Raw genomic sequence first — 144,179 nt, 5'->3', positions numbered from 1 at the left:
AGGGATTTGATCCATTTTGTGTTAAGTTTTGCATATGATGTGAAGAAGGGGTCCAGCTTCTTCTTTTACATGTGGACGTTTAGTTGTCCCAGCACCATTTGTTGACATTTCCCCATTGAATGATCTCAGCATCGTGTCTCTATCAGCTGACTATGTTATTGTTGTTCAGTCACTAAGCTGTGTCTAACTCTTTGTGACCCCATGGACTGCAGCATGCCAAGCTTTCTTGTCTTTCACTATCTCCCAGAGTTTACTGGAACTCATGTCCATTGAGTTGGTGATGTTATCTAACCATCTCATTCTCTGCTGCCTTCTCCTTTTGCCTTCAAGCTTTCACAATGTCAGGGTCTTTTCCAATGAGTTGGCTCTTCACATCAGGTGGCCAAAGTATTGGAGCTTCAGCTTCAGCATCAATCCTTCCAGTGAATGTTCAGGACTGATTTCCTTTAGGATGGACTGGTTTGATATCCTTGTGGTCCAAGGGACTCTCCTTGCCATCTTCTCCAGCACCACAGTTCAAAAGCAACAATTCTTCAGGACCCAGCCTTCTTTATGGCCCAGCTCTCACATCCATACATGACTACTGGAAAAACCATTGCTTTGACTATATGAACCTTTGTAGGCAAAGTGGTATCTCTGCTTTTTAATATGTTGTCTAGGTTTGTCACAGCTTTTCTACCAAGGAGCAAGTGTCTTTTAATTTCACGATGGCAGTCATCATTCATAGTGATTTTGGAGCCCAAGAAAATAAAATCTGTCACTGTTCCACTTTTCCCCGTCTATTTGCCGTGAAGTGATGGGACTGGATGCCATGATCTTAGTTTTTTGAATGTCGAGTTTTAAGCCAGCTTTTTCACTCTCCTCTTTTACCCTCAGTTGACTATAGACATGTGGCTTTATTTCCAGATTCTCAATCATATTTCATTATTCAATTGTCTTTTTGTTAGTACCATATTGTCTTGATTAATGTAGCTTTGTAGTAAGCTGTGAAATCAGGGAGTGTGAGACTTCCAACATTTTCATTTATTCTGTATCACTTGTACTTCTATATAAATTTTTGGATTAGCTTGTCAGTATCTGTGGGGGGAAAAAAGCAACTGCGATTTTGACAGAAAAGGTCTTGAATTTGTAGGATGAGTTTGGGAAATATCACCATCAAGTCTTTCAATCCATAAATCCAGGATATCTAACTATTTATGTCTTTTATTACTTTCAAAGTTGTCTCATCATTTTCAGTGAACAAGTCTTACAGTAATTTTGTTGAATTTACATCTACATAGCTTTTTGTTGCTATAATAAATGGAATTATTTTCTTAACTCAATATTTGCACTGTTCATCGCCAGCGTATAAAATATAATTGATGATCTTATTTCTCGCAAACTTGCTGACCTCACTTATTAGCTCTGACATTTTTGTTTGTTTGCTTGGCAGATTTCTGCAGAGTTCCTAATTAGAAGGTCATATCATCCACAACTACAGTTGTACTCTATCCTTTCCAATCCAGATGCCTTTATTTACTTTCCTCACCAATTTTCTGGCTATAATCTTTAGTACAATGTTGAATAGAAGTGATGAGAACAGATTTACCTTGTTCTGATCTTAGATGGAAAAGCTTTCAGTCTTTCACCTTTAAGTCTGATATTAGTTCTGGACTTCTTGTAGATGCACTTTATTAGGTTGAAGAAATTCCCTCCAGCTCCTAGTTTGTTGAGTGTTGCTATTATAAAAGAGTGTTGGATTTTGTCAAATTTTTTTCTCATCCACTGTGGTTTTTCACATCTATTGTGGTCCTGTGATTTTATTCTTTATTCTACTGGTATGTTGTATGACATCAATTTTTGTGTATTAAATGACATTTGTATTCCTGGGGTAAATTCCATTTGGTTGTGGTATATGATTTTCTGACTATGTGACTAGATTCAGTTTGCTAGTATTTTATGGGGTTTTTTACACCTATATTTAAAGGGATATTATCCTGTAGTTTTCCTTTCCTTGCTATGTCATTTTCCAGCTTTGGTATGAAGAGAACAATGATGCCATTGTTAATATGCTAATGTAAATATGTTAATAATTAATATCCCAATTAAATTATTGGGAAGTGTTCTCTTATCTTTTAATTTTTAAAAGAGTTTTTGAAGGATTAGTGTTTACTCTTCTTTAAATATTTGGTAGAATTTGACAGTAGAGTCATCTGTTCCTGTACTTTTCTTTGTGGAAATTTTTTCTGAAATACTAGTCAATCTTACTTCTCATAGGGCTATTCTACTTCTTGATTTAGTTTTAGCAGTCTGTATTTATCTAGGAATTTGTTCATTTCATCTAGGTTATCTAAATGTTGGCATAAATTTTTTTCATAGTATTCTTTTATATTCCTTTTTGGAATAAATAATTTGATTATACATGTTTTAAATCTAGAAACAAAATACTGAGATACTTGTCACTTATCAAGAAGAGCCATGAGATATAGAGACCTCTCTGGCAGAATCTAATGCAGAGTAATAGTAATAATAGTATATACAACATATATTAAACAGCAATAAGAACCGAATCCAGAAAAGGCTTTACTACAGTGGATAAGCATGGCATCAGGAACTTCTGCTGCTGCTGCTGCTAAGTCACTTCAGTCGTGTCTGACTCTATGCGACCCTATAGACAGCAGCCCACCAAGGCTTCTCTGTCCCTGAGATTCTCCAGGCAAGAATACTGGAATGGGTTGCCATTTCGTTCTCCAATGCATGCAAGCATGATAAGTCATTTCAGTCATGTCCCACTCTGTGCGACCCTATGGACCGCAGTCCACCAGGATCCTCTGTTCACAGGATTCTCTAGGCAAGAATACTGGAGTGGGCTGCCATTTCCTTCTCCAAGCAGGAATTTCTAGATACCTGCATAATATAAAGTAGGAGTTTAGCCTGTTTTCAAGTAGCATTTTTGATAATGATTGACAGCATGGTAAATATTTGAGTAGAAGTAGAGGCTTTGCCAACAAGGTACGTCTAGTCAAGGCCATGATTTTTCCTGTGGTCATGTATGGATGTGAGAGTTGGACTGTGAAGAAGGCTGAGCACAGAAGAATTGATGCTTTTGAACTGTGGTGTTGGAGAAGACTCTTGAGAGTCCCTTGGACTGCAAGGAGGTCCAACCAGTCCATTCTGAAGGAGATCAGCCCTGGGATTTCTTTGGAAGGAATGATGCTAAAGCTGAAACTCCAGTACTTTGGCCACCTCATGCAAAGAGTTGACTCACTGGAAAAGATTCTGATGATGGGAGGGATTGGGGGCAGGAGGAGAAGGGGACTACAGAGGATGAGATGGCTGGATGGAATCACTGACTTGATGGACGTGAGTCTCAGTGAACTCCGGGAGTTGGTGATGGACAGGGAGGCCTGGTGTGCTGCGATTCATGGGGTCGTGAGGAGTTGGACACGACTGAGCAACTGATCTGATCTGATCTGATCTGAGAGGCTTAGATTCTGGCCCAGACTGGGGACTTAAAATATATGCTTCCACATCTGTAGTACTTGATGCAAGACAGAGCATCATTCAGAACTGTAACCAAGGTGAAACCACAGAGCAAAAAATCATATGAAATACAGCCAATGGGAACAGAAAGAGAAAAATTGGGTTCAAAATCCAGGATCTTCCAGAGGATGTAAAATTAAATTAGCAATCTTTGATAAAAAAAAAAAAAAGTAGTTAGACTCTTAGAATTGAGATGAGAGGGAAAAAACTCAAGAATTTTGGGCCTCATTTTAGGTTTGGGCCTCCTTCGTGAACAGGGGACCTGGGTTATAAAAAATGTCTCAAAATTCACTATCTTCCTTCAGTTTCCACAGAGATGGTAGCTGTGAAGACAGTTTATCCTTCTATCATGAATTAGGAATTCCATGTGCCATAATCACTTCAGTTCAGTTCAGTCGCTCAGTCGTGTCCGACTCTTTGCAACCCCATGAATCGCACCACGCCAGGCCTCCCTGTCCATCACCAACTCCTGGAGATTACCTAAACTCATGTCCATTGAGTCGGTGATGCAATCCAGCCATCTCATCCTCTGTCATCCCTTTCTCCTCCTGCCCGAAATCCCTCCCAGCATCAGGGGCTTTTCCAATGAGTCAACTCTTTGCATGAGGTGGCCAAAGTATTGGAGTTTCAGCTTTAGCAGCAATCCTTCCAATGAACACTCAGGACTGATTTCCTGTAGTATGGACTGGTCAGATCTCCTTGCAGTCCAAGGGACTCTCAAGAGTCTTCTCCAACACCACAGTTCAAAAGCATCAATTCTTTGGCACTCAGCTTTCTTCACAGTCCAACTCTCACATCCATACATGACTACTAGAAAAACCATAGCTTGACTAGACGAAACTTTGTTGGCAAAGTAATGTCTCTGCTTTTTAATGTGCTATCTAGGTTGGTCATAACTTTCCTTCCAAGGAGTAAGCGTCTTTTAATTTCATGGCTGCAATCACCATCTGCAGTGATTTTGGAGCCCAAAAAAATAAAGTCTGACACTGTTTCCACTGTTTCCCCATCTATTTCCTATGAAGTGATGGGACCAGATACCATGATCTTAGTTTTCTGAATGTTGAGCTTTAAGCCTAACTTTTGCACTCTCCTTTTTCACTTTCATCAAGAGGCTTTTTAGTTCCTCTTCACTTTCTGCCATAAGGGTGGTGTCATCTGCATATCTGAGGTTATTGATATTTCTCCCGGCAATCTTGATTCCAGCTTGTGCTTCCTCCAGCCCGGCGTGTCTCATGATGTACTCTGCATATAAGTTAAATAAACAGGGTGACAATATACAGCCTTGACGAACTCCTTTTCCTATTTGGAACCAGTCTGTTGTTCCATGTCCAGTTCTAACTGTTGCTTCCTGACCTGCATAGAGGTTTCTCAAGAGGCAGGTCAGGTGGTCTGGTATTCCCATCTCTTTCAGAATTTCCCACAGTTTATTGTGATCCACATAGTCAAAGGCTTTGGCATAGTCAATAAAGCAGAAGTAGATGTTTTTCTGGAACTCTCTTGCTTTTTCCATGATCAAGATTGGATGTTGGCAATTTGCTCTCTGGTTCCTCTGCCTTTTCTAAAACCAGCTTGAACATCTGGAAGTTCACAGTTCACGTATTGCTGAAGCCTGGCTTGGAGAATTTTGAGCATTACTTTACTAGCATGTGAGATGAGTGCAATTGTGTGGTAGTTTGAGCATTCTTTGGCATTGACTTTCTTTGGGATTACAATGAAAACTAACCTTTTCCAGTCCTGTGGCCACTACTGAGTTTTCCAAATTTGCTGGCATATTAAGTGCAGCACTTTCACGGCATCATCTTTCAGGATTTGAAATAGCTCAACTGGAATTCCATCACCTCCACTACCTTTGTTCATACTCAGGGCTTTTTTCTCTCCCATTTTAAAACAAACAGGAAATCAACTTTATTAGACTACTCACATAGTCTTTCAACTATGTTCTGAGTTTCTCCATTCCACCAAGGCCAAACTTCCTGAAATAATTTCCTGCCCCCAGTTCTTTCTCGTATATTTACTTTGCTGCTGCTGCTGCTGCTGCTGCTGCTGCTGCTAAGTCGGTTCAGTCATGTCCAACTCTGTGCAACTCCATAGACGGCAGCCCACCGGGCTCCCCGACCCCTGGGATTCTCCAGGCAAAAACACTGGAGTGGGTTGCCATTTCCTTCTCCAATGCCTGAAAGGGAAAAGTGAAAGTGAAGACGCTCAGTCGTGTCCGACTCTTCACGACCCCACGGACTGCAGCCTACCAGGCTTCCCCGCCCATGGGATTTTCTAGGCAAGAGTACTGGAGTGGGTTGCCATTGCTTTCTCTGATATTTACATTAGCCTATTTCAACCTTGCTTTCAGCTTCCTCTTCCCAACTCTATTGAAATGGTCCTTCCCAATGACCTTATTACTGCTTAGGTTTTCCTTTTTGTGGCTATCTTTTCAGAATCTCCTTGGTTGACCACACTCTTCTTACTGAAAAACTCCCTGGTGTTCTCCTACTTTGCTAGTCATTCTTCTTCAGTTTCTTTTACCATTTCCTCCTCCTCTGACCTTTAAAAGGTGAACTTCCTCAGGTTTTGATTCTAGATTCTTTTTTCTTATCAGGCTTCAATCTCTTCTAGGAAATGTATGACTTTAACTATCTACATACCAGGGACTCAAAAATGTGTCTCTCACCTCACCTTTCTTTGGTTACCATGCCTGGTTTTCTTACAATTTTCTCAACCATATACAAAAGAGAACCATTCATTTTTCACTCTAGTGCTTCGCTTCTCTTCTAGTGTTTACTACCTGAGTAAATAGTAGGGCCCTTACCAAGTTACTCATTCAGGAAAACCCTTCCTCTGCATCTTTTCCAACCAAGAACAAAGTTCTGTCTAAACCTCATAAGTATTTTTCAGATCTTTCCATTTCTATCTTCAATACCACCTCCCTAGACCAAGAAGCTATCATTCGCACTTAGGTTACTGAAGTACACTTTTTAAGTCTCTTCGCATCCCCTTTTATCCCTTTCAATCCATTTTCCAGAAAGCTTTTAGAGTAATCTTTTGAAACTGAAAATACCAGTCTGTAATACTCCTACCCTTCAACTTCTTTCCATTACACTTAGGATAAAGATCAAAGGCATAATATGGTCAGTGAGGTCCTACACTCTCCGCTTCTATCTACATCTTCCATCTTGTCCGGACCCACCTTTCTCTTGCCACAGTTCAGCCACAACCTTCTTTCAATTCTTCAAAAATGTCATTTTTTTCTGCCACAGGGTCTTAGTAGCAGCAGAAAGTCACACTCTCCTCTCCCCCCTCCCCCCACCACACACACATTCCTCAGTTAAAATCATTTCCTTAGCAAAATCTCTGATTTTTCCATACTGGATGAGTCCTCCCATCATAGCCTCCCACCGTGCCATATTGTTCTGAATGGCACATATTACTCATGTACGTTTTTGTGCATTGTCTGTCTCCACTGCACTATAAGGTTCATTCACTATACCTGTAAGGTTTATGTTTGTCTTGCTCATGACTATATCCCCAGCAACCAGAAGAGATCCTAGTCTATAACAGTCTTCCACAGAATATATAACGATGAAGGGTCCATCTGTAGTCCTGTTTGTGCTTGGATGTCTTCCATTATATGACTAATTTAAACTCCACCTGCTAGAGGCAAGAAGGCTCTGAACTATTCTAGACATAGAATAGGGCTATTTCAAGAAAAGTGGAAGGATGCCTAAAACGAGGCAGGGCTGAGAATCTCAGAGCCCAGAGGAAAAGAGGACAAGAGAAAACAAAGGCTGGCATACATTATGTTTCATTTTTCATTGTTCTCCTAAGTTAGGAAATAGCTGGCATTGAGCATGACTTTGAATTAATAGGCAAACTAATTGAATATATATATATATATATGAACATCTTAATGTGTATATAGACCAAGCAATAAACTATAATTATGCTTGCTATCCTTGAGAAAGAATGTTATTATCTATAGGGAAGAACAGTGTTGAAAACCAAATGATGTCAGAAAAGGAACCTGGCAGGCATCCTGCAGTTCACTTATAGCCTGAATCAAGGCTTCTCCTAGAGAAGCTCAGGAGCAAAAAGCCATTTTTAATGAGAATCTCTTCAAATAAAGAACTTCCCTATAAGTGTTTTTCTCTTTCTCCTTGTGTGTGACTTTGGGGTTTGGACTGCAGATTAACTTAAAGATTTTGTCCCTTGTAAGTGTCTGACTCATAGAGTAATTCATATATGTTTGGCCATTCCTGACTTTATTCCTGTTAGGAACGAATTTCAGGAGTCCTATTTGCCCTTCTCTAACCCTAATTTCGGAGAAGGCAATGGCACCCACTCCAGTACTCTTGCCTGGAAAATCCCATGGACGGAGGGGCCTGGTGGGCCGCAGTCCATGGGGTCCCTTAGAGTTGGACACAACTGAATGACTTCACTTTCACTTTTCACTTTCATGCATTGGAGAAGGAAATGGCAACCCACTCCAGTGTTCTTGCCTGGAGAATCCCCAGGGACGGGGGAGCCTGGTGGGCTGCCGTCTATGCGGTCGCACAGAGTCGGACACGACTGAAGTGACTTAGCAGCAGTAGCAGCAGCAACCCTAATTTCAGCTTTTTCCTTTCTCTTGCTCTGAGATTTGGTTTCTTAAAATTTGCCTCACTCTGCAGTGGAGTTGGGAAAATACTTTCAAGAGATCATTCTTTTGTTCCTACAGTTCCCATCATCGAGAAGATTCTTAACCTTCATTTAACCTACCTTGGAAATTCATTTTTAAAAAACAGAAATCCAAGATTGTATTTTTCAATTAATAGTTATAAAATCTCCTTAGGGAAGAATAAATTGTTTGTTTTCCATATATTTATAGTATAATATAATTCTATGTGTTATGGCGCTTATTGCATAATATTGGTTGCTAATTAAGTCAGCATCTGGATCACTGTCTAAATCTGAGTTGCTTGAAGACAAGGATAGTTATTCTTTATTTTTCACTGTAACATATATCTTCCAGCCTGTGGTGAGAATTAAGCAAGAAAATATGAGATTTAAAAAAATTAGCATGGTTCATGTCACATAGTTTGTGATTATAAATGTTGGTCAAGGTGAATTAATGAATTTCACCATTCATTATCTTCATTTAGATGATCTCTTTACTAAGAAAATTTATTTAAGAAAACATTATTCATTATAAAATGTACTTAAATATGCTCATTTTTATCCAGTCAGGTTCAATGTTCTTTTGTCACTTACCTTAGAAAAACAATGAATACAAGTTGCTCTACCATGTAATATTGGGACTTTGAAGATCTGGACTCCAGTCTTCCCCATGTAAGATGCTGAGATTAATTATATCTTAGATTCTTTCTCCTTAAATATTCTGTGCAAAATTTGGCTAAATACTTTCTTATAAGCTATATTGTCATGCAAAATCATCTTAAAAATAATGCTAAATTCTTGTCATATATTTTCATACCCAAGATAGTACTGAACACAATAATAGATCCATAGTAGCCTCATAAAAAATTCATCAATTTAAACTATGAAAACATCACTGTTTTGTTTAACTTAGAATGTGTATGTGTGTTAGTCACCCAATCATATCTGACTCTTCGAAACCCCATAGACTGTCGTCCACAAGCCTCCTCTGTCCATGGAATTCTCCAGGCAAGAATACTGGAGTGGATAGCCATTCCTTTCTCCAGGGGATCTTCTGGACCCAGGGATTGAACCTGGGTCTTCTGCATTCCAGGCAGATTCTTTACAGTCTGAATTTCCAGGGAAGCCCTTAACTTAGAATGGTTACTATTTTTTTTTCTCATTAAATCGATTTTGTGTGTCTGTGTGTGTATTCTGGTTTATTATTCTTTTTCTTCCATTTATAGTAGTGACTTACTCCTTACCACAATATGTCACTTTCCTCTCCTTGACTGAGTCATCTCCTCCCCTTTTGTTGAATTCCAGGAAGTCTTTCTGGGTGGCTAAACAAATGTAAGAACTTATGTAAGCCTTAGTCAAACCAGCAAAAGAATTTGTCTCATTTTAACTGATGACCTGAAGATGTGAATGAAACACAGTCATTCAGATTTGCTTGGCTTCACATAATCCATTTTGCTCAGTCTTAGTTGATTCACAATGCTACCTTGCCACCCACAAATTTCCTTTTATTTCTCATTACAATATTTTTCAAGATTTCACTGTGAGAAATCTTCTATGCTATCAATACATTAAGTAATGGATGAAATTAGATGTTGAACAATTCAGTTTTATTAACTAAATTCTTGATGATATTAGTGCACCCAGAGAACTTCAGTGCAAAGAGCAGTGCTTTTGGAAGAAGATGCCATTATCATAATGAGATTTCTTCCTCTGACATAAACCATTAGGTGGAGTCAATATTTATGAAGCTTTTATCCTGACTTGTATAATTTGTAACTCCTGCCTGGGTACGACTTTTCAGCTCAGCTATTCTTAAGTCCATTAAGTACTATAACAGGATGAGCTGAGATTTATTGCCACTACTGAGAGCTTTTCTAAGATGTGTGAGTTGAGAGGAAAAGAGTCTTTGGGAAGTGAGGATGTAGAAACAATCAATTTTGTTGACTGCTGAGATTCACCTCCATACACATCTTCATCAGTACCCCTTGGAAGAAATATTTTCTCTGGGAATGGAGAACTTTAGAACTGGACAGGAGTACCTAGGGACATATTCTTTTTATTAAAAAAAAAAAAAACACCTCACAGTTAATTCACAAGTACCTATTAAACTGCAACCATGTAACCATCAGTGAGCCAAGTGATATAAAGGATAAAAATGTTAGGTAGGTAGAATAGGGGAAAGAAATACAGAATAACGGTGACTAAAAGAAAGGGAAGGGAAAAGCCCGCAAAAATAGAACAAAGGAAGGTCCGAGGACCAGAGTGAGGACCTTGGGTAGAACAAACTGCACTCCTGGCTAGCCCAATTTACGTAGGGCAGGCCCAGGGGGAGGAAAAAATCATTTAAAAAGAGGAGCCAAAGGGCCAGGGGTCTCTCTCTCTCTCTCCCCCTCTCTCCCCCCACATCGCCCCCCCCCCACACGGCCCCCACACGGCCCCACACACGCACACACACATGTGCTCTCTGTCTCTCTGTCTCTCTCTCTCTCTTCTCTTCGCGCCTTTTGGGTCGGCATGCCTTCACGCCTTGGGGATGTATTCCCCTTTATTTTCTAAATAAAACTAATCTGTCTGAGAACTATAACACGTACTGTCCAAGAGCTGTGATGCACCAAGGGTTTTAACATCCGTAGCTTCAAATTTTTGTTGAGACTAGACGAGACAGAACCCAGGAGCTTACATGCCCCTGACATCTATGGTGCCGTGACTCGGATTTAACCTGGCTGAAACAACCTTGGTGCAGTCCGAGCAAGGAGGAGGCCAAGCACAGCAGGAGCCCAACTCAGGGAAAGCTCCCAAGGTAGAAGCAGAATGCAAAGAAAACCCAGCGCAGGGGAAGTGACAGGAGGCCCATCGTGCTGGAAACCAGGACAGCGAAAAACGAACTCAGCAGAAAATTCACATAGCTCAGTCTCAGATTCCAGAAGACCTCCAATTAAGGTAGGAGGTCCTCGCTCCTATGTCTGGAGGGACATATGCCTCACAAAATCTTAATTCCTTTACAAACTCATGTTTCTTATTTCCTCGAACCCCCACCCAGTCTATTATTAAAATACCTTAATGCTCCTAACACAGCCAGATAACCCACTCCTTTGTCATTACTTCTGTTATTACCTAAAGTGGGTCTATGACAATGAAATGTTTACCATTGGAGACACCCTAAACTGCTCTTATGGAGGACTAGGGGAAGAAATCAGTGACCTACAATCCCTTAGAGCAGTAAGCGGATAAGGCTTATGACTGTTTCAGTTTCCCAGTCTTAGGGCACAGGCTTAGATTGCTTTACATCATGATATCTAGTCCCATCTGTAGTGAACAAACTGGCAATGAGTTAAAATTAAAACCCCTTAATCCTACCCAGCACTGGTCACGCTGGAGACCTTGGGGATGCCCAACTCCAGTCCAGGAGTCCCAGGAGGTCAACCTGCCTTTATCTGCCTAGGGATCTGGTCCTCAAAAGGTTGTCATGCCTCAACTTGCTTGGGGATCCGCCAGTCCAGGGGTCCCAGGAGGTCATCACGCCTCAACCTCCCCAGGGACCCAATTCTCAGGAGGCCGACCTGCCTCAACCTGCCCAGGGATTCGATCTCCAGGAGGCTGTCATGCCTCAGCTTGCCTGGGGATCTGCACCCTGACCCAGGGACATCTGGCTCTCAGGTTGCAACAGTACTGGGTAGGATAAGTTTCAGAAAGACTCACCCCTAAGGAAGTTGACCCATGGAAATTGAAGGAGCCCTATTAGTTGTTTCTTTTTCTTTTCCTCCCTGTCATGACTGTCTTTCAGAAGGGAAATAACCAATCCACTTCCCAGCAGATGCCCTTGAGATTTATCCTTGATAACTAGAAGCTGTTCGATCCTCTAACTCTAAGAAGTCGCTTAAAATTCTTTTGTGCCACTGAGTGGCCACAGTATCCTCTGGGGGATGAGGAACACTGGTCTGAAGATGGAGTTTAAATTACAATGCCATCCTGCAGCTAGAATTGTTCTGCAAAAGACAAGGGAAATGGACAGAGATCCCCTATGTCCAAATTTTCTTCCAACTAAGAGATGTGAAGGAATCTGTGTTAAGTATGGGATTGTTGTATGCCCTAAAAGTGAGCCTACTAGGGAAATGGTGTTAGGCACAGGCAACCAAGAGAAGGAACCCCCTGTGAAGGCTCACCTCCCAAGCCCCCAAAGAGACTGGACCCTCCCACAGCTCCCTAGTTGCCTGGTGTTCTTTCCTTGTATCCAAATGTGTCCCCATGTCCCGGAGCACTCCCTCCACAAAAGCCAGCTCGAATGACCCTTAGTCGAAACTGGAGGAGAATTCAGACCAACCCAGGTCCATAAGCCCTTCCTCTTAGAACTAAGACAGATCAAACAAGACCTGGGAAGCTAAACAGATGACCCAGGCAAATATATAGATACATTCCAACACATTACCTTGGCCTTTGACTTGATGTGGAAGGACATCATGGTCATATTATGTCAAACTTTATGAGACCCTGAGCATGCTAGGGTCTTAAAGGAAGCCCGAAGGTATGCAACGTGGCTTCACATGTCAAGTGATAAATACCCAGTAGGGGAAACTGCAGTCCCTTCCTCAGATCCTAATTGGAATTATAATGGCCCTGAGCACATCTGGGAAAGGGATCATTTTCTAATCTGCATGAAGGCAGGACTGAAAGCAGCCCAGCAAAAAGTAATCAGCTATGCCCAGGTCTCAGCAATAACTCAGGAGCCCAACGAGAACCCTATTGCCTTTCTGGAAAGGCTAAAAGAGGCTCTCCAAAAGTTTACCAATCTGGACTTAGACTCTTACGAGGGGCAGGTGATTTTAAAGGACAAATTCCCGTCCCAGTGTGCATCAGATATCAGAATAAAGTTACAACAGCTACAGCAGCAGGACCCTGCTGTAGATGAGATGGTCCAGACAGCCACCAATACCCTTTATAACAGAGAACAGGAGAAGGAGGCCAAGGCCCAGGAGAGGGAGAAAGGGAAAGAGACAAGGCATGCCCAGATGCTGGCTGCCCTCCAGGGAAGCCCTATGGCAAACCCTGAGACCTTAAAAGACAAGGCATGAGGCAAATGCTTAATCTGTAGACAGGCAGGGCATTGGGCCAAAGATTGTCCAAACCATGACAAGTCTCCTAAAACAGCTTGCTACAAATGCCATCAACTGGGATATTGGGTGGCACTCTGCCCTCAGGACCCAACAGCCTCAAGGTCAAGTGCCGAGCCTTCCCTCATGATGGTTCAACAGGACTGAAGAGGCCCTCTCCAGCCAGCCGCCTGTCACAGATAACCATCACAGGGCTGGAGCCAAGGGTGCAACTGCAGGTAGGTCCAAGAATTTCTTGGTTGACACAGGGGCTACCTACTCTGTCCTGACCTCCTACTCCAGAGCCTTCTCCTCCCAAACCTGTACCACTTTGAGTGCTACAGGAAAAACATTTACAAAAAGATTCACCTGAGCACTTTGTTTTGGGGATGGATAAATATTTTCCCACCAGTTTCTAGTGATCCCCGACTGTCCTCCCTTATTGGGAAGAAATCTCTCCCTGCCTTTGAAACCTTGCAGCTATTGCATTCTTGATAGAAGATGTTTTAAAGCATCTCTCTCTTTTGGGGGCAAACTATTTTTACCAGCCACCAAGTAAAACAACTCCTAAATGGGAGAGGCCATTTATGGATGTCTTGATGAAAGTGAAAATGGAGAGTGAAAAAGTTGGCTTAAAGCTTAACATTTAGAAAACTAAGATCATTGCATCTGGTCCCATCATTTCATGGGAAATAGATGGGGAAACAGTGGAAACAGTGTCTGACTATATTTTTCTGGGCTCCAAAATCACTGCAGATGGTGACTGCAGCCATGAAATTAAAAGACACTTACTCCTTGGAAGGAAAGTTATGACCAACCTAGATAGCATATTCAAAAGCAGAGACATTACTTTGCCAATAAAGGTCCGTCTAGTCAAGGCTATGGTTTTTCCTGGATGTGAGAGTTGGACTGTGAAGAAGGCTGAGCACCGAAGAATTGGTGCTTTTGAACTGTGGTGTTGTGGTGTTGGAGAAGACTCTTGAGAGTCCCTTGGACTGCAAGGAGGTCCAACCAGTCCATTCTAAAAGAGATCAGTCCTGGGATTTCTTTGGAAGGAATGATGCTAAAGCTGAAACTCCAATACTTTGGCCACCTCATGAGAAGAGTTGACTCACTGCAAAAGACTCTGATGCTGGGAGAGATTGGGGCAGGAGGAGAAGGGGATGACAGAGGATGAGATGGCTGGATGGCATCACTGATTCGATGGACATGAGTCTGAGTGAACTCCAGGAGATGGTGATGGACAGGGAGTCCTGGCGTGCTGTGATTCATGGGGTCGCAAAGAGTTGGACACAACTGAGTGACTGAACTGAACTGATCAAAGAGTCCTCAGACATCAAGTAGTGCTGATGGAAAATTCAGGCCTCACTATATCTCCTTGTGAGGTTCTTAACCCAGCCACCCTCCTGCCTACCCCTGAGGGCTCTCTCTCCTTTCACTCTTGCCTAGAAACCTTGGACCACTGGACAAAACCCCGAGAGGGGTTGTCAGAAGATGCTCTGACCAATCCTGAGGAAATCTGGTACACTGATGGAAGCAGCTTTGTCTTGGATGGAAAAAGAAGAGCCAGATATGCAGTAGTCTCCAATTTTGAGACCATAGAGCCTAAGCCTCTGCCACCAGGTACTTCAGCCTGATTAGCTGAGCTCATAGCCCTGACTCAAGCTTTAGAGCTGGGAAAAGGAAAAAGAATAGCCATTTACACTGACTCCAAGTATGTCTTTCTTGTGCTACATGCACATGCTGCTATTTGGAAAGAAAAGGGCCACTTGACCACCCGAGAGTCCCCAATCAAATATGGTGATCTAATCCTTAGTCTCGTGGAGGCAGTTTATCTGCCCACTGAGATTTCAGTCTCCCACTATAAGGGACACCAAAAAGGGAGCACAGAAGCGGCACAAGGAAGCCAAGCAGCTGATCAGGCAGCTAAGAGAGCAGCATTACAGAACCATGACCTAATAGGGGTTGCCACCTTAGTTCCACAGACTAATTTGCCAGAAACTCCTTCATATACTGAAGGTGAAACTCTTAAAGCTAAGAGTGAGGGCTTTCAAGAAGATCATATGGGGTGGTTCCAAAAGGAGGAACTCCTTTTTTTGCCTGGAAACCTCCAATGGAAGTTGGTTAACTCCTTACATGCCACTACTCATTTAGGGGAAAAGGCCCTCCAAAGACTACTAGAAAGGTCCTTCAGAGGAACAGGCCTCCAAACGACTATAAGGCAAATGGTCTCCTCTTGTCCCACTTGCTAATTAAACAACTAAGGAGCTTGAAGACCCCAGTTGGCCCAGCCCATCCAACTACGTGGGGCCTACCCAGGAGAGGACTGGCAGATGGACTTCATCCAGATGCCAGTTTCTCAAGGGTATAAATACCTATTAGTCATGATAGATATATTCACAGGATGGATTGAAAGCTTTCCCACCCAGACTGAGAAGGCTGAGGAGATGGTAAAAAAAAAAAACACTTCTCCATGAAATCATTCCAAGATTTGGTCTGCCCAGGTCATTACAAAGTGGCAATGGAATATCATTTACTTCTAAGGTCACCCAAGGGGTTTCTAAAGCTTTGGCCATTACTTATTATCTCCTTTGTGCCTGGAGGCCTCAGTCTTCAGGAAAAGTAGAAAGAGACAATCAATTCTTAAATCAGCAATAAAAAAGATAACCCAGGAGACCTCCCTGGGAAGGAAGAAGGCTTTACCAATAGCTGTCCTCCGCACCTGTACTGCCCCTAAGGAATAGGTTGGTCTTAGTCCTTATGAGATGCTATGTGGGAGGCCTTTTGTTTACATCAATGACCTCTTCTTATATCCAGAGGCTCAGACCCTCCCGTCTTATACTATGGCCATTGGGCAATTCCAACAGGATATATGCTTGTGGGGTATAAACCAGGACCCAAAAGATTCTAAGGAGTCACCACTATATGATCTGGGGACACAAGTCCTAATTAAAATCTGGAAAGATGGGTCCCCTAAGGCTCAACTCCAACCCACATGGAAGGGCCTCTACCCTGTAAGACTTTCTACCCCCACAGCAGTCAAGGTGCCAGGACACAACTCTTGGATTCACTACTCACGAGTCAAGCCATGGAAGAAAAGAGAAGAGGACACTCAATACACCTATGAGCCCCTGGGAGCTCCCAGACACCTATTCAGAACTACAAATGAGTGCCATTCTAATGAACATGCCCAAAATTAAGTTTCTGGGGACAAGATTTCTCAGGATCGCTCTAAAGAGCGAACACAGCTTGGCAGGGGTTGCACTCCAAAACAGACAGGAGATAGATCTTCTGATCCCTGAACAAGGAGGGACTTGAGCCATCCTAGCTATGGGAATTTGGAGTTGGCTAATGCACCTATGAGTCCTTGGTATGCCATACTGATGCTCCTTATGATTGTTCCATGTATTATCAATTTTCTAAGCCATTTTGTCTCTGCCCAGGTCAAGCTACAACATGCAGTGACAGTTCAACAAGGATATATAAAACTACAGCTGACCACGGAAAATATCACTCACCCTTAGATGGACACCGCTATAAGGACTCTGAGGCCTGAGACTAGCAAGAGGGATAGGTCCAATGCCCCTCGCCATCCCAGTTCAGCAGGAAGTAGCCAGAAAGACCTTGACACCCCTATTCCCAAATAATTGGGTCTCTCATCTCTTGGGGGTGGGGGGGATATTATGTAGGTAGAATAGGAAAAAGGAGTCCAGAATGACATGGCTAAAAGAAAAGGAAGGGAAAAGTCCACGAAAATAGAACAAAGGAAGGTCCGAGGACCAGAGTGAGGATCTCAGGCAGAACAAACAGCACTCCTGGCTAGCCCAATTTACATAGGGCAGGCCCAGGGGGAGGAGAAAACATATAAAAAGAGGAGCCAAAGGGGCCGGGGGTCTCTCTCTCTCTCCAGCGCACAGACTGTCTGTCTCTCTCTCTTCTCTTCGCACCTTTTGGGTGGGCATGCCCTCACGCCTGGAGGATGTATTCTCCTTTATTTTCTAAATGAAACTGATCTGTCCGAGAACTATAACACGGACTGTCCAAGAGCTGTGATGTGCTGAGGGCTTTAACATCCGTCGCTTCAAATTTTTGTTGAGACGAGACAGAACCGAGATTACACTCCCCTGACAAAGTCATTTAATAAGCTGTGCTACCTAATAGTAAGAACCTATCACTAAGATTCAGAATGCCCAAGTTCAATCTGTGATGCACTATTCATGAATGTCACAATGCCTGGTGAATCCTGATTTATCTTCTTCCTCATCCACTCTTCTTCCCAGTATTTCAAGCTGATGGTACAATGAGCAACTGTTCATTGTCTGTGGAACATTATACATATGATACAAACTCACAGCCAAGCCACCTGGAGTTATAGTTTTCTGTGTAGCCAGAGACATTACTTTGCCAACAAAGGTCCGTCTAGTCAAAGCTATGGTTTTGCCAGTAGTCATGTATGAATGTGAGAGTTGGACTATAAAGAAAGCTGAGCACTGAAGAATTGATGCTTTTGAACTGTGGTGTTGGAGAAGACTCTTGAGAGTCCCTTGGACTGCAAGGAGGTCCAACCAGTTCATCTTAAAGGAAATCAGTCCTGAATGTTCATTGGCATGACTGATGCTGAAGCTGAAACTCCAATACTTTGGCCACCTGATGCGAAGAGCTGACTCATTTGAAAAAACCCTGATCCTGGGAAAGATTGAAGGCAGGAGCAGAAAAGGATGACAGAGGATGAGATGGTTGGATGGCATCACCGACTCGATGGACATGAGTTTGAGTAAACTCCGGGAGTTGATGATGGACAGGGAGGCCTGGCGTGTCACAGTTCATGGGGTTGCAAAGAGTCAGACACGACTGAGTGACTGAACTGAACTGAACTAAGACATAGAATAAGATAAGACATACTTGTTTAGGGCCAACTTGGTGAAGGATCTATTGTAGAAAAGAGACTTAACTGATGGCTTTCAAATTATATCTAGTAAAGTTCCTGAGACAGTCTTCATCAATGAAGGGATTCAAGAAATAATTGTGTTGGCTTCCTCGTCCTTGACTGGGACAACTCTGAAGCATGTTCTTCACTGACAGCCCAATTCCCTATTAGATTATGCTCCAGGTTTCCACAATAGTGACCTACTTGATAATGTACTCTATCAGCCTTCTTCCTTTCCTAGGCTCATTACTCCTGTCCCCATCAATCTCTTCTGGTATTTCCTCCCAAATAAACTACTTTTATTGAATCCTTGTCTAAAGGTGCACTTCTACTGAAAGCAAATTAAGACACCTTTAATGCAGTGTATATATAATATTAACCTCAAAACTCCATTGTACATAAATTCAACAAAAACAAGTTATGTACATATTGTTTATCTTTTCCCTCACTTACCCTATAAAATAAAGGACTACATCAACATAAAAACATAAAGAGCACAAATTCACTTCAGAGAAATTGTCAACCTGTTCACAGATTTCATCATCTATAGATTAGATGTAATGATGATTTAACTCTAGTACGTTTACAACTTGCAGATAATCTGTTTAGGTTAATAGACATTTCTTATCTAAAATGTCCAATGGCATATTTGGTCCACACCAAATGGTTTTGGACAGGACCAAATGGTCATGCAAATATAAAAACATTTTGGCATGGACCAAATATCTAGTGGACCAAATGTCTTAGGGCGTTTCCATGGTGGCTCAGTGGTAAAGAATCCAGCTGCCAATGCAGGAGATGCAGGTTTGATCTCTGGGTCAGGAAGATTCCCTGGAGAAGGAAATGGCGACTCACTTCAGTATTCTTGCCAGGATTATCCAAGGCCAGAGGAGCCTGGGGGGCTACAGTCCATGGGGATGAAAAGAGTCAGATATAACTTAATGAGCAAACAATAAAAACAACAACAAAGTATCTTATGTTTTGGACAGGACCAAATGTCCTGCAAAGATCTGCTTGTCATGCATTTTTTTAGTTTAGTCTATGTCTTTTCTTGTTTTATGCCCTGGCCCAAATTTAAGTCAGAAATATACAATAACCACTAGATTTGTATCAGTTTCAGAAATTGCCTAAAGCATGATAGAGATATTGATAAATGGACAAAAGACCTGCTTTGGGGTTCTTTAGCTGCTTAAGCACTAAATCATCCCCTCCGGTAAGGATGGGGAAATTTCACGCTGGAGATTGCTGCAGAATTCTCATTAACTAATTCCCTGAAGAAGCTTTGCTTCACCTCTGGCAGACCTTTTCTCTCCAGCACATGAGAGATGGGCTACTGACAGGAATGAGAGTGCAACCCATGTAATTAAATGAAAGAGAGGTTCATAGGAATTATGTGAAGAGAAAGAATCAGCAATCTTCATTCCCTAGTTTAATTAGCTAATGAATGCCTGGACAGGCACCGAGTCACTTTATTGATGCAGAATTCCATTCGACCACTCTGTTTGAATACAGAATCATAGCTTCTTGAAACCTTCGCTTGCTTTGAATGCTGAAATTGACACTGAAGGCCTCCCTGACCTAGCCTAACCTGCCTCAACCTATCCCTATAGGTTCCTTGCTGACTACATTTCCATATAGCCTCTATATGCCAGTACACTGTGTTTTAGACCAAGTATTTCACACAAGAAAACCTGTGGCAAAATTACATGCTGATGTTTTATTGGAGGGTACTGAAGGGTGACAGAATATGCCACTTTAAAATATGCCACTTTGACATAAGGATTATTTTGAGCTAAAGACACTTGAAAATTAAAAGAAGTGAAAGATGGATACTGTGCCCTCCTCTTTTTCTTCCTGAAAGCAGGAAATAAACCCCCCATATGCCCTTCTCATACCAAGAGGACAGTAACATTCTTATCTGAGAGAAAACTATAAAAATAAACCTTGTTAAACTAACAGTTATCTTGCTGGTCACTTTTCTACTCAATTAACTACCCTAGCTCTAGGGTAGTTATTTTGCTACCCTCTCTATTTTGCTACATTCTCATGATTTACTACTCTTCATCCAATTCAGAATAAATATGCATTCAATTCTAACAGCTTCATTGGGTCTTCAGTTACTTTTGAGGGCTCTCTAGCCTGTAAAATACATATTAAATTCATTTTAATACATTTCTCCGTTAATCTATGTCAATTTAATTCTGAGTCCCAGCCAAAAACTCTAAGAGGCTTAGAGGTACTATTTTGCCTCCCAAATGGTACAAAAAGGGAAAGTAAGTTGTGGAAAGAGGGAAACCAAATACAGAGCAATGTGCTGTTGTGCTGGCCACAGTCTCCTATGACTTACCTGAGTCCAGCCAGATGAATCCAGTCTAAGGTCAAGGAAGCCCTGCACCTCAAGAGTCCATGGTGGATCCGAAGGGTGAAAGTGAAAGTGTTAGTTGTTCAGTTGTGTCCGACTCTTGGTGACCCTGTGGAGTAGCCTGTCAGGACAGGACAGCCTGTCCTCTGTCTATGGAATTCTCCAGGAAAGAATACTGGTGTGGGATTCCCTTCTCCAGGGGATCTTCCTGATCCAGGGATTGAACCCAAGTGTCCTGCCTTGCCTGGGAAGGCTAAGGGATACATCTTTTAGATCTTTTAGATATTTGATTGTGGTTCAAATCTCTTCCCCTGGAGAAGGAAATGGCAACCCACTCCACTACTCTTGCCTGGAAAATTCCATGGACAGAGGAGCCTTGTAGGCTACAGTTCATGGGGTCACAAGGAGTCGGACACGACTGAGCGACTTCACTTCATTTCACTTCAAATCTCTTCAGTTCCTTTGGAATTGATATTGTTTCTTATAAAGTGCTGGTAATGCTATAGGAAATTGATTTAAAATTATTTATTCTCTAATTCTTGCTAGTATATAAAAATACAATGGATTTTTGTGTGTTGAACTGTACTCTATGCCTTTGTTAAACGTATTACTTCCAGCAGTTGCTTCCCTTCTAGTTTCTATTTACACGATCATGTCAAATATAACTAGAGTCTATTTCTTTTCCAATCTAAGTGGACTTTATTTTCTATCCTTACTGCACTGTGGAATGATGCACAGCAAAATATTGAATAAAAATAAGGAGAATTGATATCCTTTCATTGTTCCCAGCTTAGGAGCCGACAGTGAAGTATTTCACGAACCTCTATTTTTTCTTCTTATTTTTCATAAATACCTTTTACAATATTGAAGAGGCTTCTTTATATTCCTGGCCTGGTAAGAGTCTCTTCTCTTAAAAGTATGAATTGGTTTTCCATTTTCTCAAGATTATTTTTGATACTTTATATTGAGATGATCAAGATGTTGAGTTACAGTGACTGATTTTTTAATATTAAGTCAATTTTACATTCTTAGAAGTAACTTCAATTGGTGTCTATGTGTTATTCCTTTTGTATATTTCTACTGACCCACTAATATTTTTTCGAGAACTTCTGCATCTATCTTCATCAGGGTTATTGGTCTATATTGCTCTCTTCACATAGTATCTTTGTCAGGTTTTGTATTCAGTGTTATGCTGCACACACAAAATAAATAGGGTCATGCTTCCACCTCCTGATTCATTCAAGTCTTCTCTTTTCACGCTTCAACCTCATAGTACTTCAATTTCATTTTTCCATCTATTACTTCATGCTTTTGTTATCATGAATCTAATTTTTAAATACTTTATAAACACTACTTATAATGAACTATTTGCTTTAAGCAATGAGTTGTCTTTTAGAAAAATAAAGGAAAAAAAAAAGAAGCTAGTCTTCCTTCAGCCTCTTGAAATTCTTGTAGTATTTCTTGTAGTGTAGATATTATGGCTACACATTTTCTGAGCTTTCATCTTTAATAAGTTACCTTTATTAATTTATTTTAAATATAAATTTATTTATTTTAACTGTTTATTTTATTTTTGAAGTGCCATTTTGTAACATATTAAATATTCATTTGATAGGTATTTGTTGTTATTACTTTACAGTTGTAATTTTTATGTTCTGACCTTTATTGTTTCTAGTTAGAAGTCAGTCATCATTTACATACCTTTTCCCTTGTATATATCGGATTGGTCAAAAACTTATTTCAGGTTTTTCCATACAATGTTATGGAAAAACCCAAACCAACTTTTTGCCTAGCCCAATAACATGTCATTTTTCTTTGGATGTTTTGAAGATTTTCTGTTCCTCTGTGGTTGTCACCCATTTCGACTAAAGTGGTTTAAATGCTTTTTCTTTGTATTTCTCCCTGGGTTTTCCTGAGCTTCACGGACCTGTAGACTGATGCTTTGAAATAAAATCTGGGAAATTTTCAACCATTATTTTCTCAAGGGTTTTTTTTTTTTTTTTTGACCTCATTACCTTTCTCTCCTATCTTGTGTCCTTAAATCCCTGTGTTATAAACAGTATGGTATTATTCCACTGGTAATAAGGGCTTTTTTAAAAAAAAGAAATCTGTTTTCTCTCTTTTTTCTGACTAAATAATTTCTATTCATCTGTTCTCAAGTTCACTGAGTCTGTATCTGCCATCTCCAATATATCATTAAGTCCATCAGTGATTTTTTTTTTTTTCCACTTTAGAAATTGTAATTTTTGTTTCTAGGATTTCCATATAAGTTTTTGGTTTTTATCTGCTAAAATTCTATATTTGTTCATTGTTTTTTTGTGTGTAATTTTGATTTCACTACTGAGTTTCTCGGCTTCCCTGGTGGCTTAGTGGTAAAGAATCTGCCTGCTAATGCAGGAGATGCAGGTTTGATCCCTGAGTTGGGAAGATGGCCTGCAGAAGGAAATGGCACCCAGGCCAGTATTCTTGACTGGGAAATCCAGTGGACAAAGGAGCATGGTAGGCTACAGTGTATGAGGTTGCAGAAGAGTTGGACATGACTTAGTGACTGGACAACTGAGAGTTTCTAGCTATTTATTCATTATGACCACATATTTTGCTCTAAGTCCTTAAAAATATTTGTAATAACTGCTAAAAATAGTCCTTTTATGTCCCTGACTGCTAAATTCAACATCTGGGTCATCTTGGTGTTTGTTTCCTCTGATTGCCTTTTTCTGGATTATTCATCACATTTTCCTACTCTTTTACCTGTCTAGTAATTTTGGGTGGGAAAACTTTTCTTTCCTCATGAACATTTTGAATGATACATTGTAAAAAATCTGGGTTAAATTAACTTTTTTTTTTTTTAATGACTGTTGAGTTTTGTTTCAGCAGGCAGTTATATGCTAGAAGTTCTTTCTGTCAAAGCTTGGTTTTAGGGTGTGTTAGATTAGATTAGCTACAGAACACTTTTTACAAGTAGGCTATCCATATAATTTATGGCCTTTTTGGTAGCTTACCTGAATACCAGATGTGTTAATGAGATCTCTCCACTGTCGGTGGATCTTGAACATTTTCCTGCATCTGGTGCCCTCTAGAATGGCCATTCCATCCTCTATTTTGTGCATGCTGCTTTTTATTAGGCCTCATAGGGTTGGTTTCATCAGACGGATATGCAATGCCGGCTTTGACCAAGGACTTGGGAACTCCTGTGTGCAGTTTCTGCTTCTTCAATCCCCTGCCCCACAAGTTCTAAATGTGTCAGAAGCCCTGAACTCTATTTTATGACTCCCCAGAGAGAGTACTGGGATTCCACTCCCTTTATAAAAGTTCAGCAAAAGAGACACTGATGTATAGAACAGTCTTGTGGACTCTGTGGGAGAGGGAGAGGGTGGGATGATTTGGGAGAATGGCATTGAAACATGTATAATATCATATATGAAACGAATCGCCAGTCCAGGTTCAATGCACGATACTGGATGCTTGGGGCTGGTGCACTGGGACTACTCAGAGGCATAGTACGGGGAGGGAGGAGGGACGAGGGTTCAGGATGGGCAGATTCATGTTGATATATGGCAAAATCAATACAATATTGTAAAGTTAAAAAATAAAATTAAAAAAAAGAGAAAAAAAAAGTTGGAAAATTGTACCAAATTAAAAAGTTAATAAGAGCATGGGAGCTCATTCACATATTTGTCTTCTCCCAGGGATCATATTGCCTAAAGCCCAGGACTTTAAAACATTTGCCACATATGTTTTCTCCAAAATTATAATTGTTTATGGAGGGAGGACATGTTTGGAACTATTGACTCTATCCGAGCAAGAAGTGCAAGTCTAAATAAGCTTTTAAATTTTGAATGATGAAATATGTAATATTTTATATGTAAAGAAAAAAATGGAAAATATCTCCACATCCAGACCAAAGTCAGTATTTTTCCATACTAGCCTCAAATATGTGGCTTTTTTTCTCAAAGAATCGAAACTTTTATGGATATAATTGAAATACACTCTTTTGGTTATTTACTGCTGGGCTTCTCTAATGGCTCAATGGTAAAGAATCTACTTGCAATGGGGGAGATGCAGGAAACTCATGTTTGATCCCTGAGTTGAGAAGATCCCATGGAGGAGGACATGGCAATACACTCCAGTATTGCCTGGAAAATCCCATGGACATAGGAGCTTGACAGGCTATAGTCAATGGTGTTCCAAAGAGTCAGACACAACTGAAGCAACTGAGCACAATATATCATTCTACAGCTTCTTAATTTTAAACAATAACATTCATTTCTTTATTCGATATTCAGAAAATTGAGGGCTTCCCTGGTGGCTCACAGTACAGAATCTGCCTGCAATGCAGGAGATGAAGGTTTGATCCACAGGTCATGTAGATCCTCTGGAGAAGGAAATGGCAACCCACTCCAGTATTCTTGCCTGGGAAATGCCACGGACAGAAGAGCCTGGTGGGCTACAGTCCATGGGGTCACAAAGAGTCAGATACAATTGAGCAACTATCACTTCCACTTTTTGACAAATTGCTCCAGATCAATGAAGACAGTTTATCTCTGTCATGATTTTATCTGGAATGTCTCAACTGGATTTTGAAGATTCATTTTCTTTTTTTTTAAATTTATTTTTATTTTTTAACTTTACAATATTGTATTGGTTTTGCCATATATCGAAATGAATCCACCACAGGTATACATGTGTTCCCCATCCTGAACCATCCTCCCTCCTCCCTCCTCCCTCCCCATACCATCCCTCTGGGTCGTCCCAGTGCACCAGCCCCAAGCATCCAATATCATGCATCGAACCTGGACTGGTGACTCATTTCATCTGTGATATTATACATATTTCAATGCCATTCTCCCAAATCATCCCACCCTCGCCCTCTCCCACAGAGTCCAAAAGACTGTTCTATACATCAGTGTCTCTTTTGCTGTCTCATACACAGGGTTATTGTTACCATCTTTCTAAATTCCATATATATGCGTTGGTACACTGTATTGGTGTTTTTCTTTCTGGCTTACTTCAGTCTGTGTAATAGGCTCCAGTTTCATCCACCTCATTAGAACTGATTCAAATGTATTCTTTTTAATGGCTGAGTAATACTCCATTGTGTATATGTACCACTGCTTTCTTATCCATTCATCTGCTGATGGACATCTAGGTTGCTTCCATGTCCTGGCTATTATAAACAGTGCTGTGATGAACATTGGGGTACACGTGTCTCTTTTGATTCTGGTTTCCTCAGTGTGTATGCCCAGCAGTGGGATTGCTGGATCATAAGGCAATTCTATTTCCAGTTTCTTAAGGAATTTCCACACTGTTCTCCATAGTGGCTGTACTAGTTTGCATTCCCACCAACAGTGTAAGAGGGTTCCCTTTCCTCCACACCCTCTCCAGCATTTATTGCTTGTAGACTTTTGGATTGCAGCCATTCTGACTGGCGTGAAATGGTACCTCATAGTGGTTTTGATTTGCATTTCTCTGATAATGAGTGATGTTGAGCATCTTTTCGTATGTTTGTTAACCATCTGTATGTCTTCTTTGGAGAAATGTCTCTTTAGTTCTTTGGCCCATTTTTTGATTGGGTCATTTATTTTTCTGGAATTGAGCTGTAGGAGTTGCTTGTATATTTTTGAGATTAGCTGTTTGTCAGTTGCTTCATTTGCTATTATTTTGTCTTATCTTGAAGGCTGTCTTTTCACCTTGCTTATAGTTTCCTTTGTTGTGCAGGAGCTTTTAAGTTTAATTAGGTCCCATTTGTTTATTTTTGCTTTTATTTCCGATATTCTGGGAGGTGGGTCATAGAGGATCCTGCTGATATTTATGTCGGAGAGTGTTTTGCCTATGTTCTCCTCTAGAAGTTTTATAGTTTCTGGTCTTACGTTTAGTTCTTTAATCCATTTTGAGTTTATTTTTGTGTATGCTGTTAGAAAGTGTTCTAGTTTCATTCTTTTACAAGTGGTTGACCAGTTTTCCCAGCACCACTTGTTAAAGAGATTGTCTTTAATCCATTGTATATTTTTGCCTCTTTTGTCAAAGATAAGGTGTCCATATGTGCATGGATTTATCTCTGGGCTTTCTATTTTGTTCCATTGATCTATATTTCTGTCTTTGTGCCAGTACCATACTGTCTTGATGACTGTGGCTTTGTAGTAAAGCCTGTAGTCATGCAGGTTGATTCCTCCAGTTCCATTCTTCTTCTCAAGATAGCTTTGGCTATTCGAGGTATTTTGTGTTTCCATAAAAATTGTGAAGTTATTTGTTCTAGCTCTGTGAAGAATACCATTGGTAGCTTGATAGGGATTGCATTGAATCTATAAATTGCTTTGGGTAGTATACTCATTTTCACTATATTGATTCTTCCAATCCGTGAACATGGTATATTTCTCCATCTATTAGTGTCCTCTTTGATTTCTTTCAGCAGTGTTTTATAGTTTTTTCTATATATAGGTCTTTAGTTTCTTTATTTTATTTATTTTATTAATATAATAAATATTAATATATTAATATTATTAATATAATAAATAATATATTTTCTTTTATTCTAAGTATTTTATTCTTTTCATTGCAATGGTGAATGGAATTGTTTCCTTAATTTCTCTTTCTATTTTTTTTTCATTATTAGTGTATAGGAATGCAAGAGATTTCTGTGTGTTGATTTTATATCCTGCAACTTTACTATAATATTCATTGATTAGTTCTAGTAATTTTCTGGTGGAGTCTTTAGGGTTTTCTATGTAGAGGATCATGTCATCTGCAAACAGTGAGAGGTTTACTTCTTCTTTTCCAATTTGGATTCCTTTTATTTCTTTTTCTGCTCTGATTGCTGTGGCCAAAACTTCCAAAACTATGTTGAATAGTAATGGTGAAAGTGGGCACCCTTGTCTTGTTCCTGACTTTAGAGGGAATGCTTTCAATTTTCACCATTGAAGATCATGTTTGCTGTGGGTTTGTCATATATAGCTTTTATTATGTTGAGGTATGTTCCTTCTATTCCTGCTTTCTGGAGAGTTTTTATCATAAATGGATGTTGAATTTTGTCAAAGGCTTTCTCTGCATCTATTGAGATAATCATATGGTTTTTATTTTTCAATTTGTTAATGTGGTGTATTACATTGATTGATTTGCAGATATTGAAGAATCCTTGCATCCCTGGGATAAAGCCCACTTGGTCATGGTGTATGATCTTTTTAATGTGTTGTTGGATTCTGATTGCTAGAACTTTGTTAAAGATTTTTGCATCTATGTTCGTCAGTGATATTGGCCTGTAGTTTTCTTTTTTGTGGCATCTTGTCAGGTTTTGGTATTAGGGTGATGGTGGCCTCATAGAATGAGTTTGGAAGTTTACCTTCCTCTGCAATTTTCTGGAAGAGTTTGAGTAGGATAGGTGTTAGCTCTTCTCTAAATTTTTGGTAGAATTCAGCTGTGAAGCCGTCTGGACCTGGGCTTTTGTTTGCTGGAAGATTTCTGATTACAGTTTCAATTTCCGTGTTTGTGATGGGTTGTTAAGATTTTCTATTTCTTCCTGGTCGAGTTTTGGAAAGTTGTACTTTTCTAAGAATTTGTCCATTTCTTCCACGTTGTCCATTTTATTGGCATATAATTGTTGATAGTAGTCTCATGATCCTTTGTATTTCTGTGTTGTCTGTTGTGATCTCTCCATTTTCGTTTCTAATTTTATTGATTTGATCTTTTTCCCTTTGTTTCTTGATGAGTCTGGCTAATGGTTTGTCAATTTTATTTATCCTTTCAAAGAACCAGCTTTTGGCTTTGTTGATTTTTTTGCTACGGTCTCTTTTGTTTCTTTTGCATTTATTTCTGCCCTAATTTTTAAGATTTCTTTCCTTCTACTAACCCTGGGGTTCTTCATTTCTTCCTTTTCTAGTTGCTTTAGGTGTAGAGTTAGGTTTATTTGACTTTTTTCTTGTTTCTTGAGGTATGCCTGTATTGCTATGAACTTTCCCCTTAGGACTGCTTTTACAGGTCCCACAGGTTTTGGGTTGTTGTGTTTTCATTTTCATTCGTTTCTATGCAAATTTTGATTTCTTTTTGATTTCTTCTGTGATTTGTTGGTTATTCAGCAGCGTGTTGTTCAGCCTCCATATGTTGAATTTTTAATAGTTTTTCTCCTGTAATTGAGATCTAATCTTACTGCATTGTGGTCAGAAAAGATGCTTGGAATGATTTCAATGTTTTTGAATTTACCAAGGCTAGATTTATGGCCCAGGATGTGATTTATCCTGGAGAAGGTTCCATGTGCGCTTGAGAAGAAGGTGAAATTCATTGTTTTGGGGTGAAATGTCCTATAGATATCAATTAGGTCTAACTGGTCTATTGTATCATTTAAAGTTTGTGTTTCCTTGTTAATTTTCTGTTTAGTTGATCTATCCATAGGTGTGAGTGGGGTATTAAAGTCTCCCACTATTCTTGTCTTATTGTTAATTTTCCCTTTCATACTTGTTAGCATTTGTCTTACATATTGTGGTGCTCCCGTGTTGGGTGCATATATATTTATAATTGTTATATCTTCTTCTTGGATTGATCCTTTCATCATTATGTAGTGACCGTCTTTGTCTCTTTTCACAGCCTTTGTTTTAAAGTCTATTTTATGAGTTTATTTTATTTTATGATATGAGTATTGCTACTCCTGCTTTCTTTTGATCCCTATTTGCATGGAAAATCTTTTTCCAGCCCTTCACTTTCAGTCTGTATGTGTCCCTGTTTTGAGGTGGGGCTCTTGTAGGCAGCATATGTAGGGGTCTTGTTTTTGTATTCATTCAGCCAGTCTTTGTCTTTTTGGTTGGGGCATTCAACCCATTTATGTTTAAGGTAATTATTGATGAGTATGATCCCATTGCCATTTACTTTATTGTTTTGGGTTGAATTTATACACCATTTTTGTGTTTCCTGTCTAGAGAATATCCTTTAGTATTTGTTGGAGAGCTGGTTTGGTGGTGCTGAATTGTCTCAGCTTTTGCTTGTCTGTAAAGCTTTTGATTTCTCCTTCATATTTGAATGAGATCCTTGCTGGGTACAATAATCTGGGCTGTAGGTTATTTTCTTTCATCATTTTAAGTATGTCTTGCCATTCCCTCCTGGCTTGGAGAGTTTCTATTGAAAGATCAGCTGTTATCTTTATGGGAATTCCCTTGTGTGTTATTTGTTGTTTTTCCCTTGCTGCTTTTAATATTTGTTCTTTGTGTTTGATCTTTGTTAATTTGATTAATATGTGTCTTGGGGTGTTTCACCTTGGGTTTATCCTGTTTGGGACTCTCTGGGTTTCTTGGACTTGAGTGATTATTTCGTTTTCCCCATTTTAGGAAGTTTTCAACTATTATCTCCTCAAGTATTTTCTCATGGTCTTTCTTTTTGTCTTCTTCTTCTGGGACCCCTATGATTCGAATGTTGTAGTGTTTAATATTGTCCTGGAGGTCTCTGAGATTGTCCTCATTTCTTTTAATTCGTTTTTCTTTTTTCCTCTCTGATTTATTTATTTCTACCATTCTATCTTCTAATTCACTAATCCTATCTTATGCCTCTGTTATTCTACTATTTGTTGCCTCCAGAGTGTTTTTGATCTCATTTATTGCATTATTCATTATATATTGACTCTTTTTTTATTTCTTCTAGGTCCTTATTAAACCTTTCTTGCATCTTCTCAATCTGGTGCTGTATAGAAGGAGAAGTTTTGAAACTACTGTAAAAAAAAAAAAAAAACAACCCGATAACTGGAAGCAGGAGGCTTAAGTCCAAACCCTGACTCCAGGGAACTCTTGACTCCAGGGAACATTAATTGACAGGAGCTCATCAAACGCCTCCATACCTACACTGAAACCAAGCACCACACAAGGGCCAACAAGTTCCAGGGCAAGACATACCAAGCAAATTCTCCAGCAACACAGGAACACAGCCCTGGGCTCCAAGATACAGGCTGCCCAAAGTTACCCTAAAACCATAGACATCTCATAACTCATTACTGGACACTTCGTTGCACTCCAGAGAGAAGAAATCCAGCTCCACCCACCAGAACACCGACACAAGCTTCCCTAACCAAGAAACCTTGACAAGCCACCTGTACCAACTCACACACAGCGAGGAAATGCCACAATAAAGAGAACTCCACAAACTGCCAGAATACAGAAAGGACACCCCAAACTCAGCAATTTAAACAAGATGAAGAGACGGAGGAATACCCAGCAGATAAAGGAACAGGATAAATGCCCACCAAACCAAACAAAAGAGGAAAAGATAGGGAATCTACCTAATAAAGAATTCCAAATAATGATAGTGAAATTGATCCAAAATCTTGAAATCAAAATGGAATCACAGATTCATTTTCAAAATGCTTGGCAGTCTTCTTGGTGTTAGCTGTCAATTGGGAGCTCCACTAGGGGTCCAGGCTTGGGATCTTTGTTCCCCTACAGATAACCTCTCCACACGGCTAGATGAGCTTCACACAGCATGGAGATGTTCAGATAGTCACATTTCTTACAAGGCAACTTACTTCTCTCAGAGGGTCAAAGCAGAAATTGCCTAGTCTTAATGCCAGGGCTTTCAAGTCTCAGAATGTTACTTCTGCTGCAATTTACTGGTCAATGTAGTCACAGATCCAGCCCAGATTCAATGGGAGGAGAATAGACTCCATGTGTTGATGAAGGTCTATAATGTCATTATGTAAGAGGGCATGTATGATAGGAACCAAGATTGTGGTCATTTTTGCAAATATAATCTACAACTCACAATATTCTGCTTTCCTTATTCCTTCCTCTCCTCCTCTACTCAGAGGTAGCCACTGTAATCAATGTTTAAACTTCTTATTCATATTTTTATACCTTTATTAAAGCTCTCTCTAGCACAGAACACCTTTCATACTTCAAGCATTCTTTACATAGAACCAAACAAAGTATTGAAGAAATTTACAAATGTGTAACATGACAGAAATTCCTTAGATGTATTTATCCAAGAATCTTCTAAGGCCATTACAGTGCTAACAACTTGAGTTACACAAGTTTATCCTGTTTCCTTCTCTCAATTTAAATTTATAGTCTTGCCTTTTAGTTATAGGTATCATGGGGAAAATAACATGGAGAAAGAAGATTCCTAAATTATGGGTCTCCTGCAGAAAAATTGAGTATGCAGTTCATCTTTAAGAGTGCATTCCAATCTTTTCTAAGTGGAAGATCTTTTAATTTAGACCTTCCTTCATTCATATTGTTTGCAGTTACTTTTGGTTGAAAAAAATATATATACACAGAAAGTTACGCTGATCTTAGTAATGTTTATAAAAAATTTTATATATGAACCACAAATGTACCTGAGTTCATTAAAAAAATGGAATTGTGTTTTATGAGAGATTTATTATTTATACAATTTGCATATCACTTCATATATATGTGTGTGTGTGTGTATATATATATACATTAGTGGAACTAATGATAGTAACTCTATCACACAAGATTTTTCCCCCAAAGGCTAGGAATATTTTACTACAGCTCACATTGCTGTATCTTGCTTTAGCTCTGTCTTAGGTCATGATCCTCCACCTTGCATAGTCAGAACCTGTGCCAGTGTACTTAACATCCCTGGATGTGAAGCCTGTTGACATCTTACCCTAGTTGCTGCCAAGTCTCTTGGATGAGAGTCCCTTGCTCTGGCTCCATGTAGACTCACTTTCTTCATTGTTGTCTCTTGCCTGCACTCTCGTGGCAGCCATGAAAAATCTCCCAAATGACAGTGGTATCCATACTTACTTTTTATGGTCCTTACTTTTTCACTTAAGAAATGTATTTGTACATAAGAAATAAATGCCCCATAAGCAAAAGTTAGACTTCAGGACGTGGTTATAAATAAGTTAAAGTTTCCTCTTGGCAAAGTTAGAGTTCTGTCTTTTTAACCTAGTTGTTTCTCTAAATCTTTTCAAGGATGTCTACAATCTAGTAAGGTCTAGATTTTTTTCTTAAAACTCATTTTTGAAAAGAAAATATTAAGAAATTTACTTTAAAAATATTATTTGATCAGCATTTTAATACTTCTTTACCAAATACTTTATTCAACAATGTATTCAATACATGTTTCATGAGCAGTTATTATATGCCAACACTATTCTATGTACTTAGGATTCAGTAATAATTCACATAGGCAAAGATCCAATCCTCTCACCCAACTAGACAGACGTATTGAATAACCATATAAACCTGTAATATCTGCAAGAATAACTGACGTGGAGAGAAAAAAAAGAGTGGACAGATATGGAATGACAGATAAGGTCAGGAAATATCTCTCTGAGAAGGTGGCATTTGAGTAGACACTTGAATGAAATTAGGGGAGCACATCATGAAGTTGTTTGGCAAAGGGTTGTGTAGGGGGAAGGCTTTCCAGGAAGAAGGACCAGTTAAGTCAAAGGTATTGACGCAAGGATATGCACGGCCTAGGAGGAACAGCAAGGTGTCAGAGTGAGAGAAGGCCTCTTCCTTTTCTCAAGAGGAAGGAAATGAAATCAGAGTGGTAGGGGTGATTCCAGTAGATTATGGTATGCACTTTGGATTATAGTCTGAAGAAGATGGAATGCCACAGATTCAAGTGCAAAGGAGTAACATTCTTTGACTCATATTTGAAAATGTAGGTGCAAAGGATTCAAGTGCAATGTAGGTGATTCTGCAGATACAGAGAAAAAAACTAGTGGTTACCAGTGGGGAGGGGAAGGGAAGGAAAAAGGAGCAACACAGAGATGGGAAATTAAGAGCTACAAACTATAAATAAACCACAGAATATATGGTACCACATAGGAAATGTAGCCAGTATTTTATAACAACTATAAATGAAGTATAACCCTTAAAACTGTGAATCACTCTATTACACACCTGTAATGTATAATATTGTATATAAACTATAACTCATTAAAAACTCAGAAAGCAGAGAAAAGAGATAAAAAGAAAGGTATTTCTTTGTGTATTTCATGTGATTGAGTCACTTGTGATTGACTGTGATTGTGATTGAGTCATTATATCCATCCTCACCTGAAATCTGTCCAGAGATGTTCAGTTACAGGAGCCAGCAAGCTTCCCTCTATCGTGCACATCAGTATGGGTCGTGTTTTCTGTTACTTGCCACCAGGCACCTCCTGCCTGCTAGGAGCAGCTTTCCATGTACATGCTGTCCACAGTTCTCAGGCAGTGTGCTCTCACCACCTGGCATCTCAGAACACAGTCACCCCAGAAAATGTGCAAACTATTTGAGGCTTAGGTTCGGAGAATTACATCATGTTCTGAGAGAGGAAAGACCACCTTTGGAGCATACACTGTCCAAAATCCTGGAGGAATGGATCCTGAGAACTGTCAGAGAACATCACCTGGCATCAGCTGATCTCAGCTGCTCCCTGAGCACTGAGGGCTAGGTGTCCTTCCTGAAACAGAGGGTCTTTGGCAAACTTGCTTCTGGATACTGATGTGTTTATGGTCATATCCATCAGTTGCCGGAAGCATGGGGTGGAAACTAATTCTGAATGCACAGTTTCTGTGAATACCGACATCATGCTTCAACATTTATTTCTGAAAACGTTTTACCAGTGTGTGCTCCTTTCAGGACAGTTGGGTTCATGATGAACAGGACTACCTGGACTTCTTCTCTCCTCGCTTTTCTGGGGCTGGTGAACCCAAGGGGTCCCAGGGCTGAGTTCAGCTGGCAGGTACGGACCTTACATTCCAGTCCCAGTAAATCCTTTGCTAGGCACTTGAGATCTTTTAGGATTGCCATAGGATGGGCTTCCCAGAGCCTGTTCTCCCCAGTTGTCTTGATTGTCATTAGTTTGAAAGGAATTCTAGTCTACTGACCATAAACATCAACAGCCTGCTGCCAGACTGTTGGGATCTGCATCTTAGATCCCCACCAAGGACTGTGCAAATGACCTTACCTCTCCCTGCTTCAGCTTCTTCCTCTGCAAACACACACACACACAAATTTTTAAATTTATATGTCAATGGGAGTGTGGCTTTGGTGCATTTTCAGCAGAGAGTGAATTGGATACCTGGATTCAATCCATCATCTTTACTGAAACATCTCCATTCACTTTTTTTCTTCTTAATAAATATATTTTATTGAAGTTTAATTGACTTACTATGTTTCAGGTGCACAGTAAGGTGATTTGGTTATACATATACACATCAATTTTTTTCAAATTATTTTCCATTATAAGTTATTCCCTTTGTTGCTTATTACGTGTCCATTTTTTAAAAGTAGAAATCTAGCATTCTATTCATACTGAGTCAAACAGGTAGAATTAAAATGTCATACACTTTTTAGTTAGGCAAAAATTCATGTTTTCTAAAATATAAATATTATACATACTTTATATATATATATATATATTACTGCTTGAAAGGAAAGTTATGACCAACCTATATAGCATATTAAAAAGCAGACACATTACTTTGTCAACAAAGGTCCGTCTTGTCAAGGCTATGGTTTTTCCAGTGGTCATGTATGGATGTGAGAGTTGGACTATAAACAGAGCTGAGCGCCAAAGAATTGATGCTTTTGAACCAGGAGATCAGTCCTGAATATTCATTGAAGGACTGATGCTGAAGCTGAAACTCCAATACTTTGGCCACCTGATGCGAAACGCTGACTCATTTGAAAAGACCCTGATGCTGGGAAAGTTTGAGGGCAGGAGGAGAAGGGGATGACAGAGTATGAGATGGTTGGATGGCATCACCGACTCAATGGACATGAGCTTGGGTGAACTCCAGGAGCTGGTGATGAACAGGGAGGCCTGGTGTGCTGTGGTTCATGGGGTTGCAAAGGGTTGGACATGACTGAACGACTGAACTGAACTGAACTGATATGTATACAAAAAACTTTGTAATCTGATTACTCTCTCTCAACTCTCCTATTGCTACTTCCTTATGAATAACCTGGAAGTCAATCAAAAGTTCCCTTTTCCAGTCCTTTTTGCCCTTATTTTGTCAACATATTTGACACTACAGCCAATCAAACCTTTAAATGAATATGAAACTTAGCAGTTGGGTACATGAAGGTGGAACTCATGGAGAATTTGGGTAGAAAATATAAATTTTGGGGTTAGTCAGAATATTAGGTTGAACCACAGTAATTGTCAATTTTTTTTTTTTCAGTCAAAACTGTGCCATACTGGCAATTTCATTTACCCAAGAGTTAATAATTAAAGCAAAGAGACTGGATTAATAACTAAAAGTAATAAGAACAGTTAGGAAGGAATAGTTTGAGTACTAAAGTGCAGTCTAAAACACTCCAGCATTTGAAGATCTAGGAAATTGGGAGGAACCCATAAAGAATGTCACATAGCAGTGTGTGTGTATGTGTGTTTAGTTTTGGTGTACATTCTAGGGGTTGTCAGTTGCCTAACTAGGAATACAAACTGCAGGTGTTATAACCTAGGATTTTACCAGAAGGCTACACTCCAAAGAAAATTGTAATAGGAACATTAAGCTATTTTTAAAAAAAATTAATAACAGAAATTTCATAGCACAATATAATGAATATTAGGAATCAGTTTAAATTTGGTGATATTTTAGATATATAGATATGTGAATTGGCTGAAATATTTTAAAGAAATTCCCCACTCTTACTTGGGTAGGGTGTAAGAACCAAGAGAGCCTTTCAGTCTTTAATTTGTACAATGGTGCTCAAGGTATGATTCCAAAATAATGTGTGTGTTTGCACAAATCTTTTATGGATCGTGTAGTTAGAGGCTATAAAAGGATAAGGAATTTAAGCTTTATTAAGTTTTCAGAGTGGATTTTATGACTTTTTGTACCTAAATGTGTGTATATATGAATTTGGTTTCAGACATACTTTTTTTATAACCTGGTAAAAGCAATTCAGATGGAATTGCTAGCTTATGTGTGTGTGTTCAGTTGTGTCCAACTCTGTGAACCCATGGACTGTAGACTGCCAGGCTCCTCTGTTCACAGGATTTCCCAGGCAAGAATAATGGAGTGGGTTGCCATTCCCTTCTCCAGGGGATCTTTCCAACTCAAGGATCGGACCCTGATCCCGCATATCTCCTGCACTGGCAGGCAGATTCTTTACCATTGCATGACTTGGGAAGCCTATAACTATCTCCAATAATTGGCAGATACCAGTATCCAGAAGAACCCTCAAAAGTGAACTTACATTATTTGAATCATTTTTTAACAACGTGGTTGCTGCTGCTGCTGCTGCTAAGTCGCTTCAGTCGTGTCCGACTCTGTGCGACCCCATAGACGGCAGCCCACCAGGCTCCACTGTCCCTGGGATTTTCCAGGCAAGAACACTGGAGTGGGTTGCCATTTCCTTCTCCGATGCATGAAAGTGAAAAGTGAAAGGGGAGTCGCTCAGTTGTGTCCGACTCCTCAAGACCCCATGGCCTACAGCCTACCAGGTTCCTCTGTCCATGGGATTTTCCAGGCAAGAGTACTGGAGTGGGTTGCCATTGCCTTCTCCGAACAACATGGCTAGTGAGGGAGATAATGAGTTAAGTGAAAATACAAAAACTGAAACAAGCCCCAAACAAAAAAAGTGTTAAGAAGATGAGTTGAATCATATCTATTACATGGGAATAACAAGCCAATAAGAGGAAAGCTGAGAATTGACTCCTGGATTTGGCAACATGGAGATCATTGTTAATTCTAATAAAAACAGCTGTTTTTCTGAGCAGTGAGGCTAAAAACTATGATTGAAATAGTTAAGAAAGACCAAGAGAATAGGAAGTGGAGATCATATGAATAGATGAATATGTTTTATGGTCTTACAGTGATCATAAGAAATGTAGATGTTGTTAAGGAAAACAAAGCAGTGACTCTTTGGCATATCTCAACTATATTAATCAGAGTCTAGGCAAAAGAAGGCATACTCAAAATGGTTAAACTGGAAAGAATATAATTAAGGGAGTATTTACAATGGTGTGGGTATGGTTAAGGGAACCAGTAACAGTGTGAAGCTATTACCATTCTAGGCCTAAAGGAGCATTGTAAAGAAACGGTACTATGAGAGACTCATGAGAGCTGGAACTCTAGGAAAGAGGCTTCTAGACAGGCGTTGTAGTCAGAGAGACACAGTATGATCAAAATTTTGGCCTAGCTAGCATAAAGGAAAGGCATGTAATACACACCCTGACATTTCCCTCCTCCTTTTCTTTTTTTTAATCTTTTGCCAGTGTTGTGCATTGGTCTAACTCAAAACAAAACCACAGGGCAAGGAGACCCTGGTGATGTTTTCATAAATGTCACCCTCCCAGAGCAGAGCATGACAGAGGAATGAAGACAATGAATTTGGGGGAGGAAAACAGACAATACTGTTATTATAAATATTCTCTATGACCATGGGAAGTTAAAAAGAAAAAAGTCATAGAAGGCAGGCAACTTAAAAATCCCCACAAAGCTACCTTTCTAATATTTCTATTTACACACTTAATTTGCTGGTGTTCTTTCTGCCTAGTAATAGGGTTGGCTAACCTTTTCTGGAAATGGTCCAATAGTAAGTATTTTATAATCTGAGTACAAAGAGGTGAGATTGAAAATATTATGTTGTATTTCCATAAGCAGTTAAATGTAATAATTTAAACACATAAAAAGCAGCCATTCAAATCCAGTGGCCCAGGGTTTGCCACCCTCTGGCTTAGAAAATCCTCTCTTAATTTTTCGGTAATCTTAAATCAATGGCAAGTCCAAATAAACCCTCCTCCACATGGCCTCTCATACAGTTACTCTTTGAGCTGTCGAGTGACAGAATATCAACTTTTACTAGTTTAAGGTAGTAAAATGTGCTAGCCTCAATTAAGATGCTGGAGGTAAATACCAGAATCCAGAGCAGTGGGAATCTCAGGGACCAGCTGGTTTTCTACTATGGTAACACCAGAACACACCCTCTTCATCTCTACTGTCTTCTTACCTTTACTTCTGTCTTCAGTTTGGCCTCATTGTCTATTAAGAAGAGTCAACCCTCCTCACAAGAAACAATGCTTATCTGTCCTTCTTCATATAACCCCAGAGAAGTATTCTGCCTGACTTTTCTTGGTCACACACCTATCCTTAGATGAATGTATGTAGGTGAGGGAGGAAGCTTGTTGATGGTGGAGAGGTTCTTTGATTGCACAAGCTTGGGAGAGGAGGCCCCTCCCGAAGAGGACTTCCCAAAGGCAGGGAGAATTCTGTTGCCAGGAGATGCTATTTCAGGGAAATAAAAATGTCACAATTATAGACCAATGTGTGACATGCCAGAAGAGGGAGGTGTCTGACGCATGTTGTTATCACCCACAGAATCTAACATCGGACTCGGTAGACGTTCGTGCATTTTTGATGAATGAATGACTCAGTTCCCTCAACTGGTTGTGAACATTCTCTTAACAGGCCTAGCTTCTGATCAGCTGCTCTCTAGTTCTGTACATTGTAGTACAGAGTTTTTAATGCCCAAACACCATCTTTCCTCTAATCCCAGGAAACAAAGAGTGCCCCAGAGAGCCAGGCACACAGGAAGCATCCTGTGGAAAGAACCCAAGAATGGGAACTACACTGGCGACAGTACCGACTCTTGTGGGGGATCCGTGCGACCTTTTGGCCGAGGCCTTCAGGACACAAGGCCCCCGCCGACAGACGCGACCCTCCCTTGGGAGGGAGGCAGGGCACGGGGGCGGGGGCCTTAGCCTCGGGCGCGTCACTCGGCACAAAGGAGACAGCAGGGAGGCGGCCGCAGGAGCAAATCTGCGCTCGCCAGCCACTTGAATTGCGGTTACAGACCTGCAGCTCCCCTCCCCCTCCCCACCCCGGCCCGGCCGCCCGCCCGCCCGCCTGCCTTTCTGTCTCCTCTCTCCCTCCGTACTGGCCGGCCCGGGTCCATTTCCGGGCTCCGGGTATTTGGTATTGATCAGGGCCGGGGGCGCGAGCAGGTGGCTGCGACGGCGCAGCCTGCTGCGCCCGGGTCCGTCTCCCGCCGCCCTTGTCGCCAGCCCTTGCACGGCGGCCCGCCCCGTTCTCCGGGCCTGAGCGCTGCCTCCTGGACTTTGCGCCGCGTCGGGCGCTGCTGCTGCTGCGCGCCGGGCCGTGCTGTGTGCAGGCGGCGGCCGGGAAGCCGGAGGCGAAGTGCAGCCCGGACCCCAGGCCAACATGGCTGAAGTCACCATCGACCAGTCCAAGCTGCCGGGAGTCAAGGAAGGTAGGGGCCGGGCCGTGGAGCGCGCGCCGGGCCCCTCCGGCTTCCAGCGCCGGGTCCTTCCCGAGGGAGGAGGGCCTTCCTAGTCTCGGGGGCCCCCCGTGGCCTTCGCTTGGCGCCCACCGGGTGCCGGCCCGCCCTGGCCGGGAAGAAATTGAATTCCGGTTCTGCTGTGGGACCTTGGGCAAGTCGCCTAAGTTCTGAGCCCGTTTTTCTCCACCGTCGGGAGATGGGGGGAGAGGCCAACACCACTCTCATCAAGTGGTTGTGCAGAGGTTCTCTGGAATAGCCGTGCCGTTAGTGAAAGCTCCAGACCTGGGTTCCTCTGACTTATTTCTCTTCTTAAAAATTCAGGCCCAGCCTAACTGGCTTGAAGGCTAGGAAGTGGGGAGTGGTTGACGTTCAGTTCCTTGTGGAACCTTTGTTTTGAAACTTGACTCTTTCCCTCCTTCTGTCTACGTTTCCTAGCGCTGCGTCTGGCTGGCTGACTTTCCCACCTTCTTCCAGGTTTAAAAGTTTAGTCTGGGCACTGCCCAGCGCGAGCAGCCAGATGGGAAGCTGCTATAAATAAGCGTTTTCTCACAAAAAGGAGTAAGCGAAGGGGAGCAGGGGACTCATTGTGATCTTGATTTTTACTAGCTTCCTATACTGATATCCAGATGTAAGAGCTTGATTACTACTGGTCTGGCTTGACTTCTAGCAAGAAGCCCATTGACTTCTTGCCTCTTGTCTTCATCCTAGACCTTTTTTTTTTTTTTTAACTGAGCTCTTGGGTGCTGGATCGCCGTAATCTTTAGTAATCTTAGGCTGTTATTTGTCCCTGGGAAGCATGGAAGTCCCAGAGTGCTATCCGGGCTTGCAGATTGCTTCTGTAGTGGATGTCATTTGTTTCAGCTGACTCTTGTGGTCTTAGTTGTCCTGGGAAGGTGGAATTGAAAAGGATCTTTGCTTTCTTGGAACTGTGTGTTTCATTGCCAACCTGATTTGACTCATAGGGTCTTGTGGCTGCTAGGGCTGAACCCAGGATTCAAAGAAAGCTTGACTGCTTTAGGCCCCAGAGTTCCAAACACCAGGAGACAGTCGCTGGTTTTGTATAGAATTTTTAATGCCTTTCGGCCTGTCCTGTTGTTCCTAAAGGATGTTAGAGTTTTTTAGGCCGGAGATTTTTTAGCAAGCGGTGTTTTTCAACCCTTGAGTTCCCATCCTGGTTTTGGTAAAGGTTCTTGCATTCATATGTAAATGATTTTTTCTTTGCACTGTCAAGGCTGGAGCCAGAGTGGTGGGAAAGGTAAATTTGCTCTTTGAAGGTCCTAGTCTTAGAGATAGTCTTTAACCTTTGTGGTATGAAGTTGTGTGTGTGTGTTTATATATATCCTTGTATATATAATGCTTCCTTGGGGGGTGTGAGGAGTAGAATAAGAATTGGAGTTCAGACACAACCTCAATTTGTAAACTAGGGCTTCCCTGGTGGCTCAGTTGGTAAAGAATCTGCCTGCAGTGTGGGAGACCTGGGTTTGATCCCTGAGTTGGGAAGATCTCCCAGAGGAGGGCATGGCAACTCACTTAAGTATTCTTCTCTGGAGAATCCCGGTGGACAGAGGAGCCTTACGGGCTATAGTCTACAGGGTTGCAGAGAGTCAGACACAACTAAGCACAGCACACAGTCATGTAGTGCTATGAATTTACCTTGCTCCCTGTACATGTTAGTGACCTGAAACGAACTTGAAACTCACTTTCTTATGTATGCGTTTATATTACTCTTAGGTCTTTTGGTTTCTAACCAAGATATGAATGGTTAATTCTAGTATATTCTTTCTCAAGGGTTTCAACAAACACTTTCCATCTATAAATGCGAGATTTTTCCATTGCTAAACTCTGGCGTTTAACTCATTTGGATTGGTTTTTGTTTTACACAACTTGATGTGAGGCAGTCCAGTTTATATAATATGGTAAATTGGTATGGAAATTTATGTAGCTGTTTCATTACATTAGAATTACATATATTAATTTACTTTGAAGGTGGTCAGAAATTGTTGAGAAGATCTTTGTTTTTGTAAGCATGTGATTTTTCTGGTTCAAAGATCATCAAAGGAAATGATACACTATAGTAGGAATGTCCTAATGGCAGTGTGGTTTTTGTTCTGGGAGGTATTCACATCTAATAAAGTGTATCTTTCTCTAATATAAGTCTTGATTATAGTCTGGTTGCTCCCTAATGATTTTTTTTGGACCCTAATTAAAGAAAATAAAGTTGGTGACCATGATTGGGTAAAACATACACAAACATTGAGACTGTTCTTAATATTGAAACTCTAACTCAGTTTGAAAAGGAAGTTTAGTAATAATTTGATTAATATTCTGGCATAGATTTTTAAACTCCAGTTTTAAAAACTCTCTACTTCTCTTATTAATGTAAACCTTTATATACAATTACAATTTGGAATCATTGGGCAGATTCCAGTAGAGACTGAGAAGAACAATGCAGTGGATGTCTGCCCCTTCCCACTGCCCTTTTCTTTAGGAAGGGGCTGGGCGCCCTGGGACTTTTTTTGTGAACTTCTCAACAGAGGTCATGGTAGCGGCTGACTTTAGGGAAGGGGAATATTTGAAAACTTTTTTCTTCTAGGTTAAAAATCTAACACTTGCTTAGTTTTAAGATGGTCAAAGATACTCATCATTTGGACAGATCTTTGAAAAAATAACTATTGCAGTAGTTTTACCTTGGGAAATCCCTCTTAAAATAGGAGACAGAGATGTGTTTGAGTTCATTTGTAGTGAAAAGAATTAAGTCAAGAATTAAGTCTAAGATGAATTTTAACATACATCATTGTTTCTGGGTTTAAAAGCATTTTTTGGGGGGGAACATCTGCATACTTTTTGTAATGGAAATACTGTTGCCATTGTTTAGAAATAATGCTTTATTTCTTTGGAAACATTTGAGGTTCTCTGCTACAAGATTTGAAATAATTCTCAACCATTTTTTTATATCAGTAGATGTATATCTCAAATGCATCGTGCAATTTGTGAATGCTAGACAAAAGTATTCTCCAATAGAAAAAAGTTCCAACAATATTCCACATTTTTTTTTTAGTTTAGATCAAAGCTTTTTTTCCCTTTTAAAAAAAAAAAGCACAAACTTAGATTTTTGGTCAGTTTTAGCTTCTTTGCTGAATTTTCTTTCTAAAACCACAATCCAGACTCCCCACTTTTTGCTGTCTCCAGTTTGATTCCCATCGCTGTATGTCTGACTCTTTGTGACCCCCGAGGACTGTAGCCTGCCAGACTCTGTTCACGGGATTTTCCAGGCAAGAATATTGGAGTGGATTGCCATTTCATTGTCCAGGGGCTCTTCCTGTCCCAGGGATCAAACCCATGTCTCCTGCTTTGGCAAGCGGATTCTTTATTGCAGAGACACTGGGGAAGCTGCTTCCATAGCTCTACTTAGTTTGAATTGCTCATGCTAATCTTGCTCTTTCCTGTATTTAGCAAAGTTTTCACATTATCTTAAGATTTTGGTCTGAGAGGTGTAGACTGTGCATCAAAGCCATTTCTAGACTCTTTAAAGTTTATTAATTCCTTTGCAGTTTTTTAGTCATTAGCGTTTTCCCACTTTTAAACATTGAGCATGAAATATACAATCTACAGTCCTCTCATCTACCAGGCCAACCTTCTTTCTTCTTTCCTCTCAGCAGTAAGGGAATTTATTATGTATTATGTATTTTTACTGCCCTTCATATGGGAAGTTCCAACATCTCCAAAGTTAGTTTACTTGATTAGTATCTGATGAGCACCTGTGCACTTGTGGTAGAGACGTTTCTTGAAATGAAGGTAGCTAGCTATTCTGAGAGCAAATTCTTTTTCTTTAAAGATCAAAGTTAATGATTTTCAGAAATATGCCTAGAAAGCACTGATTCATTTTAGGTCCAGAACACCATAGTGGCAAGATGAGGGTAAATTAAATTAATGGCGTTAAGTCCAGAACTTTAAGCAGAAAGATATAAAATTATGTCTGTTACAGTAAGTTAATCAAGTAGTCCCAAAGATCTAAAGCATGTGGCATGCCCACAAGACACATAATGTGATGGAGGTCTCTAAGAGGTCCATTTTCTGGCTCTCAGACAAACTCAGTTTCTCTTTTCCTCAAAATTCCATAGGTTTTTTTGGGGGTAGGGGGTGGTTATTGTTTTTTAGTGAGACCTGTGCTAAATCTTGACTTAGGTATGTGTCTTGTTTTTCTTTACCTTGATCTGGCTTCACATCTTTCACATAGCTGGCAAAGATTCAGCAAATATGTGAATGTGTGAATGAATAAATGAGTAAATCATGGACTACTAAATTCTCTCTGTTAGTTTAGAAATCCTATCTCTGGCATAATTTCCTGTTCCTTCTCAGAGCATAAGTTCTTAGAGGGCAGAGATAATGCCTTTTAACCTTGATATCATGTATCTTAGTGCCACTATTACAGTTATGAAAATGTTTTATGTATTTTTTCTAGTGTTTTTTTTTTTTCTCATAGATATGTCTTATAAATGGAATCCATACAAAGTTATGGATAACATAGAAAGTAAAAAAAAAAAAGTCATTGCGTGCTCTTCCTTGTGATTTGGAAGGTAATCATTATTAAGAATAAAATTTTAGTAAAAACATTTTTGAAAATGCTATTTGGTGGTTTGAATTTTTTTTTTTGAGTAATAGGTTTAATTTTTCCCCCCCCCGAGGTAAAATGCAAAGCAGTATCATATAATTTGGAAGCTGGAAAGAACCTTAGATACATATTTTTTAGAGATTTATGTGTGTCACCTATTGTGTGAGGGTAGTTTCACAGTAAAAAGTGTCCTGTGGTGGGTGGTGTGATCTGTGCTGGAAAGGCAGTCCTAAAGAGTTCAAGGAGATGTTCAAGGAGTTGTTGTAAAGAACTCTTGAAATTCCACCCTGAATGCCTCTCACATTGCTATATGCAGGTATGTAGTACCTTCTTAAATAAATACAGTGATTTTTAAAAACTGAAATAGCTGCTATTTGTAAAATAAAGATTATGTTAATAATTCAAGAAATGCCTTTTTTTTTTAAACTGACAAGTACATAAAGGCCAACTTCTCCCTTGTGGGAAACTATTAGAAACCACTGCTCCACCAGATTTTCCAGATGAAAATCTGAGAGCCAGGATGGGGAAGTGAGTTGTAGTAAACCCCTTAGACTTAACATATCTAAAAATTGCCACCTAGGGCCTAAATTTAGAGAAGTTTAGAGTTGAGTATTCCACAGCTCAGTCTTCCCTCCTCTCTCCTTTTTCACCTTCCCCTTCCTTTCCCGTCTCCTCCCTTCGTCGCTCTTCTTTTGTTCCCTCTCTGTGTTCTTCTCTCTCTTTTCAGTTATTCTGTAGATAAAAAAGAATCACTCCTGATGTATTTCCTTAATGGGTGTATGTGTGTGTGCTCAGTCATTCAGTTGTATCCTTCTATTTGCAGCCCCATAGACTGTAGCCTGCCAGGCTCCCCTGTCCATGGAATCTCCCAGGCAAGAATACTGGAGTGTGTTGCCATTTTCTTCTTCAGGAAATCTTCCTGACCCAGGAATCGAACCTGCATCTCTTGTGTCTCCTGCATTGGCAGGCAGATTCTGTACTGTTAGAGTCCCCGGAGAAAAACAATGGTATAAAAATAATGAGTGGCAAAACAATTTCAGAGCTTTTTCTCAAGTTGTTTTAGGGATAATGTTTGATATGAATGTTAAAAAGTTGACCTAGGTTTCATTTTATTTTTTAATTAAAAGCTTTTTTTTTTCAGGTTTTTGTTTTGATTCAGCAAATGAATTGCTGCATGAACTACAGGAGGTCATATTCCTGCCTCAGTGGTTTTTCCTACACAGAAGATGCATTTCCTCTCTGTACACTCAACCTGAAGGGGCTAATGTTTAGAGGCTTGGATATTTTAAGACGATTAAACATGTTGTGGAAATAAAGCTGTGGGCCATTATCTTTCCTTAGTTCTCTTCAGAGATGTAGAGTTTTGATTGAGATAAGTGAATTTTTGCCTCAGTAACAAAAAACAGTGTGATACTGCACACTTCTCTTGAAATCCCAGTTTTTTAAGTAAAGGAGTGTATTTTACAATTAACTACCCTGAGCTATAGGGGGGAAAAATAAACCTTATCACAGCTATGTTTGCAATTTCAGATGTAGCCACTGGAAGGATTGTTGGATTAATGCTCTAAGCTGATGACCTATTTAAAAGTGTCCTGTGCTTCAAAACTGTAAAATTAGGGTGCCCTAGATCCTAAATAAGAACTACAAAGGATAATTGGTCTTATATACCTTGGGGTTATATAGACTGTTTATTCCCAGATGTTTGAATTTAGAAATCAGTACAAGGATTTCTAGATACTGTTGTGTGGTTTATGTGCTGTGCTTAGTTGCTCAGTTGTGTCTGACTCTTTGTGACCCCATGGAGTGAAGCCCACCAGGCTCCTCTGTCCATGGGGATTCTCCAGGCAAGAATAATGGAGTGGGTTGCCCTGCCCTTCTCCAGGGGATCTTTCCAATCCAGGGATTGAACCCAGGTCTCCTGCATTACAGGCGAATTCTTTACAGATTGAGCTACCAGAGAAGCCCAGATACTGTTGTGTTGGCTAAAAGAGAAGAGTTTTTCAGTGAGCTGGAACAGAAGACCCAAATGAACTTTTTGGCCAACCCGCTGATTACGTTCTTTGCAGCCAAATAGAGAGAAGCTCTATATAGTCAGCAAAAATAAGACTGGGAGCTGACTATGGCTCAGATCATGAACTCCTTATTGCCAAATTGTTATCAGACTTAAATTGAAGAAAGTAGGGAAAACCACTATAGACTATTCAGGTATGACCTAAATCAAATCCCTTATGATTATACAGTGGAAGTGACAAATAAATTCAAGGGATGAGATCTGATAGAGTGCCTGAAGAACTAGAGGCAGTGATCAAGACCATCCCCAAGAAAAAGAAATGCAAAAAGGTAAAATGGTTGTCTGAGGAGGTCTTACAAATAGCTGAGAAAAGGAAAGATATGAAAGGCAAAGGAAAAAGGGAAAGATATACCCATTTGAATGCAGAGTTCCAAAGACTAGCAAGGAGAGATAAGAAAGCCTTCCTCAGTGATCAGTGAAAAGATATAGAGGAAAACAATAGAATAGGAAAGACTAGAGATCTTTTCAAGAAAATTAGAGATTCCAAGGGAACATTTCATGCAAAGATGGGCACGATAAAGGACAGAAATGGTATGCACCTAACAGAACCAGAGGATATTAAGAGGAGGTGGCAAGAATACACAGAAGAACTATACAAAAAAATATCTTCATGACCCAGATAACCACGATGCTGTGATCACTCACCTAGAGCCAGACATCATGGAATGTGAAGTCAAGTGGGCCTTAGGAAGCATCACTACGAACAAAGTTCGTGGAGGTGATGGACTTCCAGTTGAGCTATTTCAAATACTAAAAGATGATGCAGTGAAAGTGCTGCACTCAATATGCCAGCAAATTTGGAAAATTCAGTGGCCACATGACTGGAAAAGGTCAGTTTTCATTCTAATCCCAAAGAAAGGCAATGCCAAAGAATGTTCAAACTACTGCACAATTGCACTCATCGCACGTGCTAGCAAAGTAATGCTCAGAATTCTCCAAGCCAGGCTTCAACAGTATGTGAACAGTGAACTTTCAGATGTTCAAGCTGGATTTAGAAAAGGCAGAGGAACCAGAGATCAAATTGCCAACATCCGTTGGATCATCGAAAAAACAAGAGTTCCAGAAAATCATCTGCTTTATTGACTACGCCAAAGCCTTTGACTGTGTGGATCACAACAAACTCTGGAAAATTCTTCAAGAGATGGGAATACCAGACCACCTGACCTGCCTCCTGAGAAATCTGTATGCAGGTCAAGAAGCAACAGTTAGAACTGGACATGGAGCTACAAACTGGTTCCAAATAGGAAAAGGAGTACGTCAAGGCTGTATATTTTCACCCTGCTTATTTAACTTATATGCAGAATACATCATGAGAAATGCTGGGCTGGATGAAGCACAGGCTGGAATCAAGATTGCCAGGAGAAATATCAAAAACGTCAGATATGTAGATGACACCACCCTGATAGCAGAAAGCGAAGAACTAAAGAACCTCTTGATGAAAATGAAAGAAGAGAGTGAAAAAGTTGGCTTAAAACTCAACATTCAGAAAGCTAAGATCATGGCATCTGGTCCCTTCACTTCATGACGAATAGATGGGAAAACAATGGAAGCAATAACAAACTTTATTTTTTGGGGGCTTCAAAATCACTGCAGATGGTGACTGCAGCCATGAAATTGAAGGACGCTTGCCCTTGGAAGAAAAGTTATGACTGACCTAGACATATTAAAAAGCAGCGACATTACTTTCCCAACAAATGTTCATATAGTCAAAGCTATGGTTTTTCCAGTAGTTGTGTATGGATGTGAGAGTTGGAGTCTAAAGAAAGCTGAACGCTGAAGTATTGATGCTTCTGAACCATGGTGTTGGAGAATACCCTTGAGAGTCCCTTAGACGGCAAGGAGATCCAACCAGTCCATCCTAAAGGAAATCAGTCCCGAATATTCTTTGGAAGGACTGATGTTGAAGCTGAAGCTCCAATTCTTTGGCCACCTGATGTGAAGAACTGACTCATTGGAAAAGACCCTGATGGTGGGAAAGATTGAAGGTGGATGGGAAAGGGGACGACAGAGGATGAGATGATTGGATGGCATCACCGACTTGATGGACATGAGTTTGAATAAGCTCCTGGAGTTAGTCATGGGCAGGGAAGCTTGACGTGCTACAGTCGATGGCGTCGCAAAGAGTTGGACACGACTGAGTGACTGAACAGACTGACTATTTTTAAAAGGACACCACAAACACGCATACTCGAAGTGTTTTTTTTTTTTTTTATGTCACTATTTCAATAAAACAAACACACACATTAAGATATGTAGGTCTTCATATGATATTGGTAACCATACACTGACAGAAAGGCACTGAAAACTTTCTAATAAACCAGAACCAGTGTAAAACCAGTCTTGCTTATATATCAGTGTTTTTTTCTTTTTAGCCAGGCTCATTGATGTGTAATTCATGTATAGTAAAAGTTCTTCTTAATGTGCAGTTCTGAGTTTGACAAATGTTTGGTCTTGTAACCACCACAGCAGTTAAGATATAGAACAATTGCATAACCCCCAAATTGTTCTACCCCTTCCTCCCCACCCCAACCAACCACTGATTTGTTTTCTGGCTTTGTACTTTTGCCTTTACAAAAATGGCATATAAATGGGATCACGCAATAATAGCTTTCTGTGTTTGACTTCTTTCGCTTAGCCTAATACATCTAATACCATGTGTATATCAGTAATTTTGTTCCTTTTCATTGCTGAATTCCAGTGAATGGCTGTACCACATTTGCTTATCCATTCACTAGTTGATGAATATTGAGGTGTTTTTACTTTTGGTGGTTATAAATAGTCTCTATAAACATTTGCATACAATTTTTTGTGTGTGTGTGAATGTGTTTTCACTTCCCTTGGGTTAGCACCTGTGCTTAGTTGCTCAGTCATGTAAGACTCCTTGTGACCCCTTGGATTGCAGCCCGCCAGGTTCGTCTGTCCATGGGGCTTCTCCAGGCAAGAATACTGGAGTAGATTGCCATGCCCTCCACCAGGGGATCTTGCCAATCCCAGGGACTGAATTTAGGCCTCCTGCATTGCAGGCTGATTCTTTACCTACTGAGGCACCAGAGAAGCCCAAGAACACTGGAGTGGGTACTCTATCCCTTCTCCAGGGGTCTTCCTGACCCAGGAAACAAACTTGGATCTCTTGCTTTGCAGGCGGATTCTTTACCAGCTGAGCTACCAGGGAAGCCCTGGGTTAGAACCTGGGGTAGGATTACTGGGTTGTATGGTGAATATATGTTTAGCTTTATAAGAAACTACCAAACTGTTTTTCAAAGTAGCCGTACCATTTTGCATTCCCGCAGGCAGTGTATGTGAGCTCCAATTGCTCTGCATCCTTGTCTGTACTTTACATTGTCAAGATATATTTTAAAAATTTTTAAGCAATTTTCTTAAGGGTTTAAATTCTGGTTCTGTTGTTTTGTAGCTGTGATCTAAATTTTAACAGTATAATATTACCTCATGTGGCTTTAATTTGCATTTCTGTAATGACTAGTGATTGGAGACTCTTCTTGTGCTTATTTCCTATTCTTACATCATTTGTTGAAGTGAGTGTTCTAAAGTTTGCCTTTAAAAAAACATCAGGCCGTTTTCTTGTTATTGAGCTTTGAGAACTCTTTATGTATTTGAATTCAACTCTCTTTTCAGATAATATTTTGTAAATATCAGTGGTCTTTGAACCTTGGTGCAATGTTATGAGCTTTGCTGTGAGCAGGTTCCTGCTCTACTTGATATCAGCTGAATCTCTTGGAGATTAGTCCCAGGAAACTGTAGTCTTTTATACCCAGATTATACATTGGGCTTACAATGGACATTTGGAATATACTGACTAAAAATACTGTGGCCACCGTAATGCAGGGATGCATCCTACCCTACTTTAATTTTTTGTTTTTTCAGTAGCAACTCATTACCTTTATCAGCGTTAAAGAATGGCAGCATGTTTTTCCTTTTGGTAATTGAAATTTGTTCCTCTAGGATAGAAGTTTGCAAACTATGGCCTGTGGGCCAGTCCAGCTACCCACTGCTTGTTTTTATACAGTGGAGCTGAATATAGCCTTTACATTTTTAAATGATTGAAGAAAAAGAAGAAGAAGAATGTTTTGTGACAGGTAAAAATGATATGAAATTCAAATTTCTGTGTCTAAAGTTTTATTGGATCATAACTTTGCTCATTTGTCTACATACTGTCTGTGGCTGCTTTTGTGCTGTAAAGGCTGAAATGAGTGAGTAATTACAGCACAGACTATGGTCAGAAAAACTTACATTGTTTACTCTCTGTTACTCTGTGGAGAAAAGATAATTTCTCTTGGACCATTTCAGTGAAACCTTTTAAAAACTTCCCTAATGGTTTTTTTTTTTTTTTTGATGCTTCATTAATCACTATAAACATCAGTTATCAAAACTTTTTTTTGATATAGTGGTGCACTGTTGGAGACTATTATTGGTTGAACCCATGTGACAGCATGTATTATTTTTGTAGTGACTTTTAAAAATATAGACTTACATTTGATTTTCCTTTTTTTGAAGAAGAACATGTGCTTCTTTGAAAACATCTAGGTACTTCAAAATTGATTATCAAAGTAGAAACCTTATGTAAAGTAAGAATAATCCATTTGCCAGTTCTGAGTAAGGGCCAGTGGGGCTTTCATAGGTGAAGTGTATGAATAAACAAGTTCAACTTTTGAAAAGTTTGCTTATGATTCTTAGTTTATTACTTATTACTGACTCTCTCCAAAACACGCAAACTAACATTTGCATGAATGAAGTGTCACTTTGTCTCTTGGAAACTTGCATCAGAAGTACCTAGGTTGATTTACCACTAAACTTTGAAGGCTCAGTGTGTGATGAGCATTTCCAGTCCTGATGCAGCTTCTCAAGGACCAAAATCAGGGGAGTCTCCCCTGGACTTTTTGGCTGTTATTTTTCCAGTGACTCATAAAGACTGAGTCACTTTCCGTTAACATTACTCAAGGACTTTAATTGCATTTAGTAAAAGCAGGGATGATTTACAAGGATAACTTTACCCCTTCTCTGCCTCCCCATCAACAATTTTTTGTTGTTGTTTTTTGACTATATAGAGAGTCCGTGGTTTACTTTAAATATTACACTCACTAATTTTTGAGTTGCACTTCCCATTAAATACCTTAAAATATTGGCTTTTTCTTTCATATTATGAAATTCTGAAAAATTCAGAATGTTAGGTTTGGCAAATACATTCAGACAATTTTTATTGTCTAGATGGGAAACCAGAAGTAGAGGAGGACAAAGAAGGGACTCGATTAAGATTCATATCTTCCCATCTGCACATGTTCAGTTTGGCCTAACATCTGCCAGCATTTATTTTAGAAAGGATTTTGCACTCTCAGTGTCTGCCTTTACAAACGTTCCTTATCCTGTTAGTGATTGCCAGATTCTAACTTACCATATCTGCTTCTGTTGTTTCCCCAGTTTTCCATGGTCAGACCTCATTATTTTATTTAAATTGGACTTTAGCTTACCCATGAAGCCTTTCTTTTTTTCTTTTCTCCTTGTAGTTTCCCCATGAAAATGCCAAAGAGCTGATCTTTGAAAGATTATTTCAGCTGTGTGTGTGTGTGTGTTTGTGTGTGTTGGAGGGGAGAAGCTGGAGGTTTAGAAAATGGTTAGTTAGGGAGCTCTTATCAATAGGACTCCAGTTTAATGTGCTTTCAATATCCCCAGATTCCAGGAACTTGGTTGCAGTGTCACTCAAGCTCCTCAAACTGGGATACCTATTGAGGTTTAAAAGCAGCGCTGCCAAATCATTTATAGGACAAACCAGACACTTTGTGAGTAAAAAGGGCAATTTTAATAATTGTACCAGAATAGATATATAAGAGACTGCTGAAATACCACAGGCAGTTGGATATGATCAAGTGAGGTCCTTGTTAAAAAACCCTGTCTGGATATATAAAGTTTTCATTGACACTTACAGCATAAAGAATACCTGTCTCCCATAGACTGTCTTGAGATTCTTAACGGGTTTTCTATTTCATCACTGATACTAAATGAAACATGAAGTCTGTTCTATAGAAGGTAGTAAGATTAAAGTTTCATTAAGCTGTTCATAAATGAGTTTCCCAAAATTCTGCTTTTAGTTAGTTTTCTTTTTGTTTCCTGTTTATCTGTTCTCCCCATATATACCCCTTGAAAGTGGGCAATGGGTGTTGAAAAGATTTGTGCAACTGAGGAGAGGTAAGAAACGCACACATTTCTGATGTAACACAACTATCATTCTCTTCATTTTAAAAGGAGTAGGAAGCTACCATTTTACTCTGTACGTTTCTGCTTATGTATCTTTTCAATAATTGAGCTCCTCCTGGAATTATTTTGCAGTATTTGCTCTAGTTTACCGATACATTAAATAATTTGTCCAGGTTGAAGTCAAGCTTGTGTAAAATTTAGTTTAAGCAGACTAATTTCTTTGGAAAGAGAAGTATTTTGAACCTAGGCTTGTAAGACTTGGTTTCACATTTCCTCATTACTACTCATTTGATGTAAGAACTCAGAGAAAACACTCAATGTCGTTCTTCAGTTTCCTTATCTGTTTATTGGAAATAACATTTACTATGTCTAATACATGGATTTTCCATGAGAGTTAATTGAAGAAATGGATATGAAAATTTTTGCAAAATGCGGTGTTGTATATTCAGTCTCGGTGATATTACTGTTCAAGTTACCCTGTAATACTCCCACTTCTCTTTTTTTCCAGACCATTGTTCTTTGAGCCCTAGTCCTTGACATGATATTTCCTTCTATACTATCCAAATATAGCCTGTTTCTCTCCGCTCATCCTCTCATCACCTCCTCAGGCCCAGCTCAAATGCTGATTCTCTGTTACAGCTACCCTGCTTCTTTGCTGTGTGTCTCCCTAACCTACTTTTGAGGTACTTAACTTCCTTAAGCCACATGTCTCACCCACTGTATTGGTCTGCTGGCTCTCTGTCAAGACAAGACTGGTAGCAGACTGGTCTCAGTACTTTCTGGAGATCCTTATTCATAGGAGATACTCTGGAAAACTTGTCAGACTATCTGACAGGCCGACTGACCTGAGCTAACTACACTCTTGACACTCGAATAAGAGCTGTGATCATTTACATGAATACAGTGGGACTGAACAGAGGATTAGAGGCAGTCACTTTCACTTTTAGTTGCATGAATTTCCCCCATCTTTCAGGTTTCTGTAGGAGGCTGATTGGTGTTAAGGTTAACTCAAGGCCTAAACACATAGTAGGTTCCTTTGGAAACAATGATCTTACCTGTTTATGGGTTGATTTTAGTTATGTATGACCATATTACTGTGTGTAAATTTTCCAGGATTGTGATATGGTATCATTTTGTTGCTGTTACTAAAGGATCCAGTTAGTTTCTTAGATGGCATTGGATTCTATTCAGAATTTTTATGTTTACTATTTTCTTTAGATTTATCCTTAGGAAGAGGGGTCAGAGTTTTAACAAAATAGGTCACATGTAACATGTATTTTTAAGTTCTTGATTATGGAAGTGATTGTGAAGAATGTAAAAGTTATGAGTTAGAAACTAAGAGGATGAGTGTACAAATTGTAAACTTGGTATGGTTTATGAGATGAAGAAAGAGTAGGAAGGCATGAGCAAAAGAGCTCAAAAGTTTCTTGCTTTGGGGGTGGATATGTTTAATTCATACTTATCTGAGGGTGGTTTTGTCAATTAGGACATACAGTTTAGTCTGTTTCAGCTTCATTCTGATGTATTAAAAGTTAACCCTTTTAAAAACATACTATGCTACAAAAACCAATTTATATTGGTAATTAGATATTATAATGGTATTTTTAAATCATCAAAATGATTTTGAATCCTTAAAAAACAAATGAAACAAGTGAATGCTCTAGAGCAGAAAAGGTATTTGGACAGCTTGTCTTCCTGTTCGCTAATGCAGGCTGCCTCTGATTTTCTTTCACTTCCTCTGCAGGGGAATTACATGATAACCAAATATACTGTATTGAAGCCAATTTCAGTAACAACACAGGGAAATAAATCCAAGGCATCTAGAACCCATTCTTGGTGAAGTTAAATTTGCTGATCTTCAAGATTTCTGAGTATGAAAGGTATTCGCTTTCCCAGGCTGTGCTCCGATCATCTGGCCCCAGGTTAATTAACCTTTTAGTAAATTGCACAGTCCACAGTTGAGTTCATTGGACAGTAAATGAGTCTTAACATGGTTTCATTTTATCATGAAATTGAAGGTTCTGTGAGAACCGCTAGTTTAGACAGGATGAGTCTGCCTTTTTATGTGGCACTCCCTGGTGGCTTAGACGGTAAATCGTCTGCTTGCAGTGCGGGAGACCTGGGTTTGATCCCTGGTTTGGGAAGTTCCCCAGGAGAAGGAAATGGCAACCCACTCCAGTACTCTTGCCTGGAAAATTCCATGGACTGAGGAGCCTGGTGGGCTACAGTCCATGGGGTTGCAAAGAGTCGGACACGACTGAGCGACTTCACTTTCACTTTTCAGAGTGAACAAAAGATTATTTTAAGATTTATTGGTTGTTACTGGTGGCTCAGACAGTAAAGAATCTACCTGCAATGCGCGAGACATGGGTTTGATCCCTGGGTGGGAAAGATCCCCAGAGAATGGAATGGCAGCCCACTCCAGTATTCTTGCCTGGAGAATTTCATGGACAGAGGAACCTGGTGGGCTACAGTCCATGGGTTTACAAAGAGTAGGACATGACTAAGTGACTAACACTTCCACTTTCAAAACTACTGTGGGTGGTGGTGGTTTAGTCAGTCGTTCGTGTCCAACTCTTGTGATCCCATGTATTGTAGCCCGCCAGGCTCCTGTGTTATAAAATTTCCCAGGCAAGAATACTGGAGTGGGTTGCCATTTCCTTTTCCAGGGGATCTTCCTGACCCAGGGGTTGAACCTGGGTCTCCTGCATTGCAGGCAGTCTCCTGCATTGCAGACAGATTCTTAACTGACTGAGCCACCAGGGAAGCCCACTGTATAAATATGTAAAATCAGATTTTTGCCCTTTTGTATGGCAGAAATAAAACCATCAGCAACAGTGAAGAAAACAATATCTGGTATAAAAGAAAGTGTAACAGTCTTCCTGTATGGATAGTCTATATAGGCTGTGCTTATCACGTTTTTAGATGATGTGCTTATATACTAGAGACAAATGTATATCACTTACACTGAATCAACTACACTTCATACTACTCTCTAAGTTGGAGGAATTACTAAAAATAATTTGAACCATTTCCTTAATAGGTCAGGACATTGAGGTTCTGATTTTGGAAAGTTCTGACTGGTATCTGGAATGAAGAACTGGGCTTTTTGTACTTCAACCTGGGAAAGAGATATCTAAATGCATGTAGCGTTTTGGTATCTTACTAAATTTTTGTATAGTAAGATACCAAAATGCCATGTGAATTTGGCAGAAAGCTTTTACAGTTCAAGGAACAGAAATTAGGAAAATTTATCTAGTTTTAGGCATGCAGTATTTTAAATCTACATGTTAATATATTGTTTAGATTTTGACTGGCTCTCCTTCTACTCAATAGTCTGCTCTCCCACCATACCTGATGGTGATACTTGGATGATTCTTATATTTTGATAAACTGTAACTACCTGACTTTCACATAGAATTCTTCTTTACTTTCTAATCATTAATATTCAACTGAAAAAGTTTGGTGTGGTGGAGCTTATTAAACATTCTAGGCATTATGATTTTCTTATAACTCGGGCCCACAGTGTATATGTGTGGAAAATGTGTTCTCCCTCATGAGAAAACCTATAATGTAGGAAAGAGCTATTGAAATGTAGTCAACTGTTGATTATATTGTAATTCCTTGCCAGGAAATATTTTCATGCATTCATAAGAGAAAGTAGTGATTGCTTATTCCATTATAGATTCTGTATTAGGGAAGTGATAGATCTGTGTTAATCCGTGACTTAGTGGGACCTGACTAAAAGAAATACTTAATAAAAAATAACTAATTATAAAAATTCATTAATTCTGATAAAAAAGTGTTAGTTGCTCAGTCATGACCAACTCTCTGTAACCTCATTGATTGTAGCCCACCAGGCTCATCGGTCCATGGAATTCTCCAAGCAGGAATACTGGAGTGGGTAGCCATTCCCTTCTCCAGGGGATCTTCCCGACCCAGGGATCGAACCTTTGTCTCCTGAATTGTAGGCAGATTCTTAACCATATGAGCCACCAGGGAAGCCTCTAATTCTGATGATACCAATAATAATTGGAAGTTCCATTTACTGAACTTCCTCTTAGCAAGTGACAGATATTTTCTTTGGCCCTTCATTACCTAATTTAGTCCTCACAACATTTATCTTCATTTCACAGATGAGAAACCTGAGGCTCAAAGAGATCAAATAACTTGTCTAAAATCTTTTAGCCAATAAAAGTGCAGTATTTGAATCCTGATCTATATAGCTCTAAAGGTGTTTTTTCTTTTCTGAAATACTTTTTAAACATTAAAAATCCAAATCAGAACCATGATGCCATTTTATGTACTCTGTTTACCTTTGTGTGAAGAAACCTCAGCATACTCCTTATTGGAATTTATTACTGAACTTCAATTTTTGCTTCTCTCTTCCATTCAGAGAGTTTCCAGTTTTCTTTGGGAATAGAGGACAATCAAAAATTCACATCTAATTTAAATACCACTAAGGTGAATACAGATTTCTTCCTCAAAAAGAAAAAAAAAAAAAATATCCCCTCTGATGAACTATCAATACACGGAAACCTGAAGTGATTGATAGAATCCTTTCTTAAAATCTGCACACATCTCCCTATTACCTGCTTAGGAAGTTTCTGGCTGTACTGTGGAACTCAGGCTCACTTCTTCCAATTTGCTGTTGGGTCCTTAACCTTCTTCTGTATAGAGTATTTCTAGGAGAAGAACTCTGATTTTAGTGTAATCCTGATTATAAGAGAAATCTCCTGGTATTCCAAAGAGGCAATCCCCTGGTAAGTGTAAAAACAGTTGATTCTAGGAATGTACCCATGATCTTAAGATTCTTTACCAAAAACCACATTTTTAGTCAGTAAACATGACCAATTATTGAACATATGGCAGCATATCAGAGTAAGATTCCAGAAATCTTGAGATCACCCATTTGTAGCAACCCACTCCAGTACTCTTGCCTGGAAAATCCCATGGACAGAGGAACCTGGTAGGCTGTAGTCCATGGGGTTGTGAAGAGTCGGACACGACTGAGTGACTTCCCTTTCACTTTTCACTTTCATGCATTGGAGAAGGAAATGGCAGCCCACTCCAGTGTTCTTGCCTGGAGAATCCCAGGGACGGCGGAGCCTGGTGGGCTGCCGTCTATGGGGTCGCACAGAATTGGACACTACTGAAGTGACTTAGCAGCATACTTTGAGATTTACATAGTCCAAGATGACTGGAAATGTGTGTAGAATTCTGACAAATGGTTATCACAGTGGAACTGTGAGTGTTGCAGTTTGCTTTATGGGAACAGATTGTAAGAATATTTTTCCCATACCTACTTATCCCATGAGCAGTTTTTTTTTTTTTTAAACTTTGAGTATTACCGTTCTCTCAAATTTTTGAAGCTGAAATGAATTTACTAATCCTAACACGAAAGTGCTGGCTAATGTATCTGCTTGCAGAAAAGTTGAAAGTGGAAATGTCTGACTCAAGGATAAATAAAACTTGCAGTAGCTAGTACTTAAGGAAACTTGTCATATGAAGCCAATAAAGGCAAAATGGTTTTTCTTCCCTTGGTGTAAACTTGTACTTAAGTTGGATTGGTGTGATCTTTTGGGTTTTAATGGGCATGACTGGGTTTATCCTACAGAGGTTTAAGGAGATGGGTGGCTTTTCTTTCTAGGCTAAGGCAAACAGAGAAACCAAACCATCTGAGGCCTGCCAAACCATTTGAGGGCTTAAGTGCCAGGAAAAGTGCTTCAAATAGAGGAACAGAACATTGTAGTTTCTTTAGGGATACGTGGAGTAAAAATTAAAGAAATAGTTTGTTTTTTTTTTTTCTATGAGGATATTCATAGTGGAAAATTGCTTTGAAAAAATTGTCTGCCACTGCTTATCTAGGGGTATTTTACCCTTTTGAAGACCCCTGTGGTTATCAGTGGTCTGTTGTTTTCTACATAAAAGGTTTATCTCTGTTGAAATCAGTTTGTGAGTACGTTTTTTTAAAAGAAACTGACACAACATTGTAAGGCAATTTTCCAACAATTAAAAAAAATGTAAAAAATACAAATTTCCTCTGATGCTTAAGTACTATAATGGTTATTACTACTCGTATTACAGGTGAGCAAATGTAAATGATATTAATTTACTTGAGATTATTCATCTGGTGAGTGTTAGAGCTAGTATTAGAATATAAGTAAGCATAGTCTTGGTTAAAGTGCATGTGTATGCAGTAGGTATTCACAGAATATCTCCTTACCAGGACTCTGCAGCACACTACAGAAAACACTGTTTAAGAGATTTCATATTTTCCTAAGTGTAATTTGATAGTCATCTTTTTTATGTTTAAATATGAAATTTTATAAATCTATTTGGAAATCAGCTGAATCATTTTAAAGCAGGAGTGTTTCCTTTTTAATCATTTTTAGGTAATGTACACAGTAATTAGCTGCTGTGTAAATTCATATTTTCCTGAATTGTTCTGAAGTGAAGCACCCGTGTAAATGTAACTGTTCTTTAAGAAAGCCACCAAAGACAGTAAATTTAGAAGTCTTCTCTGGTTATGATTAATTTAATTTTATAAGACAGTTGAAATTCACAAATGCATTTCTTTGCTAATGAAAATCTAGCATTCTTCGATGAATAATCAGTAAGGTATTAGAGATCTGATAAGTTTATTTAGTAGCAGTTGTATTTCACAGAATCAAATTACTGTAACTGTATTGAATTAACAGCTCACTTTCCTTTCCAAGAGGATATTTGTTCACTTTGTTTCTGTGACTATATCTGCGTAGTGATTACTTAATAAATGTAGAAAATCTCTTTTTCTTTTCATGCGGCTGAGGTTAGCAAAACTACCATCACATTAAGGCTGAGGAAAAGAAGCAAAAAACACTTTGAAATTAAATCAGTAGCTACTACAAGACTAGAACTATATTTAGGATGGTTGATTGTCCATACTGGCAAAATGAGTTATATCTGTTGGTTAAAATATAAGCACGCATTCTCTCTCTCTTCCTCTTGTACACACACACACACACACACACACACACATTCACATTCACACACGATTAAAATGGTTTTAAATGCTGCTGAGTGGTCTGGTTGTCTAAACTGATACTGTCCTTTCTATTACACTGTGATTATTGTTTAGAGCAGTGTTGTCCAACAAATCTTCCATGGTGGTGGAAGTACTCTGTATTTCTCATTGTCCAAAATGGTAAGCACCAGTCCTATATGCCTGTTTAGCACTGGAAATGTGGCTAGTGAGACTGAGGAATTGGATTTTTATAACTTAACTTTAGTCAATTTAAATAGATAGCTATATGTGACTAGTAGCTGCCATAAACAATGTGAAAACAATTTTTTTCTGACCCTCAGATCAGATCAGATCAGTCGCTCAGTCGTGTCCGACTCTTTGCGACCCCATGAATCGCAGCATGCCAGGCCTCCCTGTCCATCACCAACTCCTGGAGTTCACTGAGACTCACGTCCATCGAGTCAGGGATGCCATCCAGCCATCTCATTCTCTGTAGTCCCCTTCTTCTCCTGCCCCCACTCCCTCCCAGCATCAGAGTCTTTTCCAGTGAGTCAACTCTTTGCATGAGGTGGCCAAAGTACTGGAGTTTCAGCTTTAGCATCATTCCTTCCAAAGAAATCCCAGGGCTGATCTCCTTCAGAATGGTCTGGTTGGATCTCCTTGCAGTCCAAGGGACTCTCAAGAGTCTTCTCCAACACCACAACACCACAGTTCAAAAGCACCAATTCTTCGGTGCTCAGCCTTCTTCACAGTCCAACTCTCACATCCAGGAAAAACCATAGCCTTGACTAGACGGACCTTTATTGGCAAAGTAATGTCTCTGCTTTTGAATATGCTATCTAGGTTGGTCATAACTTTCCTTCCAAGGAGTAAGCGTCTTTTAATTTCATGGCTGCAGTCACCATCTGCAGTGATTTTGGAGCCCAGAAAAATAAAGTCTGACACTGTTTCCACTGTTTCCCCATCTATTTCCCATGAAGTGATGGGACCGGATGACATGATCTTCGTTTTCTTTTTCACTCTCCACTTTCACTTTCATCAAGAGGCTTTTTAGTTCCTCTTCACTTTCTGCCATAAAGGCGGTGTCATCTGCATATCTGAGGTTATTGAGATTTCTCCCGGCAATCTTGATTCCAGCTTGTGTTTCTTCCAGTCCAGCGTTTCTCATGATGTACTCTGCATATAAGTTAAATAAACAGGGTGATAATATACAGCCTTGACGAACTCCTTTTCCTATTTGGAACCAGTCTGTTGTTCCATGTCCAGTTCTATCTGTTGCTTCCTGACCTGCATACAGATTTCTCAAGAGGCAGGTCAGGTGTTCTGGTATTCCCATCTCTTTCAGAATTTTCGACAGTTGATTGTGATCCACACAGTCAAAGGCTTTGGCGAATAATGGATGGATAGAACATACAGAATTGGTTCAGTTTAAGGAAATCTTTTCTAATACCTGTTCCATCTGATGCTGGGCCGTCCTGACTTGGGGTTTTGGAGAATTGTAACTTTTCTTGGGTAACTTTTTTATTTTGTTACTGCCAATACAGAAAGGTTTGGCTTCAGAGCACCATTCCATAAAGTTTATGCCTGTAGCCCAGAAAGCTTGTGAGGTACTTTGTGGGTATTTTTTTTTAAATCATTTATGATAACTTGAGTCAAATATTTCCTAATGGAAAGTCTTCCCTCTGTCCAACAGTTCTACCGGGATGAGTAAAATTTGCTGTGTTTTCACCCTGCTACCTCCCTCCCTGTTTTCACTGTCCTTTTTTTCAGTATTTTTCTCATCGCCAGTCTTTCTCCCTGTCATATGGAAATTTCTGACTCAGCCATTTTCACTTTTCCAATAAGCTACCCAGTTACTCTGTGGTCTCTGATAATGATGTAGATGGTTTGTGATATTAAAGTAGTGCTTCTGATTTGAGGACATATTATCTCAGCATTTTCAAACCCACTTGCCTGCAATCTAGTGTGTCTGTGGTTAGCTATAATATATCTCCTTGCCAAACAAGTGGTTTGGGTTACTGAGGTTTTCATTTAACTTTGGGGGAGGTTGAGGGGGGGCGGGGAGAAACTCAGGAACCTATTTTGATAAATTGCATCAGAGTTAAATGTTTGGATTAAATCACTTATTCTGCTTTTTTAACATCTCTTTACTGAGCTCAGGCTTGTGCTTTTTATTGAAGCTGTGTGTATGTTTGTATATATGTAGACACAAGTTTAAAACTCATACTTAAACTGTATATGAGTCTATTATATAACTTAAAGTTTGCACTAAAGTTCCAGTGTGTTAACTGACCTTGCTTTCATGTTTGGTGCTAGTAAAGCATTTCTCTTCAGTCAGGAACTGGTGTTTTTTCTCCTTTTTGATAATGGGAACTGAGCATCTTTACATATTTTCCTGATTGCTTTGGTTCTCAGGAAGATCAGATACAAATTTGGGGCCTCATGTAGACTTTGTTTTTGTTAGCATACTTTTTTCCTTAAAGAAAAAAATAGCTTATTCTCTAATCTTAGGGAAACAGTATTAATATAATTAAATTGAGTAAATAAACATTGCTACTGCAACTCGTTTTTTCCTCTAAATATTTGCTGCTTCACTGTTTAGGTGCTTAAATAGGATTAAAAACATATATCTATCTTTTAATTATAAAATTTTATAAAATATTATGAAAGGGATTATGAATAATAAGATTCCATTTCATGATTTTAGGTTAGGTTAGGGTTAGAAATAGAATAAATTAGAAAATAAAATATAAACACATTTTAGAAGAAAAACAAGCTACATTATAGTCCTACAGTACATAATGAGTGTTAGGACTTTGATGTTTATTCTTTCTAGTATTTTCTAAATGAAATTTAAATTGAAAAACCAGATATTTCTACCATAGTCCATGTACACTATAGCATACCTGTGTGCTCAGTCATGTGTGACTTTTTGCGACCCTGTGGACTGTAACCTGCCAGGCTCCTCTGTACATAGAATTTCCCAGGCAAGGATACTGGAGTGGGTTGCCATTTCCTACTCCAGTGGTTCTTCCCAACCCAGGGATCAAACCAGCGTCTCCTTCATTGGTAGGCAGATTCTTTACCGCTGAGCCATCTGGCAAGTCCCCTGCTCTGTAGTATGGGCATATACTAGACAGAGGCTCAGAGATCGGCCTTGGGCTCTGCCCTTATTGTGTCGCGTACCTTCAGGACGCCCTTCACCTGGGCATAGCTCATGTAATATCCCACGTGAATAGTCATCTATCATGTATGTAAAATAACAGACTTCAGAATGCCAGTGCTTTGTACAAAGCATCTACGTACATTCTAGGAAAAGGTGAGTGCTCTGAGGCTGAAACTAGGCCCAGGGAATATCTTTAGATTAGCAGGAGAGTCCTTCCACAGACAATTTTGTAGTTGTCTGAAAGCTATATGGAAGGGAGGTGGGCTTCCTGTGGTTAAATATTTAGGAGGAGTCCAAATGATTATTTGGACAGGATACAGTTGGACATGGCAGCTACTCACACTCTTTCTGATAATCGGTTTCTATAATTTTAAGAAAGTGATGAATCAGTCAGCACCTTTTTATGAACAATGACTGACATGTAGAAATATTTGAGGAAACTTGGGAACCTCAACCTATCATCCAGGAACTTTATTGTTTTCATGATATTTTGAGGGGATTAAAGCCTCTTGATATTCTAAGACATTTTGGATTTCTGATCAAGGTGGTGACTTTGTAGATCAGATATTTGGTGGAGCTTTGCAGAAAATCTTGAGTTACACTGTTCTGGTCTTTGTGGAGTTTTTTTATTAAAAAGGTAGCTTTCTGTCTTTCTGTAATGTTTATGGAAGGGTAATTAATCTTGAAAACATCTTTCTGTTACTAGACTTCTTAAGACTCCCCCTCTACCTCCCTCTTTTTTTGTCTCTGTCAATTTTGATTCGTTTTCCATTCACCTTATACTTATTAACATTTTCTAATCTTCAGGATTATTTAGCAGCCTGCAGCTCCAGTATTCTTGCCTGGAAAATCCCACGGACAGAGGAGCCTGGCAGGTTGCAGTCCTTGGGGTCACAAAGAGTTGGACACGGCTGAACGACTGAGCACAATTGTAGAGGACTTCTGAGGACATGAGACAGTTTTTTCAAATGAATAACTCAGGGGATTAGCTCCAGATTCTGAAAATTCATGCCAGCACTTTAGTGCACAGTGTGTTCTGCTTCAAAACACCATGTACATCCTATGTACCCTGTCAGGTTGATTAGTTTAACAAACATGTCCTCATGTATACACATTTTTCATAGCCCTGAGGTCTAATCTGAAAGTGCCACATATTTAACTATGTGATTCTTGGCATGTTATCCCAACTTTCAGAGCCTTATTGAGTGATGTGCTTAATTGTCATCTAAAGGAACCAACAGTTAACCACCTTCCTGAGTGTACAAATTTTCCAGTATTCTAGGAGTCTGTCAGGTCATTATCCTTTCCATTGTAATACATCTGAAATCTGGATGTTGGGAACAGAAACCCTTTGCTGTCACTTAAGGCTGTGTGGGTATATGTGAAGCTTCTTAGCTTTGTTTTGGTGGAGAATCAGGATGGATCACACCTCCAAAAAATACAGAATTTCATGGCACATTATTTACACTAGTCATTTTTCTCAGGAGCCATCCTTTCCATAGGGATTTATCAGAAAATTATTATCCTAGGCACTGGGATAAACATTAGCAAGAAGATCATAAGATATTTTTCTGCCTTTCAGGGTCTTGAATGTTTGCTGGGGAAAGAAATGAATACATGTATTTATAATATGATTAGTCCTCAAGTATTATGTTTATTACATTTTATGAAATCATTGGGGAAAAGAGCATAAGTAAATCTGCTGGGTTTTGCAAAGTGTCAGTTGTGATGGTTTTGGTTGTATGTCCTGTAGGATTGGGTTCATAAAGAGGTGACATTTGGAAAGGTGCCACAGGCAGAAAGGAAAGGGTCCCTACCTCCACCATGTATATAGTGGTCACTGAATTCCCCTCAGACTTACATGGCTGTCCTGTTCTGTGTGTTTCACACCCACACTGACCAACCAAGAAAAACTCAAACCAAAACCAATAACCATAAAAATCCCCAAACAATTGACACATTGGTTAATGATACTTGGTGCCCTGATCAGTTGTACAATATGTGGAATGAAAATCTTTGCCTTTCACAAAGGAATTGCAGAAATCTCTATGTACTTTGTGGGTAGTTTAGTAAGTAGGGGTAATTATACCAAGGGTAGTAAGTACAGGAAGGTGGATCTGATTTAATTACCATATTTTATAGATTTCTGCTGAGAAGGATCCTCTGTCTCCCAGACAGATGGAGTAACCGTAGTAAATTGGAAAGAACAGGGGATTTGGAGACTTGAGATCAGAAAAGTAACACTTCTTTCCATTGGCTACTTTTGAGCAGGAACAAAGTAAATGAAAATGGAGCAGCTGTGCTGTTAACATCAGCCAAAATTAGGTGCCACTGTGTTCTCTCTGTCATATTGTACCTCAATTTTGTTCATTACCACAAGATGGAAATTAGAATCACTAAAAGTCAGAGAAGGGTCAAAGGTTTCAGTTACCATTTATCCCTGAAAAATCAATTGCTCAAGCATTATTCAGATGTTATTCTAGTTGTTTTCAGCTTTCTACCTGAAAGTGGGAAATTTCACTTTTCAGAGTGACCCAGGGACTCAACACTATTTTGAGGCTCCTAATTTTGGGGTTTTTGGGGACTCATAATTGGGGCAAGTGGTTAGGAGAGTGTTTCCATTAAGAGACAAAGCTGAGCCTCTCTAAGAAGCTGATGGTGGTGGTGATGGATGGGGGTTGGTTTTGGAGTTGGTTTCAGTGGTGGTGATGTTGATGTCGCCTTACTACCTGGACATAAACTTTGCTGGGATTGAGAGTATGGAAGATTTGGCATTAGGATGAGGTCTGTTCACAGTTTACCTGCATCCCATTTCTCTTCTACTGAGGCAGTTTTATTAAAACTTTAAATACAGGGAAGAGACTCTTCTTTAATGGTTTAGAGACATTTCTCTTGTAGGGCAGTGAACAAGAACTTAGTGACTTACATATGCTATCATTTCTTAGTTAAAATTGTCTTTAACAACTATTAGACACATTAGTCTGAATTCATTAATACTATCTTACCAAAGGAAAGGAAAGCCATTGATTTTTGGATGGAGATAGGGGAAGGTTGTTAGATCCCAGAGGGAGATTTTCCTTGGAATTTCCCACTGCAGTTACTACCTAGGGTTTTTCTTATAGGTCATCTGTGAAGCACTGTACAAATGACAGGAATTTTATTTTTTTTTTTTGTCCTTGCTTTTCAAAAGTGAACATAGGCCAACTGTGATTGTTAGTGAGACAAAGTAAACTATGTCCCATTTTTATTGCTCTATTTTAAGACTTGGAATCCACCTTCTGACCTGAATTTTATTTCGTCCTCAATTTCAAAGAACCTAACTCATATTTGTCTTATCTTAATTAGTATTTAATAATACCACTCTTTTCTGACATACTTAAATATAGACCCATTTCTTCTACGAGTTCTTTGAACAGAAGTATTTGAGGCGAGAATAGTTCAGTTTGGTTTCCAATTCATGTGCTCATTTGTTGTGTTATTTTGGTCAAGGCACTTTATTTTTCTGAGCCTTAGTTTCCTCATAAATAAAGTGAGGATACTGGTAAAACCTCTATCTTCAGAAGGTTAGGAGAGGTAGGTGTGAAAGTGCAGTGTGATCCCCAAAGTACTCTATCAGTGTCAATTGTAGTTGACTGTTATTACCAATTTTTTTTTTTTTATTACCAACTTTTCAAGACAAAACATCTTCCCCATGCATAGAATGTGTACCCGTGTGTACAGAGAAAAGGAAAGCAAGCCTAAACCCAGCTCTCAGTATTGAGTATATATTCCATCTGCTACTAATAGCATTTACACTAAAACAGAATAATTCACAAAATTATACAAAATTATACAGACAGTTGAAAGAACATACTAATCTAGGCATTTTTAAAGCTTGTTAAGATACAGACAGTTGTATTTTTTCAGAAAGATGTGGGTAAAAAAGTTTCTCTTTTAGTTTGTATGGTTAAAGTAAGAATGTATTACTTAAACCTTTCTGTGACATTGGCTTTGTATCTTAGCTACTTTAAGGTTTCCTCATACAGCATTGCAGGTCACTTCCACTCCTTGTACCTGTCCCTCCCCTTCACCCCCTTAAGCTCCATTGCCTCCAAAGAATTTTCTATTTTTTTTTTTTTTTTTTTTATTCTTCCAATTTTATTTTATTTTTAAACTTTACATAATTGTATTTTTCAAAATGTTAGGCAATGTGGGTACCAAAACCAGCCCCAACAACCTGGACTGGCAACTCGTTTCCTACATGATATTTTACATGTTTCATTATTCTCCCAAATCTTTAGTTTGTTCTATACATCAGTGTTAAATGGTACCATCCTAAATTCATATATATGCGTTAGAATACTGTATTTAGAAGTCTGTATAATAGGCTCAGTTTCATCCACCTCATTAGAACTGATTCAAATGTATTCTTTTTAATGGCTGAGTAATACTCCATTGTGTATATGTACCACAGCTTTCTTATCCATTCATCTGCTGATGGACATCTGTTGCTTCCATGTCTTATATTATAAACAGTGCTGTGATGAACATTTGGGGTACACGTGTCTCTTTCCCTTCTGGTTTCCTCAGTGTGTATGCCCAGCATTGGGTTGCTGGATCATAAGGCAGTTCTATTTCCAGTTTTTTAAGGAATCTCCACACTGTTCTCCATAGTGGCTCCTAGTTTCACCCACCTGTGTAAGAGGGTTCCTTTTCTCCACACCCTCATTTGTAGACTTTTGGACAGCCATTCTGACTGGTGTGAAATAACCTCATAGTGGTTTTGATTTGCATTTCTCAGTTGTTGAGCATCTTTTCATGTGTTTGTTGCCATCTGTATGTCTTCTTTGGAGAAATGTCTATTTAGTTCTTTGGCCCATTTTTTGATTGGGTCATTTATTTTTCTGGAGTTGAGCTGTAGGAGTTGCTTGTATATTGGTTTTTATGTGTGTTTGCGTCACTTAGTCATGTTTGACTCTTTGTGACCCCATGGACTGCAGCCCACCAAGCTCCTCTGTCCATGGCATTCTCCAGGCAAGAAAACTGGAGTGGGTTGCCATCCCTTTCTCCAATAGGTCTTTATAACCTTTATCAAACTTATTGTTTTGTCTGTTAACCTGTCACTTCCACCTCCTTGATGACTTGTAAATGACTTAACCCTTCTAATAATAGAATTCAGTAAATGTTTGTTGAATAACTGTGTTAACTAGGTGAATACTGTGCCATTTATTTATTTAAGGGGATCCACGGATGAGTGAGAATCATCTTTCTTTTTGAGGAAAATAGGTGAGAGATCTATAAATCTTACTTCCCATTTATAAGACTTGCTTGCTTTTATGTAAACTGTTCCACTGTATATATGTACATATCTGAATTTTAAAAATCACTAAAACTCTGTTCTTTTCATGGGAAAGGAAGAGGTTTCTAGTTTTTATTTGAATGTTTGGATAATTTTACAAGCCTCTGTGATGCTGTCATCAAAAACAGAGCTTAATTCTTTTTATTCATAAGATATCATCTTCGTCCTTTGTCTATGAAACTCTGACTTTTTTTGACCAGTTTTTCTTCCTTTTTTTTCTATTAATGAGCATCTCCATCTCCTGAAGTCTTACTTTATGCTATATCCAGGACTAATTGGGTGGAATACATAGAGACTGCAGGGTTGGATGAGAATGGAGAATGATGCAGTTGGCTGTTCCTGGCAAAAAGATAGCCTGAGATTAGGGTGAATGAGAATGAACATGGGAGGGAAAGGTTGAGAATAGGGAGGGTAAAAGCCCAGGGTCCAGTGGTTCCTCTTAAATGTGCCTGCAGGGAAACAGTCAGATAAGTTGATGCTCTTTATTCTCAGTACAGTTTCTAGCTGTTTGCTTCAAAGTAGGTTAGAGGAGGAGCAAAGATCCTGTCTGAACTTGTCCTGACTGAGTAGTGTTTTCTGTAATTCCCAACCTGGTTACTGATTTACAAAAGTGGCTGGTTGTGTGACTTCCCCATCTTGAATTAGAGTAGAAATGCAAAGAATGTAGAGGCTGATTTTGAAAGGCACTAGGGAGGACTATCACAGTAATCCAAGTCTATGCCCCAACCAGTAACGCTGAAGAAGCTGAAGTTGAACGGTTCTATGAAGACCTACAAGACCTTTTAGAACTAACACCCAAAAAAGATGTCCTTTTCATTATAGGGGACTGGAATGCAAAAGTAGGAAGTGAAGAAACACCTGGAGTAACAGGCAAATTTGGCCTTGGAATACGAAATGAAGCAGGGCAAAGACTGATAGAGTTTTGCCAAGAAATGCACTGGTCATAACAAACACCCTCTTCCAACAACACAAGAGAAGACTCTATACATGGACATCACCAGATGGTCAACACAGAAATCAGATTGATTATATTCTTTGCAGCCAAAGATGGAGAAGCTCTATACAGTCAGCAAAAACAAGACCAGGAGCTGACTGTGGCTCAGACCATGAACTCCTTATTGCCAAATTCAGACTTAAATTGAAGAAAGTAGGGAAAACCACTAGACCATTCAGGTATGACCTAAATCAAATCCCTTATGATTATACAGTGGAAGTGAGAAATAGATTTAAGGGCCTAGATCTGATAGATAGAGTACCTGATGAACTATGGAATGAGGTTTGTGACATTGTACAGGAGACAGGGATCAAGACCATCCCCATGGAAAAGAAATGCAAGAAAGCAAAATGGCTGTCTCGGGAGGCCTTACAAATAGCTGTGAAAAGAAGAGAAGTGAAAAGCAAAGGAGAAAAGGAAAGATAAAAACATCTGAATGCAGAGTTCCAAAGAATAGCAAGAAGAGATAAGAAAGCCTTCTTCAGCAATTAATGCAAAGAAATAGAGGAAAACAACAGAATGGGAAAGACTAGGGATCTCTTCAAGAAAATCAGAGATACCAAAGGAACATTTCATGCAAAGATGAGCTCGATAAAGGACAGAAATGGTATGGACCTAACAGAAGCAGAAGATATTAAGAAGAGGTGGCAAGAATACACAGAAGAACTGTACAAAAAAGATCTTCACGACCCAGATAATCACGATGGTGTGATCACTAACCTAGAGCCAGACATCCTGGAATATGAAGTCAAGTGGGCCTTAGAAAGCATCACTACAAACAAAGCTAGTGGAGGTGATGTATAATATCATGTATGAAACGAGTCGCCAGTCCAGGTTCGATGCACGATACTGGATGCTTGGGGCTGGTCCACTGGGACAACCCAGAGGGATGGTATGGGGAGGGAGGTGGGAGGAGGGTTCAGGATGGGGAACACATGTATACCTGTGGCGGATTCATTTCAATATTTAACAAAACTAACACAATATTGTAAAGTTTAAAAATAAAATAAAATTAAAAAAAAAAAAAAAAGAAAGCATCACTACGAACAAAGCTAGTGGAGGTGGTGGAATTCCAGTTGAGCTATTCCAGGTCTTGAAAGATGATGCTGTGAAAGTGCTGCACTCAATATGTCAGCAAATTTGGAAAACTCAGCAATGGCCACAGGACTGGAAAAGGTCAGTTTTCATTCCAATCCCAAAGAAAGGCAATGCCAATGAATGCTCAAACTACCGCACAATTGCACTCATCTCACACGCTAGTAAGGTAATGCTTAAAATTCTCCAAGCCAGGCTTTAGCAATATGTTAACTGTGAACTTCCTGATGTTCAAGCTTGTTTTAGAAAAGGCAGAGGAACCAGCGGTCAAATTGCCAACATCCGCTGGATCATGGAAAAAGCAAGAGAGTTCCAGAAAAACATCTATTTCTGCTTTATTGACTATGCCAAAGCCTTTGTGTGGATCACAGTAAACTGTGGAAAATTCTGAAAGAGATGGGAATACCAGAACACCTGACCTGCCTCTTGAGAAATTTGTATGCAGGTCAGGAAGCAACAGTTAGAACTGGACATGAAACAACAGACTGGTTCCAAATAGGAAAAGGAGTTCGTCAAGGCTGTATATTGTCACCCTGTTTATTTAACTTATATGCAGAGTACATCATGAGAAACGCTGGACTGGAAGAAGCACAAGCTGGAATCAAGATTGCCGGGAGAAATCTCAATAACCTCAGATATGCAGATGACACCACCCTTATGGCAGAAAGTGAAGAGGAACTCAAAAGCCTCTTGATGAAAGTGAAAGTGGAGAGTGAAAAAGTTGGCTTAAAGCTCAACATTCAGAAAACGAAGATCATGTCATCCGGTCCCATCATTTCATGGGAAATAGATGGGGAAATGGGAAACAGTGTCAGACTTTATTTTTCTGGGCTCCAAAATCACTGCAGATGGTGATTGCCGCCATGAAATTAAAAGACGCTTACTCCTTGGAAGGAAAGTTATGACCAATCTAGATAGCATATTGAAAAGTAGAGACATTACTTTGCCAACAAAGGTCCGTCTAGTCAAGGCTATGGTTTTTCCTGTGGTCATGTATAGATGTGAGAGTTGGACTATGAAGAAGGCTGAGTGCCAAAGAATTGATGCTTTTGAACTGTGGTGTTGGAGAAGACTCTTGAGAGTCCCTTGGACTGCAAGGAGATCCAAGCAGTCCATTCTGAAGGAGATCAGCCCTGGGATTTCTTTGGAAGGAATGATGCTAAAGCTGAAACTCCAGTACTTTGGCCACCTCATGAGAAGAGTTGACTCATTGGAAAAGACTCTGATGATGGGAGGGATTGGGGGCAGGAGGAGAAGGGAGCTACAGAGGATGAGATGGCTGGATGGCATCACTGACTCTATAGACGTGAGTCTGAGTGAATTCCAGGAGTTGGTAATGGACAGGGAGGCCTGGCGTGCTGCGATTCATGGGGTCGCAAAGACCCCATTCAGTCAGACAGGACTGAAGGACTGAAGTGAACTGAGGGAAGATGTATAAGAAATTATGGATTAAGCAAGTAGTACTTCGGTATAAATGAGATGATGATTTGGAAGTTTTTAGTAAACCTTAAAGGCTAACTCTCTGTGTGTTGCAGCATAGCTTCATGCAGGTAGGGATTCTTGTACATATTTGTAGTCATGGAAGATCTTCTAGGTTCTTTTCTAGCTCAGGCCTTACCCATATTTTATGGGTACCAGTTTAGCCTCTACTGTAATAAGATTGAAGGTCAAATAACAATAATTGAATGTATTTCAGCCTTACTTTTTAAATATTAAGAAATGATTGACACGAGTCTTAGTAAGTTAATCATAAGTTCATAAATTCCTTGGCTTATTATGATATGTCATATATGTCATCATGTGTTTGGTTTAGTAGTGTGTGCTGCTACTGAAATAAAAGATGTGAATTTTATAAGTTTTTATATTGTTTTTATATTAACAATTCTGGTTGTAGAATTTAAGTGTAATATATATAAAACATTACAAAAAGTACAGAAAACATAGAAAATAAACATATATAAAATATACCATAACAAACCCCAGGAACCTACCACCTGAATTTAATAGATATTAATATTTTTCCTTATTTGCTTCAGTCTTCTCTGTAAAACAGTGGAACAGGGTATGTGGTAAAGGCACACTTGCTCATGTACTTGTGTCTCTGGGGTCACCACTGTTCTCGATTCAGTTATATCACTGCCAAATACTAAAAACTTATGTTTTTTCTACAGGCATATGTATCCATAAACATATTTTTAATGTCATGCTGACTTCTTCACATGGTTATCCACATGGAAAACTGCACTAATTTTATAATTTTTATTTTATTCAGCATAATATTAAAAGTATAGAAAAAATATATTTTTGACAGAACTTTTTGCCCTAATAACATAAATTGAAGTGGCTTTTAAACTTTTTTGAATGTAATTGCAGAATGATAATTTTTTACATTGTGGCCTAATGCATGTTGCATACGCATGTATGTGTATGTAAAGCTGAAAAAGATTTCTCCAAACCATAGTTTCCTCTACTGTGTGTGATATACTCTATTTTCCAGGTTGGTCATTCTGAAATGCTTGTCCCAGGCTCAATAAATTGCTTTTATAATCTAATAATAGATTGCCATCCATGGTTTGAAAAACATTAGTAATCTAAAAAATTAGTCTTAATCTAAAATTAATACTGCCTTTAGTTTGCAAATAATAAAAACTTTTGTAGTTTAATAAATGTGCTTCAGATAGTAAGGTAGTGTGACTCAGCGGTAAAGAAACCATCTGCAGTTCAGGAGACACAGGAGATGTGGGTTCAATCCGTGGGTCAGGAAGATCCCCTGGAGGAGGAAATGGCAATCCACTCCGGTATTCTTGCCTGGAAAATCCCATGGACAGAGGAGTCTAGTGGGCTACAGTCCATGGGGTCACAAAGAGTCAGACACAACTGAGCAACTGAGCACTCGTATTAAAATAGCATTCTTCTGCAAGAGGTTTGATTACATTTATTTTGGCTAACTCATTCTGAATAGTTGTTTTCTATGAAAAATATCCATGCATGTCTAGCCATTTAATTAATTGATGTTAATTATTAATAGCTAAGTGTTTTAGAGAAAGCATCTTAGTCTTTGTATCTCCTTTCAGTCTGTCCTGACTGTGGTCTTCCATGAGTCCAGGAGGGCTGTCATGGCGTCAAGAACAGAAGGAGTTCTTGCTTGCCCAAAAACTGACTCCCAGCCCTGCCACCAACAGTCTGTGTATAAACCCTTAATAAGTCCTTTCTTCCTTGTGGGCCTCATTTCCTCACCTATTAAACAGAAGGTTTAACTAGCTCTTCTTAAAAGTAGGTTCATTCTGTGATATATGGGAGAACTTTGACCTGGGCTTCAGTTACTAAAATTTTATGAGAATATATCTGGTGTGAAAGAATAGGACTTTCTATTGAAATTGCTGGTTTTGAGGTTGCATTTGAGCCAGGGGTCAGCAGGTCATATTTGGTTTAATATGATTTTGAGACAGAAGTGATTTTCCATCATAAAGCCTTTTCAGAGTAATCTGATGTCTCCAAGCTCTGCCTGCTTTTTGGTTTTATCATCTCTCAACTAGGGACAGGGCTGTGTGAATGTGTATGTGAACGTTCGTAAGTGCTAAGAATGGCAAAGGAATATTTCTGCATTCTGTTTTAATTAAATGTCCTTACAAACAAAACCAGAGCTGCAGGAAAAAAATCTGTAAACTCTGGTAAAAGCCCTGGAGGACAGGTTCTTGAGTCTTACACATGGCAGGCATCTGAGGCTTTGGGAACTTTGCTCTTTAATGTGAGGTACATGTTTGGAATAGAGTAAGGATATATCACCTAAGCCACACATCCTTAAACAGAACAGTATTTTTCATGACAAGAGTCCTTCATGTGTGTGTTTGCTTTAAGAAACAGTTTTAAATTACAGTTTGGGTGGAATGAACCTTTAAGACCATCTCTTCCTATTGGTGTCTAAAAAAATAGTCCAGGAAATACTCTGGGTGGCTGTCCCGGTGGAGGCGGTTAGTGGCAGATGCTTGGTTCCAAGGTTCTTACTGTCTTTTGGTTTGCGGATTCTTTTTAGGTATCTCTACATTTAGAGAAACCTAGAGAACCAGTTCTAACTCATGTGTGAAAGTGTAGACCCACTGAATGTGACTACATTTTAAGTAGAGATCTGCTCTTGCCTGAGGGGCTAATAAAGGTATGTTTTTCCCTGAGAGGATCAGGATAAACGTAAGTCTCTGGGAGAGAATCTGCTGAACCCCAGATGGCTGAGACATAAGCTCTGTGTGTGTGTGTGTGTGTGTGTCACTGCAGTACTTGCCCTCCCTTTATAGACATGGATTAGAATTTCCGGACCTCATCCTTAGGCCAGGATCTCACCATTATTTTGTTACTTTGTTGTACACCTGTACATGGCATTGAGCAGGTACTATCTGGATTTGTGTGAATGAAGACTTCTTACCAACTAATTACTCTTTTGTACATTGCCAGTTATAAAGTTGATCATCCTGAACTATAAGAATGGATTCTTTGAAGTCCTGAACAAAGCCTTTTTCTTTTTGTGTTGAAGCGCTACTAATGAGCTTTTCTGTCTGCCCTTCTCCATCCTCTGCAGTGTGCCGAGATTTTGCTGTCCTGGAGGACCACACCTTGGCCCACAGCCTGCAGGAACAAGAGAGTGAGTAATAGCCCCCTGCAAGCTCCTCCAGTTTTCTTTTTTAGTGGTAGCCTTGAGGCAGATTTCTTGCGGTGAGGCGGGGAGAAGACAGAGTCATCAGGCTACACCACCCATCATCCCAAGGGATCTGTCTAGGCAGGTGACACCTTGGTGAAGAATGCACTTTTCCGTGTTTTGAAGTGAGACAGCTGCTGGGGATGAGAAGACCGTTGGGTGTATCGGAGGAAAAGAGGGACTTGAGCCATTTCCTTTGCTTTAATGTTGTAGGAGGGATACAGTGGTTATATGTGGATCAGGAGTATATAGAAGGCTGGCATAAGAATAGGGGTCCAAATACCTTTACTTAGATTGGTAAAGATACCAATTGGTAAACATACCTAGTGGTATCTAGATTTAGAGTTTTCTGAATATTTATGTATGTAATTATGAAAAGTAAATCTAAGTTATATGTGTTATACAAAAGTACATATATGTGAACTTGTAATTTGTGTGTCAGTATAAAAATCAGGTGTTGAAAAATGTAGTTTTTAAATGAAGTGGCAACTTGTGGAACAGGAGGAGCACCGGCCCTGGCTTTAGATGGTTTGAGTAGAAGTTTAGGCACTGCCACTGCTGACCAAATACTCATGATTTAACCTTTCTGATTCTCTTTTTCCTTAATGAAAAGATGAGAATGCCAACTCCTGTGCTGCGTATTATGCAGCATTACTAAGTGTATACGTGGAAATGATGGCTGTGAAGTTCTTTTTAATTGAAAGGCTCTTCTTAAGTTTATTCTTAAGTTTATTACGAATAAGCCAAAGCATTGTAATTCCTCTCTCCAATCTTCTGTCCAGTTGAGCATCATTTGGCATCGAATGTTCAACGGAACCGTTTGGTCCAGCATGATCTGCAGGTGGCTAAGCAGCTTCAAGAGGAAGATCTGAAAGCCCAGGCTCAGCTGCAGAAGCGCTATAAAGACCTGTGAGGACTTGGGGAGTGGGAGAGCATTGTGCCAGGACTGGTTTTCAGGGGAGAGCACTTTCTGTCTGTCCCTTTGATTCCTTTCACTATTAGATTATAAATCCTACAGTGACGATCCCATAGTTTTTTTGATTTATAAAAATTGTCTTTGTTGTTGGGATTCCTTTGTAGGTTTTGGGACATGCAGTTTCTGGTAGGACTTAGCACTTTTCACTGATGGCTTTGAGCCATTTGGTCGAGCTCTGTGTCTCACTTTTCCTTAACTGTGCGATGGGAAAGTGATCTCTGTCTCCTCTGCCTCCTGTGGTTTTGGGGGGAATCTAGCAAAATACTGGATGTCACAGAATTTTCTGAAGTCTACTGGGTTCCTTTACTATTTCCTAGTAATGTTTGTTGCTCTTATTTTCCTTGAACCCCTTGCCTTTTGGGGGAGGGGCATGCCACTTGACCTGTGGGATCTTAGTTCCTTGAGGGATCAAACCCATGCTGTAGCAGTAAAAGTGCCAAGTTCTAACCAGTAGACTGCCAGGGAAGTCAAGAACCCCTTGCTTTTTATATGGAGGCAGAATCTTTTGGAAAGTTCTGAATTGTACCCTCCGTTCACTTCATAACTTCAGTGTCTGACCAAAATTACTTCTCCATCTCCTCCTAAATAGAGAGATCATGTCTAAGGTCTGTTCCATCATAATGACTTTTTAAACTTCTTTTTTAATGTTTTGAAAGCTCACAGAATACATCTCTTCTTTGAGAGAGGTTCCTGTACTTCAATCTGTAGTGGTAGACTTAACTACAAAATCATTTTGAGAAGGAAGGAGTAAAGGAAGAGGTGAAGGGACCCTTCTATTTAGTTTATTTGTCTTATTTAAATAAACATGAGAGCCTATTACTTTTCCATCTTTGAGGAAGGGTTTTTCTGTTCTGTTATTTGCAGAGAGGACTTTATTCATTATTTTATTCAGTTTTCTTATTTTGTTCATAAACATTCTTATTGACTCTTGCTAAATAAAATAACCCTTTCAACCATGAAAGGCACCAGAGAACACACATATGAATAAAAAATAGCCATTGTTTTTAAGGGACTCAGGGAAAAAACTCTGAGCACTTGCCAAAGTGACTTGAAAATTCATGAAGAATTCCATATTTTTAAAACTAGATTAATAAATACTTTTTTATCAGTTCAAAAAAGTGAGTGAATGAAAAGAGGATATAGAAATAATGAATGAGTAGATTTTTATTTTCAGTTCTGTGGTTTGGATGGTTCAGAATCCTATAATATTGTATCTATAATATGAAGTCATTAGATCCCAAAACTTTTGCAGCTAATAAGACAACATGAGAGGGCATGATTCACTGGTTAATAGTGGCAGGACCGGAAATCAGGTCTCCAGGTATCTTGTCCAGTAGTTTTCCTACTAGTGACCAAAACAGCTTGCCGTTTCCACTTCCGGCCTGCGCTCTCTCATGTGTTCCCTTCCCGCTTCCTGTCCGATGTGCACGTTCTACATGTACATACACATCCCTGTATGTGCGCCTGTCTGCTTTCATCTCCAACTGTCTATGTCCAAACATGTTGAAAAGGACCATTTCCTTATACAAACAAGAATAGTGTTCATCCCCTCACTTTTGTTAGAATAGAATGTGTGGATTTCTATTCCTCCAGAGAAGTTAGGATATTACCGCCACCCCCGCCCCCAACACTTTTCAGGTACCAAAGGCTGCTTTTAAACAGGGAGTATACAACCAAGACTAGATTTGTTGAATACTCTAAAGTTCAACTGGCAGGGCAAGAATAAAAGGGAATATTGGTTTAGCAAGTGAACTGCATGTGTAAGCCACAACTGTAGTTTTGTTCCAGCATCTTTTAGATACTAAGCTCTAAGCATATGTATATCGCTTCAGGTAACAACTAAAGGTTGTAAGGGCCATGTAAACACTGGCTCCCCAGCATTATCACACTCTATAGAGTTATAAGCTGCCTGTTAACTTTTCCTGGGTTCAGGAAGATCCCCTGGAGGAAGTCATGGCAACCCAGTCCAGTATTCTTGCTTGTAGAATCCCATGGACAGAGGAGCCTGGTGGGCTACATTTCATAGGGTTGCAAAGAGTTGGACACAACTAATGCAACTTAGTCTAGTCTGACTGTTCCTGAAACCTGAAACCAAAAGACCATCTCTGTGATACCCAAACCCCATTTCTTGTTGAAACTGCTGTTTCATTTGTGCTGTTTGTAAGGACATGTTTCTCCCCACAAAATGATGTGTCTGGTTTCTCCCAGCAAAGTATATTGTGGGGTTCTGAGTACAGGATGGAGATTTATTTAGTTTTGTGTCCTCAGTGTTGAGCATGGTGCCTGGATGACAGCACATGTTGCGTGAGTCCTTTTTGAATCCATGAATGCCAGTACAAAACAAAACTATGGGAGCAGCAGCATTACAACCTTTGGTTGCCTTAGTGGCCTGAGTGTTAAGAAAACTGGCATGAGCCACAGAGGTTTCTCCTGGCACCTGAAGCTGTGGAATATACATCCACCCCCCCATTTTTAAAGTTTTATTGAATCTGAAAAAAATGTACTTAATTAAAAATATATAAAAATTGTTTTGAAGTCATACCACCACCTCTAAGTGACCACAGTATTACTGACATTTTAGTGAATTCACTCTTACTTTATGTGTACTTTGTGCATACTTGGATATTTGTGGATCTTATTCTCATAGTGTATATCTCCTTTGCAGAATCTTGAGGGACTGTGGTGGTGGTTTAGTCACTATGTCATGTCTGATTCTTGCAAGCCCACAGACTGTAGTCTTCTAGGCTCCTCTGTCCATGGAGTTCTCCAGGCAGGAATACTGAAGTGGGTTGCCATTTCTTTCTCTAGGGGATCTTCCCGACCCAGGAATTAAACCTGGGATATGATCATACAGAAAAGGCCAGGAGCTTTCCATTATAGTATCTGGGGATCATGTTCTGATTCTACCACTTATTTTCTCTGTGACCTTAGGGAAGTGATTTTACTACTCTGGGCCTCAAGTTTTTCTAGCTATAGGATGGGATGGTATTGACCTCTTTGCATCATTATTGTAAGGATTAAGTGAGATAAAAATATGCCCTGGCTCTTAGTGAGTATTCAGTAAATTGTGTTGTGGTTAGAAAAATCATTCCTTGTGTTCTCCATTCATGTTGTTTTCTCCTTTGTTTTTCAGTGAACAGCAAGACTGTGAAATTGCTCAGGAGATTCAGGAGAAGCTGGCTATTGAGGCAGAGAGACGACGCATTCAGGAGAAGAAGGATGAGGTACAACTTGTTTAATGCCCCTCCACCCCATGGAGGAGGGCTGCTCAGCTCTGACTCTCTGTGTTCACAGGCTCAGTGTAGGGTTGCTGGCCGGGCAGGAAAACTTTCCCCTTTTTGGGGTGCATTGTCCAAGGGTTGCCCCCTCCATGGACCACTGTTTATTGCCCTTTGGTCGTTGTTTAAGTGGTAAAATCTTAAAAGATGACAACGGTTAATTTGACAAAAGGTGTGAATTCGTTTCTGTAGGCTGCTGTAACGAATCACTACAAGCATGGTGGCGTAAAACAATAGAACTTGGTTCTCTCACAGTTCTGAAGGTTGCATGTTGAAATTAAGTGTTGGCAGGGCAATGCTACTTACTAGGGGAGACCCCTTCTTTGCCTCCTCTTAGCTTCTGGTGGCTCTTGGCCGTCTGCGTTCCTTGCCTTGTGGTTGCATCATGTCAGTCTTTACCTTTGTTGTCACATGGCCTTCTTCCCTGTATCTTTTTGTCCTCTTGTTGTCTTGTAAGGACACCAGTCATTGGATTGAGGGCCCACCCTAATAGAGTATGATCTTCTCTTAAATAATTCTGCCTGAAAGTCCCTATTTTTAAATAAGGTCATGTTCTGAAGTTCTTGATATAAATGAATTTTTAAGAGATAATTCAGCTCCATACAAGATACCTGCCTATGGGTTATTCCCACAACTTTAGGGAGAGCAAACCTTGAATGTAGCCTGAACAGGAGTCATGGACTGGTCATTGGTCTCCCTCTTTTTTGTTAGTGGGTTCACTTTCCTATGATACCCTGCCTCAAAACAGTGATCTATTTAATTCTGTATATATTTTTAAATTATATTGTCTTTAAGCTGAAAATGACTAAAATTAGCAGTAGTATATGGTTTGTAAAAAGACTTGAATTTTACTTACTGATCATTGCTTTTGTGTTATATTTTCAGCATTTCTTAAAAACAGTTCCTTTTTCATTGTGTTGACGCTGTGTCTGCTTTTTTAATACCTATTCTGCTATTCGTGACCCTTGTCTTAACTTATAATAAAGAAAAAAAATGATTTATCATTTTTAATAGTAGAATGACCATATGATATTTTGTGTACTGAGAAATTTTGTGTACTCTCCTGGGCACACTGGCACATGCAGTCACCCTATTAAATAAATATTTCAGGGTTATTAGTGAACCAGTCTGCATCTTCTCTTTCTCCTACTGAGCCACTCTATTACTCTGGAACTCCTTGTTCAATGCCAGGCAAGTGTGAGACACCTGGTGTGAGTTTATTTAGCTATTGTTTCAAGAAACAAACCATGATTATGTGATGATCAGAATTGTAAGTAAAAAAGAGGGATTCCTTTTCATCCTTCTGTTATCACACAGGAGCTCTTTCTTACTGCAGGATGTGTTGCTTCTCTATAGTCAAGACTTCCTTGGAGATGAGTCTGGAAGCTGAAAGAAGTGATTATGTTTTATAGACAGGAAAGCGTCTATTTTAAAAATCACAGAGTAATGAAGTTGGCTTCTTATAAATGCTCCTGGTGTCCTGTAATATTTTTTCTTTCCGTTCAGGCAAAAGCAGTATTGGGGAAAACAAAATACTTTATTTTATGCCTGTGGAATCTAAATAGCAATCACAATAAATAATCTCATTGTTATACTATATAAAGTATACAGTGTTGTGAATAACTGCATTTCTCAGATGAAGAAATTAAGTGTTTAAGAAGTATATGAATGACTGGTCCCGGCTATAGTAAGATGCCAGAGAAATGTCTCTGCAGTTCTGACTGCCTCCGACCTGGGTATACTGTGACACAACACGGAACACATAAACTATGGAGTTTGAATCTTATCTGTTTAACTTTTAGCTGAGACTTCCATCGTCTCATTTAGCCATGTAGCCCCTCAGGTTCCAAACTAAAGAAGTCATGATAACTCTACATTACCCTAAAGGGCTGCTGTGAAGTTTAAAATCATGTATTTAAGGTCTGTGCTACATATTAAGTTAATAGTTGTTCTTTCCTTTTTGCTTTCTTGCTCGGTGTTTCCCCCACCATTCTCCCTTTGTAACAACTCTGATTTGTGCTGAATTAAAAGGTGGGGGTGAAATAAGCAGAGTTAAGTGTATTCCGATATGGTATGATTTGAGGAATCTTTAGGGGTTTTCTTGCCTTTGCAGGCCTCCTGTTACCTCCACTACTGTTTGACCTACTGAAATGTTTCCCCTTGTCCAGTGCAGTGGAGAGATGAGATGAGAAATCTAGTTGTGGAGGTTTATGAGACTAGCCTTTAAAAACTCAAGACTTTTTTTTTTTTCCAGACGTTTTTGACTTTTCGCTGATGCTTTAGTTTAGAATATGGCTGTCCTATCAAGAGATTCTTTAATTGTAGAAAACTGTGACTTCCAGCTGACTAGACTGTTTTAATATTAAATAAAAATTTGCATTATTCAAGTTTGATGTTGAAGGATGTATGATAATGCTTATTTGTTTATTTTAGTCCAAGGCACCTCATAGGGGAGACCGAAACAACAGTGCTAATTTTTCTGATCAACATTGCATCACCTGTTACTCATCAACTGTCCGGATTCTTTGTTTTGTTTTGTTTTTCCTCTCTCTGTGCTCTTCTGCTTCCTTGTAGAGTCTGCTTAACTAATAAGTTCTTACCCAGCAGCGGGGCTTTGGAAAACTCCTCTCTGAATTTTCACCCAGATCTCTTTTTACAGATTTTTGGAGTCAACTCTCTTTTGTAGCTTATAATCATCCAGAACAACCTAATGTAGAATTCAAGGTCCTTTCCTCTTGGGATAGATACTTTTTTCTGAACAACATTGTTCATGAGAAGTAGAGTTATACAACTTTCTGTGGGTGAATTAACATGTCTAACTTTGTTGTTGTATAATATTATTGTGTTTTTTAACAGAGTACAAATGTAGGCAGGTAGCATTTCCATTGGGGAGACAGATGTAGAAGAGTTTAAAAAGATCTGTATTCTTACCACCACTGTGGCCCCTTCCCTTCCTTCTTCTTTTTCCTCGTTCCCTCCTCTTTCCTTCCTTCCTGTCTTCCTTGCCTTTTTTTTTAACTCTTACGTGGTGTCTTGAATATCGTAGTAGTAGCATTTCTTTCCTGGCGCCCTGTTGAAGGAGCATGTACCCTTTGTAATACTGGACTGAGTTTATGGGAGTACTTGCCTCATAATCACATGAGTTTGTGGTTAATATGGGTGGACAGATTTTATTGGGATCTTTCTCTTTGGTCACAGGTTTAGCATTTGTCAGTATTGTTTAATCAAGCCAAGAAATGTGTTTTTAGTTGATTTAATTTAGTTATTCTTAAATAACTAAAAAAATAAATAACTAAAAATCCTTAAATAGCTAAAGAGAGTTCCAGAAAAACATCTACTTTTGCTTTATTGACTATGCCAAAGCCTTTGACTTTGTGGATCACAACAAGCTCTGGAAAATTCTGAAAGAGATAGGACTACCAGATCACCTGACCTGGGAAAATTTCCTGAGAAATCTGTATGCAGTTAGAACTGGACATGGAACAACAGATTGGTTCTAAATCGGGAAAGAAGTACATCAAGGCTTCTTGTCACCCTGCTCATTTAACTTATATGGAGAGTACATCATGCAAAATGCTGCGCTGGATGAAGCACAAGCTGGAATCAAGATTGCCAGGAGAAGTATATCAATAATGTCAGATACTCAGATGACACCACTCTTACGGCAGAAATAAGAGCCTCTTGATGAAAGTGAAAGAGGAGAGTGAAAAAGTTGTCTTAAAACTCAACATTCAGAAAACTAAGATCATGCTATCTGGCCCCATTACTTCATGGCAAAAGATGGGAAAACAATAGAAACAGAGAGACTTTATTTTTTGGGCTCCAAAATCACTGCAGATGGTGACTGCAGCCATGAAATTAAAAGACGCTTGCTCCTTAGAAGAAAAGCTATGACTAACCTAGACAACATATTAAGACAGTATATTAAAAAGCAGAGACATTACTTTGCCAACAAATGTCTGTCTAGTCAAAGCTGTGGCTTTTCCAGTGGTCATGTATGAATGTGAGCGTTGCACTATAAAGAAAGCTAAGTGTCAAAGAATTGATGCTTTAGAACCATGATGTTGGAGAAGACTCTTGAAAGTCCCTTGGACTACAAGGAGATCCAGCCAGTCCATCCTAAAGGAAATCAGTCCTGAATATTCATTGGAAGAACTGATGCTGAAGCTGAAGCTCTAATACTTTGACCACCTGATGTGAAGAGCTGACTCATTAGAAAAGACCCTGATGTTGGGAATGATTGAAGGCAAGAGGAGAAAGGGATGACAGAAGATGAGATGATTGGATGATATCACTGACTCGATGGACATGAGTTTGAGTAAGCTCCGGGAGTTGGTGATGGACAGGGAAGCCTGGTGTGCTGCAGTCCATGGGGTCACAAAGAGTCGGATGTGACTGGGTGACTGAACTGAACTGAACTTATTCTTAAATAAAACTCTTAACTACTTTGTGTATATGTGAATATTGATTTGTATATGTGAATATTGATTTATATATGTGCCTTTGAACCTAGGTATAAATATGTGTGAATGTGAAACTATTTTTAGGGAAAGCCTTTTTTTTCCCCTTGAATAAATAGTATCATGGCCAACCATGTAATGAAAAGTCTGTGGCACTAATCCAACAATTTGGAGCCATTTATAATGTGAACTATTCAGGGATGAACTTAGTAACCAATTTACATTAAAAATTAATCTAGTGTGAGCCATGGTACTTTTTCATAGCATTCTTAATGTGACTAGAAATTCATGGTCTAAAAATATATTTATGTAAATTGGTAGTATCTAGAAAATAGCTCAGGTAGTAATAATTTAAGCTACTTATTTTTTTCACTATGTTGTGGCACTTTAAAAATAAGTTTACACATACATAGCCAGACAGGGGGAGTGAGTGGGAGGCCTCTGGTTGAGAAAATTCTTCTCTCCTTTTATCCTAGTTATATTGGTGTTTTTACAGCCATGAATTTGGTACTGTCCTGTTTTTCTGGTCTTACAGAGTGACCCTTTTGGGATTATACCTGATTTGCATTTCCTACTGAGTTAGATGTTAATATAGTAATTGCTAGGTAATAAAAAAGTTTAGCAATCTAATGGAATGGCTTTCCTTTTTTTTGTTCTTCTGATAGTCATTTGACAGTCACATTTTCACATCTCCCTTAGATTGTCTTTATGCCCAAGATTTTCTCATTTTGAATCCCACTGCTATTATGATAGAGGTGAAAACCTTAAGGGAGAAGTAACCCTGATATATAAAATTGTATAAACCATAAAAGTACCCAAAGGGATCCAACAGTTCAGTAATTTGTCTTCTATTTGAGAAAGTTGCATGGGGCTCCTCTGCACCTTACTGTGTGAATGTCTGTCTTAGAGCAGTCATCTTTGCATGTCTTACATTATGTTAATCATTTTGCTTCTAGCACCTAACAGACAAGGACATTAATGATAATGACCATGTATCTTATTTCTCTGTAGGAGGTCTCTAGCAGAATATGTGAGCCATTGAAAGGAATTGGTGAATCTGTTTTCTTGACATAGCATTCCTGTAGCATTCCAGGAATCCTTTTTTTGTTTGTTTACCTTTGTTTTTATTTATTTATTTTAATTGGAGGGTAATTACTTTACAATATTGGTTTTGCCATACATCAACATGAATCCACCACAGGTGTACACGTGTTCCCCATCCTGAACCCCCCTCCCACCTCCCTCCCCGTACTATCCCTCTGGGTCATCCCAGTGCACCAGCCCCAAGCTTCCTGTGTCATGCATTGAACCTGAACTGGTGATTCATTTCATATACGATATTATACATGTTTCAATGCCATTCTCCCAAATCATCCCACCCTCGCCCTCTCCCACAGAGTCCAAAAGACTGTTCTATACATCTGTGTCTCTTTTGCTGTCTCACATACAGGGTTATCGTTACCATCTTTCTAAATTCCATATATATGCATTAGTATACTGTATTGGTGTTTTTCTTTCTGGCTTACTTCACTCTGTATAATAGGCTCCAGTTTCATTCACCTCATTAGAACTGATTCAACTGTATTCTTTTTAATGGCTGAGTAATACTCCATTGTGTATATGTACCATAGCTTTCTTATCCATTCATCTGCTGATGGACATCTAGGTTGCTTCCATGTCCTGGCTATTATAAACAGTGCTGTGATGAACATTGGGGTACACGTGTCTCTTTGAATTCTTGTTTCCTTGGTGTGTATGCCCAGCAGTGGGATTGCTGGATCATAAGGCAGTTCTATTTCCAGTTTTTTAAGAAATCTCCACACTGTTCTCCATAGTGGCTGTACTAGTTTGCATTCCCACCAACAGTGTAAGAGGGTTCCCTTTTCTCCACACCCTCTCCAGCATTTATTGCTTGTAGACTTTTGGATAGCAGCCATTCTGATCGGTGTGAGATGGTACCTAATTGTGGTTTTGATTTGCATTTCTCTGATAGTGAGTGATGTTGAGCATCTTTTCATGTGTTTGTTAGCCATCTGTATGTTTTCTTTGAAGAAATGTCTGTTTAGTTCTTTGGCTCATGTTTTGATTGGGTTGTTTATTTTTCTGGAATTGAGCTGTAGGAGTTGCTTGTATATTTTTGAGATTAGTTCTTTGTCAGTTGCTTCATTTGCTATCATTTTCTCTTATTCTGAAGGCTGTCTTTTCACCTTGCTTATAGTTTCCTTTGTTATGCAGAAGCTTTTAATTTTAATTAGGTCCCATTTGTTTATTTTTGCTTTTATTTCCAATATTCTGGGAGGTGCGTCATAGAGGATCCTGCTGATATTTATGTCGGAGAGTGTTTTGTCTATGTTCTCTAGGAATTTTATAGTTTCTGGTCTTACGTTTAGATCTTTAATCCATTTTGAGTTTATTTTTGTGTATGGTGTTAGAAAGTGTTCTAGTTTCATTCTTTTACAAGTGGTTGACCAGTTTTCCCAGCACCACTTGTTAAAGAGATTGTCTTTTCTCCATTGTATATTCTTGCCTCCTTTGTCAAAGATAAGGTGTCCATAGGTGTGTGGATTTATCTCTGGGCTTTCTATTTTGTTCCATTGATCTATATTTCTGTCTTTGTGCCAGTACCATACTGTCCAGGAATCCTTAACTCTGCCTTTACTTATGCTCACAGCTTCCCATTTTCCAGAGTTGAGTGTTATTTTAATAAATGTGTTTACTTAGAAAGTCTTCTGTGAGAGGAGAGGAGGGAGCCTTAAGAGGGAGCAGATATATGTATAATGATGGCTGATTAGTTGTATGGCAGAAGCCAGCACAACATTGTAAAATAATTTTCCTCTAACTAAAAAATAAATTAAAAAAAGAGAAAGTCTTCTGCACAACAGTTATTTCTGCATATTAACCCAAAGTAAGTCTACCTGATTAATATTATTAATTAAAAAATAATTGAATGTGACCTCAGAAGGATTTTGGAGTTCTTTTAGATTTGTTTTTTCCCCAAGTTATATTTTGTCAAACACTAATTTAGTAAGGTTTATATATATGTATATATTTTATGTAACAAAAAGACTTATGTCACAAAATAAATTTGGAAATTCTGGGGTTGCAAGAAGATAACATTACTTTTCTTTCATTAGAATGTTAACATGAGCTAATATGTTTAGAGAATTAGATATAATACATGTTTTCTGTTGAATGTTTTTTATTTTTTGGTGAACTTTTGATACCAGTGTTCTCAGAAACAGGTTGGGAAATGCTGTTATAGACCAACCTTTAACAGGAAGGAAGCAGAGGATCAAGGAGGTTGTTTATGTCAGGGATGACTAAGCTGCATCCAAGCATGGTGACTAATAATTGCTGTCTTTAGCTTGTTTCAGGGGAGATTTTTTTTTTTTTAATTGAAATCACCTAACTAAACCCACTGTGCAGTAATGTTGGAAAGCAGGGAAGAGAGCTGACCTGGCTGAGCCATGGTTTATAGTATAACAGCAGATTCCCGTTGAAATCCTTTTTCCTTTCCCACCTTAAGTACAGCTAGCTGTTCTTGTCAGCCAGAAGAAGCTTACTCATAAAAAAGGAGCTGAGATGTTAAAAGAACAAAGGTTTGAGTGCTGAGATGCATGACACATTATGATTATTATTTTTCTACTTGGTTAAAAGCACTCCTTTTGACCATCTAATACATTGTACAAAATGGGTATCACTTTGTTTCTCTTTGGTTCATTTTTGGCTCTTCACATTGAGAAAGTGCCCTATTACTATGTATTCATTAGGAATAAATTTGATAGTAGGAAAGCAATTATAAAGTCCCTTGGAGGGCAGTTTAATAACTTTGGCTGACAGTTGGACCTGGTAGTTTTCCTCTATATTTTTATTCAGTTACATAAAGGGAGACTTTTGTTTTCAGGAAAACAAACCACTTAAGAAAATGTAGTGTTGGGTGTTTAGTCAACATGACAACTCAGGGAAGTGTTTACATTTTCTTCCTACTTTCATAGTAAGATGTATATGGATTTAGGAAATTCTGAAATAGATATTAGTGTGAGGAGAATAAATTATCTTGTCACACCCCTCCGTAACTGGTTACTTGATTGTAATGCATAAATGTAATGAACCTGGCACAGAGGAGGGCACCCAGTAACATTTCCAGATTATTACAGTGTGTGTTGGGATGTCAAGACATTTGACTTTTAAGGTTCACTAGCTCAGACTCTTCATTTTACAGATAAAGAATTCAGGCCCAAAGAAATTCATTTTAATAGTTAATGTTTTTCTTCCAATGTCTCTGAAGCATCTCTGACTTGAACTGGAACTTACCAAATATATGTATATATTTACACAGTTTCATGAGAAATTTCCAGCATAGAAGTCAGTTACAGAATATATGTTAATAATATAAATTTGAATTTAAGCCTATTTCGTGAACATTAAAAGCTATGTACGTGGATGTGTGTGTGCTTACATGCATGCTCAGTCACTCAGTCGACTTTTGTCCGACTCTTTCATAGTTTGTAGCCTGCCAGGCTCCTCTCTCCATGGAATTTTCCAGGCAAGAATACTTGAGTGGGTTGCCATTTCTTCCTCTAGGGGATCTTCTTGACCCAAGGATCGAAGCCAAGTCTCCTGCATCTCTTGCATTATCGGGTGGATTTTTTACTGCTGAGCCACCTGGGAAGCCTTCCAAGAATACTGATAACCTCTGCTAATTCATCTAGCCTCAGCATCCAACTTTTTTCTACACTGATATAAGAGAAAATTAAGTCATTCAGATGAATTTTATTTGCCTTGCAGTCTTAGTATATTCTTCATTTGACTTATTCAGAAAAATGCAGAAAGAATGGTGATTAATTCTTGCCTCAGAAGTAAGCCCCTCAGAACTGCCTGTGATTTTTATTACCATTTGTATCAGTGAGTACTGTTGCCATATTTGTAAGATCTTTAAGAACCTAGTAACATCTAGGGATATTCTTTTTTAAAAAGTATACATAAACAAAGTTTACGTGCTATTTTATTGGACCTTTTATAGAAATAATCTTCAAATTCCAAACTCTATCTCCAGCTCAAAATCTTTAGGAACTTTTCACCCCTTACATTATAGACCAGACTTTTAACAATTGACCTATAAAGGGTGCCTAGCATCCAGCCTCTGTCTGTTAAACCTCATCTTTCTCTAACACCCCACATACAGTGTTCTAATTGGACTATTGGTTGTTTTCTAGAGTGATGCCCATTAAAATATTTATAACTTTGCTCGTGTTGTTCTCAGCAAAGAATATCTTCCCTTGCCTGTTGGAATCCAGTTCTTTGTTTAAAACCTAACATTAATGCAAAGCCTTGAACTAATTCATATAAGCAGAAGTAGTATTCCCTTTTTTCTGCACTCATAGACATTTTCCCCCTTTTTTCTGAGGCATTTACAATTTGATTGTGTTATAGTTATTTGTGTATTGCTTTGTTTTCAAAGTGGGGTGGTGATTTTTTAGGGGATGAAATCAGAATGTTATTTGCCACTCAGCAGCTGCTGAAAACTTGCCTGGAGATGGAGCATAGGAGAGACAGGAGGAGGACTGTTTTCTGTTTTGTTTTTTTTTAAGTAAGACAGCCATCCTCTAATGCAAAGTTAAATCACAATCAGTTGAAAGATTCTTTAAAAAACTTTTTTTAAATGGAATGAAATCAGTGTATATATACATTACTATATATAAAATAAACAGCTAATGGGAAGTTAATGGAGCTCAATGTAGCAGTCTGTGACAACCTAGAGGGGTGGGGAGGAGGTTCAAGAGTGAGGGGACATATGTCTGCTTGTGGCTGATTCATGTTGTTGTATGGCAAAAGCCAACACAACATTGTAAAGCAGTTATCCTCCAATTTAAAATAAATTTTAAAAAAGGTTATAGATTATGGCAGTCTTCCTCATTCAGACTTAGTGAATCATCATCTTGGAAAAAGGGCCCATAAATATGTATTTTAAAAATTCTGTTCCATAACCAGTTTTAGGAATAGTATATTTGGATATCTTCAGGTTGAGTTAGATTTAAATTTAGTTAAAAAACCTTTCTCCCTCATCTGTATCTTGTGCGCTTCCTGTTAAGCAGTCGTCTTTGACATTTGGACAATGTGAGCATAATACCAGAAGGTCTAGAAGACCATAGGCAGAGCCACAAAAGCCTGGGAGTGGAATGTCAAACCACTGACCAGTAGGGTTACTGTATGGCGTTTGTTCTTTCTCTGAAGTATTTATTTTTCTTCTCTCTGTATTTGCAGGACATTGCTCGACTCTTGCAAGAAAAGGAGTTACAGGAAGAGAAAAAGCGAAAGAAACACTTTCCAGAGTCTTCTGGAGTCAGTGCTTATGGTGATAGTTACTATTATGAAGATGGAGGTAACAATTTCTGTCTTTAGACTCAGTTGCAAGACACTCTTTAAATTTGTCTGTAGTGACTCTAGGGCCCATTTAGATTGTGGTGAAATTTTATCTTATCTAATGAATCCATCTGTTCTTTAGATGGATGACCGGAGTCATTTTTATGGCTGTAAAATGTGAATATAGTTTAGCAAAATCTGACATGTGTTCTTTTGCATTGTTGCTACTTAGAATGTTATATTACATTCTAAGCACATAAACTAGGGTATGGAAAAATGGCAAATGAGTCTCTGCCTCAAGGAAATCTGGGCAGTACTGTTTGAAGCCTCAAAGTAGCATAAATAATAAAGGAGGTACAGCATTTATAGATTACTGGATACCAAAGCTTTTTTCCCATGCCTCTTATCTTTTAAACCTAGGCCAATGGATTATCCTGCTGGTGACAAAATTGAATATTATGATTTTCTGTTGAGGTTTCGCTTTTGATGCTTTCTTTGCTATTTCTACCATATAGAAAGTTTTCTGAGAGAGAGAGATCCCTTCTCTAGTGCCTGCTTCTGCAGTGTGGTGGTGGTGTGGTGGTGGTGGAAGCACTTGTGGTAATGGTGATTCTTTATCTTAAAAGTGTGTTGGGAAATGAGTATTTGCAAGTATTATTTAGTTCTTTTTAATGACATGTCAAAGGAAGGCTATTTCCTATAGTTTAATTTAGTGTCAGTATTTAACTGTAGTTCAGCTTGGAGACCATGTGCTGTGCTGTACATAGTCGCTCAGTCGCATCTGACTCTTTGTGACCCCATGAACTGTAGCCTGCCAGGCGCCTGGAGATTGCCTGGGGATTCTCCAGGCAAGAATACTGTAGTGGGTCACCATGCCCTTCTCCAGGGGATCTTCCCAATCCAGGGATCCAACCCAGGTCTCCCGCATGGCAGGTGGATTCTTTACCCTCTGAACCAACTTGGCTTCTGTGGTAGCTCAGTTGGAGACCATATTTAGGATACCAAATACCAACCAAATAACATCTAAAGGCAGCTTCTAGAGAATAAAGATTTTAAGATGAGTAATCCCCAAGGCCCCTGAAAATTAATTATCAGTTGCTTTTCTATAGTATCATAAAACGTAAGTAGGTATTTTTCTTTGGTGAGTAGAATGAAAAGTATGTGTATGTAGATAATAGGATTATTATAGTTGAGTCTTCCAGTCACATTGTTCTAAATCTTTCAAAATGAGTAGAGCTCAACTCTAACACAATTAGTAAGCAGATTGATTCTCTACTTGTGGCTCGGTGTGTTCTTCCACATGTGAAATGCTCAACTCTTTTTTGATAGCCATTTTCCTTAACCTGTTTTTTTTAATAAAATGATGTAATACATCATTCAAGAAGAAAAATTGCCAGTATTTTTCTGTACTAGAGATCAGAAGGTAAAGAGTTACTCATCAGCTTTAATTAAAATCTTAGAGATATGATCTAGTGTTTTTTTGTTTTTTTGTAATTCTGCCAGAAGGCACGTTCATTGCAGATAAAAATATAACCATTCTAAACTTGAATCTAGAAACATTAGGGTGGTAAATAAGTACACTAAAGTACTGATTTTAGCAATCCTCTTTTAAAACCTGTCACTTACTTGAATTGGGACTCAAACCTGATGGTTTTGACCAGAGTATTGTCATTGTGATTTATTTCTGTAGACATTCAGTAGATTTTCAGGGACACCTAAATTTTTTAAAAAATTTGCATTTAATGCTTTTGTAAAGTTACAGAGAATGCTGTATGTGCTTTTCTTGGAGTTGGGGCGGGGGGATTGGGAATAGGATCTAGGGATCTCCTGAATGTGTACCTGTAAAGTAGTGTTGGAATTTCTCTTCAGTTGTGTTGTTGCTGGGAGATGATACATTGCTGAACATGTGATCTTCGTTTATATGCCTTTGAGTTAGACCAAGGTGAGTTCCACAGAAACCACATTGTAGTCCACCTGACGTTTACAAAGCAGCTGTATGTTCTTTGCAGTGGTCCTTTCCCAACACATAAGGGATATTCTTGAATTGTACTTCTCTGCCTTTGCGTGCAATATAATTTTTGTCTTCTTATATAATAATCACAGTGAATCATTATGGAAATGGTCGCTTTAGCTTTAATTTTACTTAAACTTTAATAAATTAATCTTTAAAAAGTAATCATTTATAGATTTTCTACAAATCTGGAATTATCCAAAACCCCTGTCAGATTTGTATCAACTGAAATTGTATATCTTATTTATGAAGCCATGTTTCTCTTTCAAAGCCCCTCACCTGTATGGCTGGCATATTAGAGGTTTTTTTTTAAGTCATTGTCTTTGGAGTCATTAGACCTTGATTCAAGTTACATCCCTTCCTTAGAAAAATTGTAATATTAAGGAAGTTATCCACTATAATCACTGTAATCCTTTTTCTCATCTGTAAAATGGAGATTCTAAAAATATATCCTTCACATGGATGTTGAAAAGATTAAACAATAGAATTTTTGTGAAGACTTATTAAACTCTAAAGTGTTATTATTTGTACATATATTAATGTAAAGCGGACTTCCCTGGTGGCTAAGATGGTAAAGTGTCTGCCTACAATGCGGGAGACCCAGGTTTAATCCCTGGGTTGGGAAGATCCTCTGGAGAGGGAAATGGCAACCCACTCCAGTACTCTTGCCTGGAAAATCCCATGGATGGAGGAGCATGGTAGGCTACAGTCCTTGTGGTCACAAAAAGTCAGACACGACTGAGTGACTTCACGTTTCACTTTAATGCAATGTGTGTATTAAATATTTGGTCTGTCCAAACAAAAATCATTTTGTTTTGAAAGACAAACATGGAAGAATACAAAATGTTTGCAAATATATTTGTGTGTGTGTATATATATATATATATACACACACACACACACACATATATATGTATATGTATATACATATATGTGTGTATTGCCTGTAAGGAAGTTAATTATATTTGCCAAATAACTTGGTCTCAAGAAATACAGACGTCTCAGTCCTTAACTGGACAGGGTTTTAAAGGATTCAAACATTCTTCCATCCGTGTCTTCTTTTTTGCCTCAGGTTTAAAGATATCACAAGTGATCACAATAAATATTTTTCCCTATCAACTCTGTGAAAATGTAGTAATAGCCCTGTTCTAATTGTTGCAACACACTTCCCTAAAGTACAACTGTTAATATCTGTTAACATATTAAAAGAAGTAAAAGTAAAACAATCATGACTTCACAAGTCGATGTTAAAAACAAAACCTTTCTTTTCTCTGTGTGGGTTTATAGGCAGGTTTCACTCCTGCAGTTTTCTGTGGGAACATTGGTATTAACACTAAACCATTGTTTCCTCCTTGTGATCATCCTTTAAGTAGCTGGTCAGTATTTTGTTAATTCACAGCAGTAGTAAATAGATTCTTTGTCAGTTGTCAAGATACATTTAAAATAATAGTTTGTGTAAAGCATACTTTTTTATTACAGACAGTAATTGTCTGTTTCACTTTTGCTTTATGTAAAAAATAAATTCTATCATAAATTATGAAGATAAATACCTCTACAGACTTTTTAGAAGACAGGTTTTAATTTAGATGTCGTCTTTGAAGCAAATGTTCTTTTCTTCTGGAAAGCTCAAGAAGAAACCATTTAGAGTTTTGAATACAAGCTTTTTTTGCATCATTGATGCATTTAAGACATATCCATATCTCCCCTTCCTGTATTCCTTCACTAGATTAACAAACATTAACAAAAGCAAAGAGCCCAAAACCAAACCAAACAAACAAAAAAACCCTGATAACTAAGGAAAGGTATGGTTATTTATTTTTTCTACATCCCATCCAGTTGCAAGAGCTGCTTCAAATGCAGTTCAGCAAGTGACTAATTCCAATGGGGAATCTTGGCTGTTTTAGCAATTTTCCATGGAATTAGGATTTCTTTTTGTTATTTCCCCATTATAGTAAAAATCTTTGGAAATGTTAAATATGCTCTTGGAATATGCGTTTTTAATTCATTTCCTTTGTTTTCATAGTTTTTCTAGTTCCTAAAAAAGACCTGACAACAAAGCACCATGTATGTGCTGTTTCTCTAGTTTCTGTTAAACTTAGGGACTTGTATATTTAGCACACGTTGTATTTCTATGTACAGAATACAGTATCATAAAGTTTTCTGAAATATGTTTAGGAATTGGCTTCTTTTTATGTATTCCGTTATGACATCTATTTTTAATTATTTTCCTCTGCACAGCTTCAAGTAAGATTTGAAACAGAGTCATCCAAAGATAACAGGGTCATTTACTCACATAAAATTCTCCTTTGCTCCCTCTTCTTCCACACTGAACTGTAATTTTTCTGGGAATGTTTTCTTTGGCCACCTAAGGGGAGAGGGTGGAGGAATACAAAATCTGTCTGTCTGGACCAAGTAGAAACTAGCAATATTCTGATCTAAATTTATTGTTATTTCCAATAAGAATATTTGAAAGTCTCTGACTGGAATCACAAAGTATAGTTCTTTTTCTATTTTTATAAGATTCCCTCATCTCTTACTTACCACCCTCCCCCACCATATACTAGTTCCAAATTGATTTTATAAATAGAAAAGAACACTTAATGACTGGAATTTTTGTTATTGGCAAATATTAAACTACTATGTTAATCCTTCCCTAATCATGATCAGACTCTTCTTTCAGATTTAACTTATTTCATTTAATTTCATTTTAGTTTTATTACCTTTTTGACTATGTACCTAGAATCCTTCATGTATGCACAGACCATTCTGGCAAATACTAATCCATTCGTTTCAGTTTGTTAAGCTGAAAAAATGGTCTTCTTCACTTTAAAATATATTAAGCTTGAGGCCTGTCTCCATCCTGTAGTGAGTTCATACTGAATCATTAAGTTAACCTGCATTTCTGTTTTTCACGTTCCTCCACCTCCGCTCAGACCAGCCACGGTCAAGGAGGGCAAGGGAGTTGGGTTCAGGAAGCTCAAGGCCTTGTAGACTCCAACATGAGGAAAAGACTGTGAAGCACAGGAGGGAGAGACCCAGACATCCACAGGAGAACTTGGGAGAACCGGAAGAGCATTGTGCATCAGAGAAACCTCCGTCATCTTCTAGCTCGGGTCAAGTGAGGGACGATCCCCAAGGTAACACTGAGCCTGAAAGAAAACGCTGTGGCCACGAGAGGCTCCGGAGACCTCCCCTCCCCAAGATCAGCGGTGAGGTGCTTCTGAGCACCGAATCGGATGACTGGGAGGCTCACTCTAGCCATCGAACTCGGAAGTGGGAAAAACAGTTCAGACAGCAAGACCAGCTCTCTCCCAAAACCTCACGGAAAGCGGGGCTTCCCTGCAAGGAAGCCGTTTATAGGTGGGACCATGGGCAAGGTGAGCACAGAGAGAGGAATCGCAGGCCCCGGACTCCTCCCTTCTCAGAGAGTGAGGAGCAGCTCCCACTCCGTGACACAGGTAATGAAGGCCAGCCTGGTCGGAAGTGCTGCTACTGTGTATATACATACAAACAAATGTATCTGTTAAGCACTGTAGACATGTCCTTTCTCTCTGGTTTATGCTTATGGCTTTGAAATAAATCCTGGACCGGGTATTATAAAAGGTATTTACTTAATCTCAAATCTCAAGAAGGAGAATATCTGTACCTTTTCCCTTCTGCCTTCTGCTTTCTAAGAGAATACACACTCCTTGCAAGGTTCTTCCAGCCCCACAGTTGCAGTGGAGGTACTCGTCCCAGGTACAATTTTTAATCTGCCAAGACCTTACATCAGAGATTCTGATACTAAAGCAGTGCTACTGAGTTTCTGATTTTGATTCCATGAACCCAGGAGGTCTAATGACACCACCTTCATAATATTTGCCTCCAAAGAAGACCTTCAGGGCTGGAAGTACTGGATTTTCTTCACCTCATCTTTCTCAGTTGTGAAGTGAGAGATGAGACAGGTGGTCTCTTAAGATAGTGTTTTCAAATAGTGAGCCTCTAGTTTGTTTTCATCAGAATCAGCTGGGCTATTTCCTAAAAATGCAGATTTCTGGATCTTACATGTGTTATCAATCCCTGGAGTGCAGCCTGGCAACTTGGGCTTGTTTTACCAGGAGGTGATTCTTATGTTCTTAAAGTTTGAAAACAGTTGTTTTGAGTTCCTTCCTGTGCTTTAACCAGCTTCAGCTCTACAGTTGGTGCTCTGAAGCACCAGTGTCAGGTAAGTTCTTGGTACTTACTTAGAAATGAGGTGAATGAGCCTCCCATTTCTGGCATCCCTGAGGCCCTACTCTGAAGTCCGTCACTGACACGATAATGTTCTCTCCATGCTTTTCTGGAAACTGCCACTGTGATGTTTTTCCATATGGCTGTACCACTACGAGTTGTAGCACTGGCTGTCTGATGTTTCAATTAGACTGTACTCATCTCCCTAGTTTTCTTTTGCTCTTATGGAATGTTTACAGAGACTCGGGTTATTGGGGGGAAAATACCAAGGAGGCGACTCTTCTTACTTCCTTCTATTTACTGTTGCCCCGCCAACCTCTGCTTCTGGTTTGGAGAGTGGTTTCTAGGTTGCAGGTTCATGTTGATTCTTTTGGTTCCCCCTATCATTTTATCTCTTCCTGCATGTTAGTCCTTTAAGTTTTTAAAGGACTTGGTGATAAAGAAAATGAAAATCCAGTTCAGCAAGTATCTATATGCCGCAAATCTTGCCTCAGGCTTTATGTTTAGGGGTAGATGCTTGGATCTGAGCCTCAAACAGTTCATGAGTCAAGCCGCAAAGGTGGATATGTAAACAAGCAATTGCAAATTCGGTATACTGTGAACAAAGAGCTCTGGGGCAATAGAGGAGGAAGTGATAAAATCTACCTGGAGTATGTTTTGTAAGTTACTTTATATCAGATTTAGAAAGACGTTGGAGTCCAAAAAGTCTCAGGGAGGAAGGCTGATTTCATCGACCTCTGTGTTTCTGAGTTTGTGCCTCCAACCCGCTAAGTGTGCTCTGAGGGCTGGTTAACCTCTATGGCTTTTTTAGTATGCTCAAGGGTATTTTAAACAGACTCAGAAAGGGTGGAAATAATATGAAAGAAACTCAGTGACTCACAAACCCTACTACTGGAGTTGTAGGCAAACGTTTTGTTCCTGTTATTTTAATAGCATAAGAGTTTTAAAACCAGTGTGACTAGGCAGTTACTCAAATGGCAACAACATAGCTGCTAGCATCTGTCATCTCATTTTCAGCTGACTTTGCAGATTTCACCTACAAAGACTTTGTTGGCATTTGATTTTGTGATCCACCCACCACCCTAGAATAGGTCAGAAGATTACATTAAAGTATAATTATGTACTGGTGTCTATTCTTGCTGTTGTAAAAGTTCTTAAAGTTGTTAGCATAGGCCAAAGTTTTGTTTAACCTAAAAATGAAAAAACCAGCAGGACAACAGAGAGCTAGTTCTAAGAGCACTGGTTTGTGGTACGATCCATTGAAAAAGGAACACAGAATAAAACTGCTAAATTAAATATATGATTGGCTAATTTTCTAAAGAGCAGTAAATCCATATTACCTTTGAGGGTAACATCACTATTGGGCTATTAGATTGAAACAGCTTATTAATTTTCTGCAGTTTAACTTCCAGCCTCTCAGAGCCATTAAACACCATTCTATGATATTTCCCAAGGCTGGCTTTTTACAAAATATGCATGAATGGTATCAGGATCCATGTATCACCATATTAGCTTATTCCATAGTTTGAGATAAGTTTATCTTGAATACCAGTACTTTTAGCAGTTTTATTTTATCAAAATTTCTTTAAAGGTAAGCTTTGTTTGTTTATTGAGGGAGGTTCTTGTTTTCTCAAACTGGAGAATGTTGAACAGAAAAAGATAAGCAAGAATTTGATTAAAAAGTGATTGTGGAACTGTTGAAAATATGGCTTACCTGGTTTTTTGAAATCTGGTTTCCAGATTATGTTTAGGTTACCAAAATGAAGACCGCCATTTTCTTAATTTCTTTGAATTAACTATATTTAATAACATTTTGAAGCATCTCTATTTTCCGTAATGACAGGCTTACAGTGTACTATCTGGAACTCCTTCTTAGGTACTTAGAAAAGCTCTTTTCACCTTTGGTATGAAATATGCTGCAGTTAGTCAGCAGTCTTGTCAGTCTAGAAATCTAGTATTCCAGGCTGTAGAAATTTTCTACTTAATGAAGTCTACAAGTTCCAAACAAAGAGTTCAAATAAACTCTTCTCTCTCCCTCTAAATATTTAACCTAGGGAGAAATTACCTCAAAATTTAACAATTTTTATTTTTATTGGGGTATAGTTGACATATAACATATAAGTTTCAAGTGTATATTTGTATTTATTGCAAAACGATCACCAGAATAAGTCTAGTTAACATCATCCCCATACTTAATTACAATTTTTTTCTTGTGATAAGAACTTTAAAGATGTATTCTCTTAGCAACCTTTAGCTGTACAGTATAATACAGTCTCCATACTGTACATTATATCCCCATGACTTATTTATTTTATAACCAGAAGTTTGTATTTTATGATTTTCTGTACCCATTTTGCCCATCCTCCAATCCCTCCTCTGACAATCACACATCTGTTCTCTGTATCTTTGGGCTCAGGATTTTTTGTTTTGTTGTTTTGTTTTAGATTCCACATATAAGTGAAATTATATATTATTTACCTTTCTCTTTATAGTCCAGCTCTCATCCATACATGACTACTGGAAAAACCAAAGCTTTGACCACACGCACCTTTGTTGGCAAAGTGATGTCTCTGCTTTTTCATATGCTGTCTAAGTTGGTCATAACTTTTCTTCCAAGGACCAAGCGTCTTTTAATTTCATGGCTGAAGTCACCAACTGCAGTGATTTTGGAGCCCCAAGAAAAGAAAGTCTGTCACTGTTCCCATTGTTTCCCCATCTATTTGCCATGAAGGGATGGGACCAGAGGCCATGATCTTAATTTGATCAGATGTTGAGTTTTAAGCCAACATTTTCACTCTCCTTTTTCACTTTAATCGAGAGACTCTCTATTTCATCTTCACTTTCTGCCATAAGGGTGGTATCATCTGTATATCTGAGGTTATTGATATTTCTCGTGGCAATCTTGATTCCAACTTGTGCTTACCTAGTCCAGCATTTCTCATGATGTATTCTGCACATAAGTTAAATAAGCAGGGTGACAATATACAGCCTTGATGTATTTGGAACCAGTCTGTTTTTCCAAGAGAGTTGGACTATAAAGAAAGCTGAGGGCCAAAGAATTGATGCTTTTGAACTGTGGTGTCGGAGAAGATTCTTGAGAGTCTCTTGTACTGCAAGGAGATCCAACCAGTCCATCCTAAAGGAAATCAGTCCTGAATATTGGAAGGATTGATGCTCAAGCTGAAACTCCAATACTTTGGTCACCTGATGCAAAGAACTGACTCATTTGAAAAGACCCTGATGCTGGGAAATATTGAAGGTGGGAGGAGAAGGGGATGACAGAGGATGAGATGGTTGGATGGCATCATCGTTTCAATGGACATGAGTTTGAGTAAGCTCCAGGAGTTGGTGATGGACAGGGAAGCATAGTGCAGTCCATGGGGTTGCAAAGAGTCAGACATGACTGAGCGACTGAACTGAACCTTTCTCTTTCTTACCTTACCTACCAAGATGCCTTCAGGGTCCATTCCTGTTTTTGTAAATGGCAAGATTTAATTTTTTTAATGACTGAATAATATTCCTCTGTGTGTGTATGTGTGTGTATAAATCTCACATTTTCTTTATCCATTTATCCATCAATGGGCACTTAGGTTGTTTCATGTCTTGGCTATTGTAAATAATAATACAGTGAACACAGGGTGTACATATCTTTGAGTTTGTATTTTCATTTCCTTCAGATAAATTCCAAAAATAGAATTACTAGATTGTATGGTGGTTCTAATTTTTTTTAAAAAAAATTTTTGAGAGACTTTTATACTGTTTTTCATAGTGGCTACACCAACTTACATTCTCACCAAGAGTGCACAAGGGTTTTCTTTTCTTCACATCCTTGCCAGCACTTGTTGCCTCTTGTCTTTTTGATAATAGTTATTCTAAAAGTGTGCCCTATGATACCTCATTGTGGCTTTGATTTGCATTTCCCTGATGATCAGTGATGTTCAGCACCTTTTCGTACCTGCTGGCCATCTGTATGTCTCCTTTGAAAAAATGTCTGTTCAGAGCCTCTGCCTATTTTTTAATCAGATTGTGTTTCTGCTATTGAGTTGTATGAGTTATTTATGCATTTTGGGTATTAACCCCTTGTCAAATATGTGATTAGTGAATATTTTCTCCCATTCTTTTTTTCTCCCATGCCTTTTTGTTTTGTTGAGCTTCCTTTGCTATGAAGAAGTTTTTTAGTTGGATGTAGTCCCACCTGCTCTTTTTACTTTTGTTTCATTTGATTTTGGTGTTGAATCCAAAAAATCATCTCTAAGATAACGTCAAGAAGCTTACTGCCTGTGTTTTCATCTAGGAGTTTTATTGTTTTGGGTCTTATGTTCAAGTATTTAATCCATTTTGAGTTAATTTTTGTGTATGGTGTAGGTAGATGGTCAAGTTTCATTCTTTTGAATATGGCTGTCCAGGTTTTGTAGCGGTATTTACTGAAGAGACTGTCCTTTCTCCATTGTGTATTCTTGTCTTCTTTGCCATAAATTAATTGACCATATATGCATCTAGGTTCTCTGTTTTGCTCCATTGATCTGTGTGTCATTCTCTCTCTCTCTTTTTTTTTTTTTTTTATTTTTGGCTGCACAACTTGCAGGATCTTAGTTCCCCAAGCAGGGATTGAACCCACACTCTCAGCAGTGAAAGCTCGGTGTTCTAACTACTGGACCCCCACAGAATTCCCATGTGTCATTCTCTTTATAGCTGCCAGGAAGTCATAAACTTAACACCCTTTCAAATCAATTAAAACTCTTCATTTTACCATTGCATTTGAATGCCTTCCAAACATCCTTGAGTGATAGTAAAGCAAAATATTTTCTTAGTTAATTGTATGGTATAGAGTAGGCGGCACAGCCATAGAGAAAGTTTAGTTCTCGAAATCTGAGTGCATTTCCACTGTATTTCTTCACTAGATGGATTACTTGAAGGAACAGGGTGTGCTCTCCCCTGTTGTCCTCATCTAAGCTTTGGACTGCTCATGGAAGTGTCATTTCCCTGTAGATGGGCATGAAGTGAAATTGTTAGTCACTCAGTAGTATCCGACTCTTTGCGACCTTATAGATTGTGGCCCACCAGGCTCCTCTGTCTGTGGAATTCCCCAGGCAAGAATACTGGAGTGGATTGCCATTCTTTTTTCCAGGGGATCTTCCCTACCCAGGGATCGAACCTAAGTCTCCTGAGTTGCAGGCAGATTCTTTACCGTCTGAGACACCAGGGGGCTCTGTAGATGGGCATATGGTACAGAAATCCATCTTGTCCATTGATTTTTCCCAATGCTTATCTAGTTCTATTTATTTTTCCCTAAAATCTTCCCTTTTAGTTACAACCAAGCTAATCATAACTCAAGGAGGTTTATCTACTCTTGGGAGTGAGTATGCCACTGTTTCCTGATTGTTTCCAACAACTTGGAAATCTGCATTAAAACTAGCCCAGCCAGCATAAGATCTGGAAGCTCTAAAGATGATGTGAAGTTGAGTAGTTTCCATATTTTGTGTTAGCTGGTGCTAATCAAGCCTAACCTAAGAAACCCAGGTTCACTAGTCTTCACTTGTGGTAAGGCAGATGAGCCTGTGGCTTTTGGTTTTACCACAGTGCTGGATTTAAAGCTCTATAAGAGGCTGCACCAGATAAGTAAACTCTTCATTTGCCCAGAATTTAGTTGTATTTTTTTCCTTTACATTTTCCTCTTTTATTTAAAGCAAGTGAATCATAAAGTAAGGCATTTTGATAAAAATTATGTTCATGTACAGTTAATTTGATGGACATAATACACTAGTAGTTCCAGAGGTGATACAACCAGTCCATCCTAAAGGAGACCAGTCTGGGTGTTCATTGGAAGGACTGATGCTGAAGCTGAAACTCCAATACTTTGGTCACCTCATGCGAGGAGTTGACTCATTGGAAAAGACCCTGATGCTGGGAGGGATTGGGGGCAGGAGAAGAAAGTGATGACAGAGGATGAGATGGCTGGATGGCATCACCAACTTGATGCACATGAGTTTGGGTGAACTCTGGGAGTTGTTGATGGACAGGGAGGCCAGGCTTGCTGCAGTTCATAGGGTCACAAAGAGTCGGACACGACTGAGCGACTGAACTGAACTGAACAAAAGCCAGATCTCACCCACACTACATGTATTAGAATCTCAGGGGTTTGGGTTAAAAATGTTCACGTGTATTTAAAGTATTCCAAGTGATTCTGATGTATAGACATGATTGAGAACCACTAATATAAAGAAATAGACAACTAGGAGTAAATTACTTTTCCTCCCTTCAGTGACACAGTTACTGAAAGTCACTGTTCCAGATGGTTAATCTTGTTCACTGCATAAAACATTTTTATTATTTTTGAAAATAATATATTGTTGAATACATTGTTGAAAAATTGTAATTTATAAAGGATAACAAGAGGGCAATACACACAATTTTGGAATAACCATTAGCATTCACCACCTAAGAGTTATAAAAGGAATATATGCTGCCCTAGTGGCTCAGATGGTAAAGAATCTGCCTGCAATGATTCTTTATGATTCTTTCATGTAGGAAACTTGGATTTGATCTCTGGGTCAGGGAAGACACCCTGGAGAAGGGAATGGCAACCTACTTACCAGTACTCTTGACTGGAGAATCTCCTAGACAGAGGAGCCTGTTGGGCTACAGTCCATGGGGTCACAAAGAGTTGGACATGACCGAGTGACTAACACACATAACATTTCAAAGTAAAAAGTCAAAGATCCCTACTAGTCTCCATGTTCCTTTCTCCTCAGAGCAAATAAAACTCTCAAGGTCATGTGCTCTCTGACATTTCACTTAAGTTATATCCTCCTTAAAATTTAAGAACATTAAACTGATCAGAGCGCTGAGAGAGATCTAAAGCAAGTGAATTTGGAGACCATCAGAGCAAAACCCAGGGCACGGCCACAGAACTCCCAGGCGATGCTGTTTCTGTTCCCTCTGAAGTAAGGTGTGCAAGGCTGAGGCAGAAAAATGCAAAGCCTCTCAGCTCTTCCAGCCTTGACAACTTAGTCTCTTCAGAATTCCAACTAACTTTCTTTTCTCTAAATTCTTTTTATTTCAGGGACTTAATCTTTTTTCACTTCCTGTTTTACAAAACCTTCACTTACAGTTCTTTGTATGGTTTACTTCTGTTGGAGAAACCAAGAGGCAGTTTTTACCCGGCAGGTTTGGGCGGGTAACTGTGTTTAAATGTGTGGATTACCTGTATCTCCTCTCCCATGCCTAGGGGAAACAGTCATTTCCATCACACCCTACACTGAATTTTAGAGTCGATGCAGTATTGTCACAGTTAGATACTGAAGACAAACTTCCTTTTCTTAAGTGTTGCAGCTTCTCATGAAATTACTCAATAGCCTTATTGCACTGACTTTTTTCTAGGAATGAAGCCCAGAGTGATGAAAGAAGCAGTTTCTACGCCATCACGAGTGACCCACAGAGATCAGGAATGGTATGATGCTGAAATTGCCAGAAAACTTCAAGAAGAAGAAATTTTGGTGAGCAGAATTTAACACAAGATTTTAGGTGAATCAGGTTTTTTTGTGAATTAAATCAACCTTGACATTTACATAATAGGTGTTTTAGTCCTTTCTGTTGAGAAACTGATACGTTTTTTTTATGGATGCAAAAACCAAAACAACAGGAATAAAGTGTCCAGTTTAATTCATTGAGTAAGCAGTCAGTTCAGTTCAGTCCATTTGCTCAGTCGTGTCTGACTTTTTGTGACCCCGTAGACTGCAGCACGCCAGGCCTCCCTGTCTATCACCAATTCCCAGAGCTTACTCAAACTCATGTCAATTGAGTTGGTGATGCCATCCAACAATCTTGTCCTCTGTTGTCCTCAGGGTTGTTTCAAATGAGTCAGTTCTTCAATCAGGTGGCCAAAGTATTGGAGTTTCAGCTTCAACATCAGTCCTTCCAATGAATATTCAGGACTGATTTCCTTTAGGATGGACTGGTTGGATCTCCTTGCAGTCCAAGGAACTCTCAAGAGTCTTCTCCAACACCACAGTTCAAAAGCATCAGTTCTTCAGTGCTCAGCTTTCTTTATAACCCAAATTTCACATCCATACATGACTACTGGAAAGACCATAGCTTTGACTAGATGGACCTTTGCTGGCAAAGGGATGTCTCTGCTTTATAATATGCTGTCTAGGTTGGTCATAACTTTCCTTGCAATGAGTAAGCATCTTTTAATTTCATGGCTGCAGTCGCCATCTGCAGTGATTTTGGAGCCCAAAATGGTAAAGTCTGACACTGTTTCCACTGTTTCCCCATCTATTTCCCATGAAGTGATGGGACCGGATGTCATGATCTTAGTTTTCTGAAAGTTGAGCTTTAAGCCAACTTTTTCACTCTCCTCTTTCACTTTCATCAAGAGCCTTTTTACAGTTCCTCTTCACTTTCTGCCATAAGGGTGGTGTCATCTGCATATCTGAAGTTACTGCTGTTTCTCCTAGCATTTTGATTCCAGCTTGTGCTTCCTCCAGCCCAGAATTTCTCATGATGTACTCTGCATATTAGTTAAATAAGCAGGGTGACAATATATAGCCTTGATGTACTCCTTTTCCTATTTGGAACCAGTCTGTTGTTCTAAGTCCAGTTCTAACTGTTGTGGCCTGACCTGCATAGGTTTCTCAAGAGGCAAGTCAGGTGGTCTAGTATTCCCATCTCTTTCACAGTTTTCCACAGTTTATTGTGATCCACACAGTCAAAGGCTTAGACATAGTCAATAAAGCAGAAATAGATGTTTTCCTAGAACTCTCTTCCTTTTTTGATGATCCAGAGGATGTTGGCAATTTGCTCTCTGGTTCCTCTGCCTTTTCTAAAACCAGCTTGAACATCTGGAAGTTCACGGTTCACATATTGCTGAAGCCTGGCTTAGAGAATTTTGAACATTACTTTACTAGTGTGTGAGATGAGTGCAATTGTGTGGTAGTTTGAGCATTCTTTGGCATTGCCTTTCTTTGGGATTGGAATGAAAACAAACCTTTTCCAGTCCTGTGGCCACTGCTGAGGTTTCCAAATTTGCTGCATACTGAGTGCAGCACTTTCCCAGCATCATCTTTCAGGATTTGAAATAGCTCACCTGGAATTCCATCACCTCCACTAACTGTTTGTAGTGATGCTTTCTAAGGCCCACTTGACTTCACATTCCAGGATGTCTGGCTCTAGGTGAGTGATCACCCCGTCGTGATTAACTGGATCATGATGATCTTTTTTTGTACAGTTCTTCTTTGTATTCTTGCCACCTCTTCTTAATATCTTCTTCTTTTAGTTCCCTACCATTTCTGTCCTTTATTGGGCCCATCTTTGCATGAAGTGTTCCCTTGGCATCTCTAATTTTCTTGAAGAGATCTCTAGTCTTTCCCATTCTATTGTTTTCCTCTATAACTTTACACTGATCACTGAGGAATGCTTTCTTATCTTTCCTTGCTATTCTTTGGAACTCTGCATTCAAATGGGTATATCTTTCCTTTTCTCCTTTGCTTTTCACTTCCCTTCTTTTCACAGCTATTTGTAAGGCCTTCTCAGACAGCCATTTTGCTTTTTTGCATTTCTTTTTCTTGGGGATGGTCTTGATCCCTGTCTCCTGTACAGTGTCACGAACCTCCGTCCATAGTGTATCAGGCACTCTATCAAATCTTTCAGAGATGGCAGTGGCAACCCACTCCAGTACTCTTGCCTGGAAAATCCCATGGACAGATGAATGTGGTAGGCTGCAGTCCATGGGGTCGCTAAGAGTCGGATACGACTGAGCGACTTCACTTTCACTTTTCACTTTTATGCATTGGAAAAAGAAATGGCAACCCACGCTAGTGTTTATGCCTGGAGAATTTCAGGGATGGCGGAGCCTGGTGGGCTGCCCTCTATGGGGTCGCACAGAGTCAGACACGACTGAAGCAACTTAGCCGCAGCATCTATCAGATCTAGTCCCTTAAATCTATTTCTCACTTCCACTGTATAATCATAAGGGATTTGATTTAGGTCATAGCTGAATGGCCTAGTGGTTTTCCCCACTTTCTTCAATTTAATTCAGAATTTGGCAATAAGGAGTTCATGATCTGAGCCACATTCAGCTCCTGGTCTTGTTTTTGCTGAATGTATAGAGCTTCTCCTTCTTTGGCTGCAAAGAATATAATTAATCATCAGGGTCTTTTCAAATGAGTCAGCTCTTCGCATCAGGTGGCCAAAGTTTTGGAGTTTCAGCTTCAACATCAGTCCTTCCAATGAATATTCAGACTGATTTCCTTTCGGGTGGACTTGTTGGAACTCCTTGTAGTCCAAGGGACTCTCAAGAGTCTTCTCCAACATCACAGTTCAAAAGCATCAATTGTTTGGCGCTCAGCTTTCTTTATAGACCAACTCTTACATCCATACATGACTACTGGAAAAACCATAGCCTTGACTAGACGAACCTTTGTTGGCAAAGTAATGTCTCTGTTTTTTAATATGCTGTCTAGCTTGGTCATGTAATTAGAGATACCAAGGGAACATTTCATGCAAAGATGGGCTCAATAAAGGACAGAAATGGTATGGACCTAACAGAAGCAGAAGATTATAAGAGGAGATGGCAAGAATACAAAGAAGAACTGTACAAAAAAGATCTTCATGACCAAGATAATCGCAGTGGTGTGATCACTCACCTAGAGCCAGACATCCTGGAATGTGAAGTCAAGTGGGCCTTAGAAAGCATCACTACAAACAAAGCTAGTGGAGGTTATGGAATTCCAGTTGAGCTATTTCAAATCCTGAAAGATGATGCTGTGAAAGTGCTACACTCATTATGCCAGCAAATTTGGAAACCTCAGCAGTGGCCACAGGACTGGAAAAGGTCCGTTTTCATTCCAATCCCAAAGAAAGGCAATGCCAAAGAATGCTCAAACTACCACACAGTTGCACTCATCTCACACACGAGTAATGTTCAAAATTCTCCAAGCCAGGCTTCAGCAATACGTGAACCGTGAACTTCCAGATGTTCAAGCTGGTTTTAGAAAAGGCAGAGGAACCAGAGAGCAAATTGCCAACATCCTCTGGATCATCAAAAAAGGAAGAGAGTTCTAGGAAAACATCTATTTCTGCTTTATTGACTATGTCTAAGCCTTTGACTGTGTGGATCACAATAAACTGTGGAAAACTGTGAAAGAGATGGGAATACTAGACCACCTGACTTGCCTCTTGAGAAACCTATGCAGGTCAGGCCACAACAGTTAGAACTGGACTTAGAACAACAGACTGGTTCCAAATAGGAAAAGGAGTACATCAAGGCTGTATATTGTCCTCCTGTTTATTTAACTAATATGCAGAGTACATCATGAGAAATGGTTGGCTGGAAGAAGCACAAGCTGGAATCAAGATTGCCGGGAGAAATATCAATAACCTTAGGTATGCAGATGACACCACCCTTACGGCAGAAAGTGAAGAGGAACTGTAAAAAGGCTCTTGATGAAAGTGAAAGAGGAGAGTGAAAAAGTTGGCTTAAAGCTCAACATTCAGAAAACGAAGATCATCGCATCTGGTCCCATCACTTCATGGGAAATAGATGGGGAAACAGTGGAAACAGTGTCAGACTTTATCATTTTGGTCTCCAAAATCACTACAGATGGCGACTGCAGCCATGAAATTAAAAGACGCTTACTCCTTGGAAGAAAAGTTATGATCAACCTAGATAGCATATTGAAAAACAGAGACATTACTTTGCCAACAAAGGTCCGTCTAATCAAGGCTATGGTTTTTCCAGTAGTCATGTATGGATGTGAGAGTTGGACTGTGAAGAAAGCTGAGCGCCAAAGAATTGATGCTTTTGAACTGTGGTGTTGGAGAAGACTCTTGAGAGTCCCTTGGACTGCAAGGAGATCCAACCAGTCTATTCTGAAGGAGATCAGCCCTGGGTGTTCTTTGGAAGGACTGTTGCTAAAGCTGAAACTCCAGTACTTTGGCCACCTCATGCGAAGAGTTGACTCATTGGAAAAGACTCTGAAAAGAGGGATTGGGGGCAAGAGGAGAAGGGGAGGACAGAGGATGAGATGGCTGGATGGCATCACCGACTTGATGGACATGAGTTTAAGTGAACTCCAGGAGATGATGATGGACAGGGAGGCCTGGCGTGCTGCGATTCATGGGGTCACAAAGAGTCAGACACGACTGAGCAACTGAACTGAATTGAACTGCAGTTGGTCATAACTTTTCTTCCAACGAGTAAGCGTCTTTTTAATTTCATGGCCACATTTACCATCTGTAGTGATTTTGGAGCCCCAAAAAATTAAGTCTGCCACTGTTTGTACTGTTTCTCCATCTATTTGTCATGAAGTGATGGGACTGGATGCCATGGTTTGTTTTCTGAATGTTGAGCTCTAAGCCAACTTTTTCACTCTCCTCTTTATTATGCAGTGTATAATATGGTAAAAATAGACCCTGTTCTGGCTAATTAGTGCCAGGAGCAATATCAGTATCCTCAGATATGCAGATGAACTGACCTGAAAGACCTGTCCCACCAGATTTTCTGGAGCACAGAGTGCCTTACTCTACCCTGAGCTCCCTCAGGTTGTGTTGCAGGTCAGCAGCTGCCACGGTGCAGGGTTTAGTCTTTACAGGGGCAGATGGTGCATGCCCTATTTGTTCAGTCGTTGGCAACAATCTTGGCATGTTTCAGCTTGTAGTTGACTATATATATATATGTATAATGGAATACTGTTCAGCTATGAAAATGAGGAAATCCTTCTGTGCAACAGGCTCTGTGACTGAACTGAACTGGCTAATCAAAGTATACAAACTGATTGTCGTCTTCAGGGATGTTGATCACAATTAGTTTCAAATACCAGGGTTCTTTTTTTTTTGTTTTTTAATGTAAGCTTTTTTTCTTTCCAATGGCCAACTAGATTCCAGTTAAATTATACTTTTTTTGTATTTTCTGTACCATAGGCTACCCAGGTGGACATGAGAGCAGCTCAGGTTGCTCAGGATGAGGTGCGTGCATGTTAATTTGTTTAGCCATTATCCTTTGGAAATATCCCAGTAATTTTCTACTTACAGCTTTGCAATTTTTGTTTAGGAAATTGCTAGACTTCTAATGGCTGAAGAAAAGAAAGCTTACAAGAAAGCCAGGGAGCGGGAGAAATCATCTTTGGACAAAAGAAAGCATGACCCTGAGTGGAAGGTAGAGTCTGTTTGTTTTTAAAGAGAAATACAGGTAAAACTGTAATGGGGAGTCCTCTTCCAAGGTAAGCTCAAAGATATATTTAGGGCATATAAATTATCTGTCTCTCGTGTGAATCTGACTTATACACAATGGAGTATTACTCAGCAATTAAAAAGAATACATTTGAATCAGTTCTAATGAGGTGGATGAAACTGGAGCCTATTATACAGAGTGAAGTAAGCCAGAAGGAAAAACACCAATACAGTATACTAACGCATATATATGGAATTTAGAAAGATGGTAACAATAACCCAGTGAACGAGACAGCAAAAGAGACAGTGATGTATAGAACAGTCTTATGGACTCTGTGGGAGAGGGAGAGGGTGGGAAGATTTGGGAGAATGGCATTGAAACGTGTAAAATATCATGTATGAAACGAGATGCCAGTCCAGGTTCGATGCACAATACTGGACGCTTGGGGCTAGTGCACTGGGACGACCCAGAGGGATGGTATGGGGAGGGAGGAGGGAGGAGGGTTCAGGATGGGGAGCACATGTATACCTGTGGTGGATTCATTTTGATATTTGGCAAAACTAATAAAATTATGTAAAGTTTAAAAATTAAATAAAATTTAAAAAAAAAAGTTGTTTCACCATGAAAAATCATATTGAATTCTTGAAAGTAACTATGTAAAGAAGTTACTTATGAGGCTGAAAAACTCATTTCCTTCATTTTAAGACCTACCGAGAGGTAGGTGCCTATGGCCACAAGCAGACATAGTTTTTTCTGCTTGCCTTCTAGGAAAATACAGTGTTTTCCACATGCTCTTAAATTTCCACAGGGGCCTTTCCCTCTTCTTTGAACTTTTCTGTTTGCTTATATTGTCCTTCCTTCTTGATCCTATGCCAGCTGTCTCTCTTGCCTTTGGCATCACTTGATCCATGGCAGATGGACAGCCATTCTTATCACCAGCCATCATTGCTTATGAAACTATCTACTATGAGCTTCAATTGTTACTTCTTCTCGTTAATCATAAATAGTAGAGACAAAATAGTGACTGCTGTTCATTCTGACATAGTCTAATTATTGTATGTGGTGACTGCAAGTTTAGGTGAACAGATCTTATTCATTAGTTTCTTTGTGCAAAGCATGATTCTGGCCTTACTGGGAGAGACAAAGATAGATTTTCCTCAGAATAATGTATAATGTTGGGAAGAAGACAGACTATAGACAGCTAACAAATGTGAGGTCAAGCTGGCTGAAAAATGCATAATGGAAAAACAAAAGGAGCTGGAGTGATGATTTATACTGTAAAGGCTTTTAGGGAGGCAGTCTGTACTGGGCTGGAAGGATGCAACCAGGTGTGTATCCATGATATGGTTGAGTTTGCGCTCCATTCTTCTCCTCCCCGCTTCCCTCCCTCTCAAACAAAATCCTTCCTTGGGCCGCTGGTCCTGTCACAGTCTCGGCATATGTTTTGAGAAAAACGAAGAGAAAGTATTGTAATAGTATTTCTCTACTGTTGCCTATTGCTCAGTTGTGAATCCAAAAGCAAATGAAAATATTATTTCCACGTTGTCTATTTACCCTGTTCGTAATTCAGGATTTCTCCAAACAGACATATATCATTTTCATAGAAGGCTTCCCAAATGCTCTTGTTACTTAAATTAAGCTGCAAGTAATTGCCCAAGAGTTCCTCAAGTTCTTTGTTAACTCAGCTATGCTGGAAGTAGGTATTTTTAAAGATTACACATCAGGAAGGGAAGAGGAAGAAGGTCACATTTCTAGCAAGCATCAGGACTTCTGATATTTTTAGATTCTGTCAGTGGGGCTGGAGTTGTTTCTAGAAAAGTTGGCATGAATATGCCTTATTTCTGGGCTTGAAAGTTATCATCCCTAAGTCAGATGTTAAGAAACAAGTTTAATAGCATGAAGCTGGATTCCATAGACTCTGGGAGTCCTCCAGTTCTGTTACTGAACCAAACTTGGATCTGCTCGCTCTTGCACAGTAAAGCAAATCTACTGATATTCCGGGTTGTGGTGAAGGAAAGTGTAGCGTTTATTGTAAGGCTCCATACATGCAGTCAGTGACAGCTAGTACTCAAAAGGCCCGAACTCCCCGGTGGGTTTCAGGAAAGCATTTTTAAGAGATCTGGAGACTATGTGCTTGTGGTCATCAGGTAGTTCACGTCTTCCATTTGGTGGGGGTTTTCACATCTGTAAAACCACTTAGGAAGTGAGCACCGTATACTTTTATCTAAGTACTTCATAAAAGAGCTGAAGCAGAGGATATGGGGGAGGGGAAGGCTTGAGATTCATGCTCAGTTACAGTTCTTGTCAGCTGCCATGCAGCTGCCTTGTTACTAATGGGTGACCAAGCGCATCTCTGTGGTAGAGCCTGTTTGTGAGGGTTTAGTCCACTCATCTGGTTGTACTGATAACCTGTAACACTCTTTCATAACTACAATTTTCTGGTCTCTAAGTGACTGTTTAAAAATATTTTATGTTGCTAAGCTAGGCGTAAGTAACCTAAAATTATGAAAGGAGAGTTTGACATTATTTAGATAATCTATAAATCTAATCTTTCTCTGTTTGCTGTTTTCTGTGTGTGTGTGTGTGTGTGTTTTCTTTCCCCCTTAGCCCAAAACAGCTAAATCAGCCCACTCAAAGTCAAAAGAGAGTGATGAGCCTCACCGTTCTAAGAATGACAGACCAGCACGGTAAGATGACACCTGAAAAGGGGAGTGTGGATCTTGACCTTGGGGTGAGCAAGAGATATTGGCTGCCTGAAAAGAGTGTTTGTTCATTGGAGAGGAGATCCAGAAATCTGCAGTTGTGAGGTGGTATCAAGTCTTGCAGGATTATTTTTAAGCTTTGTTTTCTGTTTTAAATTGTGTTGAACAAGTCAAGTCAGGAAAATGGGGAATTTTACAGAAGCTGAGGTAAGGAGAGATGCACTTTTTTGTTAGGACCAGTTCTTATCTCTGGAGTCACTGAATTGACTGCCCTCAGCTAAGAAGGGATGAGATTTAACCATTTTCGTAAGTAAAATCTCAGGTTTTAAATGTTCACTGAGTTCCATGATCACACGGGTGTGTGCATGACATTTACACATGTCTAAATTCATTTCCATGTGAGTCTCAGTGTCCTAGGCAAATGCTCATTTCAGGCATTGCAGACTGTTCTTCATCCCACAACAACAGGTAGCTGTGGCTACAGCATATGTATACTTTCTAACTTCTCTCAGGCAGTCTGGGGTCATGGTTATGGAGGAACTGCTACTTTTCCACTGCAAATTGTCAACATTTAAGTCTTTGGGAAGCAACCTTTATTTTTTCTTTATTGCTTTCTGTTGCTTTTCAAGGGAAAACTGATGGGAAGAGGAAGAGCGAATGTTAAATACAAAAAGACAAAAGTAACACTAAATCTAACATTTGAAAACTCTAAATTATTGAAACTTTATACAGTATTTTGGTCCTGATTATTAATAATATATTTACTAATTATAAAGTATAAGTTTTATGACATTAAAAAATATACACTCTTGTTGTCACTCATTGCTCACGCTTTAACTACTAGACTTATTTCCTTAAATAGAGTATATTTAGTGTTCTTGAAAAGCCATACTCTATTTTTAAACCCACGGGCTTTCAGAAGATAATTGTAAGACTTTTAGGGCACAGTAGTGTACTTTGTTTGCTGCTGCTGCTGCTAAGTTGCTTCAGTCGTGTCCAACTCTGTGCGACCCCAGAGATGGCAGCCCACTAGGCTCCCCCGTCCCTGGGATTCTCCAGGCAAGAACACTGGAGTGGGTTGCCATTTCCTTCTCCAATGCATGAAAGTGAAAAGTCAAAGTGAAGTTGCTCAGTCGTGTCCGACTCCTAGCGACCCTATGGACTGCAGCCCACCAGGCTCCTCCATCCATGGGATTTTCCAGGCGAGAGTACTGGAGTGGGGTGCCATTGCCTTCTCTAATTGTGTACACTTGCTGCTGCTTATAGCTTTTAGTTACACACACGCCAAATGTCTTTTAAAGCAAATTTTAGGTTTAGTTCAGCTTTATTTATATCCCTGTACAACATCCAAGTAAAATAAGAACTAATCTGTTTTCAGTAGATAAATAGGTAGGTGTTGCTTATTAAGCCTTTTTTTTTTTAAATAAAGGGAATTAAAATCATCTTTAGAGTTATTTTGCAGCCTTTGAAGTCCTTGACTTTTTAGAACACCAGTATTTTTGACAGCATGTGATAGAACAGTCTGAAACGTCTATTTAAAGGATTTAAATTGAAAACAACTTTCTGAAATGTAATGGGTTCTCTTAAAAATATTTGATATATTGAAAACAAATAATCAAATGATCCTGTGTTAAAACTGGCCATTGTAAATCAGTGAAAAGTGGCCTATGACTAGTAAAACTGAAGTCATTTTTTGACTTAAGAGGAATATTTGTCTTTAACGATTAAAATAAAAATTTTACTTTTTAATCAAAAATAAAATACTAAAAGAAAAAAATATCTTTCTTTGCAGAAAGACTATATATATGGCAAAACAAAATGAATAAGAATTTTATGAAACCTGTGTTTTTATAGTTAAAACTTATAGCTTACGATCTTATTATAGATAAGTTGTACAGTTAATGTTAGAACGTATGCTTTGTTAACGTTAGATTCTGTGGTTTCCTCTTTCACATTTAATCATGGTGGAAGATGAGTTAACCATTTGTACAGAAAGAGATGGTTTCCAGGATTGAGAAACTTGGTGCTAGTTCAAGGTGTTTACTTCACTGTAGTACTAATAGTGGTACAGGGGAAACAGATTCTCATGTAGAGCTTGTAACAGTCGTGGTTAAAAGTCATTTTCATTGTCCATTAAAGATTTCTACTCTGAAAAACAGAAAACTAGTTGGCAATCTGAATTAATTCCAATTCTTTGTAATTGGAAAAAGTTTAACCTAAGTTCTAAACTGTTTTAACAGTTTAAGATTTTATGTTAATAATGCTACCTGGTATTTTGATTTTGTATTTTCCCTTAGAAAAACTTAAGAATTTTATAAATATCATTTGGTTCCCACAGTGTTCTTATGAATATGCAATATATTTTTCTCCACTTATTCATTTGTCCAGTATTTATTGAGTTCCATAGTAACTGCCCAGACCCAGAGTAAGTGGCAGTCAACAAAAATTTTCTTGCTCTTATGAAATTTATAATCTAAACAGACAATTATACAACTAACTACTATGATTGTGTTAAATGCTAAGGATGAAAAATGCAGGTTGTTAGAAGAGCATAAGGAGACATTTAACCTAGTCTGGGTGTCTGAGAAGGCTTCTTGAAGAAATGAATTTTGAGTGAATTCTGAAGTATATTTGGTTTTATCACTAGCTTAAAGATATAAATCGTTTCATAAGAACAGTTGGAAACAGGTAATCCTAATACATCAGAAACTATAAAACAATTAGTTAGCAAGATTTTTCCAACTTTGGATTTAAATACCCCTAACTGAAATAACTGTCTCCAGTGCGACAAATAATTTGGTAGGACCCCTGGAAGCATTAACCCAAGATTTGTTCTCCACATAAGCAAAAAATTAATAAAACAACACACCAGATAACTGAGGGCATCCTAGATTGATTTGTTTATCCTCATGGATTTGTTGACATCCTAAACTTTGTTCAACACTTCAGCATCCCTTTCCTTGGTGATGAGTTTTTCTGATAGTACCAGTTAGCTTGTGTTTCTCCAGTATTTGGTCATCTAATGAGGGTAATAAAAAGAGTAAAATATAGGTCCTGCCACCCTGATTACAAATCGTGTTTTCTTGAGTGTAAGTTACTTCTTTAGTTAACATTCTTAATTCTGGAGTCAGATTGCTTTGTCTCAACTTTACCTGCCAAGACTTATGTTACTTTTTAAAGGCAAATGTTCTAAATGTCTGTGAATAATGAAAGAAAAACACTTATTTAATTTCTAATATTTATAAACAAAGGATTCCATGCTCTTAACACACAATCTGAGCACACCTTTGGGAAACACCAAAAAAATGAGAGATTTTGTTTTACAGCCTTATCAATGCCAAGTGTCTGAAAAAATCAGTTATATAATTAAAATAATAAAAGTTTGGAGTGTTAAAAATTTCCTATATATTTTTTTACAGTTGACTTGTTTTGACAGGAAGTTGCACATGTGTTAAAACTGTCCTTTCCTTCTCTAAGCTCTACTCTGCCACCTAGTGGTTTAACGAACTTTGCTCTAAATTTCCTGTGTTGACCAATGTCCCATCTCCCTCCCTTCTTAGCTGCTGCCTTCTCTCCCTTAATTACTTTCTTCCCCCATCTGTCTTTTCCTTTCTTTCTCTTTTGCTTGATGAAACCTGCGAAAACAAAATGTATTTCTCATTAATGGCAGTGATCATATCTCATTAATGTTTATCTATCTCTTAGCACAGTGAATGAATATGAATGTATTAGTCGCTCAGTCGTGTCCGACTCTTTGCCATCTTGGACTGTAGCTCGCCAGGCTCCTCTGACCATGAGATTTTCCAGGCAAGAATACTGGAGTGGATTTCCATTTCCTTCTCCAGGGGATCTTCCTGACCCAGGATTGAACCCAGGTCTACCGCATTGCAGGCAGATACTTTATTGTCTGAGCCACCTGGAAGCCCACCCAGTGCCTCAGAAGATACTTGTTTTTATTGAATTATATGCATCAAAACAAAGAAACAAGTTAAATAACTTACCCAAGGTTATACAACTGGCTAGGAACTACCATGAGGATTCTGAAATATTCTGGCTTTGCTTCTCCACTGAAACTATGTTTTCTAAGTGATCCAGTGAGGGCTGGAATCGTAGTCATCACTACGTAGAGTATCTCTTTAAATCTTGACTTTTCTTAGGCCACCACCACCTCCCATGACAGATGCTGAGGGTTTGGATTTCACTCCTTCTGGAAACCAGCATAATTCCACACGTCACTACTCAAAGTCAGAGTCTTCTCATAAAGGTAAGACAAATGTATATGGTCAGCTGTAAGATCTTTTTTAATAATTGCCATGCTATAGTGGAAAAGCCAGGTGCTATATTATAGATCACTAGAGTGGAAAAATAAGTTAGTCTTCTTCTGAGCAAATCATTATATTACTCTTCATTTATTAGAGGGCTTCCCTGATAGTTCTGTTGGTGAAGAATCTGCCTGTAATATGGGAGACCATGGTTCTATTACTGGGTTGGGAAGATCCACTGGAGAAGATCATTATGTTCAGTTCAGTTCAGTCGCTCAGTCATGTCTGACTCTTTGCGACCCCATGAACCGCAGCACGCCAGGCCTCCCTGTCCATCACCAACTCCCGGAGTTCACCCAAACCCATGTCCATTGAGTCGGTGATGCCATCCAGCCATCTCATCCTCTGTTGTCTCCTTCTCCTCCGCCCTCAATCTTTCCCAACATCAGGGTCTTTTCAAATGAGTTGGCTCTCCGCATTAGGTGACCAAAGTATTGGAGTTTCAGCTTCAACAGCAGTCCTACCAATGAGCACCCAGGACTGATCTCCTTTAGGATGGACTGGTTGGATCTCTTTGGAGTCCAAGGGACTCTCAAGAGTCTTCTCCAACACCACAGTTCAAAAGCGCCAATTCTTCTGCACCCAGCTTTCTTTATAGTCCAACTCTCACATCCATACATGACCACTGGAAAAACCATAGCCTTGACTAGACGGACCTTTGTTGGCAAAGTAATGTCTCTGCTTTTTAATGTGCTATCTAGGTTGGTCATAACTTTTATTCTTCATTTATTAAAAAACAAAAAATGATTTAAAAACAGAAAGCAGACACCTTAAATTGAATGGAAGGTTTTCTGTGTGCACTTTAGTTGAGCTTTGAACAACACAGTTTTGAACTGCTCAAGTGTCCACTTTATACATGGATTTTTTTTTTCTTCCTGTGAAGAAATTCTTCTATAGTGAATACTGTAGTACTACACCATCCATGTTGGTTGAGCCAGCAAACAAATACACAGAGGGCCTCTGTAAATTGTACATGGGTTTTCAGCTATGCAAAGGGTCAGTGCCTCTAACCCCCTCTGCATTGTTCAGGGGTCAACAGTATTTATTTGCATATTCTCCAGGGAGAGTTCATAGCTTTTATCAGATTCTTAATGGGTAGCTATGTCCCCCATTTAGATCTATTGGACTTTTACTGTCCTGGCTATTGTTTCCCATCTGCCCATGACTCTCTCTTAATTAGATTAAAGTACACAGATACACATCACACATAAGAAAAATGGGGCAAAGAAAATGAGGAAAGAACATGAGATCTAAGTTGGACCAGATCTTTAAAATGAAAGGAATAATCAGGTCTGTCTCCTTTAGCAACGATGGGCATTGACTTAATGTGTAATTTTATGACAGTCATAAAATCAGATAATGAAAATGTAGTTTCTCATTAATTTGCTCTTCTAAAAATATAGGTGATTTTAGTGGTGTCAGCATTGCCAGGATTATATAAGTAAAATACATGAAAGCAGATTGCCATAGACTTCACAAATATTAGGTCTTATTGGTTGATGTTTTTTATTTTTTATGTTTTTTGAAGACTTCTTAGGCGATGTTTTCATTATCTTTTCCCAAATCTAACGATTACCTTTCCAAGCTTACTTAAAGTTTCGCGTCTGCAATGATATACAAGATACCAATGCACAGGTGCCGCTCCAGACCCATTAAATTAGAATTTTGAGGACACGTTTTTCCAGGCATTGTATTTTTTTTTAATCTCTCCTTATTATCCTCCAATTAAAAATAAAAATAATAAAAAGCTCTCCTTCTCCTGCTCCCCTATCATTCTGCCATTTATCCAATGTTGAGAATAAGACAAAAAAAGATTAGCAAAACAACCCATACACTACGATTTTCATCAGTTGGTAACCTTTTCAGCATCCCTTGTTTATTTCTTTCTCAAATATATACAAGCATTTCTTTTAGGAGGTGCATTCCTGTCCTTGCCATACATTTTATACATAATACTAAACCAACACATTGATTATGAATATAAGTACAGTTTCCCTAGGTACCTTTCTGCAGCAGATTGGTTCCAGAATTCCCGAGGATTTCAAAATCCCCGGATTCTTAAGCCCCTTATATAAAATGTCGTAGTATTTATATATGACCTACATACACCCTCCCCTAAACTTTAAATCATCTCTAGATTACTTATATTAATAATGTATAATACAATGTAAATGCTCTGTAAATACTTCAAACATATGTCAAATTCAAAACTTGAACTTTCTGGGATTTTTTTTTCTGAATATTTTCAATCCATGCTGGATGGAGAACCCACAGATACGGAGAGCCAATTTGTGTGCTTACAACCAAGAACAAACAAAACACGTGAACCATTTGAAATGCATAGAAATATAGATAACATTGTTTTATTTGAACAGGGAGAAAAACAGTGTCTCAGAGATTTTTTCCTTAATCGTTTTTCTTCCTTTTTCCTTCTCTCCTCAGGTTTCCATTATAAACCGTAAAAACCTAGGAATCTGCCTTGAAAACGGACTCACTGTAGCAAAATTACTGGATAATACAGAACACATTCCACGCTTATTTTTTTCTTCCTCTATTTTGTATTCCTGAGATTTATCCTCAAGTGTTTTTTGGACCATGAATAATTTTCATTCATTTAAAATATTTTGGTTATTCCTGATCACTTGGGCAGTACAAGAAAATCTAGCTTCTGAATATTGGCCGTCTCTATGCAGCATATGCTTCCAGGGGTATAGTATCTAAGAGCTCTATAAAATGCCATTTTCATTAGGTATGGTATTGATATTTAATGAATAGGCTTTACTTAGCAATTAGGATTTTGTGGAGGTAATGATCAAAGTAAAACAATGTTTGGATGCAATGCAGAATAAAAGAATATAAGAAATAGCTTTTTTGGTGCATCAGTGTATGATATATTAAAAGATAAGAGACTTTTTTTTTTTTTTTTTTTTTTTTGCTATTCAGGGAAAGAAAAAAATCACAACCATAAAGTATTTAAAAAGAAAAATAAAAAGGAACAGTTGAATATGTAACTGACTATAAAGACTGTAGAGGTTTTATGTATCTTTACGTATCCTCCTGGGAAAATTGGCCTAGATGTCATTAACTAACACTGTCTCTGCCATTGCCTCCTCATTAGCAAGAATGCTGAAGCCTCTGTGCATTGAACCATTTTTTAGTATTTATTGGCAAAAATTTAATTCTAAGAAGTTTTAACTCAAGTCTGCAAGATCAATTAAAGATGAAAAATTTTGTATCCCTTCTCTTATTTTACATTTACATATAAAGCCAAGGGAATTAGAATTGGAAAGATGTTTATGTAAGTAATGATGCTGTCATTTTCTCTGGCTGTAAGATTGAATTTTTCCTCTTGCATATAAAACATAGCAGCATTGGTTGGCAACCTCTCAAAAAAATTTTGTGTATCTGTCAATAAGCAGATTAATTGGACTTGAAGTTGATAAAGTTCTTCATCCAAGTATTCGATCCTGCACATACGTTAGTGACACATGGGCGCTGGATTCCTTTGTGCCAGACCTTAAACCTCTCTTCAGGAAATCTGGAATTTTGTTAATCTTCTAGCCTCATGGAAATGCTTCTTTTTCTATACCAGTTAGTTAACATAAATATCAGTCATGCTGTATATTCAGCATATTTATACTTGAGAAAAAAGTTGTTAATCCATTCCTTTCTGGCTGGGAACTGCCTTCTGTTTGCCTTATCTTTTGAAATAGTCTTTCTAGTTGGGCAGTATTCATGAAGTTTTTTAGACTAGCTTCTCAGAGGATTTGGGTTTTTCATTTTGAGGAATAGCTTTAGTTTCATAGTTTTTGGATTGTATGAACTTAAGTAAAGGATACTTAAGAGTTAAGTTTTGAGAAAATAATAATCTAGAAATAAAATCCTTAAGGTTATAGTCATTTTGGAGAAATAGGGAAAGGAAAAAGAACAGAACTTTGCATGTCCAGGATGAAATGACTGAGGAAGAAAAATCTTCAGTTAAGTAGACTGCTGCTGCTGCTAAGTCGCTTCAGTCGTGTCCGACTCTGTGCGACCCCATAGACGGCAGCCCATCAGGCTCCACCGTCCCTGGGATTCTCCAGGCAAGAACACTGGAGCGGGTGGTTAAATAGACAAGAGGAGACCAAATGGAGGTCCTAACCTTAAATCAAATTCCAGAAGATGTTTTCAATATCAAAGGTTAGACCTTTTGATTCATAGTAATGCTATATTTTTCTTTGTCTGCCCTGTGATTTGCTTCATGTTTTTAAAAGTTTTTTATGGTAGCTTTAAAGAAAAGAAAAACAATGTATTTTTATTTGAAAATCAGGCAAATGGGCAACATCATTTGCCATATTTTTATTTTATAAATGTTTATTTTTCTATCTCATACAATGATCAGTTCTTTTCAAATTCTCCATTTATCCTCTCATGTACTACTTCATGCAATCATATTTATTACTGCAAAATGCTAACTGGGTGTATTTTACTCAAAAAATATCAGGTCACTTTACACATAACCAGGATGTTAGTGTTTCAGCTCTGTTAGTAAGTGACCAAGGGTAGTATTTCCCTCGTTACACACAATTCAGCATCTGTATTGAAAATTTGTTATTTTTTTTAATGTTTTTAAAAGATCAAAGTTTTTAAATATTTTAATTTAATTTTTTTTTGTAAAGCAAACACTTTTTAAGGAGTATCAGAGTAATTCTTTTCCTGTGAATAAGAAGACACATCAAACAACCAGTTGAATTCCTCTTAATCTCATTCAAATAGTTTAATTGTTAATTATTGTTAATTTTGAGACTGTAGAAGCAACTGTGTGTGTCCATGGAATTTTCCAGGCAAGAATACTGAAGTGGGTTGCCATTTCTTACTCCAGGGGATCTTTCCAACCCAGGGATCGAACCTGGGTCTCCTGCATTGCAGGTGGATTCTTTACCACTGCGCCACCTGAGAAGCCCCATTTAGAGGCAACTAGCACTTTATTTTAAGAAACTGCCAAACATCTTCACTGTGTTCTCTGCTTTCCACTTGTCATTTTTATATAAATATGGAAGCATTTATTTTATTTCTTTTCCTACTGCTGGAACACACACAGTTTAAATTTTAGATCCACAGTGTATTATGCTTTAATGTTGTGATGTAAAGTAATCGTTCTGGCCTTGGAAAATCTTCCTGTTTCCATACCTCTGTTCTCCCAGGGGCCAGACCCCATTAACATCAGCGTTACTGAATGAGCACAGTGTGTTGTGGAACCTTATCATGAGGCTGCTGGACATGGACACCCCATCGCCCCAACCTAACTTTTTGTAAGTCATCACCTGGAAGCAAGGTTAGAAAAGGGTCAGTTTAAATGTTCTGAGTTGAAAAAAATGTGACTGTATTGTCAAATTGTTGTTAGACATAATTTTATTGGGCGACTAGACGATTGCTTCACATGCTTTAAAATGACATTGAGATTTTTAGAAGGTGACTTTGCACACAGTGACTTAATATTTATCAAGTGAATTTACAATAACCAGCAGCAGACGAACTGCAGAAAAGACTTCATGGGTTTTGATCATAGGGAAACATCTGAAGTGGAAAAGATAGGGATAGATGCTCCCAAGAGGAAAACCTTTCTAGAATAGCAGTGGCCGCTTGTATCTAGATCAACATATTCCAAAAAGCAAAACCTTGGGCCTTGTGCTCCACTGAACTCACTTGAGAAAATTAGCAACCAGACCTGTTCTCCCTTTTTTCTTTGCGTGGCCTGCAGCAGAACTGGATGATGAATAAATCCGTTGCTGACTTTGTTCATACCTTTCGCATAATGTCGGGACTTTTTAGTATAAAACTAATGTTTATTAGTTTTATTAAATAATTGATAATTATTTTTCTTTAATTCTGTCAGATATTCTCTGAATTTTGTCTTGTGCCAAATTGCTCTTTAGAAACCCCTGGTATAATATGGTGCATTTAGTTTACCACATGAGTGGTTAACATTTTAGGGCCTTGATTTTTAATGAGTGTTGCCTTTATATAAAAATCATGTTGGGGGAGATTATTCATTTATTCAGTGTTTATTTTCTTGAAAAGTAACTGGTGATTGTAATGTCCTCAGCCTATTAAAGGCACGAGACTGCCATGTCAGCAGCTTTCTGAAGAACTGGGAACAAAACAGAACTTGCTCTCAAAGCCTCATTTCCCTTTGGTTTGTGTTGGGGACTTTAATGTAGAAACGGAACCTTCAGGTAGATCTCACTGTTACATAGTGTGTCATATTCTGATAACATCAGTTTTTTGGAACCAAACATACAAGAATCAAAACCTGCTGTTTGAGCAAAAAGGAAAAAAAAAAAAAGAACATTTGTAATAATACTTTGTCTACTGCTTACAGCTCAGAGTCAGAGAAGTGATTAGATAAAGTGATCCCATTTTTCCTTCTATCCGGTGGTGCCTGTGTCTTAAAGCCATAACTGCTGGTCTTCCTGGTGATAGGATCTTTTTTCTCCCTCGTCTGTTGTAGGTCAGCTGGGCAGGGAGAAGCACACCAGAGACTGTCCTGATAGTGCTGTGCGGGGTGCAGTGTCACCCAGGGTTCTCCAGGAAGAGTCTCTTTCATCCCTGGTGGTACATAAGATTATCAAAGGGAAGAGTTGAGGCTGCTGTTGCTCCTGCTGTTTAACTCTCATTAGAAATGGTAGATTTATTTCTGGAGAAGTCAAGAACAGAAGGGTAAAGAAGGAAACCCTCACTTGTACAGAGTCATTTCTCTTATGAGACTTACACTTAGGTCAGCAACGTCTGTGAGGAGCAGTATTGCCTTAAATTAGTTTGATTCTGACCAAGGTCAGTGTACTGTATTTCCTATAGATGAGTGACTGTCAACTCTCCATTGAGGTATCAAATTCACAGGTGAGCCCCAAACCTCCTTGTCATCAGACGTTTTGGACTTCCTCCCACCGAGCTATGAGTGACGTGCACACTGATAGGCGTGTCATTTCATTTCCAATTGCTTCTCAGTCTGTGAATGAGCAGTGGCATGATCAGGAAGGCTGGTGGTTGGAGAGTGAGAATTTCCTGAGCATATTCTTCAGGTGATCACTTCCTGAATAGCTGAGAGTTGACTGTCTTCATTTCCTATGGTGTTTGTGTAAACGATGTTTCCAAAGGTTCTGTTACACAGTGAAGTCAGTTATTCTGTAAAAATTTTGCTAACACTCTTATGTATTGAAATGCATACATACGTTAACAAAAAAGGAGAAAAACCAAGCAAAACAGAGACATTTACTCAAATGGGAGATTTGTTGATGTGAAAAGTGTTTCTATTTACTTTCAAGAGAAAATCAGAAAAACTTTTGCTAGGGCAGGGAAGACACCAGAGTGGTTTTTTAGGCTTGCATTTGATGCCACAGAGTAATACAATGTCATCTAAGTAATCATGTTGATTTGTGGAAATGTCTGGTCCTAAAGATCACTCTTTCTGCCCTTAAATATTTGTGAACACTGCCTAGAAATATGTTCCTAATAGACTTAAATGTTTTTGTGTATTCTCTGCAAACTAGAAAATGTTTCTCTGACTTTTGAGTAAATGTGCATAGCCTAAGGAGCCGGCACTGTGCTGATTTCAGCATTTCAGGTAAGGACAGAGTTAATTGTGTAACTTAGTGCCCCGTGACTCATTGCTGAGGTTCATATAGATAGAGTGGAAGAACTGAAAGACAGGGTCTGAGTGACATTTCCTTCACAGAAGAGCAAGGATTAAGGACAGCAAAGAAAAAGTTGAGAGGATATACTGTTACACCTCATATGCTTGGGAGAAGCTTTTGTTGCCCTGAGTTTCAGACCATCATTGGTAAAATAGTTTCTAGCTGTTAAATATAATGGGAAGGTTTTTGATGTTAGAATTTTTTAAATTTCTCATTGAATTAGCCGCTGGAATCCTTGTAGGCTATAACTTCAGGTTTGCCATCAACTGAAAGCCAAATGCCATTTCCCAGCAATAGCTGTATTTTCCACCTGCCTCTTGAAAGCAAGGTAGTATTTGTTCATGAAGTATTACGAGATGATAGGGTATAAAAATGATATTCCGAAGTGAGAATTCTCTGTAAATGTGGTTGTCCTTAAGAAGAATCCATCCCAACACAGTTGTATCTTGAAAGGTACTGAATTATAAAGTACAGGAGTTTTTCATATGAATCAAGTTGCTCAGGAAATTTGAGGTGTGCTGTCATTTGTCTCAAATTTTGGAAAAGTACGCTCTTGAGAGAGAGAGATTAATAACTGCACAGTGCCCAAAAGGTTTTGGATGCTTTGGTAAAAAGCCCTTTGACATTTGGAATGTGGATGTTTAAACAAGTGGAGTGTTATCCCAAGCACTTAAGGTTTGTAGCCACGCCCTAGGGGAAAGGCAGCTTTGACATAGTTTTCTCACAGAACCTTAATGGAATAGAGTTACTGGCCTCAGTTCAGAAAAAGAGGAGGCCACCTCAAATCACACGCCTGTCTAGAGATTAATGAAACTGAGAGACATTGTGGATGCCTTAAAGGTGACTGATTGGGTGCTGGCGGGTATGTGTGCATCCTTCTGGACGAGGCTTATGGAAACAGACTATTTCAATTCACCTTCGTACAGCACACATTCCTGCTCATGACCTCTTTGGAGAAAGTGAGAAGCGTGGTGCTGGAGACGTTCCTGTGTCTTGGGCGGCTGAGGTGGTGATGACTCTCCGGTACTCAGGCCTCCCTTCAGTGCCACTTATACATCTCCATCTATTCATCTATGCAAGCTTGTGTTTCAGTGCTTCATTTTTTACACCTCGCATCCCATTTGATTCCTTTAACGTCAGGTTTAACATTGATATTATGAATAATTTTTAAACCAAAGTATTGTATAAGTCTGTGTGCTTGTATTCCTGAATGGTTGGAGGCAAACACCAACCTTGTCATTTTCTCTTAATAAAGTCATTCATTTGTTGCATCAATGGTCTCTGTCTCATGTTTTCTTTACTGCATTCAAGGACTTGGGGAGTTATGGGAACATTCATTTGTTTTTGTTTTTTCTTTATAAGGTTAACCCTAAAATGTCATTTAATGACAGCAGCTTTTTCTCTTACACTGGTTACTGTAACCATGTGTAACATTATACTGATGCCTATGTGCTGTGCTTAGTCACTCAGTTGTGTCCGACTCTGTGTGACCCCATGGGCTGTAGCCTACCAGAATCCTCTGTCCATGGGGATTCTGTAGGCAAGTATACTGGATACTGGAATGTGTTGCCATGCCCTCCTCCAGGGGATCTTCCCAACCCTGGGATCAAACCCAGGTCTCCCACAATGCAGGCAGATTCTTTACCGGGTAGGCTGCCCCTTCTCCAGGGGATCTTCCTGACCCAGGAATTGAACTGGGGCCTCCTGCATTGCTGGCAGATTCTTTACCAGCTGAGCTAGCAGGGAAGCGTATATTGATGCCTAGTACATTAACTCAATGTATTCAACTCAGTGTACTCAACAAGTGTTCCCAAATCTAAATCCATTAGAGAAGTGGCTTTGTTTTGTGTGTGGTGGTTGATAGCTTGGTTGATTTATTTGAGAGAAAAACAGATGAGTGAATGTTCACACAATAATCAGAGTGATTACACCCCGTGAGGCCAAAAACAGTCTGCACCACACATGTATTCCATGGATGTTGAAAATAGGCATCGATAATAACTACCATTTATTGAACATTTTAGCTTTATGAGGTGTGTTTCTTTATCTAATTTTGTTTGCTAGACCAGCCATGATGTGGAAAGTGATTCTGCAGAAATTCAGCTGGTTCCTTAAAGCTAAGACACTATTTTCAATGACTATTAAACTGATTTAAGAGAGATAACTATTTAGTTTCCATGGACCAGACCCTAGACTTCACTTTCTTCTTTGGCAAATGTTACAGGGAGTCTAAGTGATCTGCATTATGTATTTATACTACTGTGAAAATGTGCTAAGGAAACCCAATCCAAAATTGGAGTTGGGAAGCCACGAGAGGAGGGCTCTCACACGTCCCACGCGTTGCTGCTCGTGTAATTTAGCAGGAAGAAGGAAGATTTCCTCTCACTTGGCAACTCTAAGCTGCCCTATGCTTCAGCCAATGAGAAGACACCACCACTTTGAAATCTCATTCTCCTCAAACTTTCGTTTGAGACAGCCCTTCACTTTGTTCTCCTGACTTGCTTATGTTTCAACATAGCTTGCTTGTCCCAAATTGCAAGTCCTTTCCCCAAATACACTCATTTTTGCCTAAGCAAAATTGCTCTTCGCTCTGTTTTAACACCGTGTCAGTGCCAGACACCCAAGGAGCACCAGTGATGTGCAGACATTACTCTCCATTTTTTAAGTTGAAGAAATTCAGTGTGCTGATTCAGCCTTCATTTTCTAAAGAATGGATGAAGCTTGGTAGGGATAAAAGTGTGCACTCTAGAAGACAATTAAAACTTTAAGTACATAATTAAGGTAACTTCCTGTAATCTGCAGCAGGAGGTACCCAATATTCTTGGATAGGTCTTGTGCATATGCATGGATCTGAATGTCAGGTTCTGGCCATGTGGTGTGGAGAGGAAGCACACGAGACACCCCCCTCCTTTAAAGGCATCAAGAAGAACCATAGCCACCTCCTACACTGGAAGTTTGGAGACATCTCTGAGAGGACTTTGGGCTACGCCATGTCATAGGGTAGGGATTTGAAAAAATCTCACCCACATATCAAGAGGCAGAAAGATCATGTGTTTCCTCCCTGTTATATCTGAGTCACATTCTTAAACAAGAACTGAACACTGCAGCAAAGCCATGACTAAAGAAATCACCAGGAGTAAGGAGACCTCCTGGGTCCCAGTCCTGGCTTTGCTGTGAACTTGGTTCAGGGCCTTGGGGCACCACTTAATCTTTCTACTGATAAACTTGTTGCAGTGAGGGTTGGTAATCTGTAAGTACTCCTGCAGTTGTAACATTCTAGGATCCTGTCAAGATGTGTAGGCTTCCTTTAAGATGCTCCGGAAAGAAGAATCTCATGCACTACTAGGGGCCTGGAAAACCACAAACTTCCTAGGCATTCATTTGAAAGGCCTCATTTCTGACCTTGTATCCTTTAAAAAAAAAAAACTGTGCTTATTTTTGACAAATATATGTTTAAGAGGTACAGTGTGATGTTCTGATGTACGTATACACTGTGAAATGATTATCACAATCAAACTAGCATAACCATCACCTCTCATAGTTACCTCTGTGTGTGTGTGTGTGTGTGTCTTGAGAACGCTTGGGATCTACTCTTATAGCAAATCTCAGTATGGAGGTTCCTTACAAAATTAAAAAATAGAATAACTGTTGTTCAGTCACTAACTAGTGTCTGACTCTGCAACCCCATAGACTACAGCACATCAGGCTCCCCTGTCCTCCACTATCTCCCACAGTTTGCTCAGACTCATGTCCATTGAGTCAGTGATGCTATCTAATCATCTCATCCTCTGATGCCTTCTTCTGCCTTCAGTCTTTCCCAGCATCAGGGTCTTTTCCAATGAGTCAGTTCTTCACATCAGGTGGCCAAAGTATTGGAGCTTCAGCTTCAGCATCAGTCCCTCCAATGAATATTCAGAGTTTATTTCCTTTAGGATTGACTGGTTTGATCTCCTTGCAGTCGAAGGGACTCTCAAGAGTTCTCCAACACCACAACTCAAAAGCACTGATTCTTCAGTGCTCAGCCTTCTTTATGGTCTAACTCTCACATACAGTACACAACTACTGGAAAAACCATAGCTCTGACTATATGGACCTTTGTCAGTAAAATAATATCTCTGCTTTTTAATACACTGTCTTGGTTTGTCAGGCTATGGTTTTTCCAGTAGTCATGTATGGATGTGAGAGTTGGACTGTGAAGAAAGCTGAGCACTGAAGAATTGATGCTTTTGAACTGTGGTGTTGGAGAAGACTCTTGAGAGTCCCTTGGACTGCAAGGAGATCAGTCCTGGGTGTTTTTTGGAAGGACTGATGCTAAAGCTGAAACTCCAGTACTTTGGCCACCTTATGCGAAGAGTTAACTCATTGCAAAAGACTCTGATGCTGGGAGGGATTGGGGGCAGGAGGAGAAGGAGATGACAGAGGATGAGATGGTTGGATGGCATCACCGACTCGATGGACGTGAGTTTGAGTGAACTCCGGGAGTTGGTGATGGACAGGGAGGCCTGGTGTGCTGTGGTTATGGGGTCGCAGAGTCGGACACAACTGAGCGACTGAACTGAACTGAACTGAACTGGTTTGTCCTAGCTTAGGAAGCTGTCAAAGAAATTAAGATTGTGTCAGTATATCCCCAGCCGGCCAAAGAGAGGATAATTTGTGCATCAACAAGGATAATAACTGAAATGGATAGAAACATATCAAATATATTTAAACCAATGATTTAAAATGATTTTATCTGCTTAAGATGACCCACACTGATCACCTGTGGCAGATGCTGTGGTGGTTTTTGTTCAGCTGCTAAGTCACGTCCTACTCTTTTGCAACCCCATGGACTGTAGCCTGCCAGGCTCCTCAGATGCTGTGGGTCAGTTTGTTATTTTGAAAACTAGTGAATAAGAGGGATAATCAAGGATTTATTCTGCCAATTAAAAAAAAATTAAGATCTATACCTTATTGGTGAATAAATGAATTGTTGATTATGATAAATTTCCCTTTATAGAACATTTTAACTAATAGTCAAATTTTTAAAAATGACAGAATGATATTATAATCATTTTGCAACCCTCAAAGAATTAATAGATCTATACAATGATCACCAACATTTGGTATTTTAAAAGGAGGGAAAATCAGGTATTATATCCTTCCAAATGAAAATAACAATATTATCAACAAAATTACCAAGTTTCTGGTAATGTTAGTTTATATACTAATACATAGGAATTATAGGGCATTGAGGACCATTTTAAATAGCAACATAAAATTGAACTGCAAAATTCAGACTGGTAAACTTTATCAAACACATAGCAAAAATTCTTCAAAATAAAATATACTTGTGAGGACTATGGAGAATTGGGAGGGTATAAGATACTAGCAATACTTCAGTTGAAAATAGACTGAAATCTATAAGGTGATATGGGAAATGTGAACACTGACTTCATATTTGTTGATATTAGGAATTTAGTATTAATTTTTTTTGGTCTGATAATATTGGGGTTGTGTTATAAACAAAAGAGTTCTTTTATTTCAGAGATATACACTGAAATATTTACAGATGAAATGATATGGTGTCAGGGGATAGGATATAAATGAAGTATAAAAAAAATGATTGGCCACATATCAATAATTGGGAATGGGTAAATAGGGTTTATTATGTTATTCTCTCTATTTTTGCATGTCTTTTTCTTGGGCATGATCTTGACCACTGCCTCCTATACAATAAAGGACAGAAATGGTATGGACCTAACAAAAGCAGAAGATATTAAGAGGAGGTGGCAAGAATACACAGAAGAACTATACAAAAAAGATCTTAATAACCCAGATAACCACGATGCTGTGATCACTCACCTAGATAACCAGGATGGTATCACCGACTCAATAGATGTGAGTTTGAGCAAGCTCCAAGAGTTGGTGATGGACAGGACAGCCTGGCATGCTGCAGTCCATGGGGTCACTAAGAGTCAGACACAACTGAGCGACTTAACTGAACTCTCTCTATTTTAGTATGTTTTTGGAAATGTCCATAATAAGGGGCACTAGTGGTAAGGAACCCACCTGCCGATTTAGGAGACAAGAGACAGTGATTCAATCCCTGGCTCAGGAAGATCCTCTAGAGGAGGGGAAGGCAACCCATCCCAGTTTTCTTGCCTGGAGAGTCCTGTGGACAGAGGAGGTTGTGCTGGTTATAGTCCATAGGGTCGCAAAGAGTTGGACATGACTGCAGCAACTCGGCACACATCAACGTCCATAATAAAGTTTTTTAAATGACAAGGAAACAAGTTTTGAAACAAAAACTATGAAAAGCTATACTAAAGATGGATACATACTGCAGGCAAAAGCAAAAAGATCTTGGGTGAAAAGTCAGAAATACAGAAAGGAAAAACATAAATGAAAAGTATATATTTGTTGGTAAATATAAGTGAATAATGATAATCTAAAACAATAGTAAGGTATCTTGGCAGTTTCATACATAAATATACAAAAATTGTATATGAATTATAAAAATGTGAATGGAGTTAAAGTGCCACAAAGCAATATTTCTCAAACTTTCAACATATGAATCACCTAGGGATCTTGTTAAATCATAGATTTTAATCAAAAAGTCTAGAGTGGGACTGGAGATTTTGAATTTTAACAAGCTCCCAGGTGATATTTATGCTGCTGGTCCCAGAACATACTGAGTAGCAAGGTAAAGTTTCTGCGATATCTTGGAAGAGTAAAAATGCTAACTTTTATTAGACTTTGGTATGTCAAATATGCTTGCTGTAATCTTTATTATAACAACAAAAAGTAGTAAAAGAATGTAGGACTACTAAGATAGAAAATACTGAAGGAAATGGAAAAATAAAATATAATGACTCTAAAAGGAACATGGGAAAAGTGAAATAATTAGAAAGCCAGCAGTTAGATGGTAAATTCAAACCAAAACATTTCAGTAGTTATATTGTTTGTGAACTAAATGTTCTAGAGAAAATCCAAATTTATGCTGATTATAAGAGAAATATTTAAAATATATGATTCAGAAAAATTGAAAGTAAAAAAAAAAATGTTCCATGAAAACACTAACCAAAAGAAAGCTGTGCTAAATTTCAGAAAAAGCAAACTTTAGTAAAAATATTACTAGTGAAAAAGAGGCATTTTATAAATTTGCAAACTTTACCAGGATGAATTTGACAAAGTGGTCAGTGAAATTTTCTAACAGTTAAAGCTGTTAGGCTGCCTCAGGAAGTAGTAAGTTACCTATCAAGCTATGCTCCAACCCCAGTGAAATTGCTTTCTCCAAACATGCAGGTTGTTTTATAATTCTATTTTAGATGTAAACAAAATCTTTCTAATACAAACAATTTCTCAAGGTGAAATAGGCTACACTGAGAAATAGTGATTTCTAATCAAATACAACCCTGGCTAGGACTGCATCTTATTCTTGCCTAGCACAGTATCTGACACATAGTAGGAACTCAGCGTAGAAGTTTTCATGGTGAATTGATTGATGGAAAGAAGACTCATAAGGCCCTCTCCAACTTTGACATTCTTGGGATCCTCATAACTATGCAGAGTGTTAAAAAATTATTAAAGAAGGTAATTTAGGTGATACAAATGAACTATTTAAGCAGACAAACTGAAGCAGAGTCTTCTTTTGGAGAACTGTAAAATGGGGTGAAAGGCTGGAAGCATTTATAGGATGAAGAATAAAAGAACAAGGGAGAACAATGCCAGCATCATGGTAGAGTGAGGTGTTTCCTTTGTCCCATTCAATCTACAACCAGTATAGCATCCACAACTCAACAAAGATTCCTCTACCCACCATACCAGGATGCTAGAGAATTCCACACATCTGTACATCCAAAGGTGGGTGGAACAGAGGAGATAAAGCCAGGGGAACACTGAAGGCTGTGCCTGTAGTCTGGTCCCCTGGACATGGCAGATGAGCCTGCAGCCCCACAGAACCCAGGATCAGCAAGAAGCGTGGTGTACAGGACTCCAGCCCCCCAGCCGTAATGGTGCCTGTGGCCACAAGTAACTGAAAAGCAGAGGTGGGTGTTAGTCGCTCAGTCCTGTCCAAATCTTTGTGACCCAATGGAATACAGTCCACCAGGCTCCTCTGTCCATGGGGATTCTCCAGGCAATAATACTGGAGTGGGTTGCCATTCCCTTCTCCAGGGAACCTTCCAGACCCAGGGATTGAACTTGGGTTCCCACATGACAGGCAGATTCTTTACCATCTGAGCCACCAGGGAAACCCAACTGAACAGTAGAGGTAGTGGCATCTGATACCACATCTTTTCAACTGTGGAGGTGCCCACAAATTCAGCCCCCTGACTGTGGCCTGCAGTGTCGGGACCTGGGAACCTGACATCCCTGGACAAGGCAGACCCTGGCTCCCTGTCTTCCCATTTCTCTCCCCCTGTGGGAGCAGAAACTAGAAAGATCTTTATGCTGCGGAAGTGCTCACCACCTTAGTGCTCCAGGCGAAGTGCCAGCATCTGCAAAGGCGCAAGCAGTGCTAATCAAAGCACTTGACCAAATCTCTTACAGAGATGGTGGAGGGTGGTACAACCAGAAACAGCTCAGAGAAGAGAAACCAAATGTTATGCTGTAGTGCCACTTACTGGGAAATAAAAGAACCCGTTGACTCACTCTTTAGAATCAAGTTAGAAAAAAAAAGAAAGCTTTATCTCAAGCAGGAATGCTACTTTAGTAGTATTTAGTGCTTCACTACTTTAAATGCACCAGCAAAAGAACAGCTCATCAAACACCATGAAGAACCACAAAAACGTTGTATCACAGAAAGAAAATGACAATTCCTCAGAATTCAAACTTAAAATCACAAAATATTAGAATCTGTTAGAGAATTCAAAAGTGGCTGTCATGAAGAAACTCAACAAGCTGCAAGGAAACTCAGGAAAGCAATTTAATGAGTTCAGGGATAACATTAATGGACAAGATTAATTGATTAAAAAATTAATTTCCTTACCAAAGAAATTAAAATTCTGAAAAAAGAACCAAACAAATTCTGAAGCTGAAAAGCTTAATAAATGAGATGAAGAATTCATTTAAAAGCATTGGTAATTGAGCAGGGGATTTGGAAGAGGAACACAGTGAGCCTGAAATAGAAATGACACAGGTAGAAGGGAAATGACAATTAAGATGTAAAAACGTGAGGAAATTGTCTAAGAACAATCAGCTCTTTTAGAAAGGGCAACCCTAAGGTAATGGGTATCCCAGAAGGAAAAGACAGCAGAGAGCTTATTGAACGAAATAATAGCTGAGAACTTCCAAAAACTTAATATTTTAACCTTAATTTTTCCAATAATAAGTTCTGGAATATGGTGTGTATTTTATACTCACAAAACCTGTCAATTCAAACATTTCAAATATAGGAATCGGACTTGGCTAGTGGCTCCTCTAACAAACAGCACAGGTCTATTACATAACATCAGTCCAAACGGAGCCTAGGAGAGTCCCATTTTATCATGATAACTAGCTCTTATACAGCAATGGAAGTGAAGGCATTTTGTAAATTATAAAGTGATTGATCAATAACAAATGGTGTTTTCTAATCTTCAGTTCAGTTCAGTCGCTCAGTCGTGTTTGACTCTTTGCAACCCCATGGACTGTGCAGCATGCCAGGCCTCCCCGTCCATCACCAACTCCCGGAGTTTACTCAAACTCATGTCCATTGAGTCAGTGATGCTATCCAACCATCTCATCTGAGCTATTTTTGAATTCTAACCTTCACATAACTGTAAATTCCATTAGTTTGCCTGTTGTACCCAAACTTTACCAGCAGAGGGCGCTCGTAGCTGACAAGTCGTCTTTAACTCGGACTACTAGAGACTTACTCTTAACTGACTGGATTGGCTGGATGTAAAAACCAATACAGTGGTTCAATTAGGAAAAATAATACTCTTACAAAACCAATACCTTATGAAACTATTAGGTGCTAATTACAGAAATTTTTATAATTGTGATAAGTAGAATTTACATTAATTAATGCATCACCCCCATAGTCCCGCCAAAACACAAATACTTTTTACTATGAATAAAAGTTCCAGGCTCTTTTCTGCACATAGAATTTAATTCTATGTAATCGTGGTTACATTAAGGGGAATGTGGGCTCAGAGAGATCCGGGTATGTTTCAAAGCTGATGAGACTGATCAACCATGATGAAAATAATTATTCAGAACTTGCACTATTAATAGAGAAATTTCACTACTCATAGAATAAAATTTCTGATATGGTGAGGAACCAGAGACATAGTCATATATATACATATGTGTATATATATATATATGTATATATTTAGGTATTTGGCCTTAGAGATCACATTATAGAATAGGTTATATATAATATAAAGGCAAGAGAAAAAGTATAAATGACATAGATTTGGTGGTAGGAAGTAGATGGAGTTTCATTTCTTCCTTCTTTCCTTCCTTCTCTTTCTTTCTTTCTTCCTCCCTTCATTCCTTTATTTTTCTTCTGTGTAGCAGAAAAGAATTTCCTGTGCTGAGAATGAGGGGATAAGCCTGGAAGTCTGAGGAGTGTGAAATAAGCAAAGTTCTATTCTATGAAAAAATGTGGGATTTAGAAGCCAGTGGAGAATGGTGACAGTTTGGAAAAATGGCAGTGGGAAATGATGAAGGGGACGCCTAGGAACTGCTGAGCATGTAGATCGACAGAGCAGCTGGGATTGGAATCTCTACATTTATGGTGGCATCAGTCTTCACGAATGCTTGCTTTTCAGCAGCTACATCAGTACCCCATATGTTGAGGCAGGAGATCTGAATGGTTGGAAGTGATCTATTGTTGGGGTTTAGATGGACACGTGTGGCAGAGTCACAGGGCCGGAAAAAAAGAAGTTGAGGTGAGGTATGATGAGATCTTGGGTTGAGCTCCAGGGGTCAGGGGAGTAACGTTCTTGAAGAAGACACAACAGTTTTCCAAGAGATCATGGTGATTAGGGTGCAGGGGTCAGGGAATGAGGGAGTGAGTGTAAAGAATAAAATGTTTTGGTCAGAAGGTGGATATTTTACATATGGAAAAGGACTTAAACCCAAGAAGGTAAGTGACTGAAGTGCAGTGCCAAGAATGATGGCTATAGTTTGGGGTCAAGGACACTGAACCCTTAGTGATCTAACGTCATTTATGTGGGCCAAGACTCACGGAGCATGACAGAAGTTGTCATCACAGAAGTTTGCATTGATAGCGAATGAAACAGATCTGGGAAGGGCAAAAAATGTATGATGCTGATCTTGAAGGCAGTCCTTGAGGAACCAGAAATTTGTGTCAATTTCTAGGCATAGAATTTGGTAATGAAACAAAGGCTCCTAGAGCAAAATGAGAAAAAAATATTCTTTCAAGGTAATAAATTTAAACTGTTTTCAGGCCTCACACCCTGGGATTTAAACATTAGATAGATTTGGTTTAGAAGTAAGTTTTTGACTCTCATGCTGGTTGTGTGACTTGAACAAATTAAATATCAACTCTGAAACTTAGTTTCCCTACCTAAAAATGGGGATAATAAAATCATCTACTTAAAAAATTTACAGTGCCTTTTTCATAGAAAATATTCAATGAATGATAGTTGTAATCAAAACTAAGGGAAAAAAACTTAGACATATTTATTGATAAAAGCCAGAACATATTCAAACTGGAAGGATGTTCTGAGTTCATCAATAATAAATTCAATCGTGGGCAAAGAAAAACAGAAGCCAGGAGATGTTCAAGATCAAACTGCAGGATTATCAAGATCTCTAACTTTTTGTTAAAATCTGTAAGTTCCTCCCCTTCGCTCTGCTCCCCTCTACTCCTTTTCTCTTCTCTCCTTTCCCCTTCTGTCTTCTCTCTTCTCTTTTTCTTTCCTCTTGACGGCTGTAAGAGTTAAGAGTTTTCTCTTTCTGTAGCATAAATCTGTTTTCCTTGTTTCCAGTCATCTGACCTTATGCCCTCCAGCAGTTTTGCTTTCTCTTCTCATGACAGTTCCTCAGACATTTGGAGTCAGTGACTGTCTCCCTGTAGTCATCCCTGGGTCTTCAGTGTCCTTTTGTGACGCGGACTAGGGCTTTGGCACCACTGATCACTGCTGTGCCTTAATCTGTCTCTGTCCCCACAGGTACCTCACCTCCCAGCTGAATCCCACGGTGCTGAGTAGGGCCATCACCATCTTAAGTATGGACACAGTTCATGCAGTTAAAGCCCATGTGCATGCATGCTAAGTCACTTCAGTTATGTCCAACTCTTGGTGACCCTATGGACTGTAGCCCACCGGGCTCCCCTGTCCATGGGATTCTCCAAGCAGAATACTGGAGTGGGTTGCCATACCCTCCTCCAGGGGATCTTCTTGACCCCAGGATCGAACCCATGTCTCTTAACATCTCCTGCATTAGCAGACGAGTTCTTTACCACTAGAACCACCTAGGAAGGCCAAAAAATTGGAGAGCTGGCTGACCGAGAAGATGGCAGGTTAGAGCCTCCAAATATAAAGCCCACACTGATCTTTTATTAAGTGTTTTGTTTGTTTCTCATGCACCATTTTTATGGACTTCCCCAGAAGGACAGATGGATTTTTTTCAACAAAGGGCAGGGCTTGCTCATTTTGCAGATCTGCCTATCATCTACCTTTGATGATGTTTTGAGCATTCTGATTCTGGAAAATTGGGTTTATGTGCAGATTTGAAGAATACTGGCTAAGGCTTGGGTGATTGGCAGGTGTCCGTTTAGAAGCCTGGAAATTGTCTTTCACGGTCAGAGACCCTAAGCCATGCCACAGGAAGGTGGAGGGAAGGAGGCTATAGACAGCCTCTGGCAACGTGCTTCTTCCAACGTGAACCAGAGACAAGGGGCGTGTGAGCTCCAGGGTTTGTGCCAACACTGGCCCTGACAATCTTTTCTCATCAAAAGCAAAAGAACTGTTCCTTTTTAAGAAGGATTGTTTTTATTTTTCCAATTGTACCCTTTCTACTACTTTGAATTTAAGTGTTCTTTAATTTACAAAATGGATGTGGTGGGAAATAGAATTTTTTTATCTGCTTACTTGGAAAAATAAAATTTGGCCAACTGTTGACCTACCAAATTAGAGAGTATTAGTCTCTATTTTATTTACATACATTAAATAATACATTTAGATACATTAAATGATGTTTTCACTTTGTAGAGAAGGGAAAATTTTTCCTTTACCCTCTTACGGTTCTTGGCAGGGTCTGAAAATAAAACTGACAAGGATTTAACAAGAGAAAAGCATAATTTTCACATGTCCATGGGACGTTTTACAAGAGAAGGAAGACCTGAAGAAATGACCAAATCAGGAGACTTTTATATCTTTAAGACAAAGAAACAATGTTGTTGTTTAGTCGCTGAGTTGTGTCTGCCTCTTTGTGACCCTGTGGACCCTAGCCTGCCAAGCTCCTCTGTCCATGGAATTTCCCAGGCAAGAATACTATAGTGGGTTGCCATTTCCTTCTCCAGGGGATCTTCCTGACCCAGGGATCAAACCCAGGCCTCCTGCATTGGTGGCGGATTCTTTATCACTGAGCCACCAAGGAAGGGCAAAGAAACAATAAATCCATGAAAAAATGGCAAGATGGCAAGGTATTTGAACTTGAAGTTCTAAATGGTGAAGAAGTAACTGGGAAGACAAAGGCAAGTTTAACAAGGTTTATTTATACAGATTCCTCAACTCCAAACTCCCCAACTCAAGAAGTAAGTTGATACAAGGGAGGGAACCATCACATGAGAGGTTTATGACCTGCTTCAGGGAAGAAGAGCAAGGAGGGAAGGTCAGGATGAACTTTCTAATTCTGCTTTTTTCTCAAACTCTTCCAGCCCCAGATTTTCAATATGCCCAGACGCCATAATTCAGGTTTGTCCTGGACCCATCAACCTTCTGAATACTAATTTCCACATAATTAAGAGTCTGTGAGTAGAATTCACTATGTGTTCAGACCAAGAGCTTTGCCAACACTGACCATCTTACTTCTGTAACTTCCCAATGTACAGAAAAAGAAGCTAATAGGTGGCAGGACCAATGAGCACAGTAGGCTTGGTTTTCAATTCTACATGGAATTGTCTCTCTAGGTCTTAATCGGATTCTTGAAACACTGCGAGCCTGGGAATGTAGCCATGCAATGAAAGTGTGCATCGCCCAGAAAGCAGGGTAGGAAGGAAACTGTCTGTGTAAGTCAGCCCTGTGCAAGTCAGCTCAAATCTCTGGATCTTCATTCACTGATTTTTAGACTCTGTATGGTGAAGCCCCCTTGCCGCTCTAAGAATCAAGTTTTTAGCCATGTCATTAATTACATACACACATTCCATGAATGGAATGTAACAGGAAAGAACAAAGGACGTATAAGTGAATGAAAAGAACTGGGGCTTCTTTCCTCATATTTGTGTGTGTGGTTTGGGAGATTTCTTCTCTCCTGGAAATATGTAGCTAGTTCTAGGGACAAACCCTTTTGCTAAAGAAGAGAACAAATGATAGGAAAGAGAAAAGTCTGCTAGAGTAGGGCAAAGGAGACAGACACTGCAATCAGTTGCTGTGCTCGTGGTGGTGCTAGGAAATGACCTGCCCATTAATCAGGCAGGACCATGGGGCATAAAGAAAGCCATCAACCCATCAGGGAATGGGTTATCTTGGTAAATGCCAGATCTCTCTGCCCTCTTCCACTCTATTTTAATTGACATGTTCAGTACTTTCTGATCTATAGCAATTAAGAGGCAGCTTCTGCCAGTGGAATCTGGTCAGGCCTTTGAATCTGACACCAGGACCAGAGGGAGAGCTGCCACGGGAGTCTGTGCTGTCAGGAGATGACAGGGACCTGTAGCAGGAGTAAGTGCCTTCACCCAGAGGCAGCCTTGCTAGTGAGATGAGAGCGGGCTGCAGCAAGTTAGCAGACACAGAGGAGTGAGCTGGCAGAAAGAATCACATCACATCTGCCAGAGAAGGTGATCAAAAGCAACAGGACTCAGGCAGCTGGCAGAAGGTGACCCTGGATACTCATCTGCTTCAAAAAACACAGCTGATCCTGACATTTGTGAGGAAGTAAATGAATGTGTTCAGGATAAGGCTTGACCAAGTTTTTTTTTTTAATAAAACTTCTCTCACTATTTAAAAAAGTAATTTATTTAATAATGTAATTAAACATTTTAATTTGATAATTATTTTTGTTTTTGCTGCCTAGGTCTTTGCTGCTGTGTAGGCTTTTCTCTAGCTGTGGTGAGCAGGGGCTACTCTGCAGTTGCAGTGTGCAGGCGTCTCATTGAGGTGGCTTCTCTTGTTGCAGAGCACAAACTCTTTAGGGAGTCTGGGTTTCAGTAGTTGTGGCCCTTGGGCTCTAGAGCACAGGCTCAGTCGTTGTGGTACATGGGCTTAGTTGCTCCATGGCACGTGGGGTCTTCCAAGATTAGGGATTGAACCCATGACCCCTGTATTGGCAGGTGGATTGTTCACCATCCAGCCAACAGTGAAGACCTCGACCAAGTTAAACTATCTCTGTCTGTCTGTCTCTGAATTTAAAAGCTCCATCCTTGCTATTTGATCACTTGCTGATTATTATGAAATAATATTTTGTATAATGTCTATACCTTTGGATTTTTAGTCTCCCAGTTTTGTTCCTTGGAGAGCTCTGCCAATACTCATCTGAATGCTTCCTTAAGCAAGAGACTCAACACTTGATTTTTCTTTACCTCCCATCAGTTCAGGGACAGATGTTGAAAGGAAAATCTGCTTCATTCCAAGTTCAAACAGTGTATTTTGCTAAAAGCCATGCCTGAGGCAGAAAAGTAGTATATCCATTTTTTAATATGAAAAGATACTTTAATCTTCTGGTTCATGGTTTTTGGTCATGTTCTTTGTTTATTGTGTCATTCAGCTTGTGACTGTAAAAAGAAAGGGTCACTTTCTTATGGAGGTAATTTAAATTTTCATTTTCCATAAAATCACATGGTAGCTATTTGGGGTGGCACTCTCAGCTGGAAAAGATTTACCATTTTTAAATAAATATATTTACTGCAATTAAACCAATTATAGTTTATTCATCCTAAAGTCTTAAATTTTCTTAAAGTTTTATTGAAAGCATACCTTATGTCCTAGAAAGCAATTCACTCTTCTACTGCAGATTTCTACATTGTGGAAACTGAAGCTCAGAATAATTAAAGGATCTTCACTGATGGCAGACAGGGCTTGGATTTCTTATCCTAAACCCACCCCTGTGCTCTTTCCAACCTGCTGTTCCACCTCCATTTTCAAGGAAAAATCTATTATTTAGTGGTAATTGATCTCTACATTTTTATTCAAAATGTGGTCTAGCAACCAGTGCCATGCCCTACCTCCAATCCTGGCAGAATGTTCAAAAGCAGAATCTTTGACCCTAGCCCAAACCTATGAAATCAGAATCTACATTTTAACTCTATTCTTGGAAGAGTCATGTGCATGTTGAAATCTGCAAGATACTAAGTTCTCAGATTGGACTTGTAATTGATGGATATATTTGGTTAGAGTAGCCTCTCAGGCTTTATAGAATTTGAAAACAACACATGTGTATATATGTTTTCATTTCAATTCATAAAGCTATTGATTGTTCTTTAGCTTAGCTTGTTACATGACAGAAGTTCAGCATTACAAATAACTAAGGAGATGATTAGTTAAAATCAAGTAAAACCTAAAAAATGATCTTTAACATTACATTGACTAAGTGTTTAGGTCCTGTCTTAATTGGAATATTGGGCTTCCCTGGTAGCTCAGACAGTAAAGCGTTTGCCTGCAATGTGGGAGACCTGGGTTTGATCCCTCAGTTGGGAAGATCCCCTGGAGAAGGAAATGGCGACCCACTCCAGTACTCTTGCATGGAAAATTCCATGGATGGAGGAGCCTGGTGGCCTACAGTACATGGGATCACAAAGAGTCGGACATGACTGAGCAACTTCACTGGTTAATTGGAGTATAATAATAGGGACTGTGATGGTACAGAAGGACTTTTAGAAATGAAATGGGAAGGTGTGAAACTGGGCTCTCCCCTTCCACTGAGAAATAGGCAACTCATTACAGACTCAATCTTAAGACATCCTTTGTAAGCATAAGTTAAAATCAGGGAACATTCCTTGTCTTCTTATGTGTGAATTTTCATACCAGTGATAAGAGCAGCTCTGGCATTGCAGACTTAAACTGTTTTATTGCTGTTATGGAATATCAGTGTGGGGTGACTGTTGCACACTGGATTTTCATCCGTCTCTTATTTTCCCTCTTCTCTAACCATACAGTCTCTACCTTGTCCTCCTTTCTCTCATGATTCCAAGAATTTATTAAAGTACCTTTTTCTATAAAATAATTTTCTGTTTAACAACAGAAATACCTTTTGAAAAAATAAAACAATCTCAAAACCTTCCCTCCTGCTTAAAACCCCCAGTATCTTCTATTTTTATAAGATTAAGTAAAAAATTCTTAATAGACCTACATCTTTTAAAAATATTAATTCATTTATTTTTTATTGAAGTATAGTTGATTTATAGTGCCCCAGGTGTACAGAAAAGTGATTCAGTCACACACATACATATATGTATGTGCATGCTGTTGTTCACTCACTTAAGTCGTAGCCTACTCTTTGTGACTCCTCTGTCATCCACTGTCTCCCAGAGTTTGCTCAAATTGTATCCATTGAGTCAGTGATGCTGTCTAACCATCTCATTCTCTGCCATCCCCTTCTGCTTTTGCCTTCAATCTTTCCCAGCATCAAGGTTTTTCCAATGAGTCAGCTCTTTGCATCAGGTAAACCCTGAAAAAGACACCTACATATATGTGTCTTTTCCATTACAGGTTATTATAAGATATTGAATATAGTTTCCTGTGCTATACAATGCATCCTTATTGTTTATCTATTTTATATAGTGTATATATGTTAATCCCAAATTCCTAATTTATCCCTTCCCTACCCCTTACCCCTTCAGTACCATAAGCTTCTCTTCTGTGTCTGTAAATCTGTTTCTGTTTCATGAATAAGTTCATTTGTATCAATTTTTTGTTTTAGATTCCACATGTAGGTGGTATCATAGAGTACTTGTCTTTTGCTGAATAGTCCTACATCTTAATATTCACCCTGATTTGACTCTTACTCAACTTATTAATGCAATGTGTGGTCATTGATTGGTCCCAGATAAGAAAAAGAAAATTTCAATTCTATAAAAGACAGTAATAGGACAATTAGAAAAAGTTGAATAAATTCTGTATATCAGAAGTATCATATCAATGTTAATGTCCTGCTTTTAATCTTGGTAGTGTGTTTATGCAAGATAATATCCTTCAGTTTAGAAAGTTGCATGCTACTGTTTAAACAGGTATCACTTTCTCTGTGGCTTACTCTTAAATGGTTCGAGAAAATAAGTGTAGTATACACATGCATACACACACAAAGAGGAGTCAAAGAGGCATGCACACAGACACACATAGGCAGGAGAATAATAGAGAATTTAGGTGGGAGGATTTTAGGATTTCTTTGTAAAGTATTATTACTGTAGCTATTCTGTAAGTCTAAAATTTACATGAAAAAGAATTTGGACACCTAGTCATGTAGATCATTCTTTTGTCATTACACTTACCATTATGAAATCTTAATCCATAGAATATCTTCATGATGTATTTTTGAATGAAATGAAGGCTTATAAAGAATAAGCATGCTATGATTCAAGTTATATAAGCTGTGCATACACATATTTTTGAATAGAAAATAGACTGAAACAATAAGCTTATAAATGGCAAAGATATCATTCCTTAGCAGTGAGATTGATGGGTAATTTTAATATATTTTTCTTTTGCTTATCTATTTTTTCTTAATTTATTCAAATGGCTGTATTATTTGCTAAAATGAAAAAACAATAGTTATTATACTTGCAAATTCTTCATTAGATTTTATTCCATCTTGCTTAGAAATTAAAATTACAAGTAATAAATTTAGTTTTCATCTCAATTTGCAAAACATTAGTGCCTATTTTAACCTTGCTGAAATCAAAAATACAATGGTTTCTCTTATATTTGGTTTTTCCTATTTGTTGACATGGAGAAAAATTGAAAAAAAATCTCTTGTTCTTTCCCAAACTTTAACCAATTTTTCTCACCCACTTTAACACTTGGAGTTTGACTGAAGCTGCTAAAAAAAGGGCAAAGTGAGTCATCTGGATAAGTATATATGCAGTTGTCTTGAGCCCATTTGGCAAAAGTGCTAAAACATGCCTTGTCAGATACAGAGAGAAACTAAAGACACAAAGGCCCTAGATACTGTGGCTATTGAAGGGATACAAGTAGTTACATTTTTATTTAATGAATAATGCCCCCCAGTAATTGGCCCCATCAAGACAGTCATGCTCGTGAAAAGGTGATTTGGCAATTTGGAGCTTTCATCAAAAAGGACAAAAGATTAAGAATTTGAACAAGGCTGGGTGAACTTTTTCTTAGATTTTATCTCTTTTTCATCCATTATCAGCCTTGGGAGAAAGACTGTACTTTTTGAAAGTTATCATACTTTTTTCTTATTTTTTTTTCTAGTTAAAAGCCATATATATCATAGATAAAATAGAAAACATAGATAAAATAGAAAAATAGAAGGGGGAAACACTTTGTAATTCCAGAACAAAAGATGACAAGTCATTTATTAATACATTCTCCTCAAGCCAAATATACATGCAAATACACATATTTATTTTATTAACATGGGATCATATTATTTTGTAAATAAAGGTTTTTCTAGGTAAATGTTCCACTGTATAATTTTACCATAAACAACTGAACCTAGTTCACATTTATTTCATATTTATGTCATTTCCATTTTTTTTCTCTCTTCCCTAAAAGGGACACCATTTTGATGACTATCTATAGCTATATCTCTGTGCACTTAAATATTTGCTTAGGACAAACTCCTGAAAATATGATTACTGTGACTTTTTTCTAAGGAATTTTGATACATATTTCTTCTTTCAGAATGAAGCAATGTTGTATACTCTCACTTTGAGAAACAACTTTATCCTGCATAACCTTTCCCATTATTTTTAATCCTTGAAAAGCTGATAGTTGAAAAATACTATGTATTCTAAATGGCATTTCCTTGCTACTAGAGAGAATAAACTTTTTTCCTATCCT

General features: G+C 39.0%; 1 protein-coding gene across 2 annotated transcripts; it reads left to right on the top strand.

Annotated features, from left to right (window-relative positions):
* Positions 1-39,295: 39,295 nt before the first annotated feature.
* CCDC50 (coiled-coil domain containing 50) lies at positions 39,296-122,720 on the top strand. Of its 2 annotated transcripts, XM_070371790.1 has the most exons (12): positions 39,296-39,694; positions 74,784-74,846; positions 75,683-75,809; positions 79,010-79,100; positions 89,879-89,996; positions 94,922-95,446; positions 103,578-103,693; positions 109,119-109,163; positions 109,249-109,353; positions 111,976-112,055; positions 116,228-116,334; positions 118,835-122,720. In XM_070371790.1, exons 1-12 carry the CDS (start codon positions 39,646-39,648, stop codon positions 118,852-118,854), a joined length of 1,446 nt encoding a protein of 481 aa, XP_070227891.1. In that variant the 5' UTR covers positions 39,296-39,645; the 3' UTR covers positions 118,855-122,720. The 2 variants fall into 2 exon arrangements, with proteins under 2 accessions (XP_070227891.1, XP_005901254.1); XM_005901192.2 differs by lacking the exon at positions 94,922-95,446 and having other exon boundaries at positions 39,303-39,694.
* Positions 122,721-144,179: the final 21,459 nt, after the last annotated feature.

Source organism: Bos mutus, chromosome 1 (assembly GCF_027580195.1).
Source record: "Bos mutus isolate GX-2022 chromosome 1, NWIPB_WYAK_1.1, whole genome shotgun sequence".
Classification (NCBI taxonomy): domain Eukaryota; kingdom Metazoa; phylum Chordata; class Mammalia; order Artiodactyla; family Bovidae; genus Bos; species Bos mutus.
The sequence above is the reverse complement of the archived record's forward strand: the minus strand, read 5'-3'. Positions and strand labels throughout refer to the sequence as shown.

Excerpts from the sequence above, each read along its gene's own strand:
- CCDC50 (XM_070371790.1), top strand. The coding sequence starts at position 39,646 with ATGGCTGAAGTCACCATCGACCAGTCCAAGCTGCCGGGAGTCAAGGAA. Across the intron at positions 39,695-74,783 it reads GCTGCCGGGAGTCAAGGAAG|TGTGCCGAGATTTTGCTGTC; the intron begins GTAGGGGCCGGG and ends CATCCTCTGCAG. Across the intron at positions 116,335-118,834 it reads GTCAGAGTCTTCTCATAAAG|GTTTCCATTATAAACCGTAA; the intron begins GTAAGACAAATG and ends TTCTCTCCTCAG.